This window comes from Ziziphus jujuba, chromosome 9 (assembly GCF_031755915.1).
Source record: "Ziziphus jujuba cultivar Dongzao chromosome 9, ASM3175591v1".
In the NCBI taxonomy this organism is placed as follows: domain Eukaryota; kingdom Viridiplantae; phylum Streptophyta; class Magnoliopsida; order Rosales; family Rhamnaceae; genus Ziziphus; species Ziziphus jujuba.
In genome coordinates, this window is record NC_083387.1 from 23912534 (window position 1) to 24032675 (window position 120142).

General features: G+C 32.4%; 11 protein-coding genes, 1 long non-coding RNA gene and 2 pseudogenes across 23 annotated transcripts; 8 read left to right on the plus strand and 6 right to left on the minus strand.

Annotated features, from left to right (window-relative positions):
• The first annotated feature begins 11971 nt into the window (after positions 1-11971).
• LOC107427538 (cysteine protease ATG4) lies at positions 11972-17308 on the plus strand. Of its 3 annotated transcripts, none has more exons than XM_016037924.4 (9): positions 11972-12135; positions 13447-14151; positions 14255-14340; positions 14442-14492; positions 15244-15623; positions 16145-16283; positions 16545-16600; positions 16704-16774; positions 16872-17308. In XM_016037924.4, exons 2-9 carry the CDS (start codon positions 13713-13715, stop codon positions 17090-17092), a joined length of 1443 nt encoding a protein of 480 aa, XP_015893410.1. In that variant the 5' UTR covers positions 11972-12135; positions 13447-13712; the 3' UTR covers positions 17093-17308. The 3 variants fall into 3 exon arrangements, with proteins under 3 accessions (XP_015893410.1, XP_060676399.1, XP_015893409.1); XM_060820416.1 differs by having other exon boundaries at positions 11977-12135; positions 13396-14151; XM_016037923.4 differs by having other exon boundaries at positions 11978-12135; positions 13399-14151.
• Positions 17309-22834: 5526 nt separating this feature from the next.
• On the plus strand, positions 22835-25907 carry LOC107427531 (laccase-14-like; annotated as a pseudogene).
• A 781-nt stretch (positions 25908-26688) lies between these two features.
• Positions 26689-40763, minus strand: LOC132799228 (uncharacterized). 2 transcript variants are annotated; one of them, XM_060820514.1, is made up of 6 exons: positions 40726-40763; positions 31618-32254; positions 30974-31368; positions 28756-29383; positions 28112-28506; positions 26689-27204 (listed from the first exon to the last, which is right to left on the minus strand). In XM_060820514.1, exons 2-6 carry the CDS (start codon positions 32126-32128, stop codon positions 26884-26886), a joined length of 2250 nt encoding a protein of 749 aa, XP_060676497.1. In that variant the 5' UTR covers positions 32129-32254; positions 40726-40763; the 3' UTR covers positions 26689-26883. The 2 variants fall into 2 exon arrangements, with proteins under 2 accessions (XP_060676497.1, XP_015893397.3); XM_016037911.4 differs by lacking the exon at positions 40726-40763 and adding an exon at positions 32376-33069.
• On the plus strand, positions 35978-39032 carry LOC107427534 (laccase-14). Its single transcript, XM_048481212.2, has 6 exons — positions 35978-36076; positions 36319-36470; positions 36657-36904; positions 37501-37629; positions 37790-38743; positions 38902-39032. The coding sequence occupies exons 1-6, from the start codon at positions 35993-35995 to the stop codon at positions 39030-39032; spliced, it is 1698 nt and encodes a 565-aa protein (XP_048337169.2). The 5' UTR covers positions 35978-35992.
• LOC107427533 (BRASSINOSTEROID INSENSITIVE 1-associated receptor kinase 1) lies at positions 39947-49841 on the minus strand. 2 transcript variants are annotated; one of them, XM_048481210.2, is made up of 11 exons: positions 49146-49841; positions 48824-48956; positions 48637-48708; positions 47312-47455; positions 45227-45298; positions 45040-45111; positions 44864-44940; positions 43595-43723; positions 43173-43514; positions 42531-42925; positions 39947-40604 (listed from the first exon to the last, which is right to left on the minus strand). In XM_048481210.2, exons 1-11 carry the CDS (start codon positions 49249-49251, stop codon positions 40284-40286), a joined length of 1863 nt encoding a protein of 620 aa, XP_048337167.2. In that variant the 5' UTR covers positions 49252-49841; the 3' UTR covers positions 39947-40283. The 2 variants fall into 2 exon arrangements, with proteins under 2 accessions (XP_048337167.2, XP_048337166.2); XM_048481209.2 differs by having other exon boundaries at positions 44861-44940.
• Positions 49842-50135: 294 nt separating this feature from the next.
• Positions 50136-51336, plus strand: LOC125424294 (uncharacterized). Its single transcript, XR_007243067.2, has 2 exons — positions 50136-50969; positions 51144-51336. It is a non-coding gene; the product is annotated as an uncharacterized LOC125424294 (long non-coding RNA).
• A 7973-nt stretch (positions 51337-59309) lies between these two features.
• On the minus strand, positions 59310-66300 carry LOC107427530 (BRASSINOSTEROID INSENSITIVE 1-associated receptor kinase 1-like; the record flags this gene model as incomplete). Its single annotated transcript, XM_060811234.1, has 7 exons — positions 59310-59967; positions 61669-62063; positions 62315-62656; positions 62737-62865; positions 63989-64098; positions 64198-64325; positions 66175-66300. Coding segments are annotated over 7 exons (1554 nt in total), but the record flags the coding sequence as incomplete, so codon positions are not given.
• Positions 66301-66335: 35 nt separating this feature from the next.
• LOC132799293 (BRASSINOSTEROID INSENSITIVE 1-associated receptor kinase 1-like) lies at positions 66336-69048 on the minus strand (annotated as a pseudogene).
• A 1363-nt stretch (positions 69049-70411) lies between these two features.
• Positions 70412-79761, minus strand: LOC107427529 (BRASSINOSTEROID INSENSITIVE 1-associated receptor kinase 1). 2 transcript variants are annotated; one of them, XM_016037908.4, is made up of 11 exons: positions 79223-79761; positions 78896-79028; positions 78709-78780; positions 77393-77536; positions 75391-75462; positions 75214-75285; positions 75040-75116; positions 73823-73951; positions 73401-73742; positions 72763-73157; positions 70412-71047 (listed from the first exon to the last, which is right to left on the minus strand). In XM_016037908.4, exons 1-11 carry the CDS (start codon positions 79326-79328, stop codon positions 70727-70729), a joined length of 1863 nt encoding a protein of 620 aa, XP_015893394.3. In that variant the 5' UTR covers positions 79329-79761; the 3' UTR covers positions 70412-70726. The 2 variants fall into 2 exon arrangements, with proteins under 2 accessions (XP_015893394.3, XP_048337168.2); XM_048481211.2 differs by having other exon boundaries at positions 75037-75116.
• Positions 79762-82532: 2771 nt separating this feature from the next.
• LOC107427536 (uncharacterized CRM domain-containing protein At3g25440, chloroplastic) lies at positions 82533-88965 on the plus strand. The gene is made up of 5 exons (XM_016037917.4): positions 82533-82843; positions 82918-83079; positions 84787-85243; positions 85807-86208; positions 88723-88965. The coding sequence occupies exons 2-5, from the start codon at positions 83021-83023 to the stop codon at positions 88876-88878; spliced, it is 1074 nt and encodes a 357-aa protein (XP_015893403.3). The 5' UTR covers positions 82533-82843; positions 82918-83020; the 3' UTR covers positions 88879-88965.
• A 1096-nt stretch (positions 88966-90061) lies between these two features.
• Positions 90062-93164, minus strand: LOC112492895 (heavy metal-associated isoprenylated plant protein 3). The gene is made up of 3 exons (XM_048481555.2): positions 92634-93164; positions 91009-91084; positions 90062-90444 (listed from the first exon to the last, which is right to left on the minus strand). Exons 1-3 carry the CDS (start codon positions 93009-93011, stop codon positions 90323-90325), a joined length of 576 nt encoding a protein of 191 aa, XP_048337512.1. The 5' UTR covers positions 93012-93164; the 3' UTR covers positions 90062-90322.
• A 3705-nt stretch (positions 93165-96869) lies between these two features.
• Positions 96870-100527, plus strand: LOC107427539 (pentatricopeptide repeat-containing protein At3g03580). Of its 5 annotated transcripts, none has more exons than XM_048481223.2 (3): positions 96870-99258; positions 99409-99610; positions 100389-100527. In XM_048481223.2, the coding sequence occupies exons 1-2, from the start codon at positions 96939-96941 to the stop codon at positions 99546-99548; spliced, it is 2460 nt and encodes an 819-aa protein (XP_048337180.2). In that variant the 5' UTR covers positions 96870-96938; the 3' UTR covers positions 99549-99610; positions 100389-100527. The 5 variants fall into 5 exon arrangements, with proteins under 5 accessions (XP_048337180.2, XP_048337182.2, XP_048337181.2 ...); XM_048481225.2 differs by having other exon boundaries at positions 99495-99610; XM_048481224.2 differs by having other exon boundaries at positions 100332-100470.
• A 2427-nt stretch (positions 100528-102954) lies between these two features.
• LOC107427540 (sulfate transporter 1.2) lies at positions 102955-107675 on the plus strand. 3 transcript variants are annotated; one of them, XM_016037928.4, is made up of 14 exons: positions 102955-103320; positions 103828-104183; positions 104292-104340; positions 104429-104633; positions 104730-104904; positions 104997-105062; positions 105151-105264; positions 105360-105476; positions 105569-105695; positions 105784-106070; positions 106148-106338; positions 106449-106534; positions 106617-106693; positions 107122-107675. In XM_016037928.4, exons 2-14 carry the CDS (start codon positions 103851-103853, stop codon positions 107263-107265), a joined length of 1971 nt encoding a protein of 656 aa, XP_015893414.2. In that variant the 5' UTR covers positions 102955-103320; positions 103828-103850; the 3' UTR covers positions 107266-107675. The 3 variants fall into 3 exon arrangements, with proteins under 3 accessions (XP_015893414.2, XP_015893413.2, XP_024933435.2); XM_016037927.4 differs by lacking the exon at positions 102955-103320 and adding an exon at positions 103409-103664; XM_025077667.3 differs by lacking the exon at positions 102955-103320 and having other exon boundaries at positions 104045-104183; positions 104271-104340.
• Positions 107676-111094: 3419 nt separating this feature from the next.
• LOC107427527 (sulfate transporter 1.2) lies at positions 111095-117187 on the plus strand. The gene is made up of 14 exons (XM_060811469.1): positions 111095-111167; positions 111317-111696; positions 111821-111869; positions 112243-112450; positions 112623-112797; positions 114343-114408; positions 114524-114637; positions 114742-114858; positions 115002-115128; positions 115520-115806; positions 115923-116113; positions 116470-116555; positions 116732-116808; positions 117047-117187. Exons 2-14 carry the CDS (start codon positions 111352-111354, stop codon positions 117185-117187), a joined length of 1983 nt encoding a protein of 660 aa, XP_060667452.1. The 5' UTR covers positions 111095-111167; positions 111317-111351.
• The last annotated feature ends 2955 nt before the right edge of the window (positions 117188-120142 follow it).

The following is a 120142-nucleotide window of genomic DNA, read 5'->3' on the forward strand; positions in this document are numbered from 1 at the left end:
AAAATAGAAAACCAAAAACAGGTTACTATTATTTCGTAAAAACAAGAGGCATTAGGCAATCTGGGATTTTGGGCTTGTTATGGCCCTCTTAGGTGCTTGGCTCATCAGACAATCCTCTTAGGTATCTTGCCCATTTGAGCGGATCAATGTGTTAAAAGTGCTTTGGTGGTTTTGAATATCGAGTCCATTGGATAGTTCTTTGACATCAGGGTCCATTGGGGTATTTTCAGGCTTGGGTCCCAGCTCGTTTAGGCCAGCCCAAGCCTCAGTCCTATACAAGCTATCTCGGGCCCGTTGGGTAATGCTACATTGGTTGTTTTTTTTGTTTTTTGTTTTTTTTTTTTTTTTTTACTAACCCCTATGCCCCCATCCAATGGTGCCTCGAACTCGCGCGCCACAGGTGCAAGTAGTGGCGTGCTGACCACCAGGCCAACCCACTTTGGCCCACATTGGTTGTTCAAATGAATTTAGTATGTTAAAATTGTTTTCAAAATTAGGAAAACAGCAAAATGTTGTTTCTTATATATTGTTTTTTATTGTTTTTGTTTTTAAAAAATAACGGCCAAACGCTTTATAATTGTTTTAGAGGATAGTTTTCTATTATCCAAAATAAAAAGCTATTTTAAAAATAACTGGTTAAACAGGGCTCCATTTTTTTTAAAATTTATGCCAACTAATCCATGAGGTTTTTGTAGTGAATTAGCAACGCAATTGTACTATTAAATGGTTATAAAATAATTATAAAAACATAATAGAGAGCTAAGATGGACAAAACTAATAAAAAAATCTAAAACTTTGAAGGACTTGTATAAGCTTGTTGGCCCACCAAATTTGTACATACCACACTCACAAAAAATGTGTTTGTTCTGTTAAAAAAAAAAGAATTGCAATTTATTAAGTTGGAAACTCCTCCACCACTTGCTAAAAAAGCAATGTGGTTATGGGTTTTCTGTTTTGTTTTGTTTTCTTTTTTCTTTTTCTTTCAAAATTTTACTATTTCTTATTCTTCTTCCTTTTCTCCTTCCATTAAACAAATTCCATTATTACTGACAACTTCTCACCCCATGAAAAACCTCCATTGATAGACCCTTTATAATAAGGGATGGCAATTCGTAATTGCATGTCGTGATCAGGTTAACTTGTTTATTAATCTTATCGAAATTTTTTTATATAAGCATAACCTGTTTAATAAACAAATAATTAGACATGACTCATATAATCTGTTTATTAAATAGATCAATTTGCATTAATAAGATTTATTTATACGAAATTGATTTGTTTACATAAACTTGAAATAAAACATAAATTGAATTGTTTAAATTAATTATTTTAAATAAGCTAAAATCAATTAAATCACTAATTAATTCTTAGCTCAAATATATATGTAAAATCATAAAATTATACTTACAAATTCATTAACATAATATATGATAACAATACAATCTCATATAGTAATTATATATATGTATATATATATAATAAAACTAATATTACTTCTCTAACAATAATATAAAAAACAACTTTAATTATTATGTTTTCAATTTTATACATCTCCAATAGTTTTAAGTATATTAATTTTTGGTTTTTCATAAGCTTATACATTTCTTAAACTATTATATTTAAGTAAATGAATATTTATTTAAAAAAATTATTTCTTTAATTTTTAATTAATGAAAGAAAATAAATGATACAACTTTAAATAAGTACATAATTTAGTAATTAAAAATTATTAATGGTAAAATTAATATTTTAAAGTTATAATTTAAATGAGTTATAATTGTATTGGGTCAAGTTGATATATTAATTGACATGTATAATTAAACGGTTTAATGCAAATCAATTTTGAATTAAACGAGTTAAATAAATCTATTAAAAAATAACACGTTTAATAATCGTATTTAACTAGTTAGTACAAATTTAACTTGAATCAGTTTATATTAAGCCTAAACTTGCTAAATTTGTGTTATTTTATAGCGATATAACTCAAATTGGCACCCTTTTTTATGGTTCTTTTGTAATATTTCTTCAATCTCGTAGAGATTTAGAGATTTCCTCCTCACATACATACCATTTTATTATTCTTGTCCAACTTTTGCAGACTTAAAGGCTTCCTCACAAAATGGCCTCTAGTTCCAAAAATAGAGCACAAAAGTTGATTTTGCTCTTCTTCTTGCTCGCCTCCTTTTTTTTTTTCTTTTTTTTTTCGGGGAACGAACATGGTTCCAGTAAGTCATCAACATCAACACCTGTTTTTGCATGTGATGTTGAGAATAATTTAAACCTAGCGAGTTTCAATTTCCGCAACAAATCATTTGCCATATCTGCCTGTCGTTAAAGTGCTAGTCACTTGACATTGTGGAGCAAACTTGCGAGAACCTTGTTTTCAATAGCCACTTGAGAGTTGAAAATGGTGGAAAAATAAGTGGCAGCCACACGATGCTTCTGTTCTTTAGCCCTCCAGCAGTGGATAGTTCACCTCATAAGCACATTTTGGGCTATGAGAAGGTATTTTGGGTGCCTAAACTAAAGCACTGGCCGGTTAAGTTCAAGGTTCATGCTCTGTTGGAAATTTATGTTGACCTGGTATTTAAGAAGTTTGTTTATTGTTGAGTACATGTTCATTTTTGTCGGGTAATGTCTAGTCTTTAACTAGCCTTTAGGAATATTATTATTGTAGGATAGTGGTCCTATTTTTATGTAATAGTTGCTTTTATTTTGGTTGAGTTTGTTAGATGTAATGTCTATATAAGTACTACACTTTAAATAAAAGAGTATCTTTCAATGTTATATATTTTTCTGTCTTGTGTGATTTATTCTCTGCTTTAGTTATTATCAGTGGTATCAAAGCCTGGTTGAGGGAGAGAAGTGAGATAGAAAGAATTGCATCTTTTTTCTACTCTAATTTATTTGTTGCAGCAGCAATTTATTCATGGCATTTGAGAACTTTGTGCAACCTGCAATACCTCGCTTTGATGGTCATTATGACCATTGGAGCATGGTAATGGAGAATTTCCTAAGGTCCAAAGAGTATTGGCAGGTTGTTAGTGAAGGGATTGCAGAACCAGTAGCTGGCATTGTGTGGACAGATGCACAGAAAGCAGAGTTGGAAGCACAAAAGTTGAAAGATCTCAAGGCAAAGAATTATTTATTCCAAGCTATTGATCGTTCAATCTTGGAGACAATTCTAAACAAAGACACCTCCAAACAGATTTGGGATTCCATGAAGAAGAAGTATTAGGGGACAATAAGGGCAAAGAGAGTACAACTTCAAGCCCTCCATGCTAAATTCGAGAACTTAAAAATGAAGTCAGGAGAGTCAATTTCAGAGTATTTCTCAAGGACGATGGCAATCGCAAACAAGATGCGGATTCATGGAGAGAAGCTGGAGGATGTCACTATAGTTGAAAAGATTCTTCGATCAATGACGGTAAAATTCAATTTTGTCGTTTGTTCAATTGAGGAATCTAAAGATATTGATACACTGTCAATTGATGAATTGCAAAGTTCTTTGCTGGTGCATGAGCAAAAATTAAGTGAGCAGGATCAAGAGGAGCAAGTGTTACAGGCAGAAACAAAAGGTGTCTGGCATGATAAAGATGGCTCAAAAGGAAAGAGCAAGCATCACAAATCAGGAGAAAATAAGGTAGCTGACTCTCAAGGAAATGGAAAGGGTTGTGATGGTCAAAATTCAGCTAGGCCTAAATCCAAGTATGTAGACAAATCAAAAATTGAATGTTTCCGCTGCCACAGGTATGGACATTATCATTCAGAATGTCGTACTAATTTAATCAAAGATCGTGGTGAACGTAGTGAAAGGTCCAATTTTGCAGAAAAGGAAGAAGAGATTTCTCTTATTATGGTGTCTCACATTCAAGAAGAAACTAATGAGAATTTATGGTATTTAGATACTGGTTGCAGCAACCATATATGTGGAGTTAAATCTGCATTTTCTGATTTGGATGAATCTTTTAGGAATACTGTAAAGTTTGATGATAACTCTACAGTATCTGTTATGGGTAAAGGAAAAGTTTCTATCCAAACCAAGAGAAATTCTACACTTTATATTCCAGATATTCTATATGTTCCTGATTTGAAATCTAACTTGCTTAGTGTTGGGCAGCTTCAAGAAAAGGGATATGAGATCTCTATCAAGGATGGTGTTTGTCGAATTCAAGATGACAATTTGGGTTTAATTGCCCAAGTTAGAATGACCGCAAATCAAATGTTCCCATTGTATCTTCATAAGACAACACATTCTAATTTCTCTGCAAGTGTAAAAGATGAAGCATGGTTATGGCACTTACGATATGGGCACCTAAACCGTAGTGGGTTGAGGAATTTACAACAGAAGAAGATGGTTGATGGTCTTCCACAATTTGATTCACCTATAGAAGTTTGTGAAGATTGTTTTGTTAGCAAACAACACCGTGATAGTTTTCCAAAAGGACAATCTTGGAAAGCTAAGAAGCCGTTGGAACTAGTTCATTCTGATCTTTGTGGCCCTTTAAGTCCAACATCAAATGGAGGTAAATGTTATTTCATAACGATCATTGATGATTTTAGTCGAAAATGTTGGGTTTATTTTTTACAGGAAAAATCTGAAGCATTTGATGCCTTTAAGCATATCAAGGCATTTGTTGAGAAAGATGCTGGAAGCCCATTAAAAGTCTTTCGCACAGATTGTGGAGGAGAGTTTAAATCACAAGAATTTAATTATTTTTGTGAAGAGCATGGAATCAGAAGACAGCTTACTGCAGCATATACACCTTAACAAAATGGAGTATGCGAGAGGAAAAATCGTACAATTCTAAACATGGTACGAAGTCTTATGAGGAGAAGTGACCTTCCCAAGAGCTTCTGGCCTGAAGTAGTTAAATGGAGTATTCATATTTTGACTAGAAGCCCCACTCTAGCTGTTCAAAATATGACCCCTGAGGAAGCTTGGAAAGGATGTAGACCAACGGTTAGTCACTTTCGAATCTTTAGATGCATAGCATATGCTCATATTCCTGATGAGAAAAGGAAAAAATTGGATGCAAAGAGTGAAAAGTGTATTTTTCTTGGTGTTTGTGATCAGTCAAAAGCTTACAAGTTGTACAATCCTATTACCAAAAAAATTATTATAAGTCGTGATGTGATCTTTGATGAAGAAAAAATCTGGTCTTGGAATGATATTGACAATGGACGGCAAATTCCAGTAAATTTTGACAGTGAAGATGAAGGTGACAAAGGTCAGCAAGCAACTTTGGAAGTTTCTGCAGAAATTCAAAACATTCCAGATATTCCTCAAAGAAATCAAGTGACAACAGGCACTCAACTTGATGTAGCAGCTGGTTCTCGTCCTCAACGTTATAGAAAAGGGTCAGCTTGGATGACCAACTATGAGGTAACTGGAATTGTTGATTATGAAGATATTCTTACTCCTCTAGCTTTGTTTTCTGATTGTGATCCTACAAGGTTTGATGATGCTGTAAAAGATGTTAAGTGGCAAAAGGCAATGGATGAAGAAATTGCAGCTATTGAAAGGAATAATACCTGGGAATTGACAGATCTTCCAAAGGGGCAGAAAACAATCGGTGTTAAATGGGTTTATAAGACCAAGCTAAAGGAGAATGGTGAAGTTGACAAGTACAAGGCACATCTAGTAGCTAAAGGCTATAAGCAGGAATATGGTGTGGATTACAAAGAGGTTTTTGCTCCTGTTGCAAAGCATGATACAATCAGATTGGTGATTGCATTGGCAGCACAAAATTCATGGCCTATCTATCAACTAGATGTGAAGTTAGCATTCTTACATAGAGATTTGCAAGAACAGGTATTTATTGATCAACCTACTGGTTATGTGCAAATTGGTAGTAAGCATAAAGTTTACAAATTGAAAAAGGTTCTTTATGGACTAAAACAAGCACCTAGAGTTTGGTATAGTTGTATAGATGCTTATTTTATAAACAAAGGTTTTCAAAGATGTCCTATGAACATACTCTTTATACCAAAATAGGAGTTGATGGGAAGATAATTATGGTATGTTTATATGTAGATGATCTTATTTATACCGGAAATGATAGAGCAATGTTTGAAAAATTTAAGGAGTCTATGATGCTGGAATTTGATATGATTGATCTTGGTTTAATGCATTATTTTTTAGGCATTGAAGTAGTGCAATCTGCTGCTGGTATCTTTATTTCTCAAAAGAAATATGTCCAAGAAATTTTAGACAGGTTTGACATGAAGGACTGTAACTCTGTCACTACTCCAATGGAGAAAGATTTGAAGCTTGTAAAGGATTCAGGAGGCAAAATGGTTGATAGTACATTTTATAAGCAAATAGTTGGAACTTTAATGTATTTGACAGCAACAAGACTTGATATAATGCATTCAGTAAGTCTCATCAGCAGGTATATGGAAAATCCAAAATAGATACATCTTTTGGCTGCAAAAAGAATTTTTCGGTACTTGCGAGGTACCATGGATTTTGGGCTTTTCTACAAAATGGGAGAAAAACCAGATTTATATGGCTTTACTGATAGTGATTATGCATGAGATTTAGATGACCGAAGGAGCACATCTGGATATGTGTTTATGATGGGATCAGCTGCAGTTTCGTGGTTATCAAAAAAGCAACCACTAGTGACATTATCAAGAACTGAAGCTGAATTTGTAGCTGCATCATATTGTGCTTGTCAAGTTCTTTGGCTAAGAAGAATTCTTGAAGAACTAAAGTTCAAGCAAGAAGGTCCTACACAAATCTATTGTGATAACAGTTCAACTATCAAGCTGTCTAAGAATCCTGTTCTACATGGAAGGTGCAAACATATTGATGTGAGACATTATTTTCTGAGAGATCTTATAAAAGATGAGGTAATTGAGATTGAATATTGCAGAAGCGAAGACCAGGTTGCAGATATCTTCACTAAACCTCTCAATTCAATAACTTTTTTGAGGCTAAGGAAGCTGCTTGGGGTTTGTAATATGGAGAATGTAACTTAAGTTATTAAACTGGATGTTTAGAACATCAGTTTAAGGGAGAGATTGTTGGAAATTTATGTTGACTTGGTATTTAGGAAGTTTGTTTATTGTTGAGTACATGCTCATTTCTGTCGGGTAATGTTTAGTCTTTAACTAATCTTTAGGAATATTGTTACTGCAGGATAGTGGTCCTATTTTTATGTAATAGTTGCTTTTATTTTGGTTGAGTTTATTAGATGTAATGTCTATATAAGTACTGCACTTTAAATAAAAGAGTATCTTTCAATGTTATATATTTTTTTGTCTTTTGTGATTTATTCTCTGCTTTAGTTATTATCATGCTCATTATCTAACCCTTCAGGTCTGGTTTATTATATTATCTTTATCCTCATGATGAAAATTGAAACTAATTCTTGGTTGGAGTTTATGCATGTGGGTATTTATTTAGGTAATGCTTCACCCATCAAACTCATTCTCCTTATATCTACTATACTATAATAAATATCGAAAAAGGGGAACAATGAAAAATTGTACTTTTGTTTATGTTCATTTTTGTTCTTTTGCAAAATAAGTATTCGTGTTCAATTATATCTATAAGTACAAAGCAATAGGTGAGTTAAGGAAACGATATAAAATCGATTTATATATAAAACTGTAGCTTGGATTTTTTTGTTTTGGTCTGTAACTGGATTTTTTATAAGCAGAGCCTTGCAAAGCGAATTCTTCTCTTATATTCTCTTATGATGTGATTCCATGTTCAATTTTATGGAATTCCATTTGTTTGGATTGATGAGATTCTTAATAGATTTTATAGGTATTAAGGATCATAATAAGCACAACCAAATGCGATTTATGGTCTACTTTCTAATGCCTATACAAACACATAAATATTAAACTCCATTGAACTTAAAACATACATCAAAAAGTTAGAAATAAATACCTCCATATGATGAAAAAGCTATTAGAGCAGCCATCACTAAATATGATCCTTTAAGTGCCTGCAAAAACCTGCCATTGCACTCCATACTCAACAATAATGGAACGCTTTTATCCTTCCTTTTGTTTCACATGGTTCTACCTTCCTTACCAACGTACCCACTTTCTCACACATACGCCCTGTTACACACATCCATATACATGAAAGCCACATCCCATTTAAAACCAAAATTGGGCTAAAAATGTGGGCTTAATGAAATGGTAATGAATTGTATTAATCTAAAGAATTAATGGTTCAAAAGTAATAAAATTATAAATCTCTCATTTAGGGGATAAATGGTAGCCCTGATGGTTAGAGGTACAAACATCCCAAACTATGAGTTGGGTTCGACCTTCACCAGCAAACAAAAAAAAAAAAAAAAAATAGATATAGGAGAGAGAAAGAGTCCAAATGCTTAAAGCATAAAAAACAATTAGTATCCATCCAATCATAGAACACAAACAATATATAGATTAAATTAAAATGAGTTATGCATTTCTAATCATGACAAGTCCACAATTATGCCAACAATTCCTATCTGGTGGCTTACAGATTTACACTCTCATTATGTAAAAACATTTTACAAAATAAATAAACGTATTATATATATATGTATGTATATATAATATAAAAGGGAAAATTTAATTTGTAACACTGAATATTTAATTGTTATGAGTTATACACAAAACTCTTATCCATAACCTAAACAAACTACATGAGAAGCATGGAAATGTGGGGCCAAATTAAATATGTAAAATTATCTATTTTAAGTTGACCACTTTTTTAAAAGCTTATAAAATATAGAAACACAAATCCCTATCCCAATTGCAGAAGACACTCGTTTGATGATGGGTAAATAGTCCAAATGTTTCTTACTACACTTATCGTCGTAATGGTAGACGGTTCGTCCATAAACAACTTAAAAACGTAACAAATATGTTAATACATTACAAACTAAAAATAAATATTTAATTTTAATATATAATTTAATTAACTTTAATGTTTGTTATGATAGTTAAGTTCAGCAACCAATAAAAAAAAAAAAAAAAAAGTAGGTGTAGCTGTCATAAACCAGTAGGTTTTAAATTTGTTAGAAAAAGCTTTCTATAAATAAGAAAAGCTAAGTACCAATCTCTCTGGCTTCGTAAAATTTTCTCAGATAACAAACATCAACAAGAAAATACTCTTGCATATCATTTTGTGCCACATGGCATTTTTCCATGTCAGACAATGCCTCCTTTCAAACAGGTTTAAAATGCAATTTTTATTTTTTATTTTTTTGTTTGTTTCTCTTTTTCCCACTTGTCCTATCTCATCGTGAATTTCTTTCACTTTTCTCCTCTCTTTTTCACCATTTCAATGTATCAACTATCAAATTTCCCTTTAAGATTAAAACAAATAATTGATTCAAATCCCTCCATTATATATCCCAATTACTAAACCATCTTAGGCATCAAAAATCTCTGATATTTCTTTCCTTATTTCAATAGATATAACAATTTCTAAACTCAAAGTACATAACTAAAACAAATAAAAGAAACTCAATAGAAGAAAGCAAAACTACTCCCATCCCATGCCCTTTCAATTTAGTGCCATCATCATTTAGAAACCTCATCAAGATTAAAAACATTGCAAGATCAGAAACGTTAAGCTCCGTATCTAATCCTTCAAATCATTTTTTTTTTTTTTTTTGGTTCTTTGTTGATATGCAGGAAAAAGAAAAAGAAAAGAAAAAAAAAAAAAACTTTTTTTGAGTTTCCATGGCAGAAAGAGAATTAAAACAGAGTAAGAAAATTAAAAGAGTGAGCAGAAGAGAACAGAGCAAAAACAGAGAAATTCCATACCGGACAAAGCGAATGTGAGTGATATAATGAAGAAAATTAAAAAAAAAAAAAAAATTCATCTTCATGTTCAGTTTGTGTTTTTAAATGTTGATTATAGGTGGAGATTTAAAAACCAAACTGAAGATGAAATTTTACCTGGCAGAAAAAATGCCAGTGACACTGATCATATCATAAACAAAATCAATTTCGTCTTCAACTTGAACAAATTAATTTGTTGAAAATGTGAAGCGTGTCGTCTAATTGGGCTCGCCATGTGGATTGACGGAGCTTGTTGTGTTTGATGGAACTTTGATAAGTTTTTGAACAGCTCACCTCACCCTCCCATGGATCCTCCTTAATTAGAAGAAGGAGAGAAGAGCCGAGCCACTTCCACTGATACACCACCTGCCCAAAAAGTATCCATTCCCTTTCTACCATACCAGAATTAGAAAGAGGGAGGGCAGCTTAGCTCAGCTGCTATAATTTTGATTTTATTTTATTCTTTGCTCTATGATATCAAGCTCCTTTTCATTGTGAATTTTCAATCTGGGGCTTTTATAATAGGCCTATTAGTTGGGTCATAAAGTTCCAAAACTTTCAAAACTGCACGTTGCAGTTGATCAATTTTTTTTTTTTTTTTCTTTCACACACACACACACATACATATATATATATATATATATATATATATATATAGACATTTCAGTATTGATGATGATTTAAAAAAAAAAAAATTATGGTTAGATAAATATTGAATATTAGTGATGATTTTTTTAAAATTATTATCAATATTAAAATTCATGTCACAATATAACATCACAATATAGTGTAATGCATCTCCCATCAACTCATCCATCCTAATCTTATATTATTATAACGGCATATTTGAATAAAAGTAAAATTAGTGGAAATCTAAATTTTTTTTAGAAAAGTAATAATTTTTTTTTATTTGGATATTTATTGTAAAATGGAAAAGTATAGATCTAGGGAATTAGATTCCCATCAATGTAGAAAAATATGTGGAAAAATTGTTCCCATCTATATATATATGTCATTTTGAAAATTTCAAAAAAAATATTTTTAAATTTTTTTAAAATACATACTTATTCTTAATTAATTATATAATATTAAATTTAATTATTTATCAATTCCAACTTTTCTATTACTCACCAAACAAATCAAGAAAAAAAATAATTCTCAGAAAACTAAATTTTGAAAATCAATTTTCTTCTCTTTGATATTTGCCAAACACCTCATAAATTTATTTATTCTTATGTAAATTTTTTATTAGTTTTTTAAAATGAGTATTGGTCTTCAAATATAGCAAGTACTAGCAATAGGTGTGTCAGGGAAACAATGAGAAATTGATATATGTTTATGTATATTTTTATTCTTATTGTAAAATATTTTTCTCCAATTATAGCAAAATACTAAGTAATAGGTGAAGTTATGTTCAACAAGTTAAAAGCATATATACTCATCCATATAGTGACTTTAAATATTTGGTATGATAATTAAGTTCAGATTTTGGGTACTTATTTAATTTTTTCTTATGAGAGAAATATTATGTCTAAGAAGTTTTTTCTGAAATGATTTTTAGGCAATTAAAAACCTAGAATTATCATATATATATATATATATATATTACAGAATATTTAATCATAAATTCATAGACAGATCTTAATAAGTCACTAACCATCATCGTTTAGACATCTATTGAATACTATTTAAATTGATATTCTTTTTTTTTTTTTGGGTAAATCTAAATTGATATTCTTGTAAAAACATTCAATCAACTTATGATATTGCATTCTCTAAAAAAAATTATTAAAAAAAAGCTTATGATATTGCAATATACATTATTATTATTACTATTATTATTATTATTACTATATTTGTGAATTTTTTAAAACCAAAATAAATTTTACCCTAAGTGGCCAAATAGTTTATAATTTTATTATTATTATTATTGAATTTTATGTATATTTCATTTTAATTAATATTAATATCCCATCTCAACTCTATTTCAAATACCTACAATACCCCCGTTTTACTCTCCTATACTTCCATTTCTCCCTAAATTCATCATGAAAAGTAGAGGGTATATTAGTCTTTTTATATTTTCTCCTCTTTATTTTTTTTTACTATTTGCTTCAGGTTCAAACTATTATTATTATTTCTTTTTTGTCCGAATGCTTAAAACTCTTTTATTGTTTTATTGTTTGTATAGTTTTAAGCATTTGGCCAAAAAAACTCTCTCTCGTCCTTGTAGAGGGTAAAACAAGCAACCGTCCGTCTGTCTTCCTTCTTGCGTGGCCCCTCTGTGGTTCTGTACCGGTCGGCAAGCAACCGCGGACCTCTCTCTATCAGGTTATTCGCCCTCTCTCTCTCTCTTTCTCTCTCTCTCTCTCTCTCTCTCTCTGCTATTTCTCTCTCTTCCTTTACGAATATACATATATCATATATGAACTAGTTGATTTACGGATCACAATTTTTGTGTTCAAGTGTTTTTTTTTTTTGTTTTTTGTTTTTGAACAATATGTTGAATGTGGATACGCAAGTTATAGAAATTTGTATGATTTTTTGATTAATAAATTATAATTACTTTGTTTTGGGTTTTCTTTGATCTTTTTAAGGATTTTTATTTGCTATAATTAGGGTTTAAGGTGGTTGAATCCTTAGTTGTTGCCCAATCTGTCCTGTGGGTTTTGAATTACTCTATATATATGATCCTTTACTTTTTCCCCCCTTAATTTTTGTGATTGGCCTATTGCTTTAACCTCTTATGGATGCTGGATCAGAAATTTGAAGTTTATATAAACTGGGTCTGTGGTGTCTGCGTATTCCGCAATGATAAGGATGATTTAATATCTTTTTGTGATTGCTAATAGCCGTTGTGGTTCATTTTTATTTAAGGATTCCTCTAGATATTGTTTGTGTTAGATTTTAGTAGGAAATAGCATATTCAAGCTTAAAATATGTTTTGTGTTATGGAGGTAGGTCTTAATTCAAGTCTGTTTTATTATATTATTTAATATGCTCATGATGAAAATTAAGACTAATTCTAGGCTTGGAGTGTCTGCTTGTGGGTATCTGGGTGATGCATCAACAATCAACTCTTCAACACCAATCTCTTAAAAATCTGAAAAAGGGAAACAATGAAACATTGATTTTCTGTTTATGTAATTTTTATTCTTTTGTAAAATATTTGTATCCAATTACACCTACTTGCTAAGCAATAGGTGAAGTTAAGGTCCATATACTCATCCATGAAATTTGACAGAGACTCTATGCTTGAAATGACTTCAAATATATTGGTATGATAATTAAGTGTTGAAATGTTTGATATTTTTAGTGTTTTCTTTTTTCTTGAGTAATTTAATATTTTTCTGAGGAAAATGTTATGTCTTGCTATTTTTCTGAAGTGATTTGTGTTGAAAAACTTAACTATGTCAATTTTAGCTTCGAGTTCAATATCTGTTCTTTTGGGATTGTACAGATTTCTTCAATGTGTATTTATGTTGCCAGTATTTATTTAGGTTCATAAGTGTAAGATATTTGGATTGACCAATCTTTTCTTCTTCTTTGAGTTCTTAAATAAGTGCTTTTGTTTAATTTTGTGTGTTCTAGTAGGAAAAACTGCGGCAACTTGCTTTCAATGTTAATCTTGGTGTTTGTCAGATAAGCTGTTCTTGGAAAAGGACTGGAGAAACCGAAAGAAAAATTGCGTTACTATGATGTGCTACAGACAATGTGATTCGGGATTTAATTTATTATGTTTCATGAGTAGACAGTGGTCTGTAGGTGTGCATTTTGACTTTGAATCTTGTTAGAAAGAATTGAAGAAACCTTGGTATGTGCCTTCTGCCACAACAGTATTGACCTTGCTTGAGTTCTCACATTGTATACAAACCTCAAATGAGCACTTGTGAGAGCATGAGTCTTGCATGTGCCACCAAAACTATTGTTTCTTTAAAGGTTTCGCAGATAAAAGTTCTACATCAGTTGGTTCAAAATCTGAATCTAGCAATAGACGGATAGTAAGTACCCAGTGCTTCTCTATGGTCAACCTTCTTGCATCTGCTTTATCTGTCTTTGAATCGCGTACTCAGTCATCAGATTGTGAAAAGAGGGGAGTTAATTTGAGACGAGATGGGTGGACAGCAGCTGTGAGGAAGGTTCTGACTGGTGGTTCAATGAGGAGATTTCAAGAGCGTATACTAAGATCCTGTAGGACTGGCATGTCTAGTTCAACTAGTGATATATGGCTTCTAGGTGTATGCTATAGAGTGTTACCAGATGACTCTGAAGATTCTGCTACTGACAATGGATTGGTAGCATTTGAGCGGGATTTTTCATCAAGAATTTTAATGACATATCGTAAAGGTTTTTACGATACTATGTTTTCTTTTTTTCCTTTTGGACCTTATATAGCTTACTTTTAGCCGTCAGAGTTGCGCTATTAAAACTTTATCTGTTTCTTCTCTAGGATTTAATGCTATAGGAGACTCAAAGTATACAAGTGATGTCAACTGGGGATGCATGCTTCGGAGTAGTCAGATGCTTGTTGCTCAAGTATAGTGCCCTTTTTCCTCAACTCTGTCATCTAGTTACTAAAACATATTTTTAATGCATTACTGCAATCCATGTTTTTGATGACTAATTTCTATGTACAGGCTTTGCTTTTTCATAGATTAGGAAGATCTTGGAGGAAACCTTTGCAGAAGGTAAGATAGATGGTGTAACATGTAGTTAACAGTACTGAACTTTTTCTCCTTTAGATGTAGTTAAATTCTGAGTTTTCTTGGAGTATGTATCTGAAATCCGTGGTTTACAGAATCTTGATTTTGATTTTTAATTATGCTGTTTTGAGACCCTAAATTTTGCAAATAATTCTCATAAATTCAGAAATTTCCATTGAAAATTGTAATTGTAATAAGGATTAAAATCATAAAATTGCTGAGTTTTGGAATTGTATTAGGTTTAATGATCCAATTTTCAACTGCATTCTTGTTCATGTTGTCAATAACGTGTGGGATTTATGCATGACCCAAAAATATAGTAAACGAGCAAAAATTAAACTCAAAAAATAGGAAAAGAGTTGACAAACTTAAATGTCTTTGATAGCGTCTTGTGCTTGTCGTCTTGCCCACCTGATATCTCTATTAACCAGTGATCCTTCTCATGGTGTGCTTATACTGCAACACTGGCGATGGCTTAACTCTCTCTTTCTCTCTCTCACAGGCTGCCTACTCTCTCTGTATATATATATATTTTTTTTTACTTTCTTAATTTCCTGTCTTATTTGTATTTGTATTCTCTCTCTCTCTCTCTCTCTCTTTAGGATAGTAGGTTCTCTGTTGATTTTGGAATAAACTATTGATCAAGATAAACATGTAACTATCTGGCACAGTTGGGAAAATGTTCATAAATAATGCTCTTGTTGGTGCTTTATTGTCTATATATGTATCTATGCAGCCTTTGGATCAAGACTATGTAGAGATCTTGAACCTTTTTGGTGATTCTGAAGCATCGCCTTTTTCCATCCACAATCTTCTTAAATCTGGGAAGACATATGGCCTCACTGTTGGATCATGGGTAGGCCCTTATGCTATGTGTCGCGCATGGGAAACTCTAGTTCGATCTAAGAGAGAGACAGATGACTTTGAGGACCAGCCGCTTCCCATGGCTGTCTATATTGTTTCTGGAGATGAAGATGGAGAGCGAGGTGGAGCCCCAGTTCTGTGCATTGAAGATGCCTCTAGACATTGTTTTGAGTTCTCAAGAGGTCAAGCTGATTGGACGCCTATTCTTTTATTGGTTCCTTTGGTACTCGGACTTGAAAAAGTCAATCCCAGGTTTTAATTATTTTGACAGTTATTTGTTTGGTAATATCCAACGTTTAGTTATTTTCCTTAAATCATTCCTAGGGTGGAATTGAATTTATCCCAAGTTTTATCGTATGAGTATGATGGCATTTACCGATGGTTTTGGCGTATTCTTGAAATATTGGATCTCTTAGTTTAAAGTTCAGCAGATATTTAGCATTTATTAGCTATCACAGTGTAGTTTAGCCATAGTTTAAAACTTTTTTAAATTTCTACTCCGAACTTTTAAATTGTTGCTTATCCACATGAACACCCCAAAGCTTAGAATGTTGAGTTGCAATCTTTTTCATTCATAACTGAATGCTTTTAACAGTTCCACATTCTTCATTACTCCTTAGTTTTTAGTGTTTCTCCTTGCATCTTAGGTGCCGTTGGAGTTTGAATGAACAATCTAGCAGAAATAATCTTAACAAACTAATATTATTCCTTTGTGGGTGAAACAATTAAATTACCATATATGTCTCTTTGATGGTATTTTAAAAATGCTACAGGTATATTCCATCATTATGGGCAACATTCACATTTCCCCAAAGCCTTGGTATAATGGGGGGGAAATCTGGTGCATCAACTTACATAGTAGGTGTGCAAGATGAGAAAGCATTCTACCTAGATCCACATGAAGTTAAGCAGGTAAAGCATTCCTTCCCCGCCCTTTTCTTTTGTTAAAAACTAAAAACTATTTGATGGCATTTTCCTTTAAATTTTGCATTAACTACTTGGGAAAGAAAAGAGCACTTTACCCTCGACACTAAAATTCAGTCTTAGTAACTGCTTTCTTCTGAAGTTTATTTCTGTTCCAGACTTGGTATTCGATCAGAGTTGTTCAAATTACTGTTGAATTCTTCTCATATTCAAGGCCAAGTACAATGCTCTTATTCTATTGTTTCTCAGGTAATCGATATTAATAGAGATGATTTAGAGGCTGATACTTCATCTTACCACTGCAAGTAAGCTGCATTTCTATTTTTATGTTGTCTTGCTTAACTATTTCTTATCGATGGCCAAATTTCTACTAGCTTTCGCTTTGCTAACTTTTTATCTTCTCTGTAGTGTGACACGGCAAATGCCCCTAGACTCGATTGATCCATCCTTGGCGATCGGGTTTTACTGTCGAGACAAAGGTTTTCTTATCTCTCTTGTTTGAATTTTTCTGGTTCCAAGTCCTATCTTAGAACAAATTTTAGTTTGACTCATATAGTTTCTTTTTTGAGCTGGCAGACGATTTTGAAGATTTCTGTTTTCGAGCATCAAACTTAGCAGAGGAATCAAATGGTGCACCATTATTTACTGTGAGTCAAATACAGAATCTTCCGAAGGCAATTAATCACAACAATGTGTTAGGTGATAATAGTGGCATTGGGGAGGATAATTCATTCGATGTGCTGCCCATGAATGATGCAGAGGGCAATGCACCTGAAGATGACTGGCAACTTCTTTGAAAGTGATGGAGAAGTTCCAAAGCATTGCCAGAAAATTAATAAGCTCATAATTATTGGATTTTCTGTCCATGCTGTTGATTGAAGTTTGTATCTTGTTGATTTTGTCCATACTCAGATTTGCTAATCACATTTGTAAAAAACTTTGATAAACCATTATGATTTGTATATTTTAAATTATTAACAAAGTGATTATAATATCCAATTAATTATTACCAAGTGAAATGTTATAGCACATGTTGTGGAGTCTTGTGTTGTGCACTGTAGAAAAATTATATATATTTATATATATATGAAATAGAAGAAGCAAGGTTGAATCAAGTTATAATTTTTATTTTATTTTTTTATTTTTTTGGTCGAACAAGTAAGAGGGTGAATAAGTAAATAGACCATTGGATTTCCATTAAATGATAAGGTTCATAAAAAATTGGTCTTACTTAAAAAATGCAATTTATTTAAGCCTGATTATAAATATACATTTGGCGTTACAAAATTATAATTATATGTAACAAAATTGTATAAAAAATGTTACAAATTAAGAGATCGTCGATTCCAAATTATAACAGATATTGAATAAACTAATTTAGCGAAATAATTGGTTCCAAAAATCACATATATCGAACATTATGGATTCTGTAGCAGTATCCAGCATGTTTGACATTAATTTATTAATCAAAAGCACAATGCGCTTGTTTGACATCTAAATAATAGATTAATTTCACAATAAATGCCGCAAATCCAAGCTTAAAATTTACTTTCTCTAGCCGCAAATCATTTAATTAATTATATTATTGCAAATCCTTTTTTTTAGATATATTTTCATAGTAATTATATATATTCAATCTCATGGTTTTACTGTGTTTTTATACTAAGCTTTTTGAATATTGCTTCAAGAGGTTATATTTAAAAATGAGATTGTCCTTTTGGATAAAACCCAATTGATAATGAATATAATAATAACTTTGGAGTTACAGATTTAAAGTTGGGAGATGAAATTTCGTTTCCAATTGATTTAAAAAAAAAAAAAGATATTAACAAATGGTCTACATGGGTCAATAATGAACTTATAAAATCTTTCAAAAGGGGCAAAATAAACCTCATTTAAATTCCTAATTAAAAAAAGTAACTAAGTTGTTTGATATGAGTTTGGTTGGCTATATAGCCCATGAGTATTCTTCATGTTGGCTTGAACCTTTACAACAATTCAATTTAATTTTTTTTTCTTTTTTTATATGTAACACTAAAAAGGTATTTTTTACTCAAAAATATGAAGAAATATACAGTAAAGTGTAAGACAGTTAAAGTATGATATACATACAATATATATATATATATATATATATATATATATATATGCTGCAGGGAATTGCCAGCGCCATGCAGTCTGAGCAATATAAAAGTTAGTCAGGCCCAATCAGGAAAAACAGTGCGAAGCAAGCCAGAATGGACGGTGACGATCACGAATGATTGCATCTGTGGACAATCATCATTGACAGTAGACAGCAGTGGATTTCAAACAGTGGTAGCGGTTGACCCTTCGATCTTGAATGTTACTGGTGCCACATGTCTTATCAACAATGGTTAACCAGTCTTTCAAACTCAAACCCATTTCTTTCAACTATGCTTGGGATTCTGCCTCCGCTCCTTTCAAACCACTTTCGTCCCAAATTGCTTGTTCTTAATTACTTACAATCATATCATCAAATTTTCATTTTCAACCAATAAAAGGATTTTGATCGGCAGGTATATATATATATATATATATATATATTTTTTTTTTATGTTGGAAATTTTTTTAAGAAAAAAATCTTCCTACTAGCACATAAATAAATCTTTATTAATAAAATAAAAAGCTATATATATTTATGTTATCATGTATCTCCAACACCAAATTATTAATGGCAACGTTAATCAATTATTTTGTTTGTCTTGGTTTTGAGTTATCTATACTTCTTTAATTTTTTTTATTGTTATTTTAAAGGGAAAACTACAAAATATCCTCTTTTTTTTTTTTTTTTTTTTTTTTTCCTAGAGCAATTTCCCCCATAAATTATTCAGCTATTTGTTTATATTTGTAAACATATGTACATAACTTTGAGATCTCATGTGGTAGCTAGAGCCATGATCAACCTATATTCATCTAATGTAATTAATCAATATAAACTGATGTACCAGTCATAACTATATGTCTAGTTACATAAATAAAAATATATATACAGTTTCATTAAAACATCCTGATAGAATTCGATGTCAATTTTACAATCACACAATATATTATTTGAAGAAATTTATATTGTATGAAAAGATCCTCTCGTAATATATTATATGATGTTGAAGTTTGACCGAATTTCATCATAACACCTTGATGATAATTGGACCATATTGTTTGATATCATACTTTTTTGACAAATAAATAATTTTGTATCATTTAATTAATCTAATCCAATATATATTATATTTGTGTTTTTAAAAACTCCTAAATATCTTATATATTATCATTCTTTATCATATTCAAGCTTTGTCAAGTTGCTTGATATAGTAAACTACCCCTTTTATATTATATGTATGACTAATGTATTAATCAAAATTAACTCGATTAACTGTATTTATTTACACACACACACACACACACACACACACACACACACACACACACACACACACACACACATATATATATATATATATATATAATGTGCATAATTGGACATTAAATTCACGAAAGGGATTAGCTAAACACTAGAGTTTGAAGCTTGGAATTAACAGCCAAGATTGCAAAGCTCCAAACCTTAATGCGTAACCACAAGATCCTCTTAAACACCTTACAACAAGATCTTTTGTAATGCGTTAAAAGAGGAATAAAATATTATATATAATGGTTACATTATATCATCTATATAACTTTCAATTATCATGTATAATGTAAACTGAAGTATCTATAATCCTGTGTAACATAAAATCAAAGTATCAAAAAATCATCAGATGTTCGATGATAACTAACTTGTTAAATATTATACCATTTAACGGTTGCATATAAAAGTTTTTCATTTAGAGGATATATCAAATGGTTTGCAGAGTAACCAAACATATGGAAGCTGCAAATTTTACAATTCGTTTTTCATTTTGGTCAACATGTTCTCTTTGTTTAGTACAAATTGTTTATTGACCAAAATAAAATAAAACAAAAAAAAAGTTATACTTATACCAGTCTTCAAGAGTTTAGGAAGACTCGTTGAATTTTTCGCTTCATTATGAAAGCAAATGAAGCCCATAGGCAAAACCAAATTTGCTATAAATGAATTTTGTACCTTTGAATTTGGTTAAAAGCGTAGCCAAGTGGTGGTCTAAACTCTAAAGAAGCTGCTTCTTGATTATCGTCTTCCTCTGTGCTAGTGGGTTTTGTTTTAGTTCTCCTTTTTGTTAGGGATTGAGTTTTTTTTGTTTTTTTTTATTTTTTTATTTGATATATATATATATATATATATATATAAATTACCTAAAGAAATAGTTGTAGAGTTTTTTCTTTTTATTAATAAGTAGAAAAGAAAGTGGTTGACTCCTTTTCTGTTTTTGGTTTTGAAAAAGAAATGAATAGCAGAAACAGATTCATCAGATTCCATGAAAGTGATGAACCATTACGCCTCTGCTTATCCATACAGAATGTTGAATGATGTTCAAAACAGACCTTGCTATTGTATGGTATTCCATGTCTTCAACAACTAATTAGTTGACTCCCTTTTATTTATTTATTTTATTTGGGATCCATGGACAATTCAAACTCAGAATTACTGGAAAAAAAATTTAAAAAAAAAAAACTCAGACATAAAAATAGTTGGTACTTTCAGAAATATAAAATCCAAAACACATTGAAATGGATGCCACATATGAGGCTCTGTCCCACATGACCCCTTTTTAGTAATTTTTTTTTTTTTTTTTAACCTTGACAAAATTGTTCCATATCATATCATGCTACATAATGAAATAAGATCATCCAAATTATTTTTTTAAAAAAAATTTATCCTAATTTATTCCTCAGATTTCCTTTTATAGCTCTCTTAAAATAGAAATAAAAAAGTTGGTCTTTAGTCAATATGGGAAGTCTGCTGTTTATTCTTAACATTTCCTTTTAGGATACTGTATATTTCCCATATTATTAATATTATAACCTCTATTTATTTAAGAAATTAACATGTAGATTTGATTATGAAAATCCATGCATATCAGGATTTTCTTTGTATTATATATTATGTGAAAAACGGAGAGGAATACAAGGAAGGAAATTATTTACCAGAAAAAGAAGGTAATCCTGAAGCATTTACGAGGAGCCAGCATGTTTCTGTATGATGGTCCTCAAATTTACCAAATGCTATGCTATGGTCAAACCTACTGTATTGCCGCCAGAACATCTTAGCTTGTGATTAGCTCAAGTCGTTTTTCTTTTTATCATCAACAACGTTGCTGAAAAGCATTTTTTATATAGAAATATCTATATACATATACTACATATAGAGAAAGGCTACGTTGAGGACCGACCTGATCAACTTAAATGCGGTCCAAAAACGTGCAAAATATACTGGCCCTTGGATTATATTGAACGGCTCAGTTTGCATTTTTTTCCCTCCCAGTAACGCTCTCTCATGTATCTTCCTTCCTCTTCTTCTCTGCTTCCACCCTAAATGCAAATGCTGTCCCTTGCCTTGATGTAATGTACAAATCATAAAAAATGATCGAGAAAAAAAGGAAAAATTAATTTGATAACAGCATCCAAAACTATTGACTTTGATAAGTGGGTATACAATTGAATGCAAAAACTTTTAACAGTAGCTCGAGCCTGGTATTTTCCTCTATCCTCCCTTCCTTTCTTCACTAGTTCCAATTTTTCTTCCTTAGCTTTCTCTGTGGGAGTAAGCTAGCCCAGTGCATAGCCAATTGGGTAAAAAATACTATTTCACTACTAAAAACTTTTTAGTGGAAATTTTTAAATCAGTCCCACTTTAGAAGCTTACAAGAGCAAATTTTTACAGAAAACAAACATTCATTATTTTACCCAGGGTAACAATAAAAATGGCAATTAACAAGCTCTAAAACTTACTTCAAGCTTTGCTAGATCCACTTGCTTGACACTCAGTTGATCAGAACTAGGAATTTTAACCGCATTTGACTTAGCATCTAGCCCTTTCTTAACAACCCGTGCTGTGTCAAGGCAATTTCCAGTTCTAATCCTTTTTTTTTTTTTTTTCTAAAAATAAAATAAAATCTGGTGGCTGCTTGCTCGACGGGAAGATGGTGGTGGCTTGCTGGAATGGTAAGAGATGCTGGGTGCTGGATGGGTGAAAGCAGAGGAGAGGAGGAAGGGTGGAAGCAGAAGGGTAAGGGAATGCATGTGAGAGAGCCTTTTTGGGAGGGGGAAAAAAGGTGCAATCTGAGCCGTTCGGTATAATCTAAAGGCCAGTATATTTTGCACGTTTTTTGACCGTATTGAAGTTGGTCAGGTCGGTCCTCAAGGTAGCCTTCCTCATTACATATATATATATATATATATGGAAATTCTATGGTGAGGACGGTCCGCATGAGTACCGCAGTATTAGTGACGGTTTTTCATAGTATTAATGACCGTTTTTTAGAAAATCATCACCAATACTATCAAAAACTGTTACCAATACTGTGGTCCGTATGAGGACCGTACGCACCATACACAGACTATATATATATATATATATATATGAGAAATTTGGTAACACTTATTACCATTGGTAAATGAAATCAATGTTACCCTTTGATTGTATTGCTCCTATGATCAAGTTTCTGGGACTCGTTGTCTTGTTTGTGTTTCTTGTTGAATCTGCTAAAGGGAAAACTCATTACCATAAGTTCGTTGTAAAATACCTGCAACCTTCCATTTCTCTCTTTCGCTCTCTATATGTATTTGTGTGTATGCAGTAAACTTTCTACTTGACACTAATGTTTGATTACACATAACCCATGAGATGTTTTAATTACTTGAATTACATATAATCTGGCATTAAGTGCCCAGGAGAATATATATATATATATATATGCGTGTAAATGTTTACATGGTATCTTATGTATGTGTTTGTGTATATATATATTGCAGGTGAAGTCATCATCTTATATTATACTCGACTATGTGCTAGCAAGGACATATTGACAGTGAATGGGAAATTCCCGGGGCCAACATTGAAAGCACATAGAGGGGATAAAATGGTCATCAAGGTCTACAACCAAGCCAATACCAATATCACCCTTCACTGGTAAAAATACTTCATGTATTCTATGTGTTTATTAATTTTTTGATATTGTAGTACAGGGATCAAATACTCTGGAATCATTGCTTGAAGAGTAGTGGATACTAGATTGCTTCTGCAGTGTGTTTGATATAACTATATTATGATGCATATGCATTGCTAATTAATTTATGTTCATATTATGAAGGCATGGAGCAATACAACCAAGGAATCCATGGTCAGATGGGCCTGAGTACATTACCCAGTGCCCTATAATACCAGGGAAAATGTACGTTTACAAGATCGACTTGAATAGAGAAGAAGGAACCATATGGTGGCATGCACACAGTGGGTGGGCAAGAGCAACAGTTCATGGAGCCAATATAGTTTATCCAAATAAGCTTGGATATGCTATCCTTTCCCAAAACCTTTCTCAGAGGTTCCAATTATATTGGGTACCTTACTTATAATCATCTTAATTAATTGAAGTTTCAAAAACATCGTTGTGATTTTAAAAATTTTGTGATTAACAGTATTAGTTACAAAAGTTATAGTGATTATATGCAGCTGTGTACAAAAGGATAAAAGTTTTGGTTAAAAGTGATTTTTTTTTTTTTTTTGGTCCCAAAAAAATTTTAGTCAACTACTTTTTTGACTAAGATTAATTTAATTACAATAATTAAATACACTAATATATAATGAAAACCTCTCTTTGAACAAATTTTTTTTTTTCTTGGTAAATAATGTAAAATTAGGAGTTGAGAGATTCAAACTCATATTCATTGCTTGAAGAAACAATGATTTTGGCATTACACTTTCACCCAAAACTTTTTTTGAACATGTTTTACCAAACACATAGTATTTTATCACAAAATTTTGTTAGGATCAAGTGGAACATCTAATGACAGTATGCTGTTCTTTAACAAAAAATGGTGTGACAGAATGTACATTTATTTTATTTTTATTTGCAGTGATCATTAACGTATTTGATTAATTAGTAGTAGTTTGTTAAAAAATGTGAAAATGCAATGATGAATGTCTATATAGGAGAGTGGTGGAAGAAAGATGTGATGGAGATACCATCAAATGCCAATAAAACAGGAGGAGAACCAATACTGTCAGATGCATACACCATAAATGGGCAACCAGGGTTTCTCTATCCATGCTCCAAAAAAGGTATCATCAACATCTACACAACTACATACATATATATATATATATATCATTTCTCTCATCAAGGGATTCTGGACAAATTTTAAAAATAGGCGTGTAAATTTATAGTTCTGTATAGAAATTTATCCCGGATTTAGAGGGAAAAAAAATTCATATATATATATATATATATGCGCCTTGAAACAAAGCCAATCTTATATATATATATATGTGTGTGTGTGTGTGTGTGTGTATACACATTTAATGATGGATGGTGTAACAGGAACTTTTAGAATGAATGTGTTGCAAGGAAAAACCTATCTTCTTCGGATAATCAATGCAGCAATGGACGAAAATTTATTCTTTGGAATTGCAAGCCACAAAATGATAGTAGTTGGAAAAGATGGACTCTATATAAAACCAATAGATACAAACTATATTATGATCACTCCTGGGCAATCCATGGATGTTCTGCTTCAGACCAACCTCCTTCTCTCTATTCCATGGCTGCAGCAGCTTACTCAAGCGCTTTAGGGGCCGGTTTCGATAAAACAATGACAACAGCTTTTATAGATTATAGTATTAATGCCACATACTCTTCACCAAAAACTCCATATTTGCCAAATCTACCTCCTCATAACAGAACAGAAGAGTCAACTGCTTTCACGAAACAATTTAGAAGCCTGGCAACAAAAGACCACCCAGCCAAAGTACCTCTAGATGTTGACACTTTCTTGTTCTTCACCATTTCTGTGAATCTTCTGAATTGCAGCAGTGATGAAAAATGCACAGGGCCTTTTGGTAAAAGGTTTGCTGCTAGTGTGAACAACATTAACTTTGTGACTCCACCTGTGGATATACTTCAAGCTTACTACCATAAAATCCCAAATGTATTCAAAAAGGAATTTCCAAGAAAGCCCCCAGTGGAGTTCAACTACACTGGGCATAACTTGCCAGAGAACTTGCTGACACCTTCTTTTGGCACTAGGGTTTTGATTCTTGAATACAATGCTAGTGTGGAGCTGATTTTGCAGGGCACAAATGTGTTGGCAAGTGATAACCATCTTGTTCATTTACATGGATATAGCTTTCATGTTGTTGGTTGGGGTTTTTGTAATTTCAACCCCAAGGAGGATCCTTCAATGTATAATCTTGTTGACCCACCTGAGGAGACTATAGTTGGAGTTCCAAAGAATGGCTGGGTGGCTATTAGATTTAAGGCAGATAATCCAGGTTAGTTGAGTTTCAGTTCAGTTTTATATTCACATATTATTAGTCTTTAATCAAATTGACCTGATAACAAACTTTGCATATATTTATAGTTACCTTAATTTTTTTAATATGTATGTGTAAAAATTAACATAGTTAGATTGTTGATGATGATTACAGGTATATGGTTGCTGCATTGCCACATAGAGCGTCATACCACATGGGGAATGAATATGGTATTCCTAGTGAAAGATGGTGATGGTCCAACAAGTAGGATTCTTCCACCACCTCATGATTTACCCAAATGCTAGACTTCAACACTATGTTTATATATGTGTGTGTATATATATATATATATATATCAAGCTTAAGTAAGCCTGGCATTTTTGAAGTACTATTATTTATGGCCATTGGATCTCTCAATTAAGCTGTACCTTATCACTTTATGGAAATGCAATGATCGTGAAATCCAATGGTTTTCACGAGTACTTTGTTACTCACCCTCTGACAATCAACTCTTAACTTGAAAACTGGACAAAGAAAAAGTAAAAATTAAAACAATAGTTAAAGAAATTAAAACTATACCTTATTAAACCTTGCTGCTTCTTGCTTTTCTCATATAATTTTTCTGAAGTGTGTGATACAAGCCTCTCCATAAAAGTTTATATATACTAGTTTATATTTAAATTATATTGTCATCTTTCTAAAAAATAATATAGACTAGCATGCATACTTAAGAAGTTTCAAAAAACAAATATTTCGAATTTCTCTGCATTTTTTTTTTCCATGTCCAATATGCAATTTGAATGTTAGATTGGAACACTCTGAAGTGGATATTATTATCACTTGTTAATAACTTAAGATCATTAAAAACAAATAAGAAAAACCTATTTATTCCAAGTGCCTCGACTAACTTCTAGATACATGTATATATATATATATATATATATATATATGATTCGATGGGTGCTTTTGTTGCCTTTTCACGCCATGTTTGTTAAGCACCTAAATTTTCATAGTATCACTTAAACCATATAAAAATTACAACACCAACCCCAAATGTGTTTCAAACTGGACATGAGCAAAATTAAAATGAAAAATAAACAGGAAAAGAAAGAAAATCATATACACAAAATTGGCCTTCAAGAGACATTGTATGTATAATGACAGAATCATGAAGGAGGGGGATTATCTGGGACAAGACAACTCATCTGCAGGGATTTGTGAGGTGGAGTCAGCCACGATCCAATTAGAAGCTTGATGGTGGTTATGGTTATTATAGTCTTGGCGGAACATCTCCTCTTTCTGCCACTCCTTCCATCTTTCTGCCAAGCCATTACCTTCAAGCATTCTGAAAACTTCTGACATCTTTGGCCTTTCCATCGGGGACCATTGCGTGCACAGCAGAGCTAGTTGGATCAGCTGCTCTACCTCATCGTCGTTGTAATTGCCCTGTAGATCAGAATCAACTAGTGTTTCCAGCCTCCGATCTTCCAAGCATCCTTTCACCTAAAATAAGAAGAAAATGTAGGTAAGTTAACACAAGCTTCAACAGGATAACAAGAAATAACTTCTTTAGCATTGAGCTACACAAAAGAATTAATATGCAATCACAAAAGAAACAATTATACCAAATAGAACCCCACAGGAGACGACGTGAATTGGGTTGAGTTTAAAAATTCAATTTTCTAAGAAAAATATTAGGGTTGGTATTTTATCATGAATCACCAAAACAGGCACCAAACACAATGGATTTCTGTTCAGCTCGTTAATATAAAGCTTAAACAAACCAACAGATTGATTTGGTGGCAACAATGCTTTTTTATTAGCATATTGCCAATTCCTAAACCAGCACTTTTAATTCAATCCTGTGCAGCTTTAGAGCAAACCTTGAAAATGATACATGTTGTGAAACACATTTTGACAACAACACCATTATCCTTAGCAGCTAATAAAACGTTATAGCTAAAAAATAGTCAATACTAAATTTTTATTTTTGAGATCTATAAATATCTTTTTTCATAATTAAAATAGAATACATCCGAAAAGAAAAGAGTATTGAACTTCTTGTCAACATTGCTGTTGTCATGGAGTTATAATCAATATGCATGAAAGATTAACAATGTTGGGCTGAAGATTCTTTAAATACATGAGGGAATGAGTATAAATAATTTAAGAGGCTGTAAAAAAGCCTATAACAATAATAAAATACCTTAAATGAAAAATAAATAAAAGGAAATTATCAAGATATCAACAATGTCATAACCAGAGCCTTTTAAAATTAGAGCATCCAGACTGTAAACTGACCATTGTATTTAATATGATCCAAATGAACTAACGCCATGAAATATTGTTTAGCTTAAAAAGATAGTAATATGAAATCACAATTTATGAGAGGAAGACAGTGAATGCATACCCAATCAAGTAACATGACATCATCATCATTTGCAGGCCGAACTAGATCAAAAGTCCCTTTTCCAGTGACGAGTGCAAGAAGCATGATGCCATACGCAAAAACATCAGTTTTTTGTGAACAGTTTCCAGCTAAGATATATTCTGGTGCTATATGTCCAATAGTGCCACGTACAGCAGTGGTAACATGAGTGTCTCTATAATTCATGAGCTTAGCACACCCAAAATCTCCTACAACTGCCTCAAATTCTTCATCTAATAATATATTTGTAGCTTTCACATCACGGTGAATAATCTTAGGATCACAATGATCATGTAAATATGCAAGCCCCCTTGCAGCACCCAATGCGATGCGTTGCCTTATTTGCCAATCAAGTGGTGGCTGGGATTCATGACGCTCTACAATCAAGTATACATAAAATTTTAAGAGAAAAAGGAACACATTTTAAGCAAGATAGGCCACATAAGATTCAACATTTGACATTTGGAGGTTTTATATTTTGAATTCTGTAATGCACGGCCATCATAAAGACATGGTGTCACACTGACACACATTAGTAAATGAAGCATACAGCAGCATGGAAAGCAAATCAGGTTATCCCACAGAAATTAAAATAATTTGTGATTCTTAAAATCAAATAACACTACCTCTCAAACACGATGCTAGACTTCCATTAGCCATATAAGGGTAGACAAGCAACCGTTCAGTAGGTGTCATGCAAAATCCACGAAGTCGAAGTAGATTACGATGCACAGCCACGCTGCTCATTTCTATCTCTGTCTGAAACTGCAGCACCCATGAATGCTCCTTTTTAAGTCTTTTTACAGCCACAAGAGAACCATCAGCCAAGCGCCCTTTATAAACCGTACCAAATCCACCCATACCTAGAATATTTTGATCGCTTAAACCATCTGTTGCAACTTGTAGCTCACGAAGAGAAAATCTTTTGAGCTGTTGCAGATAAACTGGATACTCCTCGGCTGCAAACACGGTACATGAGTCAGCCACGATCCAATTAGAAGTTGGATGATGGTTATGGTTCTTAAGGTCTAGGAGGAACTTCTCCTCTTCCTGCCACTCCTTCCATCTTTCTGCCAGGCCATCTCCTTTAAGCATTCTTACAACTTCTGACATCTTTGGCCTTTTCATCGGGGACCCTTGCGTGCACAGTAGAGCTACTTGGATCAGCTGCTCTACCTCATCGTCGTTGTAATTGCCCTGTAGATCAGAATCAACCAGTGTTTCTATCCTCTGATCTTTCAAGAGTCCTTTCACCTAAAATAAGAAGAAAATGTAGGCAAGTTACACAAGCTTCGACAGGATAACAAGAAATAACTTCTTTAGTATTAAGCTACCCAAAAGAATTAATATGCAATCGCAAAAGAAACAATTATACCAAATAGAACCCCACAGGAGACGATGTGAACTAGGTTGAGTTCAAAAATTCAATTTTCTAAGGAAAATATTAGGTTTGGTAGTTTATCATGAATTACCAGAACAGGCACCAAACACAATGGATTTCTGGTTCAGCTCCTTAATATTAAGCTTAAACAAACCAACAGATTGATTTGGTGGCAACAATGCTTTTTGATTAGCATATTGCCCATTCCTAAACCAGCACTGTTATTTCAGTCCTGTGCATCTTTAGAGCAAACCTTGAAAATGATACATGTTGTGAAACACATTTTGACAACAACACCATTATCATTAGCAGCTAATAAAACGTTATAGCTAAAATAATAGTCAATACTAAATTTTTATGTTTGAGATCTATAAATATCTTTTTTCATAATTAAAATAGAATACACCCCAAAAGAAAGAGTATTGAACTTCTTGTCAACATTGCTGTTGTCATGGAGTTATAATCAATATGCATGAAAGATTAACAATGTTGGGCTGAAGATTCTTTAAATACATGAGGGAATGAGTATAAATAATTTAAGAGGCTATAAAGAAGCCTATAAGACTTAAACAAAAAATAAATAAAAGGAAATTATCAAGACATCAACAACAAATTAAAAGAGCTTGTTAGTTTAAAAAATTACGACACTTTACTGGAAAAAGAGAATATATATATATATATATATATATTGCAAAAAAGAAAAAAGCGACATCTTAAAACGCTAGCAGTGTAAATATTGCCTAAATAGATGTTTCATTACCACAAATTATTCTTTAAGAACATCCCTGATCGCACCTGTGGTAATGGCTTTCCATGACAGAGGATCCTCTATAAGATGCAGTTTTGACCAACACTTTAAATATTCTAGAGAAAACTGAAAAATGCAATTTGAATTTCTCATGCCTGCTATATCGGCTTGACCAACCAACTAAAACAAAAATAGGATTTTACATACAACTGACATCTATTTCATGTGTATAAAGGTAGGAACCAAAAAGCTATTAGTAAAATATACTTTATAGTAGCAATTTTCTCTTTCAACCTTTGTTATAATCATAATTGTATACGTTGACAAAAAAGTTTATTAGTACTTAAAATGAGTTTACTATGCAACAAATGTAAAAAAACAAGAACTTAAAGATGCCGTTTGGTAACATGGTTAGTTTTTAGTTTCTGTTCTTATATACATGTATAAACGTGTATATATATATATATTTTACCTAATTGTGTGTAATTTGTTTATGTCAACTGTTAGCTAAAGGCAATATTAGTTGTTCTATAAATAATTGGTTTTGTAATTATAATGTCTTAACCAGAGCCTTTTAAAATTAGAGCATCCATACGGTAAACTGACCATCGTATTTAATATGACCCAAATGAACTAATGGTATGAAATCTTGTTTAGCGTTAAAAGAACGTAATATGAAATCACAATTTATGAGAGGAAGACAGCAAATGCATACCCAACCAAGTAACATGACATCATCATCATTTACACGCTGAGCTAGATCAAAAGCCCTTTGTCCAGTGATGAGTTCAAGAAGCATAACACCATACCCAAAAACATCAGTTTTTTCTGAAGATTTTCCAGTTGAGACGCATTCTGGTGCTATATGTCCAATTGTGCCACTTACAGTAGTGGTAACATGAGTATCTTTATAATCCATGAATTTAGCCAACCCAAAATCTCCTACAACTGCCTCAAATTCTTCATCTAATAATATATTTGCAGCTTTCACATCACGGTGAATAATCTTAGGACCGCAACGATCATATAAATATGCAAGCCCCCTTGCAGCACCCAATGCGATGCGTTGCCGTATTTGCCAATCAAGTGGTGGCTGGGATTCAGGACGATCTACAATCAAGTATACATAAAATTTTAAGAAAAAAGGAGAACACATTTTAAGCTAGATAGGCCACATAAGATTCAACATTTGACATTTAGAGGTTTTATATTTTGAATTCAGTAATGCACGGCCACCATAAAGACATGATGTCACACTGCCACACATTAGTAATGAAGCATACAGCAGCATGGAAAGCTAATCAGGTTATCCCACAGAAACTAAACTACTTTGTGATTCCTAAAATCAAATAACACTACCTCTCAAACACGATGCTACACTTCCATTAACCATATAAGGGTAGACAAGCAACCGTTCAGTAGATGTCATGCAAATTCCACGAAGTCGAAGTAGATTACGATGCACAGCCATGCTGACCATTTTTACCTCTGTCTGAAACTGCAGCTCCCCAGCCTGTGTACGCTCCTCTTTAAGTCTCTTTACAGCCACAAGAGAACCATCCACCAAGCGTCCTTTATAAACCTTACCAAATCCACCTCTACCTACAATATTTTTATCGCTAAAACCATCTGTTGCAACTTGTAGCTCACGAAGAGAAAATCGTTTGAGCTGTCCCAGATGAACTTCTGGATCCTCCTCGGCTGCAAACAAGGTAGATGAGTCAGCCACGATCCAATTAGAAGTTGGATGATGGTTATGGTTATTAAGGTCTTGGCGGACTATCTCCTCTTTCTGCCACTCCTTCCATCTTTCTGCCAAGCCATCTCCTTTAAGCATTCTTACAACTTCTGACATCTTTGGCCTTCCCATCGGGGACCCTTGCGTGCACAGCAGAGCTACTTGGATCAGCTGCTCTACCTCATCGTCGTTGTAATTGCCCTGTAGATCAGAATCAACCAGTGTTTCCACCCTCTGATCTTTCAAGAGTGCTTTCACCTAAAATAAGAAGAAAATGTAGGCAAGTTACACAAGCTTCAACAGGATAATAAGAAATAACTTCTTTAGTATTGAGCTACCCAAACGAATTAATATGCAATCGCAAAAGAAACAATTATACCGAATAGAACCCCACAGGAGACGATGTCAATTGGGTGGACGCTTATACCAAAAGATTTTAAGCATTCGCAGACGCTTTTCCCACCAAACCAAACAGCAGAATAAGCCACAGAAAAGAAGAAGCAGCAGAAACCACCGAGATCACTGGCTCCGCCATTTCCATTCCTTTTTTTTTTTTTTTTCCTTTTTTTTTCACAACTACAAAACCTTTACTTCATAAACTAAAATATTCCCCAACTACGAACCACGTTGGTTTTTTTTTCCTTTTTTTTTTTCCCCCCGCCCCCCTCCTCCATTTTCCTCTCACTTTCCGGGAAAAAGTTCTGTTTGGGGAGCCAAAAAATGCAGAAATGCACAAAAAAATTGAAAGTAGTGTGAACAACATTAGCTTTGTCTCCTGTGGGATCCAGCCTTCTCCTACTCGGAAAGTTCTCTAGTACGCCCGGAGTACTGAGTGAGTGGATACTCCTTCTATTAAGTAAAGGACATGTGGACAAACTATGCCACATCATTCTACTAAAATACCGCTGTAAAATTGATTAACAGACGTCAACGTTAAACGTCGTCTTCCTCCCTCTCCAACTCTATCAAATTCATCTTCTTCCTCTTTCTCACATCACAAAGTAAACCTAAAGTTACCTTCAAAAATCCATAAATGTAGAACCATCTAATACTCGGATGAGGCTTAGTCGAGATTTGGCCCTCTTTCAGAAACAAAAAAAGAAAAAATAAATAAAAATCTTAGATCTATTTTTTTTTTTTTTTCTTACTTTTCAGAGCCAAGATCGATGACCTTGAATATTTGCAGGTCAATGTTGAAGTTGGAGAGCTACACTTGAACATACCCTTTTATTGTTTTCTCTTTGTTTTAATTATTATCTCTTTCAATCAGTTAAATCTCTAATACTCCCGGAGTACTGAGTGAGTGGATACTCCTTCCACTAAGTAAAGGACATGCTATTAGGATTTAGCCTTCGACTTTTTTTGAAAAATACAAATTAATATTTGAAAAATAACCAAAAATTTTTTTTTTTTAAATTTAAATATTGTGGATGAAAATATTCTTAACTAAATTGAAAATTATAAAATATTTTTTTCTTTTTTATTTCCTCTTTTTCAAATAAACATCCGTTTATTTTTTAAAAGAAATATTCTCACTCATTCTTTTTGACATTTTATGTGTTCTTATTTTTTTTTTTTATATTTTTTTATTAGATAAAACGTTGGTGTGAAATGACATGAAGTTGTCCAAATAAACATCTATTATTGTATTTTTTTATTTTTGTATTTTTAAAATTTTTTTAATATAAATATGTAATAAATTAGTTTATGATATTTGAGTTTAAAGATACTTAGATAACATATGATATGAAAATAGAAAAAAACAATTATATAAAACAAAAAAATCACAAAAACCAATGAAAAAGATGAACTTTTGCCATTTTTTATCGGTAAAAAAATATTATATTTGGTCAAAAAAAAACAGAATCTGTTTTTTTGACAATTAATATGTTTATTTAATATTATTTATATTTTTATATATTTATTAATTTAATTTTAACGTTATTCATTTAATTTTATAGTAAAATGAAAAACGATGATATTGTAATTGTGTTTTTATATAATAGAATATTGGTGCAAAATGATGGTAGTCATTGGAAGTATTAAAATGATAAAAATATAATTGTTTCCATCAGCAAAAAATGCATAAAATCATAATTAGAGGATAAAATTTTCAATTCTATTAAAATATACTGAATTGAATATTTGCTAAAACTAAAATAGATATATAGATGATGTGTAGAAAAGTTAAATACTACAAAAATATGCAATAATAGGGATGTGAAATGTTTTATTCAACAAGTGAGGAATGAATGGATGATAATAATGCAACCTCCATTATATGTTGATATAATTTCAAAAGTTTAATATGTATCTAAAAAAAATTCATGAAACAGCCTATGCTTCGGATAATGTCTCACATCGTACCATTTAACGGTTGCATATAAAAGTTTTTCATTTAGAGGATATATCAAATGATTTGCAGAGTAACCAAACATATGGAAGCTGCAAATTGTACTCTTTGTTTTTTATTTTGGTCAACATGTTCTTTTTGTTTGGTACAAATTGTTTATTGACCAAAAAAAACAAACAAAACAAAACAAAAATTATATTTATACTAGTCTTGACGAGTTTAGGAACACTCAATGAATTTTTCGCTTCATTAAGAAAGCAAATGAAGCCCATAGGCCAACCAAATTTGCTGTAAATGAAATTTTGTACCTTCGAATTTGGTTAAAAACATAGCCAAGTGGTGGTCTGAACTCTAAAGAAGCTGCTTCTTGATTATTGTCTTCCGCTATGCTAGTGGATTTTGTTTTAGTTCTCCATTTTGTCATGGATTGAGTATTTTTTTTTTTTTTTTAAATAAATTACCGAAAGAAATAGTTGTACAGTTTTTTTTTTTTTTTTTTTTTTAATATGTAGAAAAGAAAGTGGTCGAATTCTTTTCTGTTTTTGGTTTTGAAAAAGAAATGAATAGCAGAAACTGATACCTCAGATTCCATGAAAGTGATGAACCATTACGCCCCTCCTCATCCATACAGAATGTTGAATAATACTCAAAGCAGACCTTGCTATTCTACGGTATTCCATGTCTTCAACAACTAATTAATTGACCCCCTTTTATTTATTTATTTTATTTGGGATCCATGGACAATTGAAACTCAGAATTACTGGGAAAAAATAAAATTAAAAAAAAAAAAAAACTCTCTAAGACATAAAAATAGTTAGTACTTTCAGAAATGTAAAATCCAAAACACATTGAAATGGATGCCACATATGACTCTGTATCTTGAAAGTTAGTACTCTCAGAGGCTGTGTCCCACATGACCCCCTTTTTTTTTTCTAAATTTTTTTTTTTTTTTTTTACCTTGACAAAATTGTTTCATATCATATCATGTTACATAATGAAATAGGATCATCTAAATTATTTTTTAAAAAATTTATCGTAATTTATTCTTCATATTTCCTTTTATAGCTCTCTTAAAATAGAAATAAAAGAGTTGGTAATTTAACCAATATGGGAAGTCTGCTGTTTATTCTTAACATTTCATTTTACGATACTGTGTACTTCCCATATTAATAATATTATAAGCTCTATTTATTTAAGAAATTAACATATAGATTTGATGATGAAAATCCATGCATATCAGGATTTTCTTTATATTGCATATCAGGATTTTCTTTCTATTATATATTATATGAAAAACTGAGAGATATACAAGGAAGGTAATCGTTTACCAGAAAAAAGAAGGTAATCCTGAAGTATTTCTGAGGAGCCAGCATGTTTCTGAATGATGGTCCTCAAATTTACCAAATGCTATGCTATGGTCGAACCTACTGTATTGCCGCCAGAACATCTTAGCTTGTGATTCAGCTCGAGTCGTTTTTCTTTTTATCATCTACAACGTTGTTGAAAAGCATTTTTTACAGAGAATTATCTATATATCTATATACATACATATATATATATATATATATATATATGAGAAATTTGGTAACACTTATTACCATTGGTAAATGAAATCAATGTTACCCTTTGATTTTATTGCTCCTATGATCAAGTTTCTAGGACTCTTTGTCTTGTCTGTGTTTCTTGTTGAATCTGCAAAGGGGAAAACTCATTACCATAAGTTCGTTGTATAATACCTGCAACCTTCCATTTCTCTCTTTCTCTCTCTCTATATGTATTTGTGTATATGCAGTAAACTTTCAACTGGACACTGATGTTTGATTACATATAACGCGTGAGATGTTTTAATTGCTTGAATTACATAAAATCTGGCGTTAAGTGCCCAGGAGAATATATATATGCGTGTAAATGTTTACATGGTATCTTATGTATGCGTTTATGTATATATATATATATATATATATTGCAGGTGAAGTCATCATCTTATACTCGACTATGTGCTAGCAAGGACATATTGACGGTGAATGGAAAATTCCCAGGACCAACATTGAAAGCACATAGAGGGGATAAAATAGTCATCAAGGTCTACAACCAAGCCAATACCAATATCACCCTTCACTGGTAAAAATACTTCATGTATTCTATGCGTTTATTAATTTTTTGATATTGTAGTATAGGGATCAAATACTCTGGAATCATTGCTTGAAGAGTAGCGGCTTTGCTACTAGATTGCTTCCGCAGTGTGTTTGATATAACCATATTATGATGCATATGCATTATTAATTAATTTATGTTCATATTATGAAGGCATGGAGCTAGACAACCAAGGAATCCATGGTCAGATGGGCCTGAGTACATCACCCAGTGCCCTATAATACCAGGGAAAATGTACATTTACAAGATCGACTTGAATAGAGAAGAAGGAACTATATGGTGGCATGCACACAGTGGGTGGGCAAGAGCAACAGTTCATGGAGCCATTATAGTTTATCCAAATAAGCTTGGATCTGGCTATCCTTTCCCAAAACCTTTCTCAGAGATTCCAATTATATTGGGTACCTTATTTATAATCATCTTAATTAATTGAAGTTTCAAAAACATCATTGTGATTTTAAAAATCATGTGATTAATAGTATTGGTTACAAAAGCTACAGGATTATATGGAGCTGTGTACAAAAGGATAAAAGTTTTGGATAAAAATGAATATATATATATATATATATTTTTTTTTTTTTTTTGGGGTCAAAAAAATTTTAGTCATCTACTTTTTTGACTAAGATTAATTTAAATACATTAATAAATAATCAAAACCTCTCTTTGAACAACTTTTTTTTTTCTTGGAAAATAATGTAAAATTAGGAGTTGAGAGATTCAAAGTCATATTCATTGCTTGAAGAAACGATGATTTTGGCATTACTTTCTCCCAAAACTTTTTTTGAACACGTTTTACTCAAACACATAGTATTTTATCACAAAATTTTGTTAGGATCAAGTGGAACATCTAATGACAATATGCTGCTCTATAACAAAAAATGGTGTGACAGAATGTACATTTATTTTATTTTTATTTGCAGTGATCATTAACGTATTTGATTAATTAGTAGTAGTTTGTTAAAAAAATGTAAAAATGCAATGATGAATGTCTATATAGGAGAGTGGTGGAAGAAAGATGTGATGGAGATACCATCAAATGCCAATAAAACAGGAGGAGAACCAATATTGTCAGATGCATACACCATAAATGGGCAACCGGGTTTCCTCTATCCATGCTCCAAAAAAGGTATCATCAACATCTACACAACTACATGTATTTATAGTTATGTATAGAAAATTATCCGAGATTTTGAGGGGGAAAAAAAAAACTTCATATATATATATATATATATATGCATCTTGAAACAAAGCCAATGTTATATACATTGATGATGGAGGTGTAACAGGGACTTTTAGAATGAATGTGTTGCAAGGAAAAACCTATCTTCTTCGGATAATCAATGCAGTAATGGACGAAAATTTATTCTTTGGAATTGCAAGGCACAAAATGGTAGTAGTTGGAAAAGATGGACTCTATATAAAACCAATAGATACAAATTATATTATGATCACTCCTGGGCAATCCATGGATGTTCTGCTTCAAGCAGATCAACCTCCTTCTCTCTATTCCATGGCTGCAGCAGCTTACTCAAGCGCTTTAGGGGCCGGTTTCGATAAAACAATGACAACAGCTCTTATAGATTATAGTATTAATGCCACATACTCTTCACCAAAAACTCCATATTTGCCAAATCTACCTCCTCATAACAGAACAGAAGCGTCAACTGCTTTCACGAAACAATTTAGAAGCCTGGCAACAAAAGACCACCCAGCCAAAGTACCTCTAGATGTTGACACTTTCTTGTTCTTCACCATTTCTGTGAATCTTCTGAATTGCAGCAGTGATGAAAAATGCACAGGGCCTTTTGGTAAAAGGTTTGCTGCTAGTGTGAACAACATTAGCTTTGTGACTCCACCTGTGGATATACTCCAGGCTTACTACCATAAAATCCCAAACGTTTTCAAAATGGAATTTCCAAGAAAGCCCCCAGTGGAGTTCAACTACACTGGGGATAATCTGCCAGAGAACTTGCTGACACCTTCTTTTGGCACAAGGGTTTTGGTTCTTGAATACAATGCTAGTGTGGAGCTGATTTTGCAGGGCACAAATGTGTTGGCAAGTGATAACCATCCTGTTCATTTACATGGATATAGCTTTTATGTTGTTGGGTGGGGTTTTGGTAATTTCAACCCCAAGGAGGATCCTTCAATGTATAATCTTGTTGACCCACCTGAGGAGACTACAGTTGGAGTTCCAAAGAATGGCTGGGTGGCTATTAGATTTAAGGCAGATAATCCAGGTTAGCTGAGTTTCAGTTTAGTTTTATATTCACATATTATTATAGTCTTTAATCAAATTGACCTGATAACAAACTTTGCATATATTTATAGTTACCTTAATTTTTTTAATTTGTATGTGTAAAAAATAACAAAGTTAGATTGTTGATGATGACTACAGGTATATGGTTGCTGCATTGCCATATAGAGCGTCATACCACATGGGGAATGAATATGGTGTTCCTAGTGAAAGATGGTGATGGTCCAACAAGTGGGATTCTTCCACCACCTCATGATTTACCCAAATGCTAAACTTCAACACCATGTTTATATATATATATATATATATATATATGTATATATATCAAGCTTCAATAAAACTCACCTTGCATTTTTGAAGTACTATTATTTATGGCCACTGGGTCTCTCAATTAAGCTGTACTTTATCATTTTATGGAAATCCAATGATCATGAAATCAAATGGTCTTCACGGGTACTTAGTTACTCACCCTCTAACAATCAACTCTTAACTTGAATAGTGGACCAAAAAAAAAAAAATTAAAACTATAGCAAAAGAAAAAATTAAAACTAATTAAACATTGCTCTTGCTTTTCTCATATAATTTTTCTAAAGTGAGTGATACAAACCTCTTCACAAAATTTTATACATACATATGTATATATCCATTTCTATGTATATTTTTAATAATAATATTCCGCTTTCATTTGTAAATGATCAAAATATTATATATATATATATATCCCGCTTTTATTATGTTTTGCTTAAATTATATTGTCATCTTTCTAAACAATAAGATAGACTACTGGTGTATACTTAAAGAAGTTACAAAAGACAAATGTTTTGTATTTCTATGCTTTTTTTTCTTTCCTTTTTTTCTTTTTTTTTTTCCATGTCCAATTTGCAATTTGAGTGTTAAATTGAAACACTTTGAAGTGGATATCATAATCACCTGTTAATAATTTAAAATATATAAAGTATAATCGTTTGTCAAAGGTTTTTACAAATATGACCAGTAATATACATTTTGACAAATTTTTTTAGTATCTCTTGCACTAATCATAGAAAATGGGATTCTATATAAATATATGTTATTTAATAATTCCTTTGGTGTTCCAGAAACTTCCATTGATTCAAATAGGAAATTGGAAAAAAAAAAAAAATTTACTTCCATTAACACTCGATGAAAATACTCGAATCTAAAGGCATCGTCAGGAAACAATGTTTAAGATCATTAAAAATAAATAAGAAAAATCTATTCATTCCAACTGCCTCGACTAATTTCTAGGTACATGTATTTATATATATAAAAATGAGATTCGATGGGTGCTTTTGTGGCCTTTTCACGCCATGTTTGGTAAGCACCTAAATTTTCATAGTATCATTTAAACCATATAAAAATTACAACACCGACCCCAAATGTGTTTCAAACTGGACATGAGCAAAATTAAAATGAAAAATAAACAGGAAAAGAAAGAAAATCATATACACAAAATTGGCCTTCAAGAGACTTTGTATGTATAATGACAGAATCATGGAGGGGGATTATCTGGGACCAGACAACTCATCTGCAGGGATTTGTGAGCTCGAGTCAGGCACGGGCCAATTAGAAGCTTGATGGTGGTTATGGTTATTAAAGTCTAGGCGAACCATCTCCTCTTTCTGCCACTCCTCCCATCTTTCTGCCAAGCCATCACCTTCAAGCATTCTTACAACTTCTGACATCTTTGGCCTTTCCATCGGGGACCCTTGCGTGCACAGTAGAGCTACTTGGATCAGCTTCTCTACCTCATCGTCGTCGTAATTTCCGTGTAGATCAGAATCAACCAGTGTTTCCAGCCTCCGATCTTTCAAGAGTCCTTTCACCTAAAGTAAGAAGAAAATGTAGGTAAGTTACACAAGCTTCAACAGGATAACAAGAAATAACTTCTTTAGCATTGAGCTACCCAAAAGAATTAATATGCAATCACAAAAGAAACAATTATACCAAATAGAACCCCACAGGAGACGATGTGAATTGGGTTGAGATTAAAAATTCAATTTTCTAAGAAAAATATTAGGTTTGGTAGTTTATCATGAATTAACAGAACAGTCACCAAACACAATGGATTTCTGGTTCAGCTTCTTAATATAAAGCTTAAACAAACCAACAGATTGATTTGATGGCAAGAATGCTTTTTGACTTGCGTATTGCCAATTCCTAAACCAGCACTGTTAATTCAGTCTTGTGCACCTTTAGAGCATACCTTGAAAATGATCCAAGTTTTGAAACACATTTTGACAAGAATAATAGTCAATACTAAATTTTTATCATTAGCAGCTAATAAAACGTTATAGCTAAAATAATAGGCAATACTAAATTTTTATTTTTGAGATCTATAAATATCTTTTTCATAATTAAAATAGAATACATCCCAAAAGGAGTATTTGAACTTCTTGTCAACATCGCTGTTGTCATGGACTTATAATCAATATACATGAAAGATCAACAAGTTAAGAGGATAAATACATGAGGGAATGAGGGAATGAGGATAAATAATTTAAGAGGCTATAAAAAAGTGGCCTATAAGAATTATAAAAATACCTTAAACGAAAAATAAACAAAAGGAAATTATCAAGACATCAACAACAAATTTAAAGAGCTTGTTAGTACGAAAAAATTATGACACTTTACCGGAAAAGAGAATATATATATATATATATTGAAAATAAGCAAAAAACAACATCTTAAAACGCTAGCAGTGTAATATTGCCTCAATACATGTTTCATTACCACAAATTATTCTTTAAAAACATCCCCAATTGCACCTGTGGTAATGGCTTTCCATGGCAGAGGATCCTCTATTAGATGCAGTTTTGACCAACAATTATAAATATTCTAGAGCAAACTGAAAAATGCAATTTGAATTTCTCATGCCTGCTATATCCGCTTGACCAACCAACTAAAACAACAATAGGAGTTTACATACAACTGACATCTATTTCATGTATATAAAGGTAGGAACCAAAAAGCTATTAGTAAAATATAGTTTACAATAGCTTTGTTATAATCATAACTGTATACATTGAGAAAAAAAGTTTATTAGTACTTAAAATGAGTTTCCTATGCAACAAATGTAAAAAACAAGAACTTAAAGATGTCATTTTGTAACATGGGTAGTTTTTAGTTTCTGTTTTTATTTATTTATTTATTTATTTTTGACCTAATTGTGTGTAATTTGCTTATGTCAAGTGTTAACTAATGGAAATTATAGTTTTTTTTGTTTTGCGCCTTTTTTTTCTTTTTTTTCTTTTTTTTTTTATTTTTAAACTATGAGTATCGACAATTATTATGACTTCCTCATTGTTCTATACTCAATATCAAAAAATGCCCATCCCTAATTAAATTTCTCGAATGATCACTGTTAGAATAGTTGGACTCTGTATAAGCATATGGAATTTTCTTAACACCATTGAAAATTGAATTCTACCATAGAATGGGGACAGCAGAGATTAACAAATTGGCAGGAAAACCTCAAGTGCAGATAACATACAGAAGAGACTATCCTTTTTCAATTGCAAGCAGTCTTCTTCCATCAATTTTGTTGATCTCAATATTAGTTGTCCTATAAAGAATTGGTTTTGTAATTATAATGTCATAACCAGAGCCTTTTAAAATTAGAGCATCCGTACTGTAAACTGACCATTGTATTTAATATGATCCAAATGAACTAATGCCATGAAATATTGTTTAGCGTTAAAAGAATGTAATATGAAATCACAATTTATGAGAGGAAGACTGTGAATGCATACCCAATCAAGTAACATGACATCATCATCATTTGCAAGCCGAGCTAGATCAAAAGCCCTTTGTCCAGTGATGAGTTCAAGAAGCATAACACCATACCCAAAAACATCAGTTTTTTCTGAAGATTTTCCAGTTGAGAGGTATTCTGGTGCTATATGTCCAATTGTGCCACGTACAGCAGTTGTAACATGAGTATCTCTATAATTCATGAGTTTAGCCAACCCAAAATCTCCTACAACTGCCTCAAATTCTTCATCTAATAATATATTTGCAGCTTTCACATCACGGTGAATAATCTTAGGATCACAATGATCATGTAAATATGCAAGCCCCCTCGCAGCACCCAATGCGATGTGTTGCCGTATTTGCCAATCAAGTGGTGGCTGGGATTCAGGACGATCTACAATCAAGTATACATAAAATTTTAAGAGAAAAAGGAACACATTATAAGCAAGATAGGCCACATAAGATTCAACATTTGACATTTGGAGGTTTTATATTTTGAATTCTGTAATGCACAGCCACCATAAAGACTGATATCACACTGACACACATTAGTAAATGAAGCATACAGCAGCATGGAAAGCAAATCAGGTTATCCCACAGAAATTAAAATAATTTGTGATTCTTAAATCAAATAACACTACCTCTCAAACACGATGCTACACTTCCATTAGCCATATAAGGGTAGACAAGCAACCGTTCAGTAGGTGTCATGCAAAATCCACGAAGTCGAAGTAGATTACGATGCACAGCCATGCTGATCATTTCTACCTCTGTCTGAAACTGCAGCTCCCCACCCTGTGTACGGTCCTCTTTAAGTCTTTTTACAGCGACAAGAGAACCATCAGCCAAGCGTCCCTTATAAACCTTACCAAATCCACCTCTACCTAGAATATTTTTATTGCTAAAACCATCTGTTGCAACTTGTAGCTCACGAAGAGAAAATCTTTTCAGCTGTCCCAGATGAACTTCTGGATCCTCCTCGGCTGCAAACAAGGTAGATGAGTAAGACACCTTGTACACAGAAAACCATAATAGAAGTAGACAATTTTTCTAATTAACCAACCAGGCACATCAAAGAAATGATCCTGCGGTTTCCGCCGTCGCCACCAAGCAAGTGCAATTGCTGGAGCAGCAAAAAGCAGAGCAGCACCAGCAGCAACTCCTCCGGCAATGGCTCCAGTTGCACTATTACCTAAAACAGTTTACCATTTTAAACAGATAAATTATACATGTCATGACATAAGAGCACAGATCCAAAAGGCAGACCGTTCACTACAATGTATTGTGCTAGCCTGATACACATAGTTGCTCTTCCTAATAGCTTACGTTTTTTGGGGTTTTAACATGGTATTCACAAATCCTATTTTACTAATATTTCTAGGTATTTATTGATTTGCAAGTGTGAGGCTTGCTGTCTTGTTGTTGGATGAATCTATACATGAGGGAAGTGTTACTCAAAACACATGTTGTGTTCAATTTATACATATAGTTGGACCCATTCTTAATAACTTAAGCTCTAGTGAACAAAAAATATTAGCAGTCCAAAATATTAATGCAGTTCAAGAATGACTAAAGTCCAATGCTCCAATTATTATTTCTTTCCCTCCTTTCTCCTCCACCTCCATCCTCTATGATCTGTAAGCATGAGACAGCTACTAAGAAAGATTATGCTCTTTTGGTAGAATTGAACCCAAGGGAGTGAGTTGCATTCAGCACATTTACAATCCAAAACAGTATTAACTCTTTTTCTCATTATTAAACAGTAAACTAGGTCAAGATATAAGTGCAGCTTCTCAACCAACCATGGCATCCAATTACCACACATTCCATCATTGAACCAACAATATCTTCTTTTTCAAACCCAAAACTAGAAAATAAAAAGGTGTTCAAAACTAAATCTACCACAAGAAACAAGGAGATACCATGATAATATACATATGACATTGATGGTGCATCGTAATGTACAGGCAAATTAAAGAAGGAATATAGTAATATGCAGAATAAAAGCTTCTTAATGTTTTTATTAACCAAGAAAGATTCGTAGACAGGAAAACATATCTACTATGATTCCACCATGAAGAAGTATCAAACATGTACAAAGAAATTCCAATTGAAACTCAAGACATAACTAATGTAATGAACTCTTGGATCAATTTTAAGTTATTAGTATTCACAAAATAACTAGCAACCATCTTAAGGAAATGCTGATATAGGATTAGTAGGATGAAGAGACTAGATGTTTATTCGGTTACTTATATTAGCTATGCGAACAGAAATTAGTTACATAATAATACAATAAGCTTTTCAATCAATATAAACATTTACTAACCACCTGTAGGTGTTGATGGTGCAGGGGTGATAGGAGGAGGTGGTAAAACTGGGAGTCGGTTCAGTGGATTATTATTAAAACTGTAAGACAACAACTAGCCATCAGCCACAACATTTTAGCAGGTCAAAATGAACAAGTATAACAGAAAGTTGAATGCAAAGAAACTACTTCAAGTGAACCTGATGGGAGTGAATAATTGAAAAGAACCATTGGTTGGAATATCTCCTGTCAGTTTGTTGTTGGAAAGATCCCTGTATTTGTATGGTAATGTTAGAATGTTGTGTTCTTGCATTATGTGATCCTAGGAAAAAATATATATATAACATAAATCTTTTATTTTTGAGAAAATTAACAGTTAACACTTACAGGACTTGCAATGAATAAACAGTGGTTAAAACCATGGGAATAGATCCAGACAAAGTGTTGTTGTTCAAACGCCTATCTCACAAAATATAAAATGTTATTTTCCACATAATCAATAATGATTCTTTCACAATAAATGGACGTAATTCTTAGATGATTAACAATACAGACATGAAAAGATCAAAGAAAAAATAAATACAGATACTGATTAGAAGTAGTAATACCCATTCAGAATCCAACAGTTCCCGAATAATTTTGGTTATGGATGGCTTTGAAAAATGTTAACAATTTCAACTTTAGCTCTCTGGATAGATGTAGAAAGGCATATAAAAAGAAGATACACAAAGTTCTCCCAATTAACTGCATTGTGTCACATGGATGCTATGAGGTTGTAAGTCATAACTGTTTCAATTCTCAAATACTAATTCTCTTAGATAATCCTCCACAAATGTTTCATACCTCAACACAATATTCAGCATTAGCAGATTATTTATCAATTAGGAAAATTTCTTATACTTTTCTAAAATGTCCAGCCATGCATTTAACCTTGAATATTAAACTAAACATTTTAGAAAAAGAACTTGGTTAAAAGCAAAATCAAAAGAAGATGAATATTACAAATACAATCACATTACAAGTTACAACTGGAGAATATCTGTCAGAAACTATGATTTTCAAATCTTCATTTAGCCTAAAGTACACATGTCCATACAACAGGACAATTTTACCGGATGAAATCCTTCCTGGAACCCCCGCAGAAAAGCTAGAAATATTTTCTTGGTTCCAATACCACTTGAAAAAAAATAAATAAAATCATAAGACCAAATGATTACAAAACAATGTTGGAATTAGTTACCTCACTTCATGCATTTAAAAGTTTTTTTTCTATAAACAGTCAATAAAGCTATTGTCAATTTTTCTTCTTCTTCTTTTTTTTTTTTTTACTTTTTTTTCTTTAAATGATTGGTTACATGCAAACTAACTGAATTAAAATAAAAATGAAAAAGAAAAACAAGATAACCCATAAAATTTCCACTATCATTGTTATACTGTCTAACTCATCTATATATCTGTATCTATTTTTTCGGATCTTTTTAGCTAATTCTCCATATCCTAGGTTTTTAGGACGTGCCCATAATTATTATCCACACTAAGTCTGAGCAACACTTGTCAGATAACAAAATTTCAAATTATTTAGGAAATGGATTTAGCTGTTGTACGTAGTCTAGTCGCATTATATCCTTGTACCAATATTAATGGACCTGCATAAACACATGGTTGTATATTTGTATATAAGTTTTCTATATAAATAGGAAGTTGCCATTCATTTTAAAGTTAATCAATTGGTTCTCTTCTAACCTTGTAGTCACGACATTCATCAATTAGTTCCCTTGTTTCAGAATACAATCAGTTTCAAATCATAAATATGGACTGTTGATGAAAAGCTAGAGGAACCAACTGACAAATTTTCAAACCAACAGTAGCTTCCTGTAATTATGATAAAAATAACGGGTGGTCAATGATATTTTTTTTTTGTCTATTTCATACTGCACATCTCCATTCCCCACTACATTCCTCACATTACTCGTCCATTTTAACATCCAGTTCTTAAATCTCAACAACATTCACTTTACAACAACTTTGCTTGAGCACAGCCCAATATTAGGAACCAGTCATAGCAGAGTTGGTTTAACAAGAACAACAGAGTTTCTCTCTAACACCACTGTTATGATAAAAAATTCTCCTCATATAATGTTGCACATCATCCACCTTTCTCTAATTTTACAATTAAAATTCTCCTCAACAACCCCATTTTCAAAGATAATACAGCTGAAACAAATTCATAAATGTAGTTTTTTAAAAGAATGTAAAGTTCCACACACTTACTATTTCAGAATCTCTCAAGTATTTAAATCACAGGACTTCCCTGTAAGAAGCACCATTCTTTTTTATTTTTGATGTTAGGAACAAGAATGTCAAAACCTACCATGACATGAAAATTGTAAAGCAAAAAAGAAAAAAATAAAAAAGAAAAAACTGCATAAACTACCATAACTAATGAATGAAGGTGAAGGATGTGGTTCATACAGGAAACGTAGTTTTTGAAGCCTGCCCAATGTTGTTGGAATGGAACCAGTTAAATTGTTCAAGTAAAGATCCAAGCTCACCAAGTTTGTCAAATTTCCTAGCTCTTCCGGGATAGTTCCACTTATATTATTACTATAAAGCTCCCTGTCAAGAAAAAATGATTCAGTAATCAACAGATAAATGGAAGACATGACAGGCATAAACATGAAAGTGCATAAACCATTCAAAGCATATGCTGAGTATGGCAAAAATAAAGAACTTGAAACAAAAGAAGATAGCTCAAAAATCATATATGCAATTCACAGCATCTGTAGCATACGCATGCAGCCACAAGAAAAAGCATAAAAACTCCCAAAGAACCAGATGTCATTACATCCAAACTTTAAGATACAACAGATAAGGTAAATGAAAATTTACACAGAAACATTACAAACTAGTCTTGATGAATAAGAGAATATATTTGCAAAAGCTTTATAAAGTCTGACTCTAGATACAAGGAGTTATGAAAAATATAGCATCACACAGTTAGGCAGCTCTAAAAGAGTATGCAATGATCATTCTTGACTATGCTTAGAGGTTGGAAATTTGGAATTCTTGAAAATGTCAACATGTAAACAAGTTGAGCACCAGAGCCATGGATAGCTGAACATCGCAATGACATGAGCATACAAACTTGTAATCTATAGGAAGAGAACACAAGGATGAGGTAACTTATTTCTAGCCTCTATCATCTTTGAACAAGTATGTAGAATTTCATTTAATACAGATTTTGATAAACTTATATTCCAAAAAAGCCAATGGAAAACATAATTAGATTGTAGAGTGGGAAAAAAAAAAGGGCAGAATTGAAACAAGTTGAGGTAGTCAAATCTGGTGCAACAGATGATCGAAAGCCTGGAGCAATCTAAGTTCATTTCTCTCTGGCGAAAATACGTTACCCAGACAGCTCATTTTATAACTAGATTAATACGTCATTTTATTGCATTGAATCCATTTATTTTCTAAGGCAAAATATGAATTATAGATGTGCAATTATGGAATAGGAGAATTGGTCTGCAAAAGTTGATCCAAATATAGAATACATATTCACATACAGAAAAAGCGTAGAAAGTTTTATTGTAATTACATGGAAACATGATAACAAGTCCATTCATAAATGCAAAAATTAACAACGAAAAGCATAAAATGGTAATTTTAAAAATTATAAATTCATGTTAGTGCGCAAGAAAGAGATAAAGGAGTTTTAAAGGCCTAATCAATTCATGAATACAAAGTACAAGTAGACTGAAACAAACTTCCAAGTCAGGTAAAGTAATATGACTTACAAGTACTGTAAATTCGAAAGCTGGCCAAGCTGTGAAACCAGTTGACCAGAAAGATTTGCATTGCCAAGATCACTGAGTCAACACAAAATACAAGCATTTTAGCCACTAGACCACATGGAAATTGAATAAATTTACAAATATCAGAAAGAATTGATAAATTCCTAAAAGCCAAGCAAAATGAGCTTACACTCTTGTTACACTGTTTTCGCTATTACAAGTAACGTGAAACCATGTGCAGGGATTGACGAGCGTGGCATCCCAACTCTGCAGGATATTGTTAGGATCGGCTAAGTTCGTCTTCAACGCATTCAAAGCATCACCTGTCTTACATAAAATCAGTTTAGATTCTAAGCCAATCCAAACAGCTTCAATTGGTGAATTAAATTCAGCAGCAAAGCAATCGAACAGAGCAAGAGGAACAATTTAATTTAAAAATAATTGCTAAATTAATCACAAATTAACTAAAGAAAAGAGAAAAAAAATCAAAAAGGCCGAGAAACAAAATAGACCTTCGGCATTTGCAGACGCTTTTCCCACCAAACCAGACAGAAGAATAAGCCACAGAAAAGAAGAAGCCGCAGAAATCACCGAGATCACTCGCTCCGCCATTTCCATTCCTTCTTCTTTTTTTTTCTTTTTTTCTTTTTTTTTTTCCTCACAACTCCAAAACCTTTACTTCATAAACAAAAATATTCGCCAACAACGAACCACGTTGACTGACTAATTCCAATTCGAGCTCGTCAAATTCCAAACCATGCTTTTTTTTGGCACCGTTGACCGCGTTGAATTCAGGAAAATAAAAATCTCTTAAAAGTGTCAATTTTCCGTTTCCTTTTTTTTTTCTTTTTTTCTTTTCCCCTTTTCCCTCCACTTTCCTCTCACTTTCCGGGAAAAATTTTCTTTGGCGAGCGAGAAAATGCAGAAATACACCAAAAAAATAGAAAGTGAGAGAACTTGCTGCCAGTGTGAACAACATTAGCTTCGTGACTCCACCTGTGGATATACTTGAAGCTTACTACCGTAAAATCCCAAATGTTTCAAAATTGAGTTTCCAAGAAAGCCCCCAATGGAGTTCAACTACACGGGGGATAACTTGCCAGAGAACTTGCTGACACCTTCTTTTGGCACAATGATTTTGGTTCTTGAATACAATGCAAGTGTGGAGCTGATTTTGCAGGGCACAAATGTGCTCACAAGTGCAGTGATCAAAATACCTATATCTATAGAAACATCAAACAATAAATATACGATAGAAATATCAAAAAAATTATAGAAATGTTAAATATTTAATTTAAAATATAAATTTTTATCTATTAAATAATTAATATAATTAAATAATATAAAAAAATATAATAATTAAAATAAAAAAATAATATAATTTATAAATATTAAAATTTATTGTAATTAAAAAAAATAAAATATTTATTATCATCAAAATGTAAAAAAAAATGATACGAAAAAAATAATAATAATAATAGTGGTTCCAATAATAACAATAATAATTAATAATAATAATAATAATAATAAAATTAACAATAATAAGAAGAATAAAAATAAATAAAAAATTTTGATATCTTGGTTTACAGTACGTTATGTTATTTATATATATATATATATATAGTTTTTGTTTTATTATTTATCGAAAATATTAAAAAATTGGCTTTGCATGGCCCTATATTACAACATCGCGTCTTAATAAATAATAATTTTCATTCATACATCTTATCATCTCTTTGACTTCTGTAACCAATGAACATTAAAAAAATAATAATACAAAATTTTTTATTACTTTTTTAATTCACTTTATTCACTTGCACGTTTCATCTCTTAATCGATGAAAATTTAAAATAAATAAATAAAATAATAATAAATTTTCGTCATCTTCACTTCTCTTCTGCATCGTCTTCTTCTCCTTTGCTTGAAATCGGAGTGAACGACGACGTTACACGAAACTTCACTAGCTTTTCCATCGGTTTTTCAAAATTTCGGTCGATTTCTTCTTACAACGGCGATATTATACGGAATCGGTGACGTTTCCACGATATCACTGACGGAAATTCTATCCCCCCTCTATCGTTGTCGATGGGTCAGCGATATTCGACATCATCGGCGATATCTCGGCGACTTCTTTGACGTTTTCTTCGTTAGGCAAGTGATAACCAACCTGTTCATTTACATGGATATAGCTTTTATCCTGTTGGGTGGGGTTTTGGTAATTTTAACCCCAAGGAGGATCCTTTGAAGGTATAATATTGTTGACCCACCAGAGGAGACTACAGTCGGAGTTCCAAAGAATGGATGGGTGGCCATTAGATTTGAGACCGATAATCCAGGTTAGTTGAGTTTCAATTTAGTATTATAATCATATATTGTTGTAGTCTCTAATCAAATTGACCTGGTAACAGTTACCAAACTGTATGTGTGTATACATATTTATAGTTACCTTAATATTTTTTAATTTGTGTGTGTGAAAATTAACAAAGTTTGATTGTTGATGATGATTACAGGTATATGGTTGCTGCATTGCCATATAGTGTCATACCACATGGGGAATGAATATGGTGTTCCTACTGAAAGATGGTGATGGTCCAACAAGTATGATTCTTCCACCGCCTCATGATTTACCCAAATGATAGACTTCAACACCATGTGTATATAAATATATATATATATATATATATAAAATCAGATTTAAATAAATTTATCTTGCATTTACTTTAAGATTGTAGAAAGAAAATGATTCTCAAAATTTAATTTTTTAAAAATTAATTTTTTTTTTAATATATTTGATAAGTAATAGAAAAGTTAGAATTTATAAGTAATTAAATTTAACATTATATAATAAATTAAGGATAAATATGAATTTAAAAAAAAATTAAACTATTTTTTTTATTCTCAAAATGATCCCTATATACGTGGAAATAAATTTTCCATATATTTTTCTATATTAGTGGGAATCTAATTTCTTGGATCCACACTTTTTCACTTCATAATAAATATCCAAACAAAAAAAAAATATTACTTTTTTAAAAGAATTAGATTTCCACTAATTTTATCTCTATCCAAACACACCGTAAGATTTACCTTGCATTTTTTAAGTAGGTACTATCTTATCAATTTTATGGAAATCCAATAATCATTAAATCTAATGGACTTCACGAGTATTCTTACAATCAATTCTAACTTTAATATTGGGGAAAAAACATAAAATATTAGAATTTTAACTTACTAAATTTTGCTTCCTGCTTTTCTCATATAATTTGCCTAATATTATTTTTGGATTGGAGGGTGGAAAAGAAAAGAAATGATAAATTTATTGAGAAAAGAAAAGAATAACAAAATATTTATAATAATTGCTCGTTTGGATGATTATCAATGGAAAGGAAAGGGAAAGTAAAAAATAATTAAAGTAGTTTATACTTTTACAAAAATATTTTAAATATAAAATATCTCAATCAATTGGTTTTTTAAATTAACAAGAATAATATTGGAATATTCAAAAGTTTTATTAAACTCTTTTTTTTTTCCCCTATTTCCTATCAAATTTAAACAGAAAATTAGATGGTTAAAATAAGTCTAATTTGTTCCTTTCTTTTTCTTACTTATCATTTCTTTTCCTCTCATTTTTACAATCCAAACAAAAGATTTAAATCTTTTCTATTTGTAAATGATCAAATATATATAAATTCACTTGTTAGTAATTTAAAATATATAAATCATAATAGTTTGTTAAAGTTTTTTTCCAAATATAATTAGTAACGCATAACATTTTGATATATACCTTGGTAAATTTTTCTACATCTCAGGCACTAATAATAGAAAATTAAATCCTATATTTATATATATATATATATATATATGTTATTTAATAATTCCTTTTGTGTCCCAGAAACTTCCATTGATTTAAATGGGAAAGTAGAAAAAAATAAATACTTCCACTAATGCTCGATAAACATACTCAATCCAAAGACATCATCAGGAAACAACGTTTTAGAGCATTAAAAACAAACAAAAAATCTATTTATTCAAGTGACTTGACTAATTTCTAGATATCTATAGATAAATAAAAATTGTAACGTATTTGCAATAAATTAGTGTGAATGATTTTTGGTTTTAATGGGGCTTAAATGGCATTATTGGGTTTTAATTGGTTTTTCCGTTTTGGGAATTTGATGGGATTGATTTTTGCAAGGCAAAAGTAAGAAAATAAGAAAAATTTTGTTTTTTGAATTATCCTCTCTCTCCCTCACCAGTTTACTGCAAACTAGAGGAAATCAAAGATTTTTGAACATTGCATAGTAGTGTGGTAAAAATCAGATGCACCGAAAGTTGGAGGAATCAATTTTCATCAACAAGCATATCAAAGCTAAGGACATACAAGTTCTCAATTTATTTTGTTATTTATATGTATTATTATTTATAATTTTATTCCACATATATTCATATATTGTTTCCATAATATTCTTCTACAAACTTAAGACTAAACCCATTTAACATATATTTATATAGATGTATTTTTTTTTTTTCATATGGATTGATCTGTTTCATTTGAATATATATATATATATATATATATTTAATTGGTATAAGTTGTTATGATTTTAGTGTTTCGGGTGGAAAGAAAAAAAAATTTTAATTTCATGTTCAGCCGTGTGTACGATTTAGCTATGGGTATAAGTTTATTTTGTTTGTCAATTTGTATATTAAAAATATATATATAGATATATTTATATTTATTTTTCAATAATTTTACATGCCCAAGTTTGGATCTAAATTTTTTCCTGTACTAGGTTTGTATAAAATTTGTTTCCAGTGGGTTTGAAAAATTTTGGGCAATTCTTGATTATTGTTTAAAATTAAAATATTTTTTTCAAAATTGAATTACCCATGAATTTTTAAGCTTTTTGGTGATTTTTCAGTAATTTTCCGATGCCGAAATAGTGTACAAATGAAGAAAAATGGTGAACCGGGTCAAAAAACCATTTACCACTGAAACAGATCGAAAAGCCCGGCTGAAGGTTGAAGACGGATCCAAAAACAGGTTAATGGGTCAGCAAAACGGGTTTGAATAGGTTTCTGAATAAATGGGTCTGAATATTAAATTCTAATGGATCTGGCCCAATTCTAAAGCTCAGTCGTCCGTAGCTGGAATAGGTTACTGTTCAGACCAAGTCCAGGCCCAGTACAGACAAAGGCCCAATGAAATTTAGCCTGATTGGGTATGTCATGTGTCACTGCAAGAGAGCACCACATGGTGATACGAACAACGACACATGGCGCACCATGGCGAAGCCAAGTGTCACGCAGTAGTGAAGCCACGTGTTGGTTATCCGCATCTCCACGTGTCGGATTATGAGAGAGCCATGTGTCGACCTTTGCTAGTGCCACATGTCGACCTATTACAGTGACATGTGTCACGTCAAAGCAAGCCACGTGTCATGCTAAAGATGATCCACGTGTCTATCTGTGGCAGATGAAACGTAGCCATCGGACAGGATGACACGTGTCAGTCTCACATAGTGACATGTGGAAGTGAACAGTGGTATATAAACAGTATGCGTGAACAGTGACATGTGAACAGTATTCGTGAACAGTGACATGTGAACAATAATTTTGTGGTGTATACAGAAACCCTAAAAATCACATTTTTTTGAATTTTCCTTTTGGAAATTAAGTTTAATTAGTTTGTTGAGATAGAAAATAACAACTAATTAATTTCTATTTTTTTATGATTATACAGAAATGGCTAGTGGAGATGTGCCTGTTACATAAGTGCCTTTTCAAACTCCTGTTTTTCAAATGCCTCCACCTGCAGCCATGCAGAAAGACCGGAGAAGTTCGATGGGGCTAATTTTAAAAGGTGGCAGCATAAAATATTGTTCTACTTAACTACATTGGGCCTTGCGAGGTTTCTAGTTAAGGACGCACCACCAAGTGATGATAAAAGTGATAAGGAGACTCTGGTGGCGGTGGATGCGTGGAAGAATTCCGATTACTTATGTCGGAATTATGTCCTTGATGGCCTATCCAATGCCTTGTATAGAGTGTACTATGGAATGAATTTAGCAAAAAAGCTGTGGGAAACTTTAGACCAGAAGTACAAGACTAAGAATGCTAGGTTCGGAAAGTTAGGTCGTTTCTTGGACTATATGATGGTAGATACCAAGCCATTGATGAGTCAAGTACCTCAGCTGCAAGTGCTCATCCGAGAACTTCTTGCTGAAGGGATGGTCATTAATGAAGCTTTTCAAGTTGCTGCAATGATTGAGAAGCTGCCTCCTAGTTGGGGAGACTTTAGAAATTATCTCAAGTACAAAAGAAAAGAATGGACATGGAGGCTCTTATTGGAAAGCTTCGAATTGAATATGATAATAGGAGGTCTGATAGAAGATCCATGAAGGCCGAAATGAAAGCAAATATTGCAGAGCATGGAAGTAGCTTCAAGAACAAGAAAAAACCTGGAAAGAGTTACAAGGTGGGGCCAAAAGGAGGCATCTCCAAGAAAGCCAAGTTCTAAGGGAAATGTTTCAATTGTGACAAGATGGGTCACAAAGCAACTGATTATAGACTGCTGAAAAGAAAAAGGAACATAGAGACAACAATGATGGAGCACATCACAAGAGAGATTGATGAGATTGACCTAAGCACTGTTGTCTCTAAGGTGAACCTAGTGGGCTCTAACCCAAGAGAGTGGTGGATAGGTACAGGTGCAACCCACCATGTGTGTACAGATAGAAACATATTCACCTCCTTCGAACCAAAGGCAAATGGGGAGAAGTTGTTCATGGAGAACTCTGCATATTCAAAAATCCAAGGGGACGGCAAGATTATCCTAAAAATGACCTCTGGGAAGGATTTGACTCTAAATAATGTACTGTATATTCTAGATATTCGTAAGAATTTGGTGTCTGGATCGTTGCTAAGCAAACATAGTTTTGGCTTAGTGTTTGAGTTAGATAAGGTTATCTTGTCCAAGTATGGGATGTTTGTGGGAAAGGACTATGTAGTCAATGTTATGTTTAAATTGAATGTAATGACTGTAATGCCAAAGAATATTAATAATAAAGTTAGTACTTCTTCCGTTTACTTACTTGAGTCTTCCATTTTGTGGCATGGTAGACTAGTTCATGTTAACTATAATTCTCTACAAAGGTTAATTAACTTGAATCATATTCCCATGTTTGATATTGATACCAAACATAAGTGTGAAACTTATGTAGAGGAAAAATTAATGAAGTTATCATATCAAATAATTGAAAGAAATAATGAACCTTTGGATTTAATACATAGTGATATATGTAATTTAAAGTTTGCACCGACTAGAGGTGGTAATAAGTATTTTTATCACCTTTATTGATGATAGCTTGAAATATTGCTATGTGTACTTGTTTAAAAGCAAGGATGAGGCTATAAAGAAATTTATTCTCAATAAAATGGTAGTTGAAAATCAACTCACTCGAAAAATTAAAGTAATCAAAAGTGATCGTGGTGGAGAGTATGTGACTCCATTTGGAGAGTATTGTGCTCAACATGGCATAATATATGAAGTTACTCCACCATATTCGCCGCAATCAAATGGTATGGTTGAACGGAAAAATAGAACTTTAAAAGAAATGATGAATGCAATGCTGAAAAGTTTTGGAGTATCTCAGAACTTGTGGGAGGAAGTCGTTTTGTCGGCAAACAACCTTTTAAATAAGGTGCCCTGAAAGGATCAAGTAAAAACACCCTATGAATTATGGAAAGGAAGATAACCTTCCTATAATTACTTATGAGTATGGGGGTGTCTAGCTAAAGTTGTCATACCCACTCTGAAGAGAGTGAAGATAGGTCCTAAAATAGTTGATTGCATTTTCATAGTATATGCACAAAATAGTAATGCATATCGGTTTCTCGTGTATAGATCATAAATTTCTGATATACACAAGAATACAATAATGGAATCAAGAAATGCATCATTTTTTGAACATATTTTTCCGAATAAAATGGAAGCAGGACCGAGTTCATCAAAATGAATTTATGATATTATCGATGAAGATAATCATGATAGTGATCAAAAACAAAAAACTGATATTGAGACTGAGGTTGAGCTTAGACGTAGCAAGAGAGTAAGAACAGAAAAATCCTACGATCCGGATTTTCTTACGTATATGCTAGAAAGTGAACCTTAAAGCTTCCAAGAGGCTATAAATTCTCCTGAAGGGAATTTATGGAAAGAAGCTGTGAAAAGTGAGATAGATTTTATCTTGTAGAATCATACTTGGGAGTTAGTAGATCTTTCTCTAGGTTGTAAACCTTTAGGTTACAAATGGATTTTTAAAAGGAAGATGAAAACAGATGGAACTATAGACAAATACAATGCAAAGCTTATAATTAAAGGATACAAGCAACAAGAAGGTCTTGATTATTTTGATACTTATTCTCCAATGATGAGAATAAATTCCATAAGGACGGTACTAGCGATCTTTGCATTGCGGGATCTATAGGTACGTAAAATGGATGTGAAAACAGTCTTTCTTAATGAAGATCTACATGGAGCAATCAAAGGGTTTCTCCGCTCTAGGACAAGAAAAGAAAGTCTGTAGATTGGTGAAGTCCTTATATGGACTTAAACAAGCTCCAAAGCAATGGCATCAAAAATTTGATAATGCCATGCTAAGTGATGGATTTAAAATAAATGAGTGTGATAAATATATCTACGTAAAAGATACAGAGAATGGATATGTCATTTTTTGTCTGTATGTAGATAACATACTCATAGTAGGTAGTGATGACAAAATGGTTCGAACTATGAAAGCAATGTTGAAATCCAAATTTGATATGAAAGATACGAGGTTTGCTGATGTGATTTTAGGAATAAAAATCACAAGGACTTCAAATGGAATCATTCTTAGTCAAACATATTATGTGGATAAAATATTGGCTAAGTTTAGTAATGATGATACTAATATAGCCAGAACACTCATAGATGTGAGTTTACACTTATCTAAAAATAAAGGAGAGAGTGTATCTCAAGTGGAATAAGCGAGGGTAATTGGAAGTCTGATGTACTTAATGAATTGTACAAGACAAGATTTAGCCTACGCTATAAGTAAACTAAGTAAATACACGAGTAATCCGAATGAGGATCATTGGAAAGGAATTGTAAGAGTATTAAGATACTTACGATATACTTGTGCATACAAACTGCACTATACTAGATATCCAGCTGTATTAGAAGGATACAGTGATGCTAACTGGATATCAGATATTAAGGATTCAAAATCCACTAGTGGCTATGTATTTACATTAGCGTGTGCAGCTGTGACATGGAAGTTCTCAAAACAAACAGTAATAACTCGATTCACGATGGAATCTGAGTTTATCGCATTAGATAAATGTGGTGAAAAGGCCAAATGACTACTCCAATTTTTGGAGGACATTTCGAGATGGCTTAAACCTGTGCCAGCAATAAGTATAAATTACGTTAGTCAATCTAAGATTGGCAAGGTACAAAACGTGATGTATAATGGAAAGTCTAGACATATTCCTCGTGGACACAATTCTATTAGATAACTAATTTCAACTGGAGTTATCTCAATAGACTATGTAAAGTCGAAAGATAACGTTGCAAATACTCTAACCAAAGGGTCAAATAGAGAATTAGTTGAGAAATCATCAAAGGGAATGGGATTAAAGCCAGTGAGTAAAGTCGATACGATGGAATCTCCCAAGATCTAGATTCAGTGGGACAACGCAATTGTAAAGATTGGTATGGATCACTGTGGGGGTTAATCCTCTATCCATTCCTATGATGAAACATTGATAGAAAGAGGTTAAGCATAAAGTATGCTTTTAATGATTCCTATAAGTGTGTGAATAGTAATATTTGCATAATGATGCTGATTACTTTCGAAAAAGGAATCACCTATGTGAGAGAGAAGAATGGCCGCTTCAAAGGAGAATTGTTGAAGGCGCAATTCTTTAGAAACTCTCGCAGAATCAGACAGGTGTTCAAGGCCAAAATGAACACAACAGTGAGAACTGAAGTGTACCAGGAAGGAATCTATGTGAAAAATGTTGTCATTTACACAAACGACGAAATAGTTCAAAAATATCGCATCTACCATTAGTCAGTAAAGAAGATATAGTTCACAAGAGAAGGTTTAAAGAGTAATATCTACCTATCTTATGCAGGTTGCAACTGCAGAACTTTACCACCAAAGTTTTGCATAGTCCAAGTAGTTAAATCATTCATGTGGAAGATTGTAACGTATGTGCAATAAATTAGAGTGAATGATTTTTGGTTTTAATGGGCCTTAAATGGCATTATTGGGTTTTAATTGGTTTTTCCGTTTTGGAATTTGATGGGATTGATTTTTGTAAGGCAAAAGTAGGAAAATAAGAAAAATTTTGTTTTTAGAATTATCCTTTCTTTCCCTCACGAGTTTACTGGAAAACTAGAGAAAATCAAAGATTTTTGAACATTGCACAGTAGTGTAGTAAAGATTAGGTGCACCAAAAGTAAAAACTTCGGTGGTGCTGTGTTTAGAAGCTTTGCAATCTGTTGTATCCTGGAAGACGACCGTCGTAAAACGCCTGCACCGGTGGGACGGGAATAATTTTAAGGACATTGTAGTACCACACAGGCCTCGAACCAATTTTTATCAACAAGCAGATCAAAGCTAAAAACATACAGATTCTCAATTTATTTTGTTACTTATCTGTATTATTATTTATAATTTTATTCCACATATATTCATATATTATTTCCATAATATTTTTCTACAAAAATAACATTCGATGGGTGCTTTTTTGGCCATTTCATGCCATGTTTGGTAAGCACCTAATTTTCATGGTATCACTTAAACCCTATAAAAATTCCAACACCGACCCCAAAAGTGTTTCAAACTGGACATGAGCAAAAATTAAAATGAAAAACACATAGGAAAAGAAAGCAAATCATATACACAAAATAGGCCTCTAGGAGAGTATGTATAATGATGACAGAATCATGGAGGAAGGGGATTAATTATCTGGGACCAGACAACTCATCTGCAGGGATTTGTGAGCTGGAGTCAGCCACGATCCAATTAGAAGCTTGATGGTGGTTATGGTTATTAAAGTCTTGGCGGAACATCTCCTCTTTCTGCCACTCTCCCATCTTTCAGCCAAGCCATCACCTTCAAGCATTCTTACAACTTCTGACATTTTGGGCCGTTCCGCTGGGGACCCTTGCGTGCACAGTAGAGCTAGTTGGATTAGCTGCTCTACCTCATCGTCAATGTAATTGCCATGTAGATCAGAATCAACCAGTGTTTCCACCCTCCGATCTTTCAAGAGTCCTTCCATCTAAAATAAGAAGAAAATTTAGGTAAGTTACACAAGCTTCAACAGGATAACAAGAAATAACTTCTTTAGTATTGAGCTACCCAAAAGATTGATTTGGTGGCAAGAATGCTTTTTGATTTGCGTATTGCCAATTCCTAAACCAGCACTGTTGATTCAGTCTCGTGCAGTTTTAGAGCATACCTTGAAAATGATACATGTTGTGAAACACATTTTGACAAGAACACCATTACCGTTAGCAGCTACCAAAACGTTACAGCTAAAATAATAGTCAATATTAAATTTTTGTTTTTGAGATCTATAGATATCTTTTTTCATAATTAAAATAGAATACATCCCGAAAGAAAGAGTATTTGAACTTCTTGTCAACATTGCAGTTGTCATGGAGTTATAATCAACATACATGAAAGATTAACAATGTTGGGCTGAAGATTCTTTAAATACATGAGGGAACGAGGATAAATAATTTAAGAGGCTATAAAAAAGTGGCCTATCAGAATAATAAAATACCTTAAAAAAAATAAATAAAAGGAAATTGTCAAGACATCAACAACAAATTTAAAGAGCTTGTTAGTACCAAAAAATTATGGCACTTTACTGGAAAAAAGCAAAAAGCAACATCTTCAAACGCTAGCAGTGTAAACGTTGCATCAATAGATGTTTCATTATCACAAATTATTGTTTAAAAACATCCTCAACTGCACATGTGGTAATGGCTTTCCATGGCAGAGTATCCTCTTTAAGATGCAGTTTTGAGCAACACTTTAAATATTCTAGAGAAAACTGAAAAATGCAATCTGAATTTCTCATGCCTCCTATATCCGCTTGACCAACCAACTAAAACAACAATAGGAGTTTACATACAACTGACATCTATTTCATGTGTATAAAGGTAGGAACCAAAAAGCTAGTAGTAAAATATACTTTATAATAGCAATTTTCTCTTTCAACCCTTGTTATATACTTGTAATTGTATACATTGAGAAAAAAGTTTTTAGTACTTAAAACGAGTTTACTATGCAACAAATGTGAAAAACAAGAACTTAAAGATGTCATTTTGTAACATGGTTAGTTTTTAGTTTCTGTTTTTATTTGTTTATTTTTTACCTAATTGTGTGTAATTATAGCTTTTTTATTTTTAATATCAGTATCAACAGTTATTATGACTTCCTTATTGTTCTATACTCAGTGTCAAAAAATGCCCATCCCTAATTAAATTTCTGGAATGACCATGGCCACTGGACGGTTAGGAATAGTTGGACTCTGTATAAGCATATGCAATTTTCTTAACACCATTAAAAATTGAATTCTATCATAGAATGGGGACAGTAGATTAACAAAGTGGCAGGAAAACCTCAAGTGCAGAGTAACATACAGAAGAGACTATCCTTTTTCAATTGCAAGCAGAGTCTTCTTCCATCAATTTTGTTGATCTCAATATTAGTTGTTCAACAAAGAATTGGTTTTGTAATTATAATGTCTTAACCAGAGCCTTTTAAAATTACAGCATCCATACTGTAAAATTACCATTGTATTTAATATGATCCAAATGAACTAATGCTATTAAAATTACAGCATCCACACTGTAAACTTACCATTGTATTTGATATGATCCAAATGAACTAATGCTATGAAATATTGTTTAGCGTTAAAAGAAAGTAATATGCAATCACAATTTACGAGAGGAAGACAGCGAATGCATACCCAATCAAGTAACATGACATCATCATCATTTGCAAGCTGAGCTAGATCAAAAGCCCTTTGTCCAGTGATGAGTTCAAGAAGCATAACACCATACCCAAAAACATCAGTTTTTTCCGAAGATTTTCCAGTTGAGACGCATTCTGGTGCTATATGTCCAATTGTGCCACGTACAGCAGTGGTCACATGAGTATTTTTATAATCCATGAGTTTAGCCAACCGAAAATCTCCTACAACTGCCTCAAATTCTTCATCTAATAATATATTTGCAGCTTTCACATCACGGTGAATAATCTTAGGATCACAATGATCATGTAAATATGCAAGCCCCTTTGCAGCACCCAATGCGATGCATTGCCGTATTTGCCAATCAAGAGGTGGCTGAGACTTGGGACGCTCTACAATTAAGTATACATAAAATTTTAAGAGAAAAAGGAGAACACAATTTAAGCAAGATAGGCCACATAAGATTCAACATTTGACATTTGGAGGTTTTATATTTTGAATTCTGTAATGCATGGCCACCATAAAGACATGATGTCACACTGACACACATTAGTAAATGAAGCACACAGCAGCAAGGAAAGCAAATCAGGTCATCCCACAGAAATTAAAATAATTTGTGATTCTTAAAATCAAATAACACTACCTCTCAAACACGATGCTACACTTCCATTAGCCATATAAGGGTAGACAAGCAACCGTTCAGTAGGTGACATGCAAAATCCGCGAAGTCGAAGTAGATTACGATGCACAGCCATGCTGATCATTTCTACCTCTGTCTGAAACTGCAGCTTCCCACCCTGTGTACGTTCATCTCTAAGTCTTTTTACAGCCACAAGAGATACATCAGCCAAGCGTCCTTTATAAAACTTACCAAATCCACCTCTACCTAGAATTTTTTTTGGGCTAAAACCATCTGTTGCAACTTGTAGCTCACGAAGAGAAAATCTTTTGAGCTGTCCCAGATGAACTTCTGGATCCTCTTCAGCTGCAACCAAGGTAGATAAGTAAGACACATTGTACACAGAAAACTATAATACAAGTAGAGAATTTTTCTAATTAACCAACCAGGCACATCAAAGAAATGATCCCGCAGTTTCCGCCATCGCCACCAAGCAAGTGTGATTGCTGGAGCAGCATAAACCAGAGCAGCACCAGCAGCAACTACTCCAGCAATGGCTCCAGTTGCACTATTACCTAAAACAGTTTACCATTTTAAACAGATAAATTATACACGTCATGACATGAGAGCACAGATCCGAAAATCAGACCATTCACTACAATGTATTGTGCTAGCCTGATACACATAGTTGCACTTCCTAATAGCTTACGTTTTTTGGGGTTTTAACATGGTATTCACAAATCCTATTTAAGTACTAGTATTTCTAGGCATTTCTAGGCTTGCTGTCTTGTTGTTGGATGAAACTATACATGAGGGAAGTATTCCTTATAACACATGTTGTGTTCAAGTTATACGCATAGTTGTATCCATTCTTAATAACTTGAGCTCTAGTTAACAAATAATATTAGCAGTCCAAAATATTAATGCAGTTCAAGAATGACTAAAGTCCAATGCTCCAATTATTATTTGTTTCCCTCCTTTCTCCTCCACCTCCATCCTCTATAATCTGTGAGCATGAGACAGCTACTAAGAAAGATTATGCTCTTTTGGTAGAATTGAACCCAAGGAAGTGAGTTGCATTCAGCACATTTACAATCTAAAACAGTATTTGAATCTTTTTCTCATTATTAAACAGTAAACTAGGGCAAGATATAAGTGCAGCTTCTCAACCAACCATGGCATCCAATTACCACACCTCCCATCATTGAACCAATACTATCTTCTTTTTTAAACCCAAAACTAGAAAATAAAAAGGTGTTCAAACTTAATCTATCACAAGAACAAAGGAGATACCATGATAATATATATATGACATTGCTGGTGCATCATCATGGACAGGCAAATAAAGAAGGAATATAGTAATATGCAGTATGAAAGCTTCTTCATGTTTTTATCAACCAAGAAAGATTTGTAGACAGGAAAACATATCTACTAGATGATTCCACCATGAAGAAGTATCAATCATGTGCAAAGAAATTCCAATTGAAATTCAAGACATAACTAATGTAATGCACTCTTGGATCAATTTTAAGTTATTAGTATTTACAAAATAAGTATCAACCATCTTGAGGAAATGCTGATATAGGATTAATAGGATGATGAAACTAGACGTTTATTCTGTTACTTATATTAGGGAACAGAAATTAGTTACATAATAATACAATAAGCTTTTCAATCAATATAAATATTTAGTAAAACCTGAAGACGCTGATGGTGTGGGAGTAAAGGGAGGAGGTGGTGCTGATGGTGCGGGAGTAATAGGAGGAGGTGGTACAACTGGGATTTCGTTCAGTAGATTATTTGTAAAACTGCAAGACAAAAACTAGCCATCAGCCACAACATTTTAGCAGGTCCAAATAAACAAGTATAACAGAAAGTTGAATTCAAAGAAACTGCTTCAAGTGAACCTGATGGGAGTGAATAAATGAAAAGAACCATTGGTTGGAATATCTCCTGTCAGTTTGTTGTTGGAAAGATCCCTGTATAAGAACCATTGGTTGGAATATCTCCTGTCAGTTTGTTGATGGAAAGATCCCTGTATTCACATGGTAATGTTAGAATGTTGTGTTCTTGTATTATGTGATCCTAGGAAAAAAAATATAACATAAATCTTTTATTTTTGAGAAAATTAACACTTACAGGACTTGCAATGAATTAACAGTTGTTAAAGACATGGGAATAGATCCATACAAACTATTGTTATTCAAACGCCTGTCTCACAAAATATAAAATGTTATTTTCCACATAATCAATAATGATTCTTTCACGATAATCCTCCACAAATGTTTCATACCTCAACACAATATTTAGCATTAGCAGATTACTTATTAATTAGGAAAATTTCTTATACTTTTCTAAAATGTCCAGCCATTCATTTAACCTTGAAAGTTGAACTAAACATTTTAGAAAAAGAACTTGGTTAAAAGCAAAATCAAAAGAAGATGAATATCATAAATACAATCATATTACAAGTTACAAGTTAAGAATATCTGTCAGAAAGTATGATGTTAAAATCTTCATTTGGCCTAAAGTACACATGTCCATACAACAGGACAATGGTACCAGCTGAAATCCTTCCTGGAACCCTAGCAGAAAAGCTAGAAATATTTTCTTGGTTCCAATACCGCTTGAAAAACAAAATAAAAGCATAAGACCAAATGTTGGAATTAGTTACTTCACTTGATGCATTTAAAAGTTTTTTTTTTCTATAAACAGTCAATAAAGCTATTGCCAGTTTAATAAAGCTATTGTCAGTTTTCCTTCTTTTTTTTTCCTTTAAATGATCGGTTACATGAAAACTCACTGAATTAAAATAAAAATTAAAAAGAAAAACAAGATAACCCATAAAATTTCTACCATCATTTTTATACTGTCTAACTCATCTATGTATCTGTATCTATTCTTTCAGATCTTTTTAGCTAATTCCCCATATCCTAGGTTTTTAGGACATGCCCATACTTATTATCTACACTAGGTCTGAGCAACACTTGTCAGATAACAAAATTTCAAATTATTTAGGAAATGGATTTAGCTGTTGTACATATTCTTGTCGCATTATATCCTTGTACCAATATTAATGGACCTGCATAAACACATGGTTGTACATTTGTATACAAGTTTTCTATATAAATAGGAAGTTGCCATTCATTTTAAAGTTAATCAATTGGTTATCTTGTAACCTTGTAGTCACGACATTCATCAATTAGTTTCCCCTGTTTCAGAGTACAATCAGTTTCAAATCATAAATTTAGACTGTTGATGAAAAGGTAGAGGAACCAACTGACAAATTTTCAAACCAACAGTAGCTTCCTGTAATTATGATAAACATAACAGGTGGTCAATGATATTTTGTTTTTGTCTATTTCATATTGCACATCTCCATTCCGCACTACCTTCCTCACATTTTTACTCGTCCATTTTAACATCCAGCTCTTAAATCTCAACAACATTCACTTTACAGCAACTTTGCTTGAGTACAGCCCAACATTAGGAACCAGTCATAACAGAGTTGGTTTAACAAGTACAACAGAGTTTCCCTTTAACACCATTGTTATGATAAAAAATTCTCCTCATATAGTGTTGCACATCATCTACCTTTCTCTAACTTTACAATTAAAATTCTCGTCAACAACCCCATTTTCAAAGATAATATAGCTGAAACAAATTTATAAATGCAGTTTTTTAAAAGGATGTAAAGTTCCACACAGTTACCATTTCAGAATCTCTCAAGTATTTAAATCACAGGACTTCCCCGTAAGTTCTATTTTATTTTTTATTAGGAGCAAGATGTTCGAACCTGTCATAGCATAAAAATTGTAAAGCAAAATTAAAGCTGCATAAGTTACCACAACTAATGAATCAAGGTGAAGGATGTGTGTTCATACAGGAAATGTAATTGCTGAAGGTTGCCCAATGCCGTTGGAATGGAACCACTTAAATTGTTCAAGTAAAGATCCAAGCTCACCAAGTTTGTCAAATTTCCTAGCTCTTCCGGGATAGTTCCACTTATATTATTACTACTAAGCTCCCTGCCAAGAAAAGTCGATTCAGTAATTAACTGATAAATGGAAGATATGGCAGCATAAGCATGAAACTGCATAAAGCATTCAAAGCATATACCGAGTATGGTGAAAAAAAAAAAAAAAAAAACTTGAAATAAAAGAAGATAGCTTAAAAATCATATATACAATTTACTGCATCTGTTGCATATGCATACAACCACAAGAAAAAGTATACAAACTCCCAAAGAACCCAATGTCATCACATCCAAACTTTAACATACCTAGTCTTGATGAATAAAAGACTGTATTCACAAAAGCTTTATAAAGTCTGACTCTCGATATACAAGGAGTTATGAAAAATATAACATCACAATCAGGCAGATCTAAAAGAGTATGTATGTATCATTCTTGACTAGGCTTAGAGGTTGGAAATTTAGAATTCTTGAAAATGTCAATATATAAATAATTCAGACCAGAGTCATAGATAGCTGAACTTTGCAATGACATGAACCTCCACAAACTTGTAATCTATAGGAAGAGAACAGAAGGACTGAAGGAGGAGGCAAATTATTTCTAGCCCTCTATCATCTTTGAACAAGTATGAAATATTGCGGGGGAAAAAAAAATTAGATTGTAGAAACTATAAAGGAATAAGAAAATAAATAGAAAATAAAAAAGAAGGCAGAAATGAAACAAGTTGCAGTGTAAACCATGACTTATGACTAAAATCTTGTGAATCTTGTGTAACAGATGATCAAAAGCCTGGAGTAATCTAAGTTCATGTCTGTTTGGCAGAAAAACTTGACCTAGATAATTCATTTTCTAACTACAGATCTCATTTATAGAATTGAATCCATTTATTCTTCTAGGCCAAGATATGAAAGTAGATGTGTACTTGTGGAACATAGGAAAATTGGTCTACCGAAAGTTGATCCATGCATATTTCTACACAGAAAAAGCATAGCAAGTTTTATTGCAATTACACGGAAACATGATAACAAGTTCATTCATAAATGCAATAATTAACAACGAAAAGCATAAAACGGTAATTTTAAAAATTCCAAAATCTTCATGTTAATGAGCAAGAAAGAAATAAAGAAAGAGTTTTAAATGGTTAATCAATTCATGAATACAAAGTAGACCGAAACAAACTTCCAGGTCAGGTAAAGAGGTATGACTTACAAGTACTGTAAATTCGAAAGCTGGCCAAGCTGTCGAACCTGTTGACCATAAAGATTTGCATTGCCAAGATCACTGAGTCAACACAAACAGAAGCATTTTAGCCACTATACCCACATTGAAATTAAATAAATTTACAAAATAACAGGAAAGAATTGTTAAATTCCTAAAGCCAAGCAAAATGAGCTTACACTCTTGTAACACTGTTTTCCCTATTACAAGAAACGTGAAACTATGTGCAGGGATTGACAAGCGTGGCATCCCAACTCTGCAGGACATTGTTAGGATCGGCTAAGTTCGTCTTCAACGCATTCAAAGCATCACCTGTCTTACATAAAATCAGTTTAGATTCTAAGCCAATCCAAACAGCTTCAATTGGTGAATTAAATTCGGTAGCAAAGCAATCGAACAGACCAAGAGGAACAATTTAATTTGAAAATAATTGCTAAATTAATCACAAATTAACTACAGAAAAGAGAAAAAATCAAAAGGCCGAGAAACAAATAGACCTTCGGCATTTGCAGACGCTTTTCCCACCAAACCAAACAGCAGAATAAGCCACAGAAAAGAAGAAGCCGCAGAAATCACCGAGATCACTCGCTCCACCATTTCCATTCCTTTTTTTTTTTTTTTTTTTTTGGTTTTTTTTTTTTCTCACAACTCCAAAAGCTTTACTTCATAAACAAAAATATTCGCCAACAACGAACCACGTTGACCGACTATTTCCAATTCGAGCTCGTCAAAATCCAAACCATGCTTTTTTTTGGCGCCGTTGACCAAATCGAATTCAGGAATATAAAAACCTCTTAAGTCTCCATTTTCAGTTTCCTTTTTTCTTTTTTTTTTTTCCCCCTTTTCTTTCCCCCTTTTCCCTCCATTTTCCTCTCACTTTCCGGGAAAAATTTGTTTGGCGAGCGAGAAAATGCGGAAATGCACAAAAAAATAGAAAGAGAGAGAACTTGCTGCGAGTGTGAACAACATTAGCTTCGTGATTCCAGCTGTGGATATACTTTAAGCTTACTACCATAAAATCCCAAATGTTTTCAAAGTGGAGTTTCCAAGAAAGCCCCCAATGGAGTTCAACTACACTGGGATAACTTTCCACAGAACTTGCTGACACCTTCCATTGGCAAAAGGGTTTTGGTTCTTGAATACAATGCAAGTGTGGAGCTGATTTTGCAGGGCACAAATGTGTTGGCAGCAAGTGATAACCATCCTGTTCATTTACATGGATATAGCTTCTCTGTTGTTGGGTAGGGCTTTGGTATTTTCAACCCCAAGGAGGATCCTTCGTATAATCTCGTTGACCCACACGAGGAGATTACAGTTGAGAGTTCCAAAGAATGGCATTGATGATGATTACAGTTATATGATTGGTACATTGCCTTACAGAGCATCAGACCACATGGGGAATGAATATGGTGTTCCTACTGAAAGACAGCGATGGTCCAACAAGTGGGATTCTTCCACCGCCTCATGATTTATCCAAATGCTAAACTTCAACAGCATGTGTGTGTATATATATATAATCAGATTAAAATAAATTTACCTTGCATTTACTTCAAGATTCACCTTGCACTTTTTGAAGTAAATACTATTTTTTGTGGCTATTGGATCTGCTCAATTAAGCTATATCTTATCATTTTATGGAAATCAAATTATCATGAAATCCGATGGTCTTCACGAGTACTTAGTTATTCACCCTCTTACAGTCAACTCTAACTTGAATATTTGGGAATATTGGGCCAAAAAAATAAAATATTAGAAATTTTAACTTATTAAACTTTGCTTCTTACTTTTCTTATACAATTTGCCTATGTTTGATATTATGTTTGGATTCGAAAGTTGAAATGAAAAGAAATGATAAATTTAATGACAAAAGGAAAGGAAAATGAAATATTTATAATAATTATTTATTTGGATGGTTATTAATGGAAAGGAAAGAAAAGTAAAAAATAATTAATGTAGTCTATATTTTTACAAAAATATCCTAAATATAAAATATCTCAGTTAATTGGCTTTTAATTAGCAAGGATAATGTTGAAATATTTAAAATTTTCGTTAAAGTCTTTTTCATTTTTTTTTTCATTTTGTATCAAATTAAATTGAAAAGTTAGATAGTTAAAATAAATATAATTTATTCCGTTCTTTTCTTTCCTTATTATTTCATTTTCTCTCATTTTAACAATCCAAATAAAAGATTTAAATATTTTCCTTTTCTTTCCCTTCTATTTACTTAATCCAAATATTATATAAAGGGATGACATAGGTCTCTCTACATCATCCACTGTAACATTTTCTATATATATATATATATATATATATATATATATTTATTTATTTATTTTTGATAAATAATATTTCTATATATATTTATATTTAATTATATCCCACTTCTATTTCTAGATGATCATATATATATATATATATATATATCCATCTTTCATAATTTGCTTAAATTATATTGTCATCTTTCAAAACAATAATATATACTATTGCTGCATCCTTGAAAGTTTAAAAAAATAAATATTTCGTATTTCTATGCTTTTTCTTTTCCTTTTTTTTTTATTTTTTCCGTGACCAATACGCGATTTGAGCGTAAGATTGAAACACTCTAAAATGGATATTTTAATCATTTGTCAGTAATTTAAAATATATAAATCATAATAGTTTGTCAAAATTCTTTTACAAATATAATTAGTAATAAACTATTAACGCATAAATCTTTGATATATATTTTGGTAATTGTTTTTGATATCTCAGGCACTAATCATAGAAAATTAGATTCTATATAAATATATGTTATTTAATAATTCCTTTAGTGTTCCAGAAACTTCCATTTATTCTAATAGGAAATTAGAAAAAACAAATACTTCCACCAATGCTCGACGAAAATACTCAAATCCAAAGACAAATCATCAGGAAACAGCGTTTAAGATCATTAAAAACAAATAAAAAATCTATTTATTCAAGTGACTTGACTAATTTCTAGATACATATCTATGTATATATAAAAATGAGTTTCGATGGGTGCTTTTTTGGCCATTGCATGCCATGTTTGTTAAGCACATAATTTTCATGGTATCACTTAAACCCTATAAAAATTACAACACCGACCCCAAAAGTGTTTCAAACTGGACATGAGCAAAAATTAAAATGAAAAACAAATAGGAAAAGAAAGAAAATCATATACACAAAATAGGCCTCCAAGAGACTTTGTATGTATAATGATGACAGAATCATGGAGGGGGATTAATTATCTGGGACCAGACAACTCATCTGCAGGGATTTGTGAGCTGGAGTCAGCCACGATCCAACTAGAAGCTTGATGGTGGTTATGGTTATTATAGTCTTGGCGGAACATCTCCTCTTTCTGCCACTCCTCCCATCTTTCAGCTAAGCCATCACCTTCAAGCATTCTTACAACTTCTGACATCTTGGGCCGTTCCATTGGGGACCCTTGCGTGCACAGTAGAGCTACTTGGATCAGCTGCTCTACCTCATCGTCGATGTAATTTCCCTGTAGATCAGAATCAACCAGTGTTTCCAGCCTTCGATCTTTCAGGAGTCCTTTCACCTAAAACAAGAAGAAAATGTAGGGAAGTCATACCAGCTTCAACAGGATAACAAGAAATAGCTTCCTCAGTACAGTGCTACTGAGAAGAATTAATATGCAATCACAAAAGAACCACTTATTACTACATCAAAACCCCACAGGAGACGATATGGAATTGGGTTGAGTTTAGAAATTCAATATTCTACGAAAAAAATAAAGGTCGACAGTTTATCATCAATTACCAAAACAGGCACCAAACACAATGGACATCTGGTTCAGCTCAATTATATAAAGCTTAAACAGACCAACAGATGGATTTGTTTGCAAGGATCCTAAACCAGCACTGTTAATTCAGTCTTCTGCAGCTCTAGAACATGCATTAAAAATGATACATTTTGCAAAACACATTTTGACAAGAACACCATTATCATTAGCAGCAAATGAAACCTTACAGCTTAAATTATAGTTGATCCTACACTTTGATTTCAAGATCTATAAATATCTTTTTTCATAATTAAAATTAAATACAACTCAAAAGAAAAAGTAGTTGAACTTCTTGTCGAAAGTATGTATCTTTACAGTCAATATTGCTGTTGTTATGGAGCTATAGTGAATGTAGAGAGAAAAAAACAATATTCGGTTGAAGATTCTCTCAATATATGAGAGAATGAGTATAAACAATTTAAGAGGCAAAGAAAAAGTGGGCTATAAGAATAATGCCCCAAAAAAAGAAACATCATCTAAAATTCTTGCAGTGCAAAATTTTCCTCTAATCATGTTTCATTAGCACAATTTATTTTTTATTAAAAACCAAACAAGTTGCATCTGTAGTAATGGCTTTCCATATTAGAGGACCCCTTTTATTTTTCCTATTTAAGATGCAGTTTTGAGTATCACAATATACTAACACTTATTCTAGAGAAAACTGAAAGGTGCAATTTGACTTTCTCATGCCTGCTAAATGCACGTGGCCTACTAACAAAATCAACTATAGGAGTTTCCGTACAATTTACATTATTTCATGTGTATAAAGGTGGGAATTAAAAACCTATTAGTAAATATACTCTATAGTAGTAAAATCCCATTAGTGGCAGTTCCTCTTTCAACCTTTGTTATAATCATAATTGTAAATATTGACAAGAAAAGTTTGTTATAGTATTTACAATGAGTGTACTATTAAACAAATGTAAAAAACAAGACCTAAGGTAGACTAACCATAAAAATACTGAATGGAAAGTTAAATATTAGCATGGACAATTATTATGACTTCCCCATTGTTCAATACTATAATGTCAAAAATGTCCCTCCCTAATTACATTTCTGGAATGGCCATGGCCACTGGACAGTTAGGAATAGTTGGGCTCTATATATGCTCATGTAATGTTCTAACACAATTAAAAATTGAATTCTATCATTAGACAAAGGACAGTAGAGATTAATAAACTGACAGGAAAACCTCAAGTGCAGATAAAATATAGAAAAGGCTATCCTTTGGCAATTGCAAGCAAAGTTTTCTTCTGTCAATTTTGTTGATCTCCATATTAGTTGTCCTATAAAGAATTGATTTTGTAATTATAAGGTCTTAACTAGAGCCTTCTAAAATTAGAGCATCCACACTGTAAACTGTCCCTCATATTTAATATGATCCAAATGAACTAATGCCATGAAATATTGTTTAGCTTAAAATAATGTAATCTGAAATCAAAATTTATGAGAGGAAGACAGTGAATGCATACCCAATCAAGTAACATGACATCGTCATCATTTGCAAGCCGAGCTAGATCAAAAGCCCTTTGTCCAGTGATGAGTTCAAGAAGCATAACCCCATATCCAAAAACATCAGTTTTTTCTGAAGATTTTCCAGTTGAGAGGTATTCTGGTGCTATATGTCCAATTGTGCCACGTACAGCAGTGGTAACATGAGTATCTTTATAATCCATGAGTTTAGCCAACCCAAAATCTCCTACAACCGCCTCAAATTCTTCATCTAATAATATATTTGCAGCTTTCACATCACGGTGAATAATCTTAGGATCACAATGATCATGTAAATATGCAAGCCCCCTTGCAGAACCCAACGCAATGCGTTGCCGTATTTGCCAATCAAGTGGTGACTGGGATTCAGGACGCTCTACAATCAAGCATACATAAAATTTTAAGAGAAAATGAGAGAACACATTTTAAGCAAGATAGGCCACATAGGATTCAACGTTTGATATTTGCAAGTTTGATATTTTGAACTTTGTAATACATGGCCACCATAAAGACACAATGTCACACATATCAGTAAAAGAAACATATGGCAGTTTAAGTAAACCAGGTTGTTTCTGAGAAATTAAAATAATCTGTGATTGTTAAAATCAAATGACAATACCTCTCAAACATGATGCTACACTTCCATTAGCCATATAAGGGTAGACAAGTAACCGTTCAGTAGGTGTCATGCAAAATCCACGTAGTCGAAGTAGATTACGATGCACAGCCATACTGATCATTTCTACCTCCGTCTGAAACTGCAGCTCCCCACCCTGAGTACGCTCCTCTTTCAGTCTTTTTACAGCCACTAGAGAACCATCAGCCAAGCGTCCTTTATAAACCTTACCAAATCCACCTCTACCTAGGATATTTTTATTGCTAAAACTATCTGTTGCAACTTGTAGCTCACGGAGAGAAAATCTTTTGAGCTGTCCCAGATGAACTTCTGGATCCTCCTCAGCTGCAAAGAAGGTAGATGAGTTAGACACATCGTATACATGAAACTATAATAGAAGTAGACACTTTTTTTAATTGACCAACCAGGAACATCAAAGAAATGATCCTGCGGTTTCCGCCGTCGCCACCAAGCAAGTGCAATTGCAGGAGCAGCAAAAAGCAGAGCAGCACCAGCAGCAACTCCTCCAGCAATGGCTCCAGTTGCACTATTCCCTAAAATAGTTTGCGATTTTAAACAGATAAATTATACATGTCATAAGAGCACAGATCCAAGGGAAATTGTTCACTACAATGTATGGTGCTGGCCTGATATACATAGTTGCACTTCCTAATAGCATATGTTTTTAGGATCATTGGTAACTTAACATGGTATTTTATCTTAGTAATTTCAGTCTTGTGTGCCAATCCTATTTTATATGCCCATATTTCTAGGCATTTATTGCTTTGCATGTATAAGGCTTGGTCTTCTTGTTGGATGAACCTATACACGAGGGGAGTGTTACTTATAAAATGAGTTTTGTTGAAATGATTACATATAGTTGGATCCATTCTAAAAAACTTAAGCTCCAGTTAACAAATAATATTAGCAGTTCAATGCTCCAAGTATAGTTTCTCTCTCTTTTCTTTCTCTTCTGCCTCAATCCTCTATAATGTGTAAGCACAAGAAAACTGCTAAGAAAGATTATAATCTTTTGGAAGAATTGAACGCAAGGGGTGAGTCGCATTCAGCACATTTATGATCTAAAATAGTCTTCATTCTTTTTATCATTATTAAACAGTAAACTAGGTCAAGATGTAAGGTGCAGGTGCTCCATGAGCTTCTTGGGAGTATCATCCAATTATCACACCTATATGTTCTTTTTCAAATCCAAATCTGGAAAAACAAGAAGGTGTTCAAAACTAAATCTACCACAAGGTGCATCATCGTAGACCGGCAAACTAAAGGAGGAATAAAGTAAAATGCAGTATAGAAGCTTCTTCATGTTTTTGCTAACCAAGAAAGATTCATGGACAGGAAAACATATCTACTAGATGAGAAAGTATCAAAGATGTGCAAAGAAATTCCAATTGTCATTCAAGGCATAACTGATATAATGAACTCTCAGGTCAATTTTGAGTTATTAGTATTTACAAAATAAGCAGCGACCATCTTAAGGAAATGCTGATATGGGATTAATAGGATGGTGAAACTTGACATTTATTTCATTACTTATTAGCTATGGGGAAAAAAAAATCCAAATGAAATTAGTGACATAATAATACAATAAACTTGTCAATCAATATAAATATTTACTGACCACCTGAAGGAGCTGATGGTGTGGGAGTAATAGGAGGGGGTGGTGTATCTGGAAGTGGTTTCAGTTTGTTATTAGTAAAACTGCAAGAAAGCAACTAGCCATCAGCACAGCATTTTACTAGGTCCACATGGACAATAGTTACAGAAAGTTGAATTAAAAGAAATGCTTCAAGTGAACCTGATGGGAGTGAATAATTGAAAAGAACCATTGATTGGAATATCTCCTGTCAGTAAGTTGTTGGAAAGATCCCTGCATTCACATAGAATGTTGTATTGTTGCACTATGTGATCCAAGGGAAAAATTGACATAAATTAAAATCTTTTACTTATGAGACAATTAAGAATGAAAACTTACAGGACTTGCAGTGATGTAACCGTGGTTAAAGACATGGGAATGTTTCCAGACAAACTATTGTTGTTCAGACGGCTGTTTCACAGAATATGAAATATTAATTTCCACATGATCAATAACAATGCTTTCATGATTATTGGACATGTAATTCTTAAATAATTAACAAATATAACACATAAAAAAATCAAAGAAAAAATACAGGTATTGATTAGACATAGTAAAACCATTTCAGAAATCCAACAGTTCTTACACAGTAAATAATTTTGGTTATGGACAGCTTTGAAGAACATATTAACATTTTCAACTTCCATTCTCCTGATAAATGTAATAGTGCATATAAAAAAACATATATAAAGTTCTCTCAATTAACCACATTGTGTCACTCAGATACCATGAGGTTGTAAGTTTTAACTATTTCAATTCTCAAATACTAATTCTCTTAGATACTCCTCCACAAATGTTTCAGACCTCATCACAATATTCAGCCTTAGCAGATTACTTATTAATTAAGAAAATTTCTTATGCTATTCTAACATATCCAGCCACGCATTTAAGCTTGAAGAATATTTCGTTAAAAGCATAAGAAGATGAATTTTACAAATACAATTATGTTACAACTGAAGAATATTTGTCAGAAAAATGATGTTGAAATCTTCATTTAGCCTAAAGTACACACGTCAATACAACTGGACCGTGGTACCGGCTGAAATCCTTCCTGGATCCCTGGCAGAAAAGCCAGAAAAATTTTCTTGGTTCCAACATCACTTGAAAAAAGAAATGAAATGAAACCCATAAGACCAAATACTTACAAATCAATGATGGAAGTAATTACCTCACTTAATGCACTTAAAAGTTTTTCTATAAACAGTTAATAAAGCTATGGTTATTTTTGTTACTATTATTTATTTCTTTAAATGATTGATTACATGCAAACTAACTGAATTCAGATAAAAAAACATGATAATCCATAGAATTTCTACTAGTATATTGCCTGGCTTATCTATGTATCTATATCTATCTTTTCGCATCTTTTTAGCCAATTCCCCATATCCTAAGTCTTTTGGATGTGCCCATACTTATTATCCACATTAAGTATGAGCAACATATGTCAGAAAACAAAATTTGATATTATCTAGGAAATGAATTTATCTGTTATGTGTATTCTTGTCGCATTATATCCTTGTTCCAACATTATTGTACTGGCATAAACCCATGGTTTATATTTGTATATAAATTTACTATATAGATACGAAGTCACCATTTGTTTTAAAGTTAATTAATTGCTTCTCTTGTAGCCTTGTAGTTATGAAATTCATCAATTCATTCCCCTATTTTCTGAGTACAATTAGTTTCAAATGATAAACTTAGACTGTTGAACCAAAAGGTAAAAGAACCAACCGATAAATTTTCAAACCAATAGTAGCTTCCTGTAATTATGACAAACATAAAGGATAGTCAACCATATTTTTTCAATTTCATATTGCACACGTCTATTACTCACTACCTTTCTCATATTTTTCCTCATCCATTTTAACATCGAGTGCTTAAATCTTAACAATATTTACTATACCGCAACTTTGCTTGAGAATGGCCCAACCTTAGGAAACAGTCATAGCACAGTTGGTTTAACAGGTACTACAGAGTTTTCCTTTATCATAGAGGGTTATAATAAAAAAATTATACACATGTAGTGTTGCACATCATCCACCTTACTCTAATTTTACTGTTAAAATTCTCCTCAACAACCACATTTTCAAAGATAATAAGGCTGAAACAAACTTATAAAAGCAGTGTTTTAAAAGGATGTAAAGTTTCATACGGTTATTATTTCAGAATCTCTCAAGCATTTAAATCACAGAATTTCCTGTAAGAAGCACCATTCCATTTTATTTTTGATTAGGAACAAGATGTTCGAACCGACCATAGCATAAAAATTGCAAAGCAAAATAAAAACTGCATAAGTTGCCACAACTAATGAATCAAGGTGAAGGATGAGTGTTCATACAGGAAACGTAATTTTTGAAGGTTGCCCAATGTCGTTGGAATGGAACCACTTAAATTGTTCAAGTAAAGATCCAAGCTCACCAAGTTTGTCAAATTTCCTAGCTCTTCCGGGATAGTTCCACTTATATTATTACTATAAAGCTCCCTGTCAAGAAAAGTCGATTCAGTAATTAACAGATAAATGGAAGATATGACAGCATAAGCATGAAACTGCATAAAGCATTCAAAGCATATACTGAGTACGGCGAAAAGAAAGAACTTGAAACAAAAGAAGATAGCATAAAAATCATTTATGCAATTTACTGCATCTGTTGCATATGCATACAACCACAAGAAAAAGTATATAAACTCCCACAGAACCAAATGTCATTACATCCAAACTTTAACATACCTAGTCTTGATGAATAAGAGACTGTATTCAAAAAAGCTTTATAAAGTCTCACTCTAGATATACAAGGAGTTATGAAAAATATAACATCACACTTAGGCAGATCTAAAAGAGTATGTACGTATCATTCTTGACTATGCTTAGAGGTTGGAAATTTAGAATTCTTGAAAATGTCAATATACAAATAATTCAGACCAGAGTCATGGATAGCTGAACTTTGCAATGACATGAACCTCCACAAACTTGTAATCTATAGGAAGAGAACAAAAGGATGAGGTAAATTATTTCTAGCCTTCTATCATCTTTGAACAAGTATCTAATATTGCCGCCCCGGGGGGGGGGGGGGGGTGTGGCACAGGGGTTTGGGGGGTGTGGTGGAGGGGGGAAACTATAAAGGAATAAGAAAAAAAAGTAAAAAATAAAAAGAGGGCAGAATTGATACAAGTTGCAGTGTAAACCATGACTTATGACTAAAATCTTGTGAATCTTGTGTAAGAGATGATCGAAAGCCTGGAGTAATCTAAGTTCATGTCTGTTTGGCAGAAAAACTTGACCTAGATAATTCATTTTCTAACTAGATATCTCATTTATAGCATTGAATCCATTTATTCTTCTAGGCCAAGATATGAAAGTAGATGTGTACTTGTGGAACATAGGAGAATTGGTCTACCAAAAGTTGATCCATGCATATTTCTACACAGAAAAAGCATAGAAAGTTTTATTGAAATTACACGGTAACACGATAACAAGTTCATTCATAAATGCAATAATTAACAACGACAAGCATAAAATGGTAATTTTAAAAATTCCAAAATCTTCATGTTAATGAGCAAGAAAGAAATAAAGAAAAGAGTTTTAAAGCTAATCAATTCAAGTATACAGAGTAGACTGAAACAAACTTCCAAGTCAGGTAAAGAAGTATGACTTACAAGTACTGTAAATTCAAAAGCTGGCCAAGCTGTGAAACCAGTTGACCAGAAAGATTTGCATTGCCAAGATCACTGAGTCAACACAAACAGAAGCATTTTAGCACTATACCCACATTGAAATTAAATGAACTTACAAAGTAACAGAGAGAATTGATAAATTCCTAAAAGCCAAGCAAAATGAGCTTACACTCTTGTAACACTGTTTTCGCTATTACAAGTAACGTGAAACCATGTGCAGGGATTGACGAGCGTGGCATCCCAACTCTGCAGGACATTGTTAGGATCGGCTAAGTTCGTCTTCAACGCATTCAAAGCATCACCTGTCTTAGATAAAATCAGTTTAGATTCTAAGCCAATCCAAACAGCTTCAATTGGTGAATTAAATTCAGCAGCAAAGCAATCAAACAGAGCAAGAGGAACAATTTAATTTGAAAATAATTGCTAAATTAATCACAAATTAACTACAGAAAAGAGAAAAAATCAAAAAGGCAGAGAAAAAAAAAAAAAAAAAGACCTTCGGCATTTGCAGACGCTTTTCCCACCAAACCAAACAGCAGAATAAGCCACAGAAAAGAAGAAGCCGCAGAAATCACCGAGATCACTCGCTCCGTCATTTCCATTCCTTTTTTTTTTTTTTTTTTCCCTCACAACTCCAAAACCATTACTTCATAAACAAAAATATTCCCCAACTACGAACCACGTTGACCGACTAATTCCAATTCGAGCTCGTCAAATTCCAAACCATGCTCTTTTTTGGCGCCGTTGACCGAATCGAATTCAGGAAAATAAAAATCTCTTAAGTCTCAATTTTCCGTTTCTCTCTCTTTTTTTTTTTTTTCCCCCTTTTCCCTCAACTGTCCTCTCACTTTCCGGGAAAATTTTGTTTGGCGAGCGAGAAAAAGCAGAAATGCACAAAAAAATAGAAAGAGAGAGAGCTTTTCAAGCTCTGTGTGTCGTCTGGAGCGAAGCTGTTTGCGAAGTCGTTGATGTTCGAGTTTGTCAGTCTGGTTTCTTAGTCAAAGTAGCAGCCCCCTTGTAAGAATTTTCCTACTCCATTTTTCAAAAGTATAGAAATTAATTTAATTTTGAAAAACCCAAAAAGAAAAAAAAAAAAAACAAACAAACAAAAATCATGTATTTTGTAAAAGCAATTTATGAAAGTTGGATTAATTACCAAAGAAAAACTATCAAAGTTAAATTAGTTAGCAAAAAAAAATAATAATAAAAAAAATGAACATTATAGTTTCTTATAAACCAAAAAAATGTATCTTTTGAGGAGAGCAGAGTGCTAAAATGGCCAAATGGTCCATGCACTTTTCTTTTTTTAGCAATGTGCCACACTGTTTTGTGAAAATATCAAATAGATCCATCTATCACAAATTTTGTTAATTTTTTACCAATTGTTATCACCTAAATCTTACACTATCAATACTTTTAAAAAAAAAAAAAAAGTCCAAATACTAAAAAATAATATATATTTTCAATTTTTGTTATTGGGTTGCTATTAATTTTTTTATCTAAAAAGAAGAGGAAATGGTATACTTCAAATAATGTCTAAAAAGGTTACACCCAGATATCATATAATGCTCTTAAGTCAAATTGTAGCAACGAAAAAAAAAAAAAAGACTTTGGAGATAAATTTATCAAAAATTTATGACATTTTTTGTTTTTTAAAAGTAGAAGGATAACATCCCTTTAAAAAAAATAATTAAAAAAAATACAAACACCATTTTGATTTTTTTTATTTTTTTTTAAGTACAGGGGCATTTTTGCAATTAAGCGAATAAAATTGAAAACCGTGTAAGGAAACTTTGTGAGTGGAAAACAGAAAGGTAAGAAGAGAGAGGGAAAGCAGAAAACCGGGTCAAAGACGAACGCACGCATGCAGGTTCTGAGGCCCCAACCGAATCGGGACCCGAAGGAAGCTGGTAGCCTTTAAGCTTTTCTTTGACATCAAATCAAATCAAATAATAATATAAGCATTTAGTATTATATGTCAGTGTTTTGTGACACTATAACACTGTTGGTCAACTATCAGCGTTTGAATTTCTTATTATTTCAAACAAATAATATTATATAATTTTATTCTACTTAGCGACATAGTCAAAAATGACTATCAGCTTTCACCCGTACATGTTTATCTCAATATAAAATATTTATATATATAAATATATATGGAGAGGATTTTTTATACCAAAACTTTTAACTAATGTTTATGATAAATTATTATGGGTATAAAAATGGTTTCCATATATATATATATATATAAATTAGGTTGATCCGTACGAAAATTGTAGTATTAGTGATAATTTTTTATAGTATTAACGATAATTTTTGAGAAAATCATCATCAATATTATGAAAAACTATCACTAATACTGTGGTCTGCATGAAACCGTCCGCATCATAGACGGATTGTATATATATATATATATATATGTATGTATATATATATATTGATATTGTAAGTGGAGATCAATTTCAAATTTTCTAAACCACTTGGTTTTTTTTTTTTTTTTATAGAAAAAGTGAAAGAAAAGCTTTAGCCAAGTTTAATTTTTTAATTTTTTAATTTATTTTGTTTGGTACCAGCACCACTATCTATATTTATTATGTTGAATTCGAATCTATCGAAAGCAAAAAATGTTTGGGGCATAACAAAATATATATATATATATATTTTTTTTGTTTATTTTTCATACATAATAATGACTCTAGATGTATTTTTGTGTGGGTAATGTTCAATTGGCGAATTTCAAAATATGTTATGGTTGTTGTTTACTTAGGTTGGAGATGGAAGAAATTTTATCTTCTCACCATTAATATTTTTCTTTTAAAAAATAGAAGTAGAGGATTTAATTTTTTTAATATATATCTCAAATGTTAAATAAACAAAGCAACAAGCATACAATGCAATAATGCATGAAGTTTAGTAGAGGATTCAAACCCCTATTGTCACGTATTTTGTGTTTTGCCCTTTCAAACCAAAATTTATTTATTTTTATCTTGTCACGTCTATGTAATTAAATACTTTGACAAATAAATTGACGAAATTAGCAATAAACCTTTTGTTCTTTCACAACTCAATTTATAAATTTTAAGTTATATTATAAGATAAATTAAGCAAGGTGCCTTCTAAACTTTTAGCTACTTATAAATAATTTTTTTTTAAAAATTTTTAGTAAAATTAAAGCAGTACATTGATAACATTGATATTTAAATTAACTTAGCCAATCTATGATACACCCTATTGGTTTTACTGCCAATCGATGTTACACCTTATTGGCTTTAGATTTTTTTTTTTTTTTTTTTTGGGCACAAACAAAATCCATATGGAAGAAAACAAATGCCTAATTCCAATTCACCAAAAGACGTAACCAAATTTACAGCTTCTTTTGAATCGCTTTCAATAATATTTACTATAAATCCTTTATTAATATCCAATTCTAAACCTTTTTTCATAACCAACAATTCTGTTGTGAGAGCATCAAAACATTGTTTATTGGATTGGCCATAGCTCCATTTGGGTTTAAAAGTGAAGTACAAATAATCTCTAACCTAGACGTTTAGTTAGCATGTATATTTTTGAAAAGTAAAACTAAAAAAATTAAATATATAATGTTTTTTGGTAATTGAAAAAAAAAAAAAAAAAGAAGAAGACAATTACAATATTTTTGTCCTGAAAAACTATTTGTAATAATCATTTATTAATTATAAAATTGAAAAATATTTGTATTTCTGTAACTATTTTATACTTTGGGGGACTTCTCTATATTTTTTTCCCCTACTTTTATTTATTTATACTATCTTATTTTTATTTTTTTAATTACAAGTTTAATTGGTTGGTCTTCCTGTTACTGTATTCCGTACCACACTAGAAATAACATTTGGAGTTGTATCCATATCTTTCAGTTTCACGGACTCTCACTCTCGGCGGCCGACTCTGCCACCGACGACGACGGCAGCGGCGGCGGCGGCTTGGTTTCGCCTATCACCACCGACGGCGACGATAAATTCTCACCGTCGCGTTCTCGTCCATCCGGTCTCCGGTTTCTCCGTCTCGTCTCCACCACTCACAGACGTCCACCTCTTTGTCTCGCGGCCTTCTTCCGATATCGCCGTCCTCGCTTCACTCCGTAAAGCTTTTCACTCTTTCTCCGATCTTACGGGTTCTGCTTGGTTACTTAAAATTGAATTTTGTTGGGTTCAGGTCCTACGAAATCACTAAATGAGGCTCTTTCGCCTGAGAAATAGAGGATTCTGATTTAATTTGCAGTTAATGAGAGAAACATAAAAAAAATTTGAAAAAAAAAATGTTTGCTTCCAGTTCAATTACAGGCTTAGCTCGTGCTTTTCACCGCAAAATCACAAGGTACTATTATATCCGTTTTCTTTATCCAAATTTTACATGAACGTTGATTTTTTTTTTTTTTTTTTTTTTGAAATGCATTCTTTTGGTGAAGTTGTTTTCATGACATAGTTTTTGCACCAAATGGTAGCTATAATGAAGCATGTGTTGTATTTTTATATTCTTTTGGGCTACAAATTCTGAGATTCAAATGGAGTATTATTTTTTGTTTTGTTCCTGTTCTTGTTTCTGCTGTTTATTCGTCCGACCAATCTGAAGGTTTAAGGAAATAAAATGACAGCTACTAGTTGTTTAAAAAAAAAAAAAAAAAAAAGTGAACCATTGCTTTAATTGGTACTTTATGTTTGCTATTATATGTTATGTTCTTAGTTGAAGCTTCTTGATGTTGGAAAATTTAATTGTTAGTTCATTAGACAAGCATTGAAAAGGGCCTGTATGGGATAAACTGAAGGATTTTAAATTTTAATTTATTATCTTGAAAATTCATAGGTATCTTAGTGGTATGCCAATATTTTCTTGAATCCTTATTATGCACTTCAAGGAGCATAGATTTTCTAATACTTTAACAGTTTTGTGCTGGTGCCAACTGTTAATTTACAACTATCCCCCATAAGCGTTTATATATTAACTATGCATCTCAAGCTAGCATGGTAGATAGTTTTAACACTAGACATGTAACACTCCTTGCATGAAGCACAATAATTTACGGAAATGAGGGTTAGTGGGATTCGAACATAAGACCGGAAAAATATCGTAGTATTTCATATTTAGTTTTACAGTTGTCTATTTGTGTCAGCTTTATATGCATAGCTGAACCCATTTCTTAGCAGTTCAAAAGTTTTGATATAGTATTAGAGTCTATTTGTCTAACAAGTTTTGTGTCCAATTCTCTCTAACCTGCTTCTTTTTTTTTTTTTTTTTTTTCAAGTAATTGCTTTCACATTGAGGCCCCATTTCTATGCTGTAATTTGACAAGCCTTTGTGTGAAGGGAGTGTTAATCTATTTGTTGAGTTACTTGATGCATGTAGTTTTGCTCGTTTCTTAACGAGTTAAGCATTTTGTGAATTGTGGAAATGTTAACATGGTACTAAGGCCTGATTGTTAGTTGTCGTTAAATAATGGGATAACTATACTTTTGCTACCTCCATACTTTTAGTTTCACATCTAGGCCTTGCATTTTCAATTTTCCAACAATTTAGTTTTGGCTTCAATGTGAGCTTTTTACCTTTTATTTTTTTCTATCGAGGCCCCAGTTTTATTTTGCTTTCAATGTGGGACCTCTGTATAATTAATTTTATGCTATAGTTAACCTTATTTATTATTTTTTAAGTTAATTATATTTCTAGTCCTCTGTTTGCCTCAAGTTTCATAATTTTGGCTAAAGCATTTCTTATCCTTTGGCCCACATTGAAACAAATATTAAAATTTAGGGCCTCAATGAAAAAAAACTAAAAATCCAGGACCAGGGTTAAAATCAATCTGTAACACAATCCTTTAAAAATTGTGTTACCCTAAGCCTGCATTTCAGAAAAGAGTTGCCCAATATGATTGCATAGGATTGTTTTTATCACATCCATTCTATCAGTTAATCTTAAAAACTCATGGCTATTAATTTAAGCCATTGAGGAGAATTTTTTAACTTTTGTCTGTCATGCTGCCTTTTCATTTTGAAGGCTTCTAGTGATAGATAATATATATTCTTTATGCAGGGATTCTTTAGTCCCGTTCTGTCGCCTAGCCCATAAAGTCTCGGATATTTCCTTGTCGGCCACTTTCTTTAAACGAACCCTTGCATGCATTGCATGTATGCATAAGCAAAGCTACAGCGTATCAAGGCCTCTTCTAGAAGTGCCATATGCAATCTCTGCATTGGATTTTTCATTGGTACAGAGAAGAAATATGCTTGTGGCCCAGAGCAATTTTAGAAAATGGATATTTTCTAGGTACAATAGTAATACATCAGTTCAGCTCAAGACAGACAGTAATATTATCAAGTTTTCAATTGGAACTCATAATGGTTCTTCACCAAAAGGGAAGAAGACAACCAAACAAGTGAAAATGTCCAAGAAGGCTAAACTGAATGAACTAAGATTCTATCGTTTGAAGGCCAAAAAGAAGATGAATTCCCCAAATCCAGAAGTTAGGATTAGATATAAACTGGAAAAGGTTGAACTTTCTTAGTCTCCTGAAGATTACTAGTTTAATTTTTTTAACTTGTTGCCTGTTCTTTTTAGTTTTTAATTCTGTCCATGCAAACATATTGAGCAATTTTGTTATGCCTGCTACTTCAAATTCAAGGGTTATGTTTAAACGGTTACTATGAAATATTAATAATTTGGGTGTGAAGTTAATATTATATAATATGAAACACAATAGAATATGAACTTGAAACTTGAAATTATGACTTAGAGTTATTATAAATAAAATTCAAATAATAAAATAAAATAAAACATTAATATGTATAAAGTTTTAGATTATATATATTCATATATATTACAGTTGGCTTGATTAGATTAAGCTTAGATATTTCTTCATTGTTCTTATGTTTTTCTAAATTCCGTTGTTCTTATGTTTTTCCATTTCCATTTGAGTAGGATTGCTAAATGATCCTACTCTTTTTTTGTGGCTTGAGTTATCATTCCATATATTCTTTTCTTTTAATATCACTATTCATTTTTGTTCTTCTTTGTTTATCTACTTAACCTTTTTCCAAAATAAAATCTTTTTAGGCAAAACGGAAGGAAACATGGTTGATTGAGAAGTTGAGAAAATTTGAGATTTCCAAAGCTCCAGCTGAAACATATGATCCTGAAATCCTAACCGAGGAAGAGAAACATTACCTTAAGCGTACTGGGGAGAAAAAGAAGCATTATGTTCCGGTTGGGAGGCGTGGAGTGTTTGGGGGTGTTGTTCTCAATATGCATCTTCACTGGAAAAATCATGAGACTGTAAAGGTAATTTGTCGGCCTTGTAAGCCAGGGCAAATTCATGAATATGCAGAAGAGCTTGCTCGCCTGAGCAAAGGAATCGTCATTGACATAAAACCTAACAACACCATAATCTTTTACCGGGGAAAGAATTATGTGCAGCCAGAGATGATGTCACCTCCAGAGACCCTTTCTAAAAACAAGGTAATTTCAGCTTTCTTTGACGTTATAAAGTACCCTTTCTTTTCTTTTCTTTTTTTTTTTTTTTTTTTTTTTTTCTATTTTTTTTCTTTTAATGAAAGATTGTGGTATTGTTGGTTCTACTCCTACTCTATATATGTCTTGGAGTAAAGTTGTTTTTGCTGTTAAAGCTTCAAGTGCATGGTTCTGGAGTTGTTCAGTTCTCATTATTGCAAAAATTGGGCAATGGAAGCATGGCTAGGAGCTGTATAATATTATAGTTTTTATCTTTTGTAACAATAGAAGAACTTGAAAAAATTGCTTTTGTTACCTAGAGGTCTTTAAAATTTTGCATGTCAATATGGGTAATCTTTTCTTATATTTTTCTCTCTTTTTATTTTTGTTAAATTTTGTTGTATTTATTTTTACTTTTGTGTTGCCTTAGAGTTGTATGTGAGATTTTATTTATATGCCTCAGTTCTGTTATTTATCTCCCTCTCTATGAGTTTTTTCAATCTTTTAGATGTTGGAACTTAGTTTCTTTGTACCAGTAGTTCTTTTTTTTTCTCATGAAGTTCAAGTGTAATATTGTTGTGCCTCTACTTTTTTAGGCTTCTTTGCTAAATTTTATTGCTTGGTAAATGAAAAAGGAAAAAGGAACCTGCTATTTTAGTCAATTGATGCCAAACTGATCTCCTATTTTTAGTTAAATAATCAAAATATTTAAGGAAAATGGACAATGCTTTTGAAAGTCTACTATACCGTGTTCTAGTTGGATTCTTATGAAAAATTGTATCCTAGAATGATTAAGATTAAAGGCTGGTTTTATTATTATCTTGGTGCTACTTTATGAGAATGTATAACATTTCTATTTAAATGACATTATCACTAGTGTTAGTCGTTGTGGGGCTGATGATGGATCATGGGTCACCCTTGATGAGGGGCTTTGGAGATGAGTTTGGGTGAGAGAGTAGGCTGGTGCTCTAGGTTGGTTAATTGTGCATATGGGATGAGACTTTGGAAATAAATTAGCGAGGGATGATTTGAATTCTCCACATTTATCAATTTCCTAGGAGATGGTAGTCGGGTGAGATTTTGGGTATGCCTTTGCTGCTGGATCTCCTTTCAGCTGACCTTCTCTCAGTTATTTTTGCATTCCCTTTCACTGAGGGAGTTATTTGAAGGACCTCAGTATGAATGACGAAGTTGGTGTTTGATATATCCTATTTTCTAGAGCTACGAAAGGTGGCCTAAGATCAAAATATCTATCCTTCCTCTGCAGATGTGGTATAATGGTGGGGATGGGGACAGTTTTTTTCTTATTTGGATGTATGTTAGGAGTTTCTACAAAGTGTAAAATGGTTACAGGTTTCTTGAGGTGTCTCCTTACATTGTCATTTTGTTTACCAATTGCCCAATTAAAGTTGCTTCCCCCCTGCAACATGAATCCCAGCCGGTGCTTAGATGAATCCTCATTCTTGTATCTATATATTGTTTGGTAATTTTAAAGTTTTTTAGAGGTAAGAGGATGGTTTTGGTGGGTGCTGTATGAGTCTTATTTAGAATCGAAAAATCCCAGCCAGTGCTTAGATGAATCCTCATTCTTGTATCTATATATTGTTTGGTAATTTTAAAGTTTTTTAGAGGTAAGAGGATGGTTTTGGTAGTGTGATGGTATGGCTGCTGTATGAGTCTTATTTAGAATCAAAAATTTTGTGGCTTCTCTTCCAAGAAGTTGAAATAGACTCTCCATTTTATTATTTCAACTGAGTTTTTGTGTAATTTTCTTTAGTTTAGTTGGTGAATTCTGTTTATTATTTAGAGGATTTCTTATCAGAATGCACACACACATATACATGTATATGAAGCAGGAGTCTGTCAAATATGCACACATAGAGATACATGGACACTCTTATATTGAAAACAAGAGGAGCCTGTTGCAAACAGAGATATATGCACACACAACACACACACACACACACACTCTCTTAGTCTGACTCTTACTATGCTGGCTGGTGGAGAGATGTTTGTTTCTTTTTGGTAACCATGGCTGTTAGCTGGCATACAAGGACACATGGTATTATGGAATTAATGTCTCTTTGGAAATATAATGTATTTTGAAGGTTGTATATTTTTATCACATAGTCTGGCTATGCTTATTTCCATTTATACTCTCATGTGCTCTATTGATTTTTTCATAAGGCATATATATGTACATACTTATATTGCTTAAATCTATTAGAAGGCATTTGTGCTATCTCTCCTTGTTTCAAGTCATGTGTCTCATTTGACGTTCTTTGAATATCTCAAGCCAAAACTCAGTATTTGATTTCTTTTCATTCTCATATATGGCATTCCCACAAGCGCACAATGAGATGAGAAGCCTTGCCCAATGATTTACTAGAAAATAAATTAAGTTTCTCGGGTTCACATAAATTTTTTTTTTTTCTGTATAATTATGATGATTTTGTTTGCTAAATCATTGAACACTCCTTTTCAGTTGGCATAACATAATCGGTGAATTTCTTACCATTGCAGGCCTTGGAAAAGTACAAGTACTTGCAGTCACTTGAGCATACAAGTCAGTTCATTGAAAAGTTGGAGAAAGAGCTGGAAGAGTATCATAGGCACCTTGCTCGGTATAAGCAAGGAAAAACATATTCATCGCAAGATTTTGTGGATAATAAATTATAGATAAATATAAATTATTTATACATAGTGTTTTTTGGATGAATATTTTTGAAAATTATCAATGGTACAATCAATTGAGATTTTACATTATCTTGACCATATTTTAGCATTTTAGCACCAAAAAAAAGAAAAAAAAGAAAAAAACAGCCTTACTTTAAGATATGACCCACTATACTATCATAAACATGGTTAATAATTAATTTAATTCTCTCTAGAAAGCAATCTCATTGGATATCTTATTTATTTTTGCATCTATTATAAAAATAAAAAAATAAAAAAAAATCCACCAATAAAATTTTATCATATTTTATACTTGCATCATTCCATTTGTTCTCAACAAGTAATTATATGAAATAAATTTATTGACTAGCGATAAATGATAATACACGAATATAGGTTTAATTCTGTTTATAAAGCAAGAGAAACATGTAAAATTCTCATTGTTTGTAATGCAATTGAATAATTTCCGTACAGTTCTTATTTTAGACTTTCATTTGCTTTTTTGAAATGGTAGTGTAGCTCCTAAACTTGGAAGAAATAATAATAACAAAAATAATAAGACACATTATACAAGCACCAATGTTGGAATGCATATTTTACTAGTAAGTATCTAAGCATGCAAATTAAAAGTTTTAATTTTTATGAATTAAATAGTTCACTTGCATGTACGGCAAACTTATGTAATTTCAATGAGGCTAATGTAAGGGTACTTGCACCAAGCATTGGATCTATTGGTTTCCAAATGTAAATGATATTTGGTCCTTTGAATTTACATGGTTTACGTACCTTTATTTTCTATCTGTGATTCTTACTTCTTTGTGATCATAAGCTTTCTAATAAAATTAAGTTTTAAGGTATTCTAATTTTACAAATAAAAAAACTGTTGCGTTATTTTGTTAACAATATAAATATTATTTAATTAATTGTACTATTTTATTTTTAAGTTTTTCTAAATTTTCAATTTACATGTAATGTAAAAAATTGGAAGAGAATAAATTAGAGTTTCGACAGATATTATAGCTTTTGAAACATATATAAATTATATCTTACACAATTTGTAAGATGTAAGTCAAATTAATAGAATATAATTCATAAGAGAGTGTTTTCCCACATCCATTACCTATTAAGTAGGCTAATAAAATAAGAAATTAAATGAACAAAAAAAGTAAGTTGAATAGAATTGCAATAAATTAAAAGGAGAAAAATAGAAGTTGTAAAATTGTTTTGTTAAATTAACATACATCACCATCAGTACTGAATGTCATCAAATTCCCACCAACCCTTAACCTCTCCTTTTTTATTTTTATTTTTTGGCTTTTTTAAAAGAAATATAAAATGAAATTGAAATGATAAAGGGACCATCAAATGTTAAAAGCTACCATGTGGGTGTTCCAGAGGGCTAAAAAAAGAAAAAAAGAAAGAAAAAAACTTAGCAATGAAATTTGGTTCAACAGGACCAGAACTCTGCTTTTTTCACCTTTGAAATGCTCTCCAGGACTCCAACCGGTGAAACATGTCCCATCACAGTTACCCTTTTGGTTTCTAGGTCTATACTGAACGACGTAACCCCTGCCATTTATAGCCATACACCAGTAAATCTTGCATTTTTTTTTTCACAGCCAAAAAAAAAAAAAAATTCATTTCTTAATGCAATAATTCAATATAATCTGAGAAAAAAATATTTCTATATTATATTTTTATTATTATTGGTGATACTTAATAACCAGTTATTTATATTATATTTGTAATAGCCAGTGATTTATATTATATTTGTATTTTTAAATAAGTTTTTTAATCTTTCCATATAATTAGCACCAATCATTGTGTGACCCTGTAAAAATTATTTAAAAGTAAGATTTTTTTTTTTAAGAGGAAAAAATAGGAATTTGGTAAGCTATGGCAATTTTTTGTTTTTTAAAACCAGAAAATAAACTTAAATTGTACAAATTCTATTATTATTATTATTATTTATTTTTTTTGTAAGAAACTCAGACCATAAAATTAAAATTTCTATTTATATATCTGTGAAGATTGTTTTTTACTTGAAAAAACAAAAAATATATATATATATATATGAAAATGATTGACGTAGTAATTATTTTGGATTCAATTTTGACAAACAAAATAAATTACCTTCCATCCTTGATAAATGTTTCTTCACTTTGCCAGCACATCCTTGACAATGAAGAGCGACACGCATGACAACCACCTGAAAACATATATGTCAATTTCTCTCTCAGAAAGTCTAGCTGATAATATGAATATACCAAAAAAAGAGAGTATATTTAAAATTTTATGAGATCAATCTTTTAAATTTAATTTTAAAAAATAGACTCAATCAATTTAAACAAATCTAATAAAATCAAACGAAATGATAAAAAAATATTTTGAAAGCTCAGATTAATTATTAGGATGTATGGCTGATGGTGTAAGTAGATCACATCATTTAACTACAAAATGAAGACTAAATTAAAAAAAAAAAATGAAAAAAAAAACCTAAAAGATTTTGTTTAAAAAGGTCATGATTTCTACCTTGAGTTGTAAAATTTGAGTTGGAGAGGATAGTTTGGTATTCTAAGATGCCTCCAATGCAAAAGCCAAAAGGAGTCCACTACGAACTATATTATAATTCGAGATAGATGGTACTTTATAATATAAATTGGATTAAAATATTTTTAGGCCTTTCTTATGGTCAATATATGGTGTCAAGGTTAAGGAGAAAAAATGACACAAAAGATTTATTAACACGATGAATAGCCAAGTGTTAATAAAACTTTATTGGTTTATCTTGGGGTTCCATTGTAATAATAACAACGAAAAGCCTTTGAAACTTTTATCGAAAAGTTGTTGTCATGCACATTGAACTTTTTTTTTTTTTTTTTTTGGGTGACCAGTTGTCACATTAAATTGGAATGAAAATTTCACTGTTGTTTATAGTGGCAAAATAAGTAAAAGAATAACAAACAACCAAAAATCAGTAAATGCATGACTTCAGATTAATTTATATATATATATATACACACACACACACACATTTACATGCATAGGCAGATTTGATCTTCTAACAACTCTTTATCAATTCATAATTATTAATTAGACGTGTACCTCATACAACTTTTTATATCACCGCATTATCTATTATAAATTTACATATAGTTTTTAGAAAAATATTTCTTTTTATACTTATAAAATATTTACATATATAGAGTTAATAATTTGCTGTGAAACATATGGTGAGAACATGTTTCAAATGGTAATTCACACTTCTATTCAAAAACTATGTTTTAAATAGATAAAAATCGTATATGCATATATCCAATACAGTGGTTCTGGCTCTAGAATCATTGTTGGTGGATATATATATATATATATATATATACACACACACACATATAGCTTACAATTCTGACATACTGATATTATGCGCCCCATTTTTTCTGATAAATGCCCTTAGTACCAATTTGTCCTTGCATCTCAGGGCATGCCTTAAAAAATAAAAAATAAAAAAGATATCTCATACTGATAATAACACTTTCTAACAGACTGTTCCATTGAATGTTCTATATCTATAATTTGACTGCTTAAGAGCGAGAACATACATCAGTGCATTTTTCTATGAGAATTTTCCATAAAGTGAATTTCATTGAAACGAATAAAACCAAAATGTAAAATAGTTTCAAATAAAAAAAAAAAAAATTATACATCTATGTAGTTGCTAATATATATATATATATATAGACAATATATAGACATCTCACCTGGAATGCATGGTTGGATGAATCTGGTACTGATGGATGTTTCTGAGAGGTATTCGGGTCACGCAGCCGTGAAACTTGATCTTCTTTTTTATCATTATTATTATTGTTGTTGTTGTTGTTATTATTGTTAAAGGCTGGTTTTTTATCACTCAGCTGGTTGAACTTGAACCTACCAGACTCAATAAGCCTGGTGTATTTGGCATTGTTGGTTAATCTTGTATCATCAAGAATAAGGCTACTTCTCTTAGCAGTTGCTCTTCGAGGCACAATAACAGAACCAAACTCCGGATTCATGCAAATGGCGGTTGATGCTTGAGACTGACACATGAAGCCTCCCATCATCATCTTCTTCTTGGTGTTCTTCATATTGTTGCTCATAAAGGAAAATGTAGTACTAGTAGAAAAAGTAGCAGTGAGACTAGTGGAGAGGAGAAAGTGAGTATAAAAAAGTTGGACTTTTGATTGGATAAATGGGGAGAAGATAGAGAGATAGAGAGAGAGAGAGAGAGAGAGAGAGAGATAAAAACATAGTCTTTATGACTCATCTAACAAAGGAATGGGGGTGTCGCACAGGCACTTTTATTTGTACTGTGTTTTGAATGTGTTCACCTTCCCTGTCGTTTTCTCTACTTATTGTTCAGAACAGAGAATTTAATTATTCATCTCCCTTGCAAAGAGTGAATCCTATTTTTGACTGAAATATACCCCCCCCCCCCCCCCATTAAATAATTTTATCTGTGTATATGCATATATACTAGGTAATGTCTGTCAGAGCAGAAAAAGAATATTTTTTCACATTTTTAGCAATGTATTAAAATAAAATGCAAATCTATTTAATTTCAAGTAAAAAAATGGGTTTAAAATGGATTGTGTAAATTAAATGAAACTACATGAAGAAAAAAAAAAAAACCTAAATTTTCTTTCAAAATTAAATGGTAAATTGGAGAAAAATAATATTGATAGGAAATATAAATTAAAAGGAAAAGAAAGAAAAGGGAATTAGTTAAAGTAGAAGATGCTGTGCATTAAATGGGTTTATTGAATGGTCAGTATTCTGATATCACACAACACAACACACACACACACACACACACACACACACACACACAAAGCTGGTAAAAAACTGATATTATTTCTGGAGACTTTTTCATATAGTAGTCAATTTTACAACTAATTTCTCAGACTTGCACACTGTACAATCATCTACTTTAACAACGACTTTCTTACCTATGAACTAGAAAGAAAAAAGGGTTTCTCTCTCTTCTCTTTCTTCACCTTCAAATACAATTAATTGGGTTTAAATTCATGGAGTTGACCTGCCATTGTCAGGAGGGAAAAAGAAAAAAAAATTATCTAAATAAATTTTGAAATAGTTAATTAATTTTGTTGTATGTGGATAGCTGCTGTATGTCACGACGAAGCTTTGCGACTATGCCATTCTTGGCGACGGTGATCGCCGACGAGAAGGTGGCGGCCGCTTACTTTGTAAAGATTCAATTGCGGTAGGGGTATTAATTATATATGCCATTTCCTATATTAACACCTGGCATTTGTTCTACCACAAAAAACAAGAAAGCACATCTATGGCATTTGATACAAGTAAGTTGAGCTGAACCTTCCTATTTCTTATGAGCCAAAAAGATTATAATAATAAAAAAAAGAGAAACTTCCTTACTTCTTGATTACTTATAAATGAGGGAAAACTACAATGAACTTGTTTGAACTACTAATTAATTTTAAATAATTCTCTTGAATTAAAATAAAAAAATCTTTGAAATATGAACATACACTACCAAAAAGAATGATGAAGCGAAAAAAAAAAAAAAAGTAAAACAAATAAAATTCATGCCTTTCTAACCTACTCCCTTGAATGTGAATTAAAAGCCTACTCTATGAAGTACCAAGTCATCTTAGTTAGAAAATCTACTTTGAATCTCTAATAGCTCAATCTTCACTAGCGGATCAGTCATTCTTTACTGAGTTTGAGTATGTTTAATTTCAAAATTTTTTTGAACCTTAAAGCTAACAGTTCTGAAAAGATCTCAGCGCTATAATACTCGAATAATATGGAATTGGAAATCAAGTAGTCTGTCAGTGCCTCACACCCATTCATACTTGCTGATCATCTACTGCATTTGGTATGAGATTTTTTGTTCAGAGCTTCCTAGGAGGTTTCGGTTGGGTACATGCTTTGATATTTATTTATAATATTCCACCTCCATTAGCCGACGTATCACTCTCTATCGATATTGTCTCCAATTTAATCATAATATTTAGAATGAGATTTTTTGTGTAGAGCTTTTAGAAGGTCACCATCCCACCTCCATTAGCAAACCTGTCATTCCATTAGTGGATTTGTCATTCTCTGTCGATATTATCCTAATTTAGCCTTTGCATTCGAGGTCACTCATCTATGAGATTTTTTTATTCAAAGCTTTTCAAGAGATCATCCATCTTTGATATCGCTTGAGCACACTTAACTTCAGTATTCTTTTGAACCCTGAAGCCAACCATTTTGAAAATGCTTCAATTGAAAGTGATTATTATTATATTTTAACCATCCGGTGATCTTCAACCAGGTAATGTGAAATTAAACATCAAATAACCTATCAGTGTCATATATCCATCCACACTGATCGTTACAAATGATAAATGAATTGAATTTGGGACCAAAAGTAACAATAGAATAACTACTTCAACTTACAAAAGATTAGAAAATGCACATAAGTTAGCTTTATAGACCAATCTAATCAAACTCTGGGTTATTAGCAACTTCTATGGCCAAATTTAAGGAGTAAAAGTGCAAGAAAATCCTTTTTTGGAAAATGGGACACAAAACATGTCAATTAATATATATAATTTTGCTTTTTTTATTTATTTTTTTTTTTATTTAATTTTTTTTATAAAGGCAATTCGTTGAGAAGGAAAAAGAAAACAAAAGCAAAACACTCCTCCAAAGAGGGGATTACAAACAAAAACCAGCAGAAAGCAAATCAGAGGAGAAAGCATCCAAAATGACTCGAGGAAGGGATTCCAGATTAACTTTCTCCACATTAAAAAACTTGCTATCTCTTAAAGCTAACTTAGCAATGCAGTCCGCTAAGCAGTTAGAGCTTCTAGAATCCCAACTTAGAACCCAATTGAAATTGGAAAACCAGGAGCAAATTAACAAAAAGTCATATCTAGTATTCCAACTGGAAGGTTCTTTTGCTTTAGAGATATTTTCAACCACCGTAGCTGAATCAGAAGACCACTCTATCAAATCCCACTTGTGATATGCTGCAACTTCAGTCACCCATACAACAGCTTTGAGTTCAGCTTCTGGGAGAGAAGAGCATGGGATACATTGGGACGCAAGGTACAAAAGGTTGCCTCTCCAGTCCCTAACCACAAAAGTAAGGCCAACTTGACCTCCAAAGTAAGCTGCATCTGTGTTAATTTTCCATCATCCTTTGAGAGGAGCTTTCTAGCACTTCTTAGAAGTAACAGAGTAATCAGCAGAAGCCATAGAAGCCTTCAAAAAATCCTCCACCATAATGTTAAATCGAATAACCTCATTACCAGAAAAGCAAGCACCGAGAATAAAATTTTATTTATGCACTTCCAAACAAAATACATTAGAGAGGCAATAAAAATAGTTATCTCTATACTACTAAGAGAAGGATGATTTATGTCAGAACTCGGGTTGATACAAATTATATATAATTTTGCTATTGGATATGTTTGGTAAAATTATATATAATTTGATCGATTATATATAATTTGACTAGCACGCTCATATTACAATGAATGTGCATGTGCATGCATACATAACAAAATTATATATATATACATAGGATTTTAATGAAAAATATTATAATTTTATTAAATGAGGAAAAATATTAAAAGTTGTCGTATATGCATATCTAATTTAGTGATCCTTATAAAGGATTTTTTTTTTTTTTAACATTTTTTGTTCATGATCCTTATAAATGGACTGACCCAGTAAATATACATATATTTAGCAAATTATTTTGTTGAAAAATATTTTCTTCTCAATTTTATTCCTTTTTATCATTAATATAAGAATTTTTCTTTTTTAATTTATCATGTCATTTGTAAACATTCAATGTTTTTCCTACCATTCATTTCCAAAAATTTCACGTTATTCATTACTTTTTATTTTGATTTTCGTATTTTTTTTAATTATATATTGGTATTATTTATATTAATAATATAAACTTTGTTTTTTTCTTAATAGTTTTCTGAAAATTAAATAGGTGAGAGTTTATGAGCAATTGTCTCATTTCTCGTAAGTCATAATTCATGAAGACCGCCAAGTTCACCATCCCACTTCAGCAAAGCAAACAAGTTTTGTATTCTTCAATCTCAGAAGCTCTGACTTCTGCTTCAAACTCCAAACAACTCCACAAGGTCCACTCTCTCATTGTCACCCTCGGACTTGAACATTCCGTCTTCCTTTCTGGCAAACTTATAAGCAAGTATGCCAAATTCAAAGACCCCATTTCTTCTCTTTCGGTTTTCCGTGAAGTTTTGCCCACAAACAATGTCTACCAGTGGAATTCGATCATCAGAGCGCTAACCCATAATGGGATGTATTCTGACGCTCTTCATCATTACGCTGAAATGCAAAAAATGAAGGTTCAACCCGATACGTATACCTTCCCTTCTGTGATCAATGCATGTGCTTTGTTACAGGATTTTGAGATGGGTAGGATTGTTCATGAGTGTATTTTGGAGATGGGATTTGCTTCGGATTTGTATATTTGTAATGCATTGGTAGATATGTATGCTAGATTTGATGACTTGCAGAGAGCACGACTTCTGTTTGAGGATATGTCTAGGAGAGATATTGTGTCGTGGAATAGTCTGATTTCAGGGTATAGTTCACATGCATATTTCGAGGACGCTTTGGAAATTTATCATAAATTAAGAATGGAATGTTTGGTACCAGATTCTTTCACCATATCAAGTGTTTTGCCTGCATGTGGAGGTCTCCTTGATGTTAAAGAAGGACTAAAAATTCATGGGTTGGTCGAAAAGATTGGGATCCATTCAGATATTTTAGTAAGCAATGGACTTCTTTCCTTGTACTTCAAATGTGGTAGATTAGAAGATGCTCAAAAACTTTTTGATAATATGGTAGTTAGAGACTCTGTTAGTTGGAATACTGTGATTTGTGGGTACTCTCAATTAGAGTTGTTCGAAGAGTCAATCAAATTGTTTATGCAGATGATAAATAGATTTAGACCTGATCTGCTAACAATAACATCTGTTCTCCATGCTTGTGCCCAGTTACGAGACCTCAAATTTGCAAAATGTGTTCATGACTACATTAAAAAAAGTCAGTTTGAATTTGATACGACAGCGAATAATATCTTAATTGATATGTATGCAAAATGCGGTGATTTGTTAGTTTCGCAAGAAGTATTTGACACTATGGAAGATAAGGATTCTATCTCATGGAATTCATTAATCAATGGCTATTTTATTAATTGTCGTTATCATGAAGGGTTAAAATTTTTTCAAACAATGAAGGCTGACATGAAACCCGATTGTGTTACTTATGTGATGATTCTTTCTATATCTACTCAGTTAGCAAACTTGAACTGGGGAAAGTTAAGTCACTGTGATATAGTAAAACTGGGATTTGATTCACATCTTGTTGTTTGCAATGCTCTGCTTGATATGTATGCTAAATGTGGCAGAGTAGAGCAGTCACTAATGGTATTTGAGAATATGAAAGCTCGTGATGTAGTAACATGGAATACTGTAATTTCTGCATGTATTCATTATAAAGACTGTAGTTTAGGGTTCAGAATGATCAGAAAAATGAGGGATGAGGGGGGTCTGATGCCAGATGTGGCAACCATGTTAGGGATTTTGCCTGTCTGTTCTTCGCTCGCTGCCAAAAAACAGGGAAAAGAGATCCATGGCTGCATTTTGAGGTTTGAATTTGAATCAGATCTTCCAGTGGGAAATGCACTAATAGAAATGTACTCCAACTGTGGTAATTTGAAAAACTCTATTCAAGTATTCAAGCAAATGAGGATGAAAGATGTGGTCACTTGGACTTCATTGATTTCTGCATATGGAATGCATGGCAAAGGCAAGAGAGCATTGAGAGCTTTTGTGGAGATGGAAGAAACTGATGTTCTTCCTGATCATCTTGCATTTCTTGCTGTCATTTTTGCTTGTAGCCATTCTGGTTTGGTTGAAGATGGTATGGCTTGCTTTGACAAGATGAAGAAAGACTACAAAATTGAGCCTAGGATTGAACACTATGCCTGTATAGTTGATCTTCTATCACGTTCTGGGTTGTTAGCTCAGGCAGAGGAGTTTATCCATTCAATGCCATTCAAGCCTGATGCGACTATATGGGGAGCTTTACTTAGTGCTTGTCGAGCAAGTGGAGAAACTACTATTGCATCACGTGTCTTGGATCGAATAGTTGAAATTAATTCATGTGATGCTGGGTATGTTATTTTAGCTTCAAATATATATGCTGCTTTGGGGAAGTGGGACCAAGTTGGGGCAATACGGAAATCTATGAAAGCTAAAGGACTCAAAAAAGATCCTGGGTCTAGCTGGATGGAGGTTGAGAAAGAAGGTTTTTGCTTGTCAGGTGGGGTCCCCTAGACAATATAATGAGTTGAAAAAGTTATAGGGTTACTCACTGGTTTGATGACTAGAGAAAGCTTCTGAATTGATTTGTGACTCATTTTACATGTGATTTTGTAGTGAATGATAAAAGTAACATGATTAATGAATACAGAAAAACGCATTTGTAGCAGTTGGCTTAAATATGGAAGTATGGATTCCTTTATTTGTGATCATAACCATGGAGTATTTGCGATTCAGAGGGTCAAAGATAAGCAAAAGCATCTGCAAAATTTGGATTCTGCCATTGACTGAGAGTGCTGTATTTGTTGTCCTTTCTCTGTTTGGTTCAATGTTGAGGACTTATAGTGAAAGAGGTATGGATGTTAAACATTGTCTTCTTGTTGATCAATAAAGTTAATAGATAGATGAAAGAATAATAACATAGTAGTATCTATCTATTCAGTTAAGTTTATTTCATGCCTTTTCCTTTTTGCCTGTGCAAATGCAATTCCCATTTTATGGATCAAATTTGATGATGTGCAGTTGGATATACTAGTGATGTTTCATAACATATTGGGATATGAAGCACATTTGCTCTTCCTAATCTTATGAGCGATCAAATAGAAATGTTAGATTCACTATTAGAACTAGAAAATTAATGTCTGAAACTGATATGAAATGTAAAGTTGTTGTTGCTGTTGTTGTTTTATTTTATTTATTTTATTTTTTTTTCCGTGAAGCGGGATTTTGTTCAGCTTTGAATTCCTGATGACTAATTGGCAGCATTTCAACTATTGGTACAAATGACCTATTATATCTATGTCGGAAGCAATTTATTTGCAGTCATTGATCAACTACTTTTCCAGCTCTATATATATCTCTAGAGAAACCTATAATTATAAATTAATCTTGTTAGACAAGACGGGTCAAGATGCCTAAGTAATGTTCTTTACCTTGAAATTCCTCTTTACAAGACCAAATTATTGTACTTATACATGTTATTTTGCAGGAAGATGGATTTGAAACATAACTAAGAGATCTTTATGGGAAAGTTATATTCATCAGAGCGATGCATTGAGATTTTTGGTTTTGCAGCCCAGCCTGCCATGCCTCAATCCTGTACTAACATGCTGTCTTGAACCTTCCTTTCAGTGTGGGGAGAAGCAAAGAGCCTGAAGCTTAAGCAGCAAGTTGCATTTGGATTTTTCTTGAGAATGGAAATCCCTGACCAAACAATTGAAGAGAAACAAGCCTGAGCTTTTTCACAGTTAAAAGTTGTGATAGAGTCTGGGTCATTGAAGGAAGCAAAGAAGGCTCTAAGAAAGAGCTTGTCATTACTGAAACAGGACATCTCTACGATCACTCACGGCAAACTCGCAAGTGAATGGCCACAACTGTGCAAGCTCTGTTCTGATCTCTTCAAGAATCGTACCATTGTAAGCAGTGCTTCACATGATCTCTATATGCATCATGATATTTGATTCAAATTTGGAGCTTCAAAATCCGAAGCAATTAATTATTCTTTCTAAAGGTTTTTTCTCTTTTGCAATATTCCTGCCAGATAAACAAGCTCTCTGTGTAGTAATTTTGATCACGATATGCATCTTGATATTTGAGTCCTTTTTCTTTGCTCACCGCCTTGCATCTTATAGTTTGTTTCCTTTCAAGTGATAATTTACACTCATTCTGAGTAACTTATTTCTTTATTGTTTTGGGATGTATCAGTAATGGATATTGAAGCAAGATTGTGCAACAAAGGGTTAAAGATGCATTGAGTGTCTTGAACTGCTATGAGAACATTGAGGTGTTTCTCGATAATGTTCTATCTACAGCATGAACTGCTAGTAAGTGCTTGTTTGATAATGTATATTTTTGGTTTTCCGTTTTCAGTTTTTTCTTAAAGGTTTTACTTTAATTGTTTATGATTGGTGTATGCGTTAAATATTTAGGTTTCTCACCTAGCTACAAGTTAAAAAATAATAATAATAATAATAATAAATAAATAAATAAATAAATAAATAAATAAAAAACACCAAGTCATTTCTAACTGTTTATAAAATGAGGCTCATTTTAATAAAAGTTTTTCTTTTTGGCCATTATAAATATCATAGTAGTCACTTAAAATTCTTCTATGCTTAATCTCAAAACGAAAAACAAAAAAACAAGGACATGAACTTAAACATTACCAAACGTGCTCAATTTTTTTTCTCATTGAAAACCAATTAATACTGGGGAATAGCAAAGAACTGATCTTTCAACAGTGAACTCAGTTGTATAAACTTGTAGGACTTATGAAAGATGAATCTGATGCCCCGAAGAAAAATATAGTTGAGGGAGCATAATCTTGTAATGGAATTTCAATGAATGATATATAACTTCCCGTCATCAACCATGTCATTGATGCATAATTTTGTAAGAAGATGCCAGTTTTTCCCAGGCCATATATTTGCGATTAGATTTCTTAGTCTTAGTTTATACTCAGACAGACAACCTTCATACATGATTTTCTTACCTATGGAGTAGTCTAAATGAGCTAACCGGTTGGATTAGCGTAAAACAAAAGGATACCCTTAATAATATTATTCAAATGGTGGACTTATGGGTTGGTAAGGTACTTGGATTTTGACCAAGAAGGCAAAGTTTAAGTGTATTCAGGGTCAGGGACTCGTTTGCAGATTGTGAAGTTGATGTGAATGTATACCACTACTTGGAGTTGCAAGCGTATGCCATTAACTACCTTTCTAACCTTTTTTTTTTTAAATTAAAATTTATTTGTTTATTTATTTATTTATTGCCCCAAAAAAAAAAAAAAAAAAAAAAAGGAAAAAGAAATACATATGGGGATGATCACTGATTGCTTCAATATCGATCTAAATGACCAGCAACTAGAAAGGTCAGAAAAATCAGAAACAGGAAAAGGAAGAGAACATGAAATCTGTCTAACGGCGATTAGGTCTTCTAGGTTTTGAATATGACAAATTGGACCTTTACAGATAAAAAAATGAGTCAAGTATATCTAGCGAATATTCAGCTCTTTTTATTTTATTTATTTTTTTGTATGTCCAAAAACAAAAAAAAAAAAAAACAAAAACAACAACAACAACAACAACAACAACAACAACAACGCAGCTCTTTAAGCTAAGGCTCATTCATTGAAAACCCATCAACTAATTAATCAATCTTTTCATCATTTGTTACCAACTCTAATTAGCAATATCGATTAGAAAAAGAAAAAAAAAAAAAACTATAATTAGTGACCAATTTAAGTCTCTTTTTTTCAGGACAATCTGGTAGCAAAGATGCTATTTTCTTATATAATCTTGAGTCTGAATCATTGTGCTTAACCATAGAAAAAATTAAAAAAAAAAAAAAAATCAGTTTATGAATTTCAAAACCAATATTGATGACAGTTTTGTTTATTTGTAAATTTTGAAGGGAGGTTGACGAAATTATTCCAATTAATTTTTTTTTATTATTATTATGTGTCTTTTCAGATTTTCCTTAGATTTTTTTTATTTTATTTTTATTTTAATCTCTTTAATATTTTTCATCTTAGGACAGGTGGCACTAATAAGCGTCTACATGAGAGAGACTGATTATCCCTATGCCAAAAAATATTAATTTTATATATAATATTCGCAGAAAAATTAAAACTTTCGTTTTACGTACTGTTTTCTCTGCTACAATATTTATTGTCACTAATGGAAAATGACTCTGACCCTTCTACCAATCATCTGGCCTCTTTCCTTCGGTCGAAAATAAAGAAATTGACCACTTTCCCGGATTTCTAACGCACTGGAAAGCAATCATTTTATTGTGGAAATTAATACCAAAAGAAAAGTAGAAAAGTGGTAGATAAGAAAGAGTTCCAAAATATTATGGGAAAACTAGAATTTTAGTGGTGAAGATATCTACAGTCCTTCCCAGCGATGGCCATTTTCAATGGCTGAACGTGGTGGACAAATAAAGCTTTTGAGCACTTTAACCAAACCATTATAATAAAGATTAGAGAGACTAGGAACACCATTTTGAGCAAAAGAACATCATACATCAAGCTGGAAATTACCACTCCAGCTAGCCAATAGTAAGCTCAAAGATAGTTTTGAGATTGTCTTTTATGCCCAAATAGCAAAGTCAAAGATAGTTTTAATATTTTATGCCCACCATAGAAATTTCTGTATAAATAGTCTTTATAAATAGTCTATGTATGTATTTTTCAACCTAACAATCCTTTAAAAACACCGTAGTGCTATTATTTTATGTATTGAAACATATGTTTGGCAGTTTGATTCATAACATAGACTGCTTTCTTAGTAATAGAATTTCAAGTAGGATCTCCTGTTATAACCTCTATAAAGCAAGGCTTATCTTGTATTTTCTCTGAGATAGATTTTGTATTCTTGTTGTTCGTATCAAGTTTATGTCCTGGTAAACCATCTTTATTTGTTTTTAGCTTGCTTTGGTATTTTGGCTTTGGTTCACATGGTTTTATTTGGAAAATGAAATTGGTCATGTCCTGTCTGCCAAGTATAAATTGTTGTCATTCTCAGTTTGATTGATATTAGCTTGTGTTATGATTTTGGTGATATAGATTTGTACCAATATCTGGCTGCAATGAGTGCAAATGCTAAAGATGAGCTCAAAACGGACACAGATATCACAAGGATACCTTCATCACGGCAACATTCGAGTCGTTTTCCATATGTTCACAAGGTTGGAAAACCTCCAAAGCAAAACCTTTTGACAGAATTAATGACTAGTTTCAAGGAAACTTTCTTTTCCGATGACCCTCTGCGCCCTTTCAAGGATCAACCGAAATCGAGAAAGTTTGTCCTTGGTCTTGAAGCTCTTTTCCCTATTCTTGGTTGGTCCAGGGAATATAATCTTAATAAATTCAAAGGGGACCTAATTGCTGGACTTACCATTGCTAGCCTCTGTATTCCTCAGGTAATAATGTTAATATATAAATTATGGTTCATTTGGTTGTCCTTTTTTTTTTTGGCATATTTCTTTTGAAGTTCTTGTTTCTCACAGTTCTAAGATGCCATGAATTAGGATATTGCATATGCAAAGCTTGCAAATCTGCCACCGCAGAATGGGTTATGTGAGTTGGCTGATTTCTTATAAGCAGTTTGGTTTTTTATTAATTCCCTTTCCAAAGTATGTGACTGAGTTTGTCACTTGTAATACAGACACTAGCTTTGTTCCACCTCTTGTTTATGCCTTCATGGGTAGCTCAAGAGACATAGCCATAGGGCCGGTAGCAGTTGTTTCTCTCTTGATTGGAAGTATGCTGCAGGATGAGATTGATCCCAAAAATGCAGTTGCTTATCGGCGCCTTGCATTCACTACAACTTTTTTTGCTGGAATTGCTCAAATGATGCTAGGAATTTTCAGGTTTTTTTTTTTTTTTTTTTTTCAACGTTGATAACTGCTTCTAGTTAGTTCACAATGATAAGACCTCATTAGCAACTTTTTCTCATGTTCTTCCAGATTGGGTTTCTTGATCGACTTCATATCTCATGCTGCCATTGTTGGATTTATGGGTGGAGCTGCCATTACAATTTCCCTTCAACAGCTAAAAGGTTTGCTCGGCATAAAAAATTTTACAAAGAAGACTGATATTGTTTCTGTTATGCGTTCAGTAATTAACTCGGCACATCATGGGGTAATCATTAGTTTCTACTTCACTTTTGGTCTCTGTTTTTCGATGTTAACCATAATGGATCAACTTATAATCTTATAAACTCTATTTTACAGTGGAATTGGCAGACTATAGCCATAGGAATCTCGTTCTTGGCTTTTCTTCTGATTTCTAAATACATTGTAAGGATCCTGATCATCCTCTTTCTTACCTAACGTGCTAAGTTTCTCACTTGAATTCTTGATTTGAATCTTCTTTGATATCCGTCAGGGAAAAAGAAACAGGAAGCTCTTCTGGCTGCCTGCAATTGCACCTTTGTTTTCGGTTATTGCCTCCACCCTTTTGGTGTATTTAACTCATGCTCAGGATCATGGCGTTCAAGTTGTAAGTGATTTTTTAACATTTATCATATCTAAATATATTTTCTTAATAATAAGAAAAGATGATGGCAAACTCATTGACCAAACATGTTTTTGCAGGTGAACCATATCAAAAAAGGCATAAATCCTTCATCAGTGGATGAAATATATTTCACTGGAGAATATGTTTCCCATGGCTTTAGGATTGGTGTTGTGGCAGGAATGGTAGCACTTACAGTAAGTAATTTCAACAGAAGTACTTTGATAAAAATAATGGTTAATCACAATCAGTTTTTCACTGTACTAAAACTGAGATTTTCTAATCCTAGGAAGCCATAGCAATTGGAAGAACATTTGCTGCCATGAAGGACTATCAGCTGGATGGAAACAAAGAGATGGTAGCATTAGGAACAATGAATCTTGTTGGTTCAATGACATCTTGCTATGTGGCTACAGGTGTGGAAGGGTGAAAATGATTTGCGAGTATAGTTTTTGAATCTTTATCATGTTCATTGCCGTTTCAGCTTTAATATTCTCGCTGCAGGATCCTTTTCGCGCTCAGCAGTGAATTATATGGCAGGTTGCCGAACGGCTGTTTCCAACATAGTTATGTCTATTGTTGTGCTCCTAACACTGCTGCTCATCACACCTCTGTTCAAGTACACCCCAAATGCAATACTGGCTTCTATCATTATTTCTGCAGTTGTAGGCTTAGTTGATGTTGAGGCGGCAAAACTAATATGGAAGATAGACAAATTCGACTTCATTGCTTGCATGGGAGCTTTCTTTGGAGTCGTTTTTATTTCTGTTGAGATAGGTCTATTGATTGCGGTAAGAAGAAATAATACAAATTCATTGGTGTTTCATGTTCTTGTTCAACATGCACTGAATTTTTGTTCAATATACAGGTCTCTGTATCCTTTGCAAAAATTTTGTTACAAGTAACAAGGCCTCGGACTGCAATACTCGGGAAGCTTTCAAGAACTAGTGTTTACAGGAATATCCAACAATATCCAGATGCTAGACAGGTTCCTGGAATTCTGATTGTTAGAGTTGATTCTGCAATTTATTTCTCCAACTCTAACTATATCAAGGAGAGGTATTTCTTTTCCTAAGTCATTTAAATCTAAATTTCTTTCCAACTCAATATGATATTTTCTATTTTTAAGAATATTTTTGCTTCAACTCCCTTGTTTTCTTTTCATGCAGAATTTTGAGATGGTTGAATGAGGAAGAAGAGAAACTGAAGCAAAGTAGTCAGCCTAAAATCCGTCATTTGATTGTGGAAATGTCACGTAAGCAGTCTCTAGTTTTCAAAAGTTCAAACCTGCTTCGTATCGACTAACAGAATGTACTAACGAAATTTCACTGAAACAGCTGTTACTGATATTGACACGAGTGGCATCCACGCTTTGGAAGAATTGTTTAGGAGTCTTCTAAAGAGAGATATTCAGGTAATAATCCAGAAGTGCAAGCTCGATTCAATTTAAGGCAGACATTTCATGCACACTTACAGTTATCAAGAACTTGTACTTGATTTGAGTACTGTTCCTTGCTAATATGTCAACATGTGGTTTTTGTTGTCTGTTCTGCCAAGACAAATTACCATATACATATATACACAAACACACAAATATAAGAGTGTTGGCTACTAATATGTTTGACAAATAATCTCGACCCTTATATAGCTTCTGATGGTGTATAAATCATGGTCTTTAACTATTCATAACTTCTAATTGTTTATGCACCATTGGATGTACCTATCTTAAAAACAATTGAGCTTCTTAATTCCAATTCATTTCACATGAAAAGCTAATAGTTAATTATCATAATCAGCTCCATGTTATTCAAAACAAACTGAGATCATTTTGTACCTTGACAGCTTGCTCTAGCAAACCCAGGGACTATAGTTATTGAGAAACTTCATTCATCCAAGTTTGCAGACTTGATCGGGGAGAACATGATTTTTCTTTCGGTTGCCGATGCTATTTTTACATTTGCTCCCAAGACTACTGAAGAAGCTTGATACCAATTTAGCAAATACTTGCTAGAAATTTGTACCGGTCGTTTTTCTTTTTGGTGTGATTGAAGAAGTTTTGTTTTCTTAATTGACGTACGCTTTAAGAAACATCTTGAATCCTTTTTCTTCATGTACCATCACTGAGTTACTTGTTCTTTTTGCTTGTAATCCACCAAAACTTTCTTCAGGGTCAATTAAATGCATCACAAAAGAAAAAAAAAATCTGTGGTCTTTCTCAGTCCAAATCCTAGATATAGGAGGCCTTCAATTCACAACAGCATTGAGTTTCTGTTGTGCATAGTTATCAGTCTATCTTTTCGGTTTTATGTACTTTTTTTAACTTTTTGTTTCTCTTATAAAACTTGTTGGCCAGGAAACAAATAATTTAGCACTTAAAAAAAGAGGAAAGTCATGAATTATCTGGGTTAACATTCTTGTTGATCAAAATTACCTTGCTTCAGTTGCTTCAATGACTATAAAACTATTAATTTTTAAAGCTGAATTAAATCTTCCCTCAAATTTTAATTATTCTCATCAGCTTTTCTCTATATTTGCCACACTGCAAAGTCACATCTACAGATTTGTAACTCAATACCTGCAGGGCAGAGTGAGGAAGCTAATTTTATCAGGAAGTCAGTCAAAGAAATTTATATATCTATATATATATATATATATAATATGAACTTTTTTATATGTATAATATTAAAAATATTAAATGTAATAATTATAAAACATATAATTTATTATTCTAAAAAGATAACAAATAATTTTAAAAAGAATAATATGATTATCAAGTAATGATAATTACTACATAGACCTTTAGAATTCATGTCTTTCGGGAAGACAACTAAAGAACATATCATTTCTTCCAAACACACACAAAAAAAAAAAAAAAAAAAAAAAGAAGAAGAAAAAGAAAGGAAGAAAAGAATCTATGATTGCATCCACTCTAGAGGTTGAATTTGTGGAATTAATGCTTTGACACCACTTGAGTTTGTCGACTACATTGTAAGGATGCCGAAAATTAGTATTATAGTGATACATTCAATAGTTTTGTTGTTTTTATTTTTTTATTATTTTTTTAACACTTTGTCATAAAATAGCTTCTCAAAGCAACATAAAAAAAAAAAAAAAAACCAAAAGTGGACTTTCTATTTAACGTGCACATGTCAAAACATCTATACACGTATAATATATGAATAGTTTTAGTCACTACCCTCTCAAGATCAAATTGATGGAAAACTATCAAGATTTTTATTATTAACTCTTAACTTGTTTTAAAAATTGAGATTTAAAAATATTTATAAATTATATGAGTCTCAAAAAATTACTAAAATACTAAGAGGGCAAAATAAACTATACATTAATTCATGTTAATCCCAAATATATTTTTAAATTCCTAATTCTTGAAACAACCTAAAAGTTAAAGAAATTATGATATAAGAATTCATTTGAATAGTTTAGATATGGTAAACACTTAATGAATTTATGAAGAGAGAATCCTATGTCAGCTTCCATACAGGGAAAAAAATTTCTAAGTGCTTGTTAATCTCGTATCATCCACATAAGTTGGTACCAAAAAAAAAAAAAAAATTGTTGCATTTAGATTTAAAATATATTGGTTCAACCATTGATAACAATGTTATTGATGGGCCTTATGCAATTCTTATGGTTTTTCTTTTCCCATTTATATTTTATTTAAAAAAATAGATACAGAAAAATTTCAATTATGTAATATTATATTTACATAGTTCTGTTCTGATAAGTTTGCACTTTGTCTTAGATATGGTATTAATTTCACCAAATTTGATGGGATGCAAGAAAAAAAAATTTTACAGAAATCATAAGTCTAACTAGATATGGTAGAACATGGGACATCCACCATAACAATATATATATATATATATACATTATGTATGAGTATCCAATTACCTCAATTGAATTTGATGTTCTGTATTATGTATGAGTATCCAATTACCTCAATTAAATTTGATGTTCTGTCTAGTCTCTTTAGTGCTGCAAATTTGAGCAAGTATTAAGCTTTGCACAACATATGCATAAGGAATACTTTAGTTTCCATTTGATTTATTTTATTTTTTATTATAAAATAGACGGTTTTGAATTTGAGATCATTATCCTAGTAAAAAAAGCAACGTGTGACAGCCTGAGTTTAAGCCCGGCTCCTGTAAGTGGCCTTTTAAGACATTGATGGGACATAAAGAATAAACATGCCTTGCCCTTTCAACAAACAACTATTTAATTTGCCTTCAAATATGTTAATGTCTTCTCTCTCAGTTTGCATTGTCCTTTCTAGAAAATGTCTTTGCTGTTTGATTACGAATTGATTTTATCCGTGTATATAAAAGAGAAGCAAATATTCAACGTTTCAAGATTCATTGAACCTAGACACAATTTGTATAATTATTAAGAATGTTGAAAAATATTAGGAGAAATAGATCTTACCCATTAATTAATTTGTCTAAAAAAGCCTAATATTAAGAAGATGCTCTCTATCCACTAACATGCTCTATATCCATGTGCCGCATATTTATAATTGTTAATTCCTTGAAAACAGTTCTTCAATCTAGGTGTGGCACTCACAAGTATGTAGTCACTTTCACTCTTTACGTATTCATGTATCTTGAATGTCCTATTTTATTCTCTACCTAATACCTATAATTTGACATTTTATTGGATTATGTCAATTTTTTGGTTTTATTTATAAATAAGTTGTGAAATTGATTTATTTCGTCCATCTGCATTATTATATGATGTTTTTGCTTTAATATTATGAGTTTAATATGTTATAGAAAGATTCAGAGATCATTTCATGTTTGGAATGGAAGAATTTACAATTTTATACTGAACACTTATATCTATCTATTGCTAAATAAATAGCTAAAAATAAAACATAGATATATTGCATTTTGCATATATGTATATAGATATACCACATCTTCAACTAAGTTTTTAGCGTAAATCATTAATTAAAGATCATACCCTTAACACCTACTATGTAAAGTATGATTTCCAATTTAAGATAGAAACATCGATCTCAGTATATTAAAATTCTATAATATATACATGTATTTGAAAGGGTCATGATCTATTCTAAAAGTTTCTAGTTAATAATGGAACCGTGCCAATGTAAATACTAGAAAATGACTGCATGATCTTTTATTTTTTATTTATTTATTTATTTATTTTTGGGTAATAAAAAATGACTGCATGTTTAAAAACTAAAAACCTGGAAGATGAATATGGAAACCCTCATGTCAATACAGTTTCTATTATAAAGTATGTGAATGTTAATGTCCATTATTAGATCTAAAATGACTTATAAAAAGCTAATCCACTTTATATATAAGTCTAGCCTCATACATATATATTATATTTTTATCTATTCTGTCCATTGTATTTAAAAATTGATGGATGACAACATGTGCAAACACTAATATTGCAGCAGCAGTACTCCTCCCAATTAACAATAATCAAAGTCAACACACAACCGGGGATATATTTTATGCCCAAATGCTAAAGATTAAATAGTACAAATTCATGCAGAATAATGATTCTAATTTTAACTGTCAAACAATTATATATTAATTAATTAACATATGTTAAATATAGTTTGATATGCATAATAAATTCATATTGTAACCATTTAAACTTTTAAAATTGATAATAATTTTACCGACCATCGACATGTCTAATCACCGAAGAAAATTTATTTACGTAATTGCAAATTCCAGACACATATAGGATATATTTTAATATATAGTTGACTATATATTGTGGGTTGATATATATGTATAAGCAAGACCAAAGGTGAGATTTTCAAGAACAAAATTAATATAAAGTTCATTTATATATCTTCTTCTTCTGAATTCTCAAACCTATCTTTACAGGTTAGTATATGAAGAAATAAAAACACTACCAAGTACCCTTTTACTAATAATGGCAAACATGTTCATTTGGAGCAAATAGCTTGAACTTCTTTTTTTGTTTTTTTTGTTTCCTTTTTTTTTTTTTTTGCTTTTCTGTGTGACATGTATAGGTTTCTTGGCAACAGTCTCTGGAGGTGTGGCCAAAATGAGCAAACGTTTTTCTGGTGAATTGGAGATGAAGGAGACCGAAATCGCAAGCGGACCTCCTTCACGTCGACATGCTAATAAGGTTGCGCCGGCCGATGCTAAGTATAAGGTGGGTGTGCCTCCTAAACTAAGCCTTTTTGAAGAATTTAAAAGTACAGTGAAGGAAACATTTTTCCCAGATGAACCTTTACGTTCATTCAGAGACCAATCCAAATCGAGAAAGTTTGTTATGGGTTTGGAAGCTGTTTTTCCCATCCTTAGTTGGGGAAGGGACTATAATCTCACTAAATTCAAAGGTGACCTAATTGCCGGACTTACCATTGCTAGTCTTTGTATTCCTCAGGTAATATACGTATATATATATATATATAAAATTGCAGGCTCTAGTTAATCTGTATTGTATTATTTTGGTTGCTGAAATATATTAGTTTCTCGAAATTTTGCTTCTAATATTTTTATATTAACAGGATATTGGATATGCAAAGCTTGCTAGATTGCCAGCTCAAAATGGATTGTGTAAGTCTTTTCTCATGTCTTTTGAGTAGAGTATTTTCTCATTTCTTTTGAGTAGTCAAAGTCTTTTTTTGGTATTACTTAACGTTTCTTTTAGCTCAAAAGCAGAGTTTTAAAGTGCTTAAACGGTTTTCTAGAAGATCCACAAAAAAAAAAAAAGGTGTACTACCATGATGAAACATTTTTTAAGAAGATAGAAGCTGTGAAAAAAGTATAAACAAAAGTTATCCAAATTGAAGCTTATAAGCCATCTTGCCTTTAATCCGAGATTGATTAAAGGCCTATAATCCGAGATTAACTACTATGATTGAGCATGATATTTATATTAGTATTAACTCACAACTAATTGTTGGCCATACAAAAATATTATATACAGACTCTAGCTTCGTTCCACCTCTTGTGTATGCATTCATGGGAAGTTCAAGAGATATTGCAATAGGACCCGTGGCTGTGGTGTCTCTCTTGCTTGGTGGTATGCTGGAGAATGAGATCGATCCTGAAAAAAATAAATCTGAATTTCTCCGCCTCGCTTTCACTGCCACATTTTTCGCCGGTGTCACGCAGATTGTACTTGGTTTTTTCAGGTATATTTATTTGTGTCCAAAGATTGTTGGATATATATATATATATATATATATTACATAAGGAATTAATGAAACATGTTCTTCATGATCATGTATAAATATAGATAATATATATAAGTTTTAGATAACTATATATATAGGACATTAGCATTTATGGTTTGTGTGGGTGCAGACTGGGTTTCGTGATTGAGTTTCTATCTCATGCTGCCATTGTTGGATTCATGGGTGGAGCTGCTGTCACCATTGCTCTTCAACAGCTTAAAGGTTTGCTTGGCATTAAGGATTTCACCAAGAAGACGGATATTGTTTCAGTTATGCGCTCAGTCTGGAGTTCCGTACACCACGGGGTATTATAATATTTAATCCTTTTATATATATATATATTATACACATGCAATATTGCCTCTATTGATTTCTCAATGTGGTCTTAAAAAAATTATAATAAATACTGTGATCTACATTAAAATCACAGTTATGGATAAAAAGATGTAAATTATTTGAAACTCAATATAGTTTAATATTTTATTGGAGGATATAGTTTATCAAAAAATTATTTTTTAAGAAAAGAAAAAAAATTAGATAGTCTTTAAGTATACAATTTTTAATCCTATTTACAAATTAATTATACTTAACCATTAACATAATTCTTTTTAATTATTTTTATATGAATTATGAAGGGTTTAATTGTAATATTCAATAAAATTAGCAAGCAATGAGTAGTTGAAACCCATGATTTTAGGATGTTTTACAATTTTACTTACTTTACTAATTACTCTCATACAAATATATATTCATAAATAAATATATATATATATATATATATACACGGTGGGGCTATTCTCAGGATGTCCGGATGGAGGAAAAAAACAGATGAAACATGTGACTCATTTGTCAGCCGTTGGATGGCAAGAAAATGGGATGGACGGTCAAGATTGTATCTTCTATTTTTTTTTTCCCTCCCATTCCCTCTCCTTCCTCCCCCATCCCTCTTCCACCCCAATACCCACAATCTTCTCTTTTGTTTTTTTTTTCCTCCCATTCCCTCTCCTTCCTCCCCCACCCCTCTTCCACCCGATACCCACAATCTTCTATTTTTTTTTTTTTTTCCCCTCCCATTCCCTCTCCTTCCTCCCCCACTCCTCTTCCATCCGATACCCACAATCTTCTATTTTTTTTTTTTTTCCCTCCCATTCCCTCTCCTTCCTCCCTCACGGCTAGGTGATGGCTGCCGAATGGTGTTGAATGGGGTGGAAGAGAGGTGGAAGAGGAAGGAAGGGAGTTCAAATTTTTTTCTACATTTCACCTAATTCACAGGGATATCAGGATGGAAGAGGGATGGGGAGCAAAGAAAGGGAACGGGAGGGAAAAAAAAATAAAATAAAAGATACAATTTTGACTATCCATCCCATTTCCTTGCCAGCCAACGGTTGACAAATAAAACACATGTTTCACCCGTTTTTTTTCCTCCATCCGGACATCCGAAGGACAGCCCCACTATATATATATATATATATATATATATTTGCCCCCCGCTAATTGAAAATTCTGGCTCTGCCCCTGCATGCATGCGCATGTACGTATGTAAAATTACAATAAACTCCCGCTGAACCATGGTTACTTTCTTGCGTAAAGAAAAGAAAAAAGCTTTAAACAAAAAAGTCATACAGGTAATCAGATACTATATAAGCTAGTTCACATTATCGCATAGTTTCATAGAGACATTATTTCAGTATAATATATGATTGATTTTATAAATCTATAGTATAAAACTATCAGGCCAACTATAATGATATAGACTTTTTTTTTTTTTTTTTTGGGTCGTTATGAACTAAATGATTTTTAATTCGTCATACGTACCAATTTAATACTATTTTATTTGACATGGCGTGCAGTGGAACTGGCAGACGATACTCATTGGAATATCGTTCTTGTGCTTCATGTTGCTTACTAAGTACATAGTAAGAGTACTCCAATTCCGGATCTATTTAATTTATCAATCTTAAACGAATATTTTCAACTTTATTTTTAAATAATTCTTTTTTTTAATTTTTTTTATGTTACATGATTATTTAGGCCAAGAAAAACAAGAAATTATTTTGGGTTTCTGCCATTTCTCCTTTGATCTCCGTTGTTCTTTCCACCTTTTTTGTGTATGTAACACATGCAAACAAGCATGGTGTGGCAATTGTAAGTACCATATATATATATATATATATTGCTTTATGATGATACTATATTTCACAAAGAGACAAAGTAAATTAACAAAACGGATCGGAATTTCAATTTTTCAGGTGAATCATATTAAAAAAGGTGTGAATCCACCGTCCGTTAATGAAATCTATTTCACCGGAGACTATCTAGCCAAGGGTTTTAGGATCGGACTGGTGTGCGGCATGGTTGCGCTAACGGTGAGCAAGATTCCTACATATATACCCAGCAATAATAATAATAATAATAATGATGATGATGATGAGGAGGAAATTTTGGATCAGCAACACCACTGCTACAACTGAATTAATGTATATTAAACCTAATCTTGCTCCAACCCTAGGAAGCTGTAGCGATTGGGAGAACTTTTGCTAGCATGAGGGACTATCAGCTGGATGGAAATAAAGAAATGGTGGCACTAGGAACCATGAACATTGTTGGCTCTATGACATCTTGTTATGTTGCTACAGGTATGAAAGGGAGAAACCCTGTCTAATTAGCTCAAGTTATGATCATGTCACACACCAAAATTTCAATTCCTTTATGAAAAATTTAATTTTAAAAAAAACTTAGAATTAATTTGATGACTTTTGAAATTGAAAAACTTCATAGTGTGTGGACAAGTTTAAATCAAATTTCAAATCTAATGAAAATGTATCTTGTTTTTATAAAACTATTCTAAAAATACAAAATCAAAAGTTATCTTACACATGATCTATAATATTATATTTAATTAGTATACCATTATTTTCTATAACCGTACGATATTAGAGAGCGAACAAATAACAATTTTTATTTTTTATTTTTTATTTTATGTTTCTATATATTCATCGGATGAAGCTTTGCTTTGAATATGCGCAGGGTCCTTCTCAAGGTCAGCAGTAAACTTCATGGCAGGCTGCCATACAGCGGTGTCGAACATCGTGATGTCTTGTGTGGTACTTTTGACATTGGAACTCATCACACCGCTGTTTAAGTACACCCCAAATGCCATTCTTGCTTCTATCATTATATGCGCTGTGATAGGCTTGATTGACATAGAAGCAGTGATTCTGATATGGAGGGTCGACAAGTCTGATTTCATTGCATGCATGGGAGCCTTCTTTGGTGTGGTTTTTATTTCAGTTGAGATCGGTCTCTTAATTGCGGTACTACTATTTGTATATCATATTTAGAGAGTGATTAATTGGAATTCAATATATATATATATATATATGTTGTTTATTAATGAATTTTTTTACTTAGATTTAATTATGAAATGCAGGTGGCTATATCCTTTGCCAAAATCCTTTTACAAGTAACGAGGCCACGAACCGCAGTTCTTGGGAAGCTTCCATGGACTAATGTTTATAGGAACATCCAGCAATATCCAGAAGCAACTAGGGTTCCTGGTATTTTAATTGTGAGAGTTGATTCTGCAATATACTTTTCAAACTCTAACTATATTAAGGAGAGGTACAATTGTCAACCTTATTAGGATTCATTTTTTTATGTTGTTTTTAATAATTAATCTTGGAAAATGGGATTTGAATTCTGTATTTCTACCAAATAGAACAATAAACTTTACCATTAGAGATTGTTTCTAAAAAGATAATTATCTTCTAAAACCATGAATTCTATTTGCTAATTGAGCATATATATATATATATATATATATTTTCAGCTAGATTTTAATATATTATTAAACATAATTAGGAGGAAATTACATCTCTGAATTTTAGAAGAATTCTTTTTTACAATATGAAAATTTACATTTTTGATGAATCATATCGTGATGACTATATACTAATATATGTATATATGCTTTGCAGGATTTTAAGATGGCTTATCGATGAAGAAGAATTTAACAAGGAAAAAAATCAGCCTAAAATTCAGCATTTGATTGTTGAAATGTCACGTACGTAAGCAATATTATCGTCACCCTTTTTTTTTTTTTTTTTTAACGTATAGGAAAGGTTCCGTTGACACTAAATATAATATATACTACAAGTATTGAGATCAGCTTGTGTATTTATTTGTGTGTCTTGATTTATTTTTCAAAATTAGCAGAGTTTAATATATTCTTGTTTGCAGCCGTCACTGACATTGACACTAGTGGCATCCATGCCTTAGAAGAGTTATACAGGGCCCTTGAGAAGAAAGAAATTCAGGTACATAATATAAAATTAAACATGAATAAATATAATCTCATATAAATCAATAAAATGTTATCACATTATTAATTTGTTTATTATTAAATAAAGTTCTATTATTATTCTTCTTATTTATTTATTTATTTTAAAAGTTCTATAGCAATGTTATTGTTGACACATATAACAATCACACTAATTAATTGTTACAAATTTGATATACCTACTTACAAGACATGCGATTTTTTACTTGAAACAGCTTATTTTAGCAAATCCAGGACCAGTTGTGATTGGGAAACTTCATGATTCAAAATTTGCAGATGTAATCGGGGAGGACAACATTTTTCCTTCGGTTGCTGATGCTGTTCAAGCACGTGACCCCAAAACTGAAGAACTTTGATGCCTATATTCATACATGTATGTATATGTTATATAATATATATAGATTCATATTGTGAGGAATTTATAAAAAAAATTGTGAAGTGCAATATATATTATGCACCTCTAATGATTATAGATTATTATTTCTTACACCACATAAAAACTATATATATATATATATATATATATATCTGTGTGTGTGTGTGTGTGTTATGGGTATTGCTAGTTATTCTACTATATGAGACGTGGAAATGCTTGGATCTGAGCAGGAGATTCTGGAAAAAAAAATCTTTTGTGTTCCCAGTACAGTACAGTTGAAATGAGCTCGAGATTCTAAGATCTTTTTGCAGAAAGTGGGTGGAAATTGAAAATAAATATAAAAATAGTGGAATAGATAACGTTTATAAAAGTGTCCTTTTACAACCATATATTTATAGCATTTATTAAATAGAGTTTTCGAGCCATTGTCAGTGATTACTAAGTTATTTTCCCCAAAAAAAGAAAAAAAGAAAAAATAAGTACTGGTTATAAGTATGTTGTACAGTACCATCGATGTTTCTTCAGGCATAAGCCAAAAAAAAATTCACTGCTTTACATACCCTTATTTACATAGGATGTAGATCCACATTTTATGTGAATGAGGGTGTATATAGGATCCGCATACGAGTAAGGATACAGAGAGGGGCTACAATCCGGACAGTTATGATGGATAAAAAAGGGACTAAAAATGTGTTTTTTTTTTTCTTTTGGCCATTGGATTTCAATAAACGATCCATATTAGAGATAGGATTTTCTCTTTCATTTCTTTCCTTTCCCACTCATCTTCCACCCATTTGACAAAGTCATTCATCGTGTTCTCTTTTATTTTCAACAGCCATCCTGTTGGATACCCATATCCATCAGTCCCAGTCTATATATTTAATTGTTTAAAAAAAAAAAAAAGGAAAAAAAGAGAGATAGTTCAGAAGCTAGAGAGCAAAGTGGGTGGCTCTATCGAATGGGGGTGGAAGATGGGTGGGAAATGAAGAAAATGAGAGGGAAATTAGTCCCTTTTTTTTGTAGATAATATCTTGATGTGTCATTGCAATCATTGCCAAAATAATGTTTGTTTTTCTTGGTAAGACAGGCATCGAGAGGTCCCTCTAATATCGAGGAAAATGGTTTTGTAGGTAAAATAATAAACGGTGGCAATTTTGTAAATTAATGTCCAGAAAATGGATATTTTAAAAAATGTGTACTCGTTTTACCACCGTATTGTATACCAATTTCCTTCTCATCCTTCAAAGTTGTGCTTCTATTGGATTTTGGAAATGGTCTCCTCCGGCAATGGTAGTAGCTAGGCTAGCTAGTGGGGCAACAACTGGGTCTGGGTGTGAAGGGTCTTTCTTCTTGTTGTTGGATTTCGTGGAAGGATTTGCTTGGTTATGTAGATTTGCAGTCTCTGCCAACATGTATCAATGGATACCAAAGAACACACGATGGTGGCTTTGTCGAATGGGGTGGAAGATGGGTGGGAAAAAAAAAATAAAATGAAAGGGAAAATCCTATCTTTAACCTGGATCGTCTATGGAAATCCAACGGTCAGAAAAAAAAAAAAACAAAAAAAAAAACACGTTTTTGGTCCATTTTCTACTCATAAAGACGATCCGGATTGTAGCCCCTCTCTAAGGATATATATATATATATATATACAGTGGGTCTAGAGTCCAGTCCGACCCCATCCCATCCATCCAGACCAAAAACATGCTCTAATTCACAGCCGTTGGATTTTGTTTCGTCGAATGGATGGCTGAGATTGTACCCATCACTCACGTGTGAAAACCTGGCCCAAAATTTTCCTTCCCGCTCTCCCCTTCCTGCTTACAAATCTGATCTCCTTCCCTCTCTCGCAAAACTGATTCTCACACCAGTTCGAACCAGGTCGCAAATGCACCAGCTCTTTGATTCCCACACCAGTTGCACGAGCTCTCCACTCACACCAGATCTTTGATTCCCACACCACTTGCTGCTTTCCACTCGCACCAGCTCGTTGATTCCAAAACCACTCGCACCAGTTCATTGATTCCAACACCACTGGCACCAGCCTTTGGTTTTCTCAAGTGAGTAGTGATTGATTTGGAGTCTGGGATGTGATGATTTTGTTGTGGTTGTCTCTATTCCAAAAAATGCAGGGTCGTATTTTACATTCAGAGCAGCAGTTTAGTTGAAATGTTATCGAAATTATTTTTTTTTCATTTATTATGTAGCTGTTCAAACTTCTTGCCTTGATTCACATTTAGAGTTATGAACTGTGCTTGTTCATGCATATTCATTGCTATAATGACTCCTAAATTTGATTCCTTTATGTGTCTCCTAACAATTAAATTCCAGTTCGTAGTTATCTCTCTGTTAAGGGAAATGCACAAATTTGACACTGATAATATTACGTTAGGCTACTTCAAAGGAAAATTGACATGAAACCCCTTCAAATTAAAATGTTCCCTAATTTGAAGCTTAGTAATTAAATGATGGATATTGCAAGTTGCCTCAAATGGATAATGCTAACTATCTGTTTGATGAGATGGAGAACAATATGTTGCTCCTAATGTGATGATTTGCAACGCTCTCATTTTTGGGTATTGAAGACTCGGAAATAGAGATAAAGCAATTGTATTATTTCATGAAATGGTGGAGAAAGGTATTCTTCCAGATGATATTGGCAATAAAACAATGGGGCTTATTACTGGATTGTTTACTAAAGATTAGGGAAATTTTTGTACAAATATGGTACATTTCTCATATCTCTTTCTCACTTTGTCAATATGACTCCTCATTGTATACCAGTTTAATATTCATCTTTTGCTTGTATTTAGGTTGTATGGTTTTTTTACCCGGTGTAATAGTGATTTTCTTTGGTATGGTTTATTATTTATTGATGTATAATAATCCACATTATATATCAATGTTGTCCTTGTTCGTTATTTTCTGTTTTATT

Coding starts and splice junctions, on each gene's coding strand:
- LOC107427538 (XM_016037924.4), top strand. CDS start 13,713: ATGTGCCACCAAAACTATTGTTTCTTTAAAGGTTTCGCAGATAAAAGT. Junction 15,624..16,144: donor CTTGAAAAAGTCAATCCCAG/GTTTTAATTATT, acceptor AAAATGCTACAG/GTATATTCCATCATTATGGG. Junction 16,284..16,544: donor ATCCACATGAAGTTAAGCAG/GTAAAGCATTCC, acceptor ATTGTTTCTCAG/GTAATCGATATTAATAGAGA.
- LOC132799228 (XM_060820514.1), bottom strand. CDS start 32,128: ATGGGAAGGCCAAAGATGTCAGAAGTTGTAAGAATGCTTAAAGGAGAT. Junction 29,384..30,973: donor ATGTCATGTTACTTGGTTGG/GTATGCATTTGC, acceptor TTCTTATTTTAG/GTGAAAGGACTCTTGAAAGA. Junction 28,507..28,755: donor TCTAGCATCGTGTTTGAGAG/GTAGTGTTATTT, acceptor ACTTGATTGTAG/AGCGTCATGAATCCCAGCCA.
- LOC107427534 (XM_048481212.2), top strand. CDS start 35,993: ATGATCAAGTTTCTAGGACTCTTTGTCTTGTCTGTGTTTCTTGTTGAA. Junction 36,905..37,500: donor AGAGATTCCAATTATATTGG/GTACCTTATTTA, acceptor ATGTCTATATAG/GAGAGTGGTGGAAGAAAGAT. Junction 38,744..38,901: donor ATTTAAGGCAGATAATCCAG/GTTAGCTGAGTT, acceptor TGATGACTACAG/GTATATGGTTGCTGCATTGC.
- LOC107427533 (XM_048481209.2), bottom strand. CDS start 49,251: ATGGAAATGGCGGAGCGAGTGATCTCGGTGATTTCTGCGGCTTCTTCT. Junction 48,957..49,145: donor AGCGTCTGCAAATGCCGAAG/GTCTATTTTGTT, acceptor TATGTAAGACAG/GTGATGCTTTGAATGCGTTG. Junction 43,724..44,860: donor ACCATCAACACCTACAGGTG/GTTAGTAAATGT, acceptor AAACTGTTTTAG/GTAATAGTGCAACTGGAGCC.
- LOC107427529 (XM_048481211.2), bottom strand. CDS start 79,328: ATGGAAATGACGGAGCGAGTGATCTCGGTGATTTCTGCGGCTTCTTCT. Junction 75,286..75,390: donor GTTACATCACTGCAAGTCCT/GTAAGTTTTCAT, acceptor ATGTGAATGCAG/GGATCTTTCCAACAACTTAC. Junction 75,117..75,213: donor CAATTATTCACTCCCATCAG/GTTCACTTGAAG, acceptor GCTTTCTTGCAG/TTTTACTAATAACAAACTGA.
- LOC107427536 (XM_016037917.4), top strand. CDS start 83,021: ATGTTTGCTTCCAGTTCAATTACAGGCTTAGCTCGTGCTTTTCACCGC. Junction 85,244..85,806: donor TTAGATATAAACTGGAAAAG/GTTGAACTTTCT, acceptor AAATCTTTTTAG/GCAAAACGGAAGGAAACATG. Junction 86,209..88,722: donor AGACCCTTTCTAAAAACAAG/GTAATTTCAGCT, acceptor TTACCATTGCAG/GCCTTGGAAAAGTACAAGTA.
- LOC112492895 (XM_048481555.2), bottom strand. CDS start 93,011: ATGAGCAACAATATGAAGAACACCAAGAAGAAGATGATGATGGGAGGC. Junction 91,085..92,633: donor CATCCAACCATGCATTCCAG/GTGAGATGTCTA, acceptor ATATGTTTTCAG/GTGGTTGTCATGCGTGTCGC. Junction 90,445..91,008: donor ACATTTATCAAGGATGGAAG/GTAATTTATTTT, acceptor TATAAATGGCAG/GGGTTACGTCGTTCAGTATA.
- LOC107427539 (XM_048481223.2), top strand. CDS start 96,939: ATGAAGACCGCCAAGTTCACCATCCCACTTCAGCAAAGCAAACAAGTT. Junction 99,259..99,408: donor AGAAGGTTTTTGCTTGTCAG/GTGGGGTCCCCT, acceptor TAATGAATACAG/AAAAACGCATTTGTAGCAGT.
- LOC107427540 (XM_016037928.4), top strand. CDS start 103,851: ATGAGTGCAAATGCTAAAGATGAGCTCAAAACGGACACAGATATCACA. Junction 105,063..105,150: donor TTCTGATTTCTAAATACATT/GTAAGGATCCTG, acceptor GATATCCGTCAG/GGAAAAAGAAACAGGAAGCT. Junction 106,535..106,616: donor TTTGATTGTGGAAATGTCAC/GTAAGCAGTCTC, acceptor TCACTGAAACAG/CTGTTACTGATATTGACACG.
- LOC107427527 (XM_060811469.1), top strand. CDS start 111,352: ATGAGCAAACGTTTTTCTGGTGAATTGGAGATGAAGGAGACCGAAATC. Junction 115,129..115,519: donor ATCTTGTTATGTTGCTACAG/GTATGAAAGGGA, acceptor GAATATGCGCAG/GGTCCTTCTCAAGGTCAGCA. Junction 116,809..117,046: donor TTGAGAAGAAAGAAATTCAG/GTACATAATATA, acceptor TACTTGAAACAG/CTTATTTTAGCAAATCCAGG.